At 30.3% G+C, this 123,043-nt stretch overlaps 3 protein-coding genes across 6 annotated transcripts; 1 reads left to right on the top strand and 2 right to left on the bottom strand.

The window, feature by feature from the left end:
* Positions 1-6,637: 6,637 nt before the first annotated feature.
* On the bottom strand, positions 6,638-28,835 carry LOC107451322 (very long chain fatty acid elongase 7). The gene is made up of 8 exons (XM_043050892.3): positions 28,519-28,835; positions 24,951-25,033; positions 20,299-20,486; positions 18,643-18,726; positions 16,500-16,559; positions 11,615-11,723; positions 8,172-8,308; positions 6,638-7,094 (listed from the first exon to the last, which is right to left on the bottom strand). The coding sequence occupies exons 2-8, from the start codon at positions 24,988-24,990 to the stop codon at positions 6,912-6,914; spliced, it is 801 nt and encodes a 266-aa protein (XP_042906826.2). The 5' UTR covers positions 24,991-25,033; positions 28,519-28,835; the 3' UTR covers positions 6,638-6,911.
* Positions 28,836-38,199: 9,364 nt separating this feature from the next.
* LOC122271069 (fatty acyl-CoA reductase 1) lies at positions 38,200-72,813 on the bottom strand. The gene is made up of 12 exons (XM_087169211.1): positions 72,618-72,813; positions 71,494-71,610; positions 67,784-67,959; positions 64,990-65,062; positions 60,575-60,681; positions 58,228-58,405; positions 56,064-56,108; positions 51,336-51,454; positions 47,778-48,014; positions 45,422-45,551; positions 39,066-39,193; positions 38,200-38,351 (listed from the first exon to the last, which is right to left on the bottom strand). The coding sequence occupies exons 1-12, from the start codon at positions 72,720-72,722 to the stop codon at positions 38,264-38,266; spliced, it is 1,503 nt and encodes a 500-aa protein (XP_087025337.1). The 5' UTR covers positions 72,723-72,813; the 3' UTR covers positions 38,200-38,263.
* A 10,162-nt stretch (positions 72,814-82,975) lies between these two features.
* On the top strand, positions 82,976-122,664 carry LOC107451315 (uncharacterized). 4 transcript variants are annotated; one of them, XM_016067378.5, is made up of 6 exons: positions 82,976-83,133; positions 112,628-113,071; positions 113,708-114,020; positions 115,629-115,900; positions 116,980-117,210; positions 118,594-122,664. In XM_016067378.5, exons 2-6 carry the CDS (start codon positions 112,649-112,651, stop codon positions 119,275-119,277), a joined length of 1,923 nt encoding a protein of 640 aa, XP_015922864.3. In that variant the 5' UTR covers positions 82,976-83,133; positions 112,628-112,648; the 3' UTR covers positions 119,278-122,664. The 4 variants fall into 4 exon arrangements, with proteins under 4 accessions (XP_015922864.3, XP_015922863.3, XP_015922867.3 ...); XM_016067377.4 differs by lacking the exon at positions 82,976-83,133 and adding an exon at positions 92,980-93,119; XM_016067381.4 differs by lacking the exon at positions 82,976-83,133 and adding an exon at positions 96,809-96,911.
* The last annotated feature ends 379 nt before the right edge of the window (positions 122,665-123,043 follow it).

The raw sequence follows: 123,043 nt of genomic DNA, 5'->3' as shown, positions 1-123,043 counted from the left end.
AAGGCTGATATCCTCATTACTCGTAGAAAACTTCCTCAGTTGTGACTGCCAATCAACTTTTGGCGACGATGTTATTACTTCAGTTTCGACGACTGAAGTTTTAGCAGCAATATCTAACTTCTTGAGTTCCAATTCATGTTCCCGATCGGCTTTTTCTTTTTCCAATGCATGTTTCCGATCGGCTTTTTCTTTTTCCAATGCATGTTGGCGATCGGCTTTTTCCAATGCATGTTGGCGATCGGCTTTTTCCAATGCATGTTGGCGATCGGCTTTTTCTTTCTCTTCTTGACGAAGGCGCTCGGCGTCTTCAACCAAATTTTCTACCATTCCTCGAACCATTTCTTCATCGTATTTCTCGCTATTCAATATTAACTTTCTCAAGTCAGGGATTTTCAAAGTAATAGACGAAACATCTTCAGATAACTCATTAGCTACGTAACGTAACTGATCTTTACGAAGTCGCGATAAAAATGCCATTTAAACTCAAAATTAATTACAGTTGCCTGTTTATCCCACTTCTGATAATGTAAGAAACAACTTTTAGAAGAAAAACAAAACAAACGCAGATCATTTATTGTTTACTTTTATTAAAATTTACGCACACCGTTATTCTAAAAACTCAAAATCTATATCGTACACAAGAACTGCTGTTGCCAAAACATGGAATACTAAATACTGCTGTTGCCAATACATGGAATACTAAATATGTAATAAGAATATAATTAATGTTCACGTTCACACTTTTACACTCGACCATCCTGACTTTTGGACGACCTCGTCCCTTCGAAACAACTTATAATCCTTCAAGTGAAGCGGCACACTTTTACACTAAGCGGCACACTTTTACACTATATCTACTTCTTTTATCCATTCAGACGCATTGTCAATGGCATTTCCTTTAAATATTGAAATAGAATTTGTGATATCATTATTGGATGCAATTTGGATGATAACAGGTTGACTTGCTTGTTTGTCTAATAATTGATTTTGAGTCGAGTTTGTCTAATAATTAATATTGAGCCGACTTCATTTAAAGTTCTTTTCTTTAATTCATTAAAATATTAATACACTATGTTTGATACCACTGAAAAAAATATTTTCTAAAACAACGAAAACCCGTTGTAAAATTCTTATTAAAACTGTCTATGTCAATATAGACCCTATTTAAAATTTCTAATTGATCCGATATTTTATAGCCATTTTTCTTTTTAGTACATAGATTTTTTTTAATATCAGTTAACATATTACCAACATTATTTACGCATCATTGCCGTGAATGATAGAATGACGTTTTTTATGGTTCTTCTAGACATATAAATATCTTTACTCCATTACTTTTGCTTTCAAAGATGTGTGCAGATGTGTGAAAATGTAGCGAGAATTGCAGCAATATTAGAATTTGATGTGAGAGAGGAAGTGAAGGGGTACGTTGAGGAATATGTTGACTGCTTAAATCCACTTGTTTCTGAAGTAATTCAATTTTAGTCAATAATTTTGTGTTATCGAACCAGTTTTCTTCGGAATATTGTGCGTTGTCATCATTTGGCAATTGTACGGGAAGAGTTAAAAGTTCGTCTAAAGTTCCATCATCTGTTCTATTAATATTAGCATTAACTATACGCGATATTATGTCATTTTTATTTCCCCTGAGCGAAAGATTTTCGAAACGCAAATCTGACTTTATTTGGGTGACAGTTAAATGAGTCAGTCGTTGCAAATTCAAGGCATTCAAAACAGTATTTTCGTCTGTTGACATCTTGGCAAAGAAAAGTGCTGTGAGAGGAATTTGTTTTGGCGACATCTGCTACCGAGAAGTTAGGCGAGTAGAAATCAATATTTAATCGATTGCAATTTTCAAATTTTCTTCAGTGAAATGTTATTTTTTGTCAAAATAGGATTACCTGGGCCATTTGTAGCCAATGATGAACTCTTTTTTGTTTCGTTAGCAGTCAAAATTTCATGAGAAGCATCTAAAATGCAGCTATAGAATGACGATATTTAAAGTTGAAGAAATTGAACGGTTCTTCTTTGAAAAGACGACTAGGCCATATAAGGCATTGTTGAAAGACAAAGAATTTAGTTTAAATGAAATATAATTAAGAAGTGAGAAGATATTTTTAAAAAAATATTTTAATAAACAATAATAAACTGCGACAAATATTTTTAAGCGAGGTGTCCTATTTCTGTATTCGCGATCGCAACGAACTATAGGGGGCGTTGTTGTATGAGACGCTTACCTGCGATTTCCATATGAACCGTCATTCAGTTACTCTGGAGACGTCGTTAATGTAGCGTGTAGCATTGCAACATTCCTTCTTTAATGTGGCTTATTAAATTTAAAAAAGAAAAATGCTTGATCTTCTTTCTTGTACAACCGAAAACAAAATGGTATCTCTTTTTATTAGAGAAGGAATATCCAAAACACATCGGAAAAATATTTGTACATTAACAGAAAAAAATATGTATATTCTTATAAGAGTTAAAACCTAATGCCCGAGAAATAGTATTACTAAATGTAATGATATAACATGAAAGGCCCATTTAAACTTTACATTCTATAGTTTTAAGAATCATATTAGTTCAAAAATTAAAATGAACAAAAAGTATACATAAGCCTCATAATTTTATGAAATTTAATTTTGTAAACAACGTTTTTTGACAACAATTTTTATCAAAAAATTTTAAGTTTCAATAAAAATCATTATTTAGAAACTAAGAAACGTAAAATAAAGAATGCTGACGAAACAAAAACAAAAAATCAATTCTTTTTTGTCGCCATTTTTAGTGCTACGAATATTCGTCTTTGGGATTTGCCAAAAACAAAACAAGATGCAATTTTATTTTTTCAGGAGGGAAATATTTTACCGAAAAAACGAAAATGTACCAATTCCCACAACATAAAACTTTATCTTGGTAAACGTACGTTTTGGAAATGTTATTTCATTTGGAATCTTATTCATCAGAGTTCATATGGCGATATGATTGTTTTGAATCTATGCTAAACTCTATATCGGCTCATTTTCCACCGAAATCCAATTAACTATTTTGATTTTAAATAAAGTGTTTTATTTTATGAACTGTCGCAAAAATTTTAAGTGTAGATTGGCGGCACTTAAAAACCGCCAAATCTGTAGCGGCGGTGGCGTTAATACGTCGTACCGAATTTTTATTCCATACTTTTCTGAATCATATTATTTCAAACATTGGAATATACAAGAAGTATACATAAACACATAATGTTATACCATTTAATTTTTCAAAAGTATTTTGAGAACAATTTTTATCAAAAAATTATAAACTAAAAAATGGAAAATAAAGAATTCTTAGGATAAAAAAAACGATTTTAAGAATTATTAACATTGAAATAAAAACTTTCATATTGTTTCTTTTTTTATTATTCTTATAGTTCTTAATCAGACGTAAAAAACCATTCTGTAGAGAACCATCATCAAATGAAAAAAAAATATTTACAAGCAAATTTTTTATTGTAAAAATCATTGCACTTACCTGATTTATGATTCCCGGAGAATTCCAAAATGATAAGTTCCTTGTTTGAAAACTTTATTCTCAAATAATAGATACATAGTTTATACCTTCATTACTTTTAGATAACATACTACACAGCAAAATTTTATAATTGATGTGAATTTGAATATGTAGCTAAAAACAGAATAGCTGAATTCTAGTTGAACTTATTCTTTCAAAATTAAAAAAAACTTACCAAGAAAACGATTTAAATTAATTAAGAATCAGCACAAATGGCACTATTTCAAGTAACTTGGATAATTTTTTATTGTTGTTTTCCGAATTATATGGATACAGAAATATATACTATTCTATAACGAAGAAGAATATGCTATAACTATTACAATTCTGTATGTTCTGAATTCATATTTATTCACTGGAATGACGAAAGCAATGTTGACTTCACTTTAATTCGTAATGAATTGAAGACAGAAGAAATGCATTTTACCTTAATACACACATCTGTAACAGTATCCGAAATCGGAAGTCATCAGTTGCAAGTTTGTTGATAATAGAAATTAAAAATTATGGAGGAATTTTTCTTCAAATGTTTGGCGTGTTCTGTTCCTGAAAGATTTACTAATATTCTGGAGATTTTTTTCAAGTTCTTCGGCCTTTTCCTTAGGGAAATTTTGTTTCTTATTTGCTGCTAAAAAATGGCGTCTGATTCAGTCAATGACTTTGATGGAACTAAATGAAAACGTGATAAATTAATGTCCGATATTTACAGGCTCCCGCTAGACGGCGTACTCGAGCGTTGCGATCGCGAATATAATCTGTTACCACCATTTCTTTATAAATGTTAAGCTTTTCTGCTCTGTGGACTTATGCTAACCCTACAGTAGCAAATTTTGGGATTATTATTATTATTATTAAACAAATGCCAGCCATTGGCTACTAGGTCATTAGGCTTCTAGCTCTCCAGTACTTCTTAATAATACAGTCAAAGTCTTTTAGTGCAGAGCACGTGTCCAAATGCGTAGCAGTCATGGCTTGTCATGAGTTATTTTGTGAATATAAAATTGTGCAAAATAAGTTTATACAATGATTCTAAAAAAGTGTAATAAATCCGTATATAGTTTAGTCGGAATGCAAATGACATAAAAAACTTGCACTTTGTGGTGTTTTTTCGATTTAATAATTTAATTTTTATTCGAAACAAGTTGGAGATACTTTAAAAAGAGAATTCAACAATTTTCCGATGCAGATTATGCTGCTGCAATAATCTGCTATTACGTTAAGGAAATACTAATGGAGGAAATAGAATAGAAAATAAAATTGATACACAACACCCTCTTTTCCGCAAAATACGTAATTGGTTCAAACAGGAACAAGGAAACGAACTTGTTATTCAAATGAAAACTTCAAGAATTTTTCGATCTGTACAAACCTCGTGTTACAATTAATTCTATTAAATTCGAAATAATCCGGTTTAAAATAGTCAGATATAAACGGGAGAAATTTAATACACTGAGAAGTAAAATAAGGTTAAAACTAGCAGAGGTTGGTAAATTTTACCAAGTTTCTTGCTCCATGAGAACTCAAAAATCTTATTAATTATTATCGTAGCGATTTGGTAATGATTGATAAAATTAACAATAAAATATAGTTTCAAAACATGTGTTAAAATTTGGGCGACTTGGTAAAGTTTTATCAAGATACTTTAAAGCGAAGTATAAAAACCATTCATTTGGTTCAATTTACTTTTTCAGTTTTGTATTTTTCGCTAAATATGTGGCTTACAATTTTGAAAACTAGAATTTCCGGTAAACCGTTATTATATGAAATGATTATAAAATGAATATTATAAGTGCTGTATATTTTGGTTTTATTAATTAGAATTATGTTTTTTTTATTTACTAAAAATGCAGTACGGTAATTAAACTGGCCTTTTTTCTTCGTTTATAATTAAATAAAAATGTTATTTCTGTAGAAGTTAAAAACGAAGCAGTTTGTCAACAATAAATTCATCCTCTCTTATGGTATAGTTTCTATATATCGAAAAAATAAACACCACTAATAATTTTTTAAATTTTACAACACTTTAAATTTTTTGTTTTATTGTTACAATTCTTTGTTCCTCATTGTTGAAATTCCTAAATATTTTATCAGCATTGCTAATTGGCGGGCATTACGCATTTTAAAATTTAGATTAAGGAAACTAAGCCGATTTGTCCGTCATCAAGAATTCAATAACTCATGTATCGCCATAGATTGTAGGAGGCTAGTTGAAAATGCATCCTTCCCATAAAATCTTGAAATGCATCATCCTGATTTGCCTCATTTGCCAATCGTCGTTCTTTCCTTTCGGCAATGATGATCATACTTGCTTCTTACCTTTGTTTATTTTCCCTTTTTTCCTTTTCCTTTTTTCCTCTTTCCTTTTTTTCTTTCCACTTTTTCCCCTTCTTCGCTTCCAACATTGCGTTTCTTTTTTTTTCAAATCTGTTTTATTTTCAACTTTTACGTGTTGGTGGGTCTAGAAAATGCACGCCTGCTTAGAGCACTCAAAATATGACAATCATTTCTATTATAATTTTTGAAGTTACTTATTTCTTCAGGTAAATTTGATCTCTTATATATATATATATATATATATATATATATATATATATATATATATATATATATATATATATATATATATATATATATATATATATATATATATATATATATATATATATATATATATATATATATATATATATATATATATATATATATATATATATATATATATATATACTACTACTACTACTACATTACTTCAAAAAACATATTCATTTACTCAGACTACAAACAGTTAAAGGGTCTAGTTAAAGGGACACGGTTGTCTAGACAAATGTAAGCACATTACTTTTTATTGTATTCCTTTTGAAGAAAAATTAGATAAGTAGTAGATATACAATATATAGAAGTTGAACAAACATTTAATCAATTTTCTGCCCTCTGAATCAGTGACAATTGAATTTAAGGGACAAATCGTCTGGTCTTAACTGTGTCCCCTATTATGAGGATAGACATATTAATTTGCGACTTTACAAATGTATAATTTTTTTAATTTCATTTTTGACATGGATTTTTCATGAAAAACATTAAAATCGAGCACTCTGTAGTGTGACTTTATTTATGTATTGGGAACAAAATATTTAATATTAGGAAATAGGTAACATTTTGAGTTCAGTAAGACAAAGGATCAAAGAGAAGCAAAATTTACAATTTGTAGGAAGGTTTCAAAAATGACGTATTTCCGTTTGTACAAAAAAATTTGTGCACATGCATGTTCAGCATTAATTATATTTAAAAGACATTCAACATCATTGAATTCTAGAGAAAAAAAAGTAATCCAGATTTTTTTTATCATATTTTTATTTTTTTAACAGTTATTTTTCTTTGATGTCCTTGCTTTTCAAATTCTTTTGACGATAAGATTTTAGATAAAAATTGATAAAGAGTCCCAGAACAGCTGCTACAAAAAGAAAAAATAACACTTCAAACACTTCAAATTCTTCACAACCAGTGAAAAGTCCAATTACGCCATATAGCAACATCATGATGAACTGTCCCTGAAACGGAAAATTCTTCATTGAATTTAATTGTTAATATGAAAAGTGCCCATTAAACATTACCCAAAATGTAAGTTATCACTTTTCAACAAATCGTAAGAGCCGCTGTTGGTTTGGGTGCTTAACTTCATGTTATAGTTTATTTTGTTGAGCAAAAACTGTAATACTTAGAAACTAAAAATTACAAAGAAGTTTAGAAAATGCCTGAAATGCGATGGAATGAAAAAAAGTTAACAATCGATAATAATAACAACGGACTATTCAATTTTGCTTTGTGCGACTTTAAACTCAGCCTACACTACATGTTAAACTTCAAACTCTAAAAATAAAATAACATTGGAAGAAATTAAAATAAAGCTTCACAATTTTATATTTTTTATCTGGGTTTTTTTATCTGGTTTATTTATCTGGTTAAAGAAATTTTATTCACCTTTTAATAATAAAGTATAATAATATTTACTAATCAGTTGTGTACAGGAATTTTTCAATTAGCTTAAAAAGTTCTCAAGATATGTTAAAGAAAGAAGTAAAATTAACATTAAAGGGTCCAAACTTTGCACAGTTCTCTTTACTAAACTATTGAAACCATATTTCTCTGATTGCGACTACTCCTTAAAATTTAAAGTCAAAAAACCAAATTCATCATAAAAAAAGTAAGTTTATTCAGAGAAAATGCATTTATGTGTTTTATTTCGTAACTTAAAATATTGTCTGCACTAATTAATTAGCATATTCAACGTCCCCCCCCCCTTGAACCATGAAGATTACATCTCAGAAAGTTAAGATCCGATCATTAGATCAAAAGTTATTTTGGTTGCTCATTTTTTATTTTGCGCACTGTGCACGAGGAGCATGTTTTAAAATAAAGGGCATCTCTCGTACATAATTTGTGTTGAAAATTAATGATCCATTACTAAATGTACAGTGTGTTAAAATTCTAATTATAGAAATTTCATAGCTGGATTTTTAAAAAAGAAACATGAACAATTGCTAAATCTTATTCCTAATCTTATATTGTTTAATTTTATTGTGCTAAATCTAATTTTATTGTGCTAAATCTAATATTATCATACTTACTATTTGTATTAGAGTTAAATATTTTTTCCACCACAAATACTTTTGCACACGAGGTCCTACAGCGGCTAGCCCATAATATAAATACATTATAACATGCACTGCTAAGTTTATTGCCACTGCGAACGCAAAATAAAACGCTGAAAAGGAAAACAAAATAGAATTTACAGTAGGAGAAATTTGTTTGAAATTTCTGTAACTTTGAAACAGGTTGAAATAATATAAAATTTGCAAAAATTTTAAATGAATGCCGAAGTTCATATACTTTTTGAAACCATGTAAAAATTCAACAAGTTTTCCGAAGTATTAAATAAATGACAAATTGAACCCTTTTGCTTACGCTTAACATGTCATTCTGGTTCAATTGTTGTACCAGCAGTAAGGGAAAGATTAGAAATGTTTTCCAAGTATATTGAAGATTAGTACCCAACATCTCCAGTTCAGTTTTGAACACTCTAATATAAGTAGTCGAAAAGTCATTGAAATTTAGAAAGATGAAAATGTTACTTATAGCGGAAAAAGAAAAAAAATTTAATTTGTTTTGTCTCCCTCCAGTCCAGTTGATGCTCGAGTAAAGATTTAGTACGTTCATTAAGTTGAAAGTCGTTAAAATTTCATTCATGACATCTCCTTCGGGGCGATGATACGGCAATTAATTTTTCTATCAGTGGTCAAGATAGGTTTGAAACATGTTTTACCAACCTCCAGTAAACTCAATGCACCGGTATAGATTTTAGCACATTAATTAATCAGAAAATAGTTTGAATTGTACTTAATATATTTTCTTTGTGGTGATGATATGGCCATAAAATCTACTGGTAGCATTCAAGAAACGATTAAAACCTACTTTATCATAGGAAAATGAAACTCTGATAGGGAATTAATTACTGTAGTTAGTTTAAAAGAGATCAAAATTTTGATTCTAAGATTTGACCCTCACAGACATGTAAGAGAGTTAGGAAAAAGTATGTGTTCATGAATTGATCAATAATAAATTTTTCATAGCCTCAATTTTTTTATACATTTTTTAAAAAAAAAAAAATTTAGATTTATTTTTTTAAAGCATAAGGATGATTTTGTATTCCTCAGTCAATATCATTTTATTTTTGTTTATTTAGGTGAAAACATTTCGCATAAAATTCTGAGTTATAAGGATTTCTTTCTTTGAATTCTTAAGAATAGGCGGTGCATATTTAGCGATTTGTGGATAACTTCTAATTATTAGATTCCAAATTATTATGGGAATGAAAAAAGTACTAAATTTATTCATAACAGGAAAAATATTGTGGATAAGAAAAATCTTGTTGCAAATTCATTTGATGGAGCATGAGTTTTACTTTGAGTTATACTTCTCATACTTACTTTTTTGCAGTAAATAAAAAAAAATCACATCACAATTTTTCGCAATAATTCAATGAGCATTTTTATGATATCTTCGAAACATAAACCGTATGACACAATCACGTGGTGAAATTTTTGTACATCAAAGCGAACTCGTAAAAGCAAAAAGGGAACTTATGACCTCATCTAGCAGAAAATATAAGAATTAAAATTAGAACTTATGCTTGTAACATGACTTTGCTGCAAAAATTGTTTTCACATTAATTCTAGCTTTTTCCATCCGGAAATTTTTTAAAACCGTCAGTTTAATTTAGAACACCCAGTTTAAGCTGTCTGAAAAGTTGTGCACATTATGTAAACTGTTTCAAAATTTCCTATCTTGATTTCAAATCTCATATTACTTTAAAGTCTTGACTGATTATTATGAGAATGTTAGCTACTTGAAAACAATAGTACAGATTTTACATGCAATCTCAAAATTTATGAATTTATGAATCACATTTTATGAATTATCTCAAAATTTTTCTATCTCATTTTATATGCTTATCTTACTTTTGAATCTGGGGGGATTATAATAGGAATATAAGCTACTTGAAAACTGTGGAACATATTTCATAAGCTGTCTCAAAATTTCCAAGCAATTTAAAAGAAAACGAATTGTGTTCGATTGAAAGATGCTCTCAGAAAAATCTTTCAATTAATTTATTTTCCTATTCGTTCTTTTGTTTGCATTGCTTAAGATTAGATTTCAAAATTCTATAGTGTTAATTATTTTTTCATCTGCTCAAGCTAGTTTTACGTGAGTTAGTATAATTATTTATTACTAATTTGTTTAACTTTACATATTTTGATCCACTTTTTCCTATTTACTTCCTTCAGACAAAAATAGGAAAATTCGTTTTAATAATTTCAACTTGTTTAAAAATTAAAAAAATGACTGAAGTTTTGTATTTTTTCTTCCTAATTTTAATTAATGAAAAGTACCTTCAGATAGGTATTTGGATTTATTTTCTGACTTTAGCGTATAAGTTAGTAACATAACATTTTTATAGGTTTTTACATCTGTTCACTTAGAAAAAATATGGTCCAAACCACCAGAATATGGCATAATTTACCGTCTTTCTGGCTGTAAGTGAACAGCAAAATTTTTCGTAATTTTTACCAAAGCATTTAGGTAATTAATTTGATAAAATCCAATATAAATATATTCAATAATTCAAAATTCAATCAGAATTTATATCGATACAATAAAAACGATTTTATAATATTTGACAAATTTTAGTAAATGTGGTAAAATTTAGCAATTTTATCATGATACCTTAGCCTTTGAGCATCGCATAAAAACCATATATTTGGATAAATTTACATTCCAGTTTTGAATTTTTTACTAATGGAATGGTGATAAAAACTATAATTGTGAAAATCAAATTTTCCCTCAAATAATTACCATATGAACGGAAAATTTCCAAATAATTGCTAAGTAATAAGTAATTTTTTATTTGAAATTATTAATTAATTATTTAATTTGCATTAGTAATTTTTACCAAAACACTTAGGTAATTAATTTGATAAAATCCAATATAAATATATTCAATAATTCAAAATTCAATCAGAATTTATATCGATACAATAAAAACGATTTTATAATATTTGACAAATTTTAGTAAATGTGGTAAAATTTAGCAATTTCATAATGATACCTTAGCCTTTGAGCATCGCATAAAAACCATATATTTGGATAAATTTACATTCCAGTTTTGAATTTTTTACTAATGGAATGGTGATAAAAACTATAATTGTGAAAATCAAATTTTCCCTCAAATAATTACCATATGAACGGAAAATTTCCAAATAATTGGGTTAAATGCCTTGTAATATGTTTTTATTAAACAGAATAATGGTTTTTATCATACAATACAGTAATTTTTGCACTATTTTTTTTCTCCGTGTAGATAACTATTAAATAAAAAAAACTTAGAAAATACCTTTTTTAACACCTACTAAGAAAGACTATCGAATATATTCTCAAATTTTTACCCCTAGCATTTCATTTTCAATTTTTATTAAAAACGTTCAAATTTTTAATTTAAAATGATACTTCTTACCTACTCTCATTAAACTAAAGCCACCTAAAAAGAAAAGAATTACTAAAGTGTGATGAAACAAATGTAAAAATGTAATGTTAGCATCTTTTTTCCGAAGAGCAAAAAGGATCTGAAAAAAAACGAAACACAAATCACATTTAAATAAATAAATTAAATAGTATTTAACAAACCAATTAAAACAATTTTTAAATTATAATAAACTGAAAAAAATTCCAAAACCAATATTAATAAAACAATGAACAAAAAAATATTTTCGTTAAAACTTTATTAAACATATTCATTATTAAAACTACTCATTTTATACATTATTAACCTCTACTACATGTTCATTATTGCTCTAACTACATATTACTGTAACTACATATTCTCTAACTACATATTCATTATTACCAAATTAACCAGCGATAACTTAACCAACTGAAATAGCGCCAAATCAAAGCATATTTCAACACCTAAGTTGTTGAACTTTGAAACACTGTAGTAAAACATATCTTCTTTTCCGATTCACAAAAGGTTTTTCCCATATTGAATCAAAATATTGTAGTGGTCAATAACTTGAAATATTTATCATGTGTCAATATTTATCGTTGTCTATATTTTTCTACACTTATCTTAGATCGATATTCTTTTGATTTATATCATGAATTTGATACTAATTTTTAATCAATATTTATAGCAGTTGATATTTCAACAGAAGTATCTAGATACTAATCGTAGTATAGATAGTATTTATTAAAAACCATTAATAAACATGATAGCAGTAAGCAACATTGGCGTCAATAACAATATGGCAATTTTGACGGTTTATGCATACGAATAAGTACCCTTTCTCCATTAATTTAGCTTTTTTATACAAATTTATATTAATTTGTATCTACTACCAAAAAGAATTAATTTTAATTCTTGGAAATAATGAGTAACGCCACTAATATTTTTATAATCACTTTTTGAGAACTAAGTAAGATCGGTACTTATTTCGAATGGCGTAAAAAATCGCCAAACTATTATTAAAGCTAGAAATGAGTAATTAAATATGGTATTTAAATACTATAGGTGTTGCCGTTATAGGTACTGTGGTAATGAAAACCTATTCTACCAAAATAGATGCCCAATATAGGTAATGTGATTGTGGGCTTTCACCGACCACTCAAACAGATAAGTACTATACATATGGTTATTCATAATTCCCTCCGCCTGTGAACGCCATTTTTCCTTACTACAACTGGCTTCAGTGTTACATGTTACTGCCATCTACCGGCAACTGCTTAAATTAAAACTTGAATACTTTCGGAATAATTTGATATGTTCTTTTTTGCCATATTTGTCTTCGTTTTTTTTTTTTTACTATAACGCTTCGAAAGCCCGGTGGGAATTATGAATAACCCTGCATTAAAACCATCCTACACATTCATGACACCTAATATACAGCCTTTATTTCTTTATTATTTGTTGCATATTCCGGTGCGGTTACATACCATTAGATTTACCATAATGTGAAGTAGAAATACATTTCGCCGAAAGAAAGATTAAAAGCAATTCACTAAAAGAAGAAGTATATAATATTATTTAAAAATTGTTGTTCAGAAAGTATCATAATTTTTCTAAGGCTCAATCAAAGATTTCAATTCTATTTAATTAGTTCTTGTTGCGTGTATTTAAGTTCATAGAGACACGCTTTTAAGCCCCAAGTATCAATAAAGGAAACACGTGGCTTCATATACCTTTAAAAATACAATTTCGGTGACGTCATCACCATACATCGTTAAAAATTAACGTGGCTCTGACTTGTGATTACGTGACATATGAAACCAGGGTAAATAATTTTAAAAAATGCGCGATAAAACTAAATTTTGAATGGTTAGAGCTGCAATTTAGTAAATTACCTTATTTTAAAATGTTATCAAATCATATGGAATATTCCGACTTTGGGATGTAGAGAGCAAACGGGTGGTTGGAGATAGTTTTAAAGTAGAGAGTTAATTCCGCCTTGTCTTCGAACATATGAATGATGCGTTCTACAGTAGGGAGCGCTGTAGGCTCTTTACCGCCCAGATTTCGGGGTTACTGAATCTGGTGTACTTTGAGATCATTCAACTCAACGCGCTAAGTGTGAACAAAGTAATTAATTAAAAGATAGTGCATGTAGTCACAAAATAATAAACATGAATGGGGAAACGGTAATAAACGTAAAGTTTAAGATGTAATAAAAACTTAAAATTATATTAGAATTAAAATCGTTAAAAAAAAAAAACATTTTACCTTGTCAACAATATACTAACTTCGAAATTTAAATCTGAATTATCATTTTCAAAATTAACTTTATCTCGTTGCTGCAGTTAAATACTGACAATAGCATTTACATTGTGCACTTCTTGCAACACGAACAAAGAGAAATAAACAAGTAAAAAGAAATTAAATCAAGACTGCAAAAAAAGCAAAGTTCTTTATAAGTATAACTCTAGAGCCTCACTTCTAAAATGACCCTTTAATCTTGAAATACAGCAACATACTGCGTATGGTGGAATTAATGTTTTCTTGGTCTGGGAGTACTGCAACGGTTGAAAGGGGCTTTTCAGCAATGAACTTACAAAAAAACACATTACACACTGGTCGTAAACGAGAAGCGTTAAACGCAATTATGAACATCTACCTAAATGGAAAACTCTTTTCAGATTTCTGTGCAGAAACCTCTGTAAATCATTGGCTTGATTGTGGAACTGGCAAACGTCATATTTGATTCATTTAAAAAAACGTAGTACCCTCAGATAAATTGACATTCCAGATAACTTGACCTTTGTCATTTAAATTATTTCATAAAAGAAATACTAGGTTACTATTAGTAACGTAGTATTTCTTTTATTACTGTATAATGCAATCCTAGTAACTGCTAATTCATTGTGCACTTTATATAAATGTTTGTAATAAATATGAGAAAATTATATTTTTGTTTATTTAGAAGCGACGGGTTAGTTTCAAAGGAGGACGGGTACATTGCTGGACAAGCCATCCTCGGGGACGGGTAAAATTTCTGAGTTATTTCGAGTCCTGCTCTCTCAATAAACAGTAGCAAGTAGCTCTAAAGTGTCTAACCGGAAATTGCGCGGGTAAGAAACTCGAGATTTGTTTTTGTGTATATTTGTATTCAAAACTCTATCCATTTACATCTATTTCGTTCATATTAGTTCAGAATTTCAGAATTGTATATATATATGCGTATATACACTCCTCAAAAGTGAAATTGCAACACCAAGAAATAATACACGCAGCGTCATGCAAATTTCAGGAGCGATAGTAGTGAGACGGATACGTAAATGATTAAATTTGCGCACGCATCTGATCACGTGGTACGCATTTTCGGGCTATAAAGGCCAGCAATTTTCCCTTCTCATAAACGGTATCTGAGGTTTTGCGTAGCATTTGCGACTTTCGAAAAAGCGTAGAAAATGCCTCTGAGACGTCTGCGAGCTCAATACCATCAGTTAACGACCTAGGAACGTGACCGTATTATCGAACTCCATGAACTTGGTTTGTCGCTGCGCGCAATAGCAACTCGTGTTGGGCACAACGTGAGTACCATCCAACGTTGTGTCACACGATGGATTCAGGAAGGTCTACGTGCACGCCGAAGAGGAAGTGGTGCGCACAGGTGCACGTCAGAGCACACAGACCGACGTATTCGCCAGTTGATTATTCGAGACCCTTTCTCCACGGCACGTGCCATCCGAAGCCAGTTGCCTTCAAGAGCAGGTGGATCTGTGGCCACCCAAACCATACGCAACAAATTGCATGAAGTACAGTTATGTGCACGGGTACCAGCAACAAGGGTACCGTTGACCGCCTTACAGAGCTAGACGCCTGGCGTGGTGTCATCGTCATCGTACCTCGACCATCCAATGGCATCGAGTATTGTTCACGGATGAATCTCGTTTCTGTCTGTAGAAAAATGACGGCCGTCGACGGGTATGGCGGTGACCCGGAGAACGCTACGAACCAGCCATTACGCCGAGCGTCACAATGATCCTACACCGGGCATCATGGTTTGGGGTGGCGTAATGTTTGATCGCAGAACGCCCCTGGTACACATTCACGGCAGTTTGACAGCGGACCGCTACGTCACACAAGTTGTGTATCCCATTGCTCTGCTCTTGTTGCAGGGCGCACCCAACACGGTATTCCAGCAAGACAATGCCAGGCCGCATGTCGCACGGCGAACTCTTAACAGCCTGACTGGATTTGACATCCTTCCCTGGAAGGCAGCCTCTCCAGATCTGAATCCCATGGAACACCTATGGGATCTCATTGGACGCAGCATGAACAGAGGACCAATGGCGCAAACCATCGATAATCTGCGCACAGCAGTGGATGTAGCTTGGCAAAGGTTACCTCAGGCAACCATCAATGGAGTCATTGATAGCATGCCTCGCCGGATTGAGGCCTGTATAGCTGCCCGAGGTGGCCACATTAGATATTGAATAAATTGCTTCATAATGATTTTACTAGTCTGTTTTTTTAATCATTTGCATATCCATCTCACTACTATCGCTCCTGAAATTTGCATGACGCTACGTGCATTATTTCTTGGTGTTGCAATTTCACTTTTGAGGAGTGATATATATATATATATATGCGTGTACATATATATATATGTATATATATATATATGTATCTATATATGTGTTTATATATAAATATATATATATATATATATATATATATATATATATATATATATATATATATATATATATATATATATATATATATATATATATATATATATATATATATATATATATATATATATATATATATATATATATATATATATATATATATATATATTAATGTCAGATTATATTTCGAAAAATATTTTATAAAAGATTACCGTGTCCAGCAACTCCACATATTTGAGTAACCAAGCGTAATAAATTAACCGTAAACCTATCTGCAAAAAAATATTAAAAAAAAATTTAAGGAACAAAATAAATTTGAAACAAAATATACATAAATTTACAAAATAATAAAATAAAAACACATAAAAAAACGAAATATTTGCTAGTCATTCCAAAGAAAACCTGAAATTTGGCTGCCATGAATTTCAGTTTATTTCTTGGCGTCTAATTAATTTGTTAATTATAGTCGCATTTTAATTAAACTGCAAAAAAAATTTAATAATTTTAATCAACAGTTAACAGCAGTAAAGCTTGTCTAAACAAATCTTTGTCTTAAAAAAGGATTGTGAATAATTAAAGAAGTAAACATTAAACTTATACAATTAGTTTTCATTATTAGCAATCAAATAGTAATGCGATATATGTAGTTGGTAATTCTATAAACAAATAACCGAAAGTGATTCAATACATGAAATCGAAGAAAAATATGCATTTATGTATATTATGCAAGTTTATTATGAAGTTGTGGATAATTGCAAACCTTATGTGGGTAATATTCCAAACGGAAAAGCTGCGAAAGCAGAAAAAGGTCAGATATGCTTGCAATTACAGTTAAATCAACTCAAAAGATGCATAAATAATTTTTATACAAGTCATAAATATATTGACTTCCAAAAGTCAATTTACAGTTTTTTTTCACACGTCTAATTTAAAAATGACTAAACACCAGATAGGATAAAATATGTACTGAACGTTTTTTTTCTTTTAATGAGACAGAAATTTACATAAATTCACACTCTACAATTGTTTACAACTAAAAAACAACACTTAGCAGAAAAGTCTTTTTTCAAAGAAAAAAGTTATATTTTAAAATTATAAATTTTTATACATATTTATAAATTTAACTGAAATCACTGTATTGAAAAATAAGACGGATTCTTGTATATCCTCCAATATACTTGTTATATCGCTTACTTAACCAACTGAAATCAAAGCATATTTGAACACCTATGTTGTTGAACTTTTGAAACACTATAATAAATGAAACAAAAATGATTTTCTTCTTTCTTATTCGCGGAAGGTTTTTCTCGAATTGAATCAAAATATTTTAGTGGTCAATAACTTGAAATATTTATCATGTGTCAATATTTATCGTTGTCTATATTTTTCTACACTTATCTTAGATCAATATTCTTTGATTTATATCATGAATTTGATATTTATTTTAAATCAATATTTATTGCAGTTGATATTTGTCGTTATCAATGTTTATGGTATTTCACGCTATATTGGCAGTGCATATTTTAAATATAATTATGATGATAATTAAAAAAATATCGATTTTAAATTTTTTTTATCTTACTTACGATATATCGACAGAATGTATTTAAAATATCGTTGTCTCAGTAATCAAAAAACCTCGATAATTTACGATTAATCACTCAGCACACACACACGTAAGGAACAATACACGTAAGGATACACCATTTCCCACAAAAGCCCAGAAACCAGCTAAATATATAGTAATATAATTCTGAGATTGAAATCCAGATTATTTCTGTGTGCAAAGTTAGCCTAAATCGATATCTAAGTAATCCTTATTTAAAAGTATGTGACGTACTACACAGACGGATTCAAAATAGAAAGATGAACTCCTCAAGTGTCTGATATGTTACAAAGATTCAATGTATACATTTTTTTAACCTGGCACGCTTACCGAGGATGTTCTAATTCCGTTTATACGTTCAATCCTATTACAGAAACAAATTCTAACAGAACAGGATTATTAGTATGAAGATATGTACAGGATTATATCAAAAATTTGGTAAGCGCATTTCCTTTTATAACCATTGTTGAAAAACAGACCCAATTCTGAGTTAACGACTATCAATATTCAACTCAGCCTTGCAATCGTGAACCCAATCCAGAAGACAAGGGAACTCTTAGATCAAGTATTGGGACATAATACAGTTCATGGAGGGCTTTTTGATGGAACTAACCCAATGTCTTTTTACGTCGTATGCTAGTAAATAAACAGCCTTTTTAAAGCTGAATAATCTATTTAAGCTAACCCTTCATATCTTAATTTGGAATATTATTTCTTTGAAAAACAATTAAGAAAACAAAACACTGTACCGGCGCATATAGCTGATAAAGATGTCTTGGGCCAGAATGCACCACACATCTGTATTTCCACACGTCTCTAAGATAGCTAAACAACTAAAATAAATAAATGGGATTAAGCAATAGGTAAGATACTAAATACGTTAAATAAATAATCAAGAAATATATTATGTGTGCACGCTTTAAAACAAGTGTTAGAAAGTGGCTATCAGTGAACCACTTAAGCAGTGATTCTTGAAATTGCCCAATTTTGTAATTTTATAGTTTGTTGCTGTCATCAATTAAACTATGACTTTCACTAAAAGACGTATCTAGATGAAGACATAAAATTTGGAATAGCAAAGTAAATATTGGAAAAATAATTAAATTACGATTAGCCCAAAGAAAAGAACTAGTCGCCTTTATTGAACCAAAGATCTGATAGCTGTTTCAATTTTTGAACCAGTGTCGCCATAATCAGTAAAATGTGTAAAGGCATGATTACGTTTTTAATGCTTATTAAAAAGCAACACAGACCGCAATAAATACATTAAAACATAGTTTAGTTTGCAATTTACACCTATTAGATCATTAACAAACTATAGATTTAATTACTCCTGATAGGTTTAAGCTATATACAATGGTTTTTTATTGCGCAACTTGAAAATTTTTGAAATAATATTTACCAGGGTATGATTTTAGTGGTTAGATTGCCATCATTTTATTCAAACAAACTCATAACACTTTTTAAAGTTTTCCTGGTTAATACGATCCTATTTATAGATCCTATATATATAGATATAGATCCTATGTTCTCTATATATATAGATCCTATGTCCGTAAATTCGGTTATAACAATACATGCACTGTAAAAAAATTGTGAACAGCTGCCACAATTTTTGATGTTTAGGTAATCTAAAAATTAATTTACAGTGCATGAAGGTCATATTTTTTATCTACTTTTCAGCAGTTACAGTTTTATGCACTTATTTAAAAATTTTTGTTTCTTTGTTTGCTAGCTTGTTTGTTTGTTTGCTTGCTTGCTTGTTTGTTTGTTTCTTTGTTTGTTTGTTTGCTTGCTTGCTTGCTTGCTTGTTTGTTTGTTTGTTTGTTTGTTTGTTTGTTTGTTTGTTTGTTTGCTTGCTTGCTTGCTTGCTTGCTTGCTTGCTTGCTTGCTTGCTTGCTTGCTTGTTTGTTTGTTTGTTTGTTTGTTTGTTTGTTTGTTGACAACACATTTTTTCATGCGCATCAGAATCATATTATTACTTCATTACAAAAATATTTCGTTTAAAAAATAAGCTCATTTTAGTAATATATTCGCACTAATCCTTTCAAACAATTATTGTTTTGTCAAATTTATTTAATCTTTTTGAACGATAAGTAAAGTTCTTTACCTATAAATGTACTTAGTTTACCTCCACTCCAAAAATGCAAGCAATTATACGTCAAATTTTTTTACAATGTACAGCAATCATTAATAATGACAAGAAACGCTTATTTGAACTATCGTCATAACTGTAATTGAATTTTTAATATGTAGTGTAGGGGGTGGTTACACCCATAAAATAAAAATATAAATACAATAATACATATAATATGGGAGAGAGAAATTGTTAAAGAAAAGATAAAAAGAATAAAAGAATATTCTTGATGAAATGTATATAAAAAATGAAGCAAATATTTTCTTACGTAAAATGTTGCAGTAGCATTCAATAGAGATAACATTAAATTGTATGTTATAACAATTTTTCTTAAACTTAACGGTCTTCTGTTTCTCATTGACAAAGGGATTATCCATTTCACAAGTAGAACGTAAGTAACCAATATGCAATAAGTAATCCAAGGTTTTTTAACCAATATTGATTCCTTAACATTCCCTATAAAGAATACAATCATTAATACTTAATCGTATATTTATTTAATAAGAAAAATCTAAAAAGCATAGTTTCCACCAGAGTTGGCCGTTGATTACAGTAATCGATTACAACTGTAATTGATTACAGATAATTACAGCTATGTAATCAATTACTCGTAATCACGATTACAAGTAATCAATTACTTGTAATCGTGATTACAACTTTCAAAAAATTTTGATTACAGCTGTAACCATGATTACAATTTTGATTACAGTAATCAATTACTTGTAATCACGATTACAAGTAATCAATTACTTGTAATCGTGATTACAACTTTCAAAAAATTTTGATTACAGCTGTAATCATGATTACAATTTTGATTACAGTAATCAATTACTTGTAATCATGATTCCAAGTAATTGCGATTACAAGTAATCACAACAAAAACGATTACGAGTAATTATGATTACAAGTAATCAAAATATATGATTACATGTAATCATGATTACATGTAATTTGATTACATGTAATTGTGATTACTTGTAATCAAACTATACGATTACAAGTTATTACGATTGTATACTATAGTCAAATTTTTATGTAAGTATTCATGTGTTTACATATTTTTATGTACATAGAATATACGCACGCATGAACGTACAATTTGTGATTCCTATACATACAATGTATGCACAAACGTTGTTTGTACGTACAATATTCATAATTATATTGTAATATACTTAATGCAATGCGCATATGCTTAGTACATATAATTATGCATTTATGATACATGTACGCATGTATGTTAGTTTGTACAAAAAGGCAATGTTTTGCATTTTTGTATACATAGACAACGCATGTATGAACGTATATGAAAATAATGTTTATGCGTTTGCATGCTTTTATGTACTTAAGTACATATATTGTATGAATTTACGATAATAGCACGTATATACAATGTACGTATGTATATAAAATTGTACGTATTTACGTACAATATGTAAGAATGTTATTTAAAGGTGCAATATATGCACATAGTTGCGTAAATAAAATGCATACATGTATACATGCATATTTATATGTACATCGATATATGTGCACGCAAAGTATGTACTTATGTACAACTTACGTATGTACTTGTATAACTACATACTTTGTTAATACTTATGCGCATGTAATGCATGGATGTACAGAAAAATAGTTATATGCGCAATGTACGCATGTACATACAACGTATACATGTACATAATTACAAGTAATGTACAAATACATGCGTGCATTTAAATATATGTAATTATAATATACACATACATTGTGCATACATTAAAAAAATTTATATGAGTAAAGTTACTAAAATTTGTTTTAAAATTTATTCTAAGGCATATGAAACTCGACCTCATATTTTTTAGAAAGCAAACGATAATTTTCTTTTGAATTTCTAAATATTAATTCCACACATAAAATTTACCGTTTTTCTTACCATTTAAAAAATTTCTATGAATCATGCATTCATTATGTTATAAAAAAAATGAATCTGTATTGTCAAACATTTCATGAAAATACCTGAAAATAATTTTTTATTCAGAGAATTTCAAAATGATATAGAACAATTAAAGCTGAAAACTAAATTTAAATATCGTTTGATTTTGTCATTTAACTTGCTTGAGTCATTAAAAATTAACTTACATGCATTTTATTTATTACATTGTACACATATTTAGACATAAATGTAATGTACATATGCATACGTGTAATGTATGTACGCATGTACAATGTATGTACATACATTTATGTATTGTACGTGCATATATAGTACATATGGATATGCATACATGGAACATACGTGTATTGTACATGTGTGGATACATTCATTGGACATATATACATTGCACCATATGCATAGATAGGGATAGCATGCATGTACACATGTAAAATTTGTACGAAAGAACTATGCCCAATATATTTATGCACATATGTACTGTATATGTACACACATATGTACATTATATGAATATACATCTGTACACTATATGTATATACATCTGTACAATAGCTGCATCTCAAATGTGTGTATGTACGTACGTTATGCATGTCGAATGTATGTATGAATATATGTAAAATATAAATACGCCCAATGTACATACAATCGTACACAAATATATTATGCATATTTGGATACATACATTGAGCAAGAACATATTTTGCATATGTACATAAATACACTGGACATGAATATCATGTACATGTATACACACATATATTGTACATACTACAGATATACCTATATTGTACATGCATACATATATTATACTGTTCATAAATAAATTGCACATGCATGCAGGGGACATACATTGTACAGACAATGTATGTATGTTCGTACAAACACAAGTACTTGTATATACATGCGTACATGAACATAGATATACATTTTACATACACAAATATTTGCATAAAATGCATATATTCATTGTGTATAAATGTACATGTCTACATTGTTTGCACATACATACGTAATTATTATCTATATACATTCGTACATATATTTTATACCTACAATATAAGTGTATGTACATGTGTGTGAAACTAAAATGTCTGAACATATGCACTAGATAAAATCATATGTACATACATTTTAGTTACATTCATTTGTACGTATACAAATACGTACAAAATGCAGTACATGTTAATACGTGCAAAATGTATCATTATAATATACATTCTACTATCTACTGTAAAATATAATCATTTATAAGAATACAATAGTCTTGTAATCGTGTATTTAGATTACATGTAATCATAATTACATGTAATCAAATTACATGTAATCATGATTGCATGTAATCATGTATTTTGATTACTTGTATTCATAATTACTCGCAATCGTTTTTGTTGTGATTACTTGTAATCGCAATTACTTGGAATCATGATTACAAGTAATTGATTACTGTTATCAAAATTGTAATCATGATTACAGCTGTAATCAAAATTTTTTGAAAGTTGTAATCATGATTACAAGTAATTGATTGCTGTAATCGACTATGTAATCATGATTACAGCTGTAATCAAACTTTGTAATCACGATTGCAAGTAATTGATTACTGTAATCAATATTGTAATCATGATTACAGCTGTAATCAAAATTTTTGAAAATTGTAATCATGATTACAAGTAATTGTTTACTGTAATCAAAAAATGTAATCGATTACATTTTTGGCCAACTCTGGTTTCCACCCGTCTTATAGTTGTTTGTTTTGAATGCATAACTTTTAATAATGCTGAGCTATGAAAGTCAACTCAACTCAACTCAGTGGCGCGACAGCCCATAGAGGACCAAGCCCTACTGTGCCCATCTCAGTTTTCTTGACCTTGGGCTCTGGGGTGCAGAAGCAGATGTTCCGGTTAGTTGGTCAGCCGAACTCAAAACCCCCAGTGTTTAGCTCCCAAGCATTCTTGGTACTCATTTATCGACCCACTGAAGGGATGAAAGGCTAAGTAAACCTTGCCCTGCCCGAGGATCGAACCCAGGACCTGTGGCGCTGGAGAGCGAAGCGTTTTCCACTCAGCCACCGGACGTTTCCACCTCTCTTAAAGTTGTTCGTTTTACATACATAACTTTTAATAATGCTGAGCCATGAAAGTCATGAAAAAGAAATTCGAAGAGAAAAAAATAGTGGTTCTGGAGGGATTTTAAGCATTAATTTTACACAATATTTTAATTCACAGTTAATCTATAATTTGATGAAGTGCTTGTCGAAATGCAATAGTAAGACGCATTTTTTTTTTCAAATATATCATTTAAAAAAATTTCCTTAATCTTGTTTTCTGATGTATATAGGAAATTTTATTCCAAAAATGTTTTTAATATCAACCCAACTTATAGAAACATTTTATTTAACCAAATCGGCTATATTAGAAATCATGATGTGAATCATAAAATCTATTTACGGCTTTTTAATATTAAGTTAAATTTTAGACTTTTGGAAAAATTCCTTTCCAGTTTAAAAAAAATACGATTGAACATGCAATGTATATAAAATTTAAAATACATTCTAACTTAAAAATATTAGGAGGATGCTTTGCAATTGAAAATACCTGACTTATTAGATTTAAATGTGATGTCAAATGCAAATTTTAAACAATTTAATTCATTTGTGAGCTTAGAAAGTTAATACTTCTCGTGAATTGCAGTTAGTGGTAAACACATTCGACAAATTTCTGCATAAAACTGTAATGCACTATTTTTCTGGGATGTCTTTTCTATAATACGTACTTTTATGTGGTAAATCATGCTTGTATTTGAATTTAAGTAAGTTTTGCATATCGCATTCAAAAAAGAAATGCTATGTGAACAATGTCGCTTAATTTCTTGTTTCTAAGATCATTCATTTTCAAGTCAGATTCTTAAAATATGTTTGCCTTAACTTCTGGAGGCTATAGTAAAACAAAATGGTGGATTATTGTATTAATATACTAATCAATACTTACCTTCAGCTCTGAGGAAGTCGTAAATATCTGTTAAAATCATTACAAAATACTTGAAGAGCTAAAAAAAATTTTCTTCTGTGATCCTGCAACAAAGAGAAAACAGGTATTTTTTATGATTGTATGTTTCAGCCGACATGTTTCGAGCGCTCAAAAACAGGTGCCCGTTTTCAAGACTTGCCAGACGGGAATGAGAAGAAACAACTTGATAGTATAGGGAGTTACCGTGAAGTGTGATCCATGTGACAAAGGAGAGAGGGGAGCCGTGATGGCTCAGGGAATAGAATGTTCGCCTTCCAATGAGGTGAGCCGGGGTTCGATCCCGGCGATGGCTGGTCGATACGAATCCCGCATCCGGCTTGCTCCGACCACAGTGCTGACGTGAAATATCCTCAGTGGTTGACGGATCATGGGTTAGAGTCCCCTTGCCATCAGGCTAACCGTGGGAGGTTCTCGTGGTCATCCTCTCCATGTAGCGCAAATGCGGGTTAGTTCCACCAAAAAGTCCTCCACGAAAGCAAATATCACCCAATACTTGATCCAGGAGTTCCCTTGTCTTCTGGATTAGGTTCAAAATTGCAAGGCTACGGAGTTGAACATTAGTAGTCGCAAACCCAAGAATTGGGTCGGCTGTTCAATGACGGTTATATAAAAAAAAAAAGAAAGAAGGAGAGAGGAAGTAGAGGGTCAAAAATATTGAAAATGTATGACATCATTTATAGACAGCCCCTAGTGCGAGAAGAAATTTTTTAATATTTCTTTGAAATTTTGTGCATTCACTATGAGACGCTGATCACCAACCGCTGTGGTTGTTTTTCATTCATCATAGTGCTTTTTTCCTCCAATATTAATATTTTAAAAGGGAAAAAAGCGTACACTTGTTCACAAAATATGTAATTATTATAATTTGATGTAAGAAATTTTTTAATATGTAAATCATAATGAAATGAATGATTACCTGAATAATCAAGTGTACTTGAAAAACGAATACTTAAAAATACAAAATATGTAATCATAGCATTATATCATGTAAGAGTTCCAATTGGAAATGGCTTTTATCTCACTTGCGTCTTTTATAATTTTAAAAATTTCTAAATCGATGTTAATATTTAAATCTGAACACATCTAACCTTCCTGTCTCTTTTTGTTTCATTTTATTTAGCCATTTCTTTATGTAACTTTTTTACATTAAATCAAGCAAAAACGCTTGAGAGAGAAACAGTATTTTCTTCACTATGGATAAATAGTAAAGAATATAGTGAAAAATTCACTAAAATTACAATTACATTTGAGCAAATTGGCTAAATTAGCTAACGAAAAAAACTCGTATTAAGTTCATAAATAAAAATAGCCTTTAAAGCAAGTCAAATTTCAACGGGCTGTAGATCACCACGCTTTTTTTTTTAGTACAAGTTTAGCAGTTGATAATTCGCAGGCCATTGATCAAATATTATTTTTCGCACTTTTTGGATAATTTTCAACACACCATCGTGACCAGCATCGCACCCAACATAAATTTCTAAGTCTTATGGCTTTTGAAAGCAAAATGAAATGCAATGTACGGCAAAAAGAAGTGAGAAAGCATAAAAGCACTTGAAACTGCAATAACTTTCAAAAATATTTGAATATCTGAAAAAACACGGATCAAGTTCATAATAAAAATGACCCTTTAAGAAGATCAAATTTTAATTCTGTAGATGCCAGCGGCCTGCAGAGTAGCCCGCATATTATTTTTTTTAACCACACGCTTAACTGAGAATTAATCTCAAACTCATTATCTAATGTTAATTTTTTTATTCCATCGTACACCTTGTACATTTTTTGTACACATCTTCATAGTCTCACGTTTCTTATTTTACAGTTTTTTTACAGAATAGCAAAATGTAATGTAAAGGTGAAAACCACAGTGGTTGCCGCATTTACGATTTTTTAATATATAGAAATTTTGTGCATTCGCTACTTTAATTACATGTTTTGACAAAATACAGTTATGCATAAAGTACATTAAAAAAATTAAATACAACTTATTTATTTATCACAAGTTTTATTAATTTTACTTTGATGATGGAAAAAGAATGGTTTTTCATGACCTCTTTAAAAACATATAAATTTATTTTACTTTCGAATTACAATTTACGAGGCAATAAGACAGACAGCAATTTTTATTATCACGTTGCTTGAAGCCTGGAATTAATACTTGAGGATTTGCTAATGCTTCTAATAATGCATGAATATAAAGAGAATTTAAATGTAAAGTAAATCAAAAGAAAATGTAATGAAAAAAATGCTTATTTTTTTAATTAATATGCAGAATATTACGGCAATGGAATGAATTAATTGAAAACCAAATGAAAAAATCACTAACTTATGAAACTAAAAACCCATAGCTCGCGTAGTCTAACTGAGAATGAGCTTCCCAAAAAAACTTTTTTACTTTCTTGCTACCAAAATAACAGACGATACAACAGAATAGAAAAATATAATATTAAAATTTGCCACAATTTGGCATTACATATGTATTTCCTATCTTTTTAAAAATATCCTTCATTACTTAAGCTTATTTTTATTAATAGAATTACATTTAAAAATAAATCAAAAACTTAATCTTTTTAAACGAACATAAAATATTTATTTCTTCTCTTCTAGATCAATGTAACGGATACTTTTTTTATTTCATTACTAATGCAGACATATTAATTCACTGTCACCTCTAATCGAAAACAAAAATCTATTTATAACTTTTTATTCTAATTTTCCAACGGCTAAATGTTTCGGTTGCATGGTTGTAATAATTCACATAAATTTGTTGGCGACTCGTGATCGCCAAGGTGGTTTTTTTTACATCCATGTTGATATGCTAGTTGGCTTTGTTTTGGCTATGGTATATTAGGAAAAATCGCCAAATTATGGATCTCCTACCCATACTTTCTCTGTCCGTTGAGAATAAATATATTCACTTTTAATTACAAATTTGTGAAGGCTGGGAGCCCTTTGGGGCCTCCCCAGTCTCAATTTTCTAACGGTCAGAAATGTTGTTCTGGCTTTATGATCTCTCAATAGAGAGTATTATTATTTCATCCCTTTAAGGGATTTCTTATTTAGGATGAAGATGTGGCCACTGTCGAAATTTTCCTAATATACCATAGCCAAAACAAAGCCAACTAGCATATCAACATGGATGTAAAAAAAAACACCTTGGCGATCACGAGTCGCCAACAAATTTATGTGAATTATTACAACCATGCAACCGAAACATTTAGCCGTTGGAAAATTAGAATAAAAAGTTATAAATAGATTTTTGTTTTCGATTAGAAGCGATAGTGAATTAATATGTCTGCATTAGTAATGAAATAAAAAAAGTATCCGTTACATTGATCTAGAAGAGAAGAAATAAATATTTTATGTTCGTTTAAAAAGATTAAGTTTTTGATTTATTTTTAAATGTAATTCTATTAATAAAAATAAGCTTAAGTAATGAAGGATATTTTTAAAAAGATAGGAAATACATATGTAATGCCAAATTGTCGCATCACATTAAAATTATTAAGATGTTTACTAAAAATGTTCTTACCTTTACACCGGAAAATGGGACTTCTTACTTTCAAAAAGAAAAAAAAAAGACCAATTGGTTTCAACTCTGTTAGCGTTTTTCTAATTAACCTTCCCATTAACGATTTCTTCAATATCAAGAAATTTTTTTGTAAATTTCATGTCCTAGAAATTCAAGTAGTTAACATAGATAACGTATCATTAAATCATCAAATGATTTTGAAATAAGTAAAATATTAATAAAATGAAATTAAATGTTTATTGATGGTACCGCTTCATATTTCAAAAGCAATATGATTGGTTAATCGACATTCACTTAGTTTATGATTGTTTAATGATCATCTTTCTTCATTAAGAAGATTTTCCTTCTATGAAGAGTTTTCCTTATTATGAAGAATATCTGTGAATCTATCTTAAGAGTGATTAAGTACAGAGGTTATAAACTAGGTGTGAACGTAAAGGATGTCATTAGGATTTAAAAAAGCATAACAAGCCGTGGCCAGAAATGTCCTCATACTCAACTGGGGTGGGGGGAGATGAAGAAAAAGAAAGAAATTTACCATTTTTGAAGCCAATCATGCTTAATTTTTGTTATCAAGTACTTATTAAAATAAAAAATAAGCTGTGTTAAACGCAAAATTAATGGAACCAGTTTGTTTATGAAAAAAGCAAAAACTTGCCAAATTATTATGAATTCAAAATATGCATAATTGATTTTGGTACGTATTAGTTAAAATAAAAATTCAAAAACAAGCGAAGTACTCTATGTACGAAATTAATGGAAAAAATATTCTAATTTGTTTAGGAGGAAAGAGTAAAATCTCCATACTACCTTTGATGCCAATGATGCTTATTTAATTTTGGAGACAGGCAATACTGGTATTTTGGTAATTCGTGCAATTTTAATAGGTACCAAATATGCTAATATAAGTAGTATTTAACGATTTAATTTGTGAATTTAACGTATAACCAAATAGACACATAGGTACAAAATATATTTCATTAGTACATTTGGTAGCTATTAAAACTTTACCAGTATTGTGCAATTTTAATAGAGATAGTGCGGAAAGAGAGGGGATTTTTGGCCTCTCTAAAGGTCTGGTTTCTTAGGACAAGCGCCTTATCTGGGCGTCAGCGGGACGTCAACGTCGCGCTGACGCCAACAAAATACTGGTTTGTTAGATCAAGGCCTGGTTTCTTAGAACTAGCTCCTTATCTGGGCGTCAGCAGAAAGTTGACGTAGAGCTAACGCCAAAAAAATACTTTTTTGTTAGCTCAGCGTGAGCAGTCGGTCCAACGCAGACATTATCTCTCATTGCGCATGCGTTAATAACGTAAACAAATATTTATTTCGAATTTGTATTGATTTTGTTATTGTCGACCAGTGTTTTAGAGAACAAATAATGACTTTGTCCAAGAAAAAACACATTATAGCTGAGCTAAATGAAGAGTGCTATGTTTAATGAAGAAGCTATGTTTAATGTCAAAATCAAAATCTTGGCTGATTTCAATGTGGTGTTGGATGTTGTCCGCCATTGCTTCTGTGGTTAACGTCACGTTGTAATTCAACTGCAGTTGAGTTGGACGGCAATTGTAGTTCAAGATGAGCGTTCGATGACGTATACTATCAAACTCACAAATGGACCAATCAGAGGTTAGCGCTGATTTCCAGCTGACGGCGTCCTGTCCTAAGAAACCAGGCCTTAAGAAACCAGGCCTTAAGGTGTGCCACTAATAAAAAAAGGAATTTATTTTTTACTGTAATAAAATTGCACAAAAGTTAAAAATCACAACTGCTCCTGACACCAATAATTATTAACTGTTAACTCTGTTAAAAATAGCCAATAGAAAAATACGTAATCGTACATTTTCATGGCTAGCTTTGTTTTTAAATAAAAAAATTTGAAATTTTCGTTTGCTGCAAGATATTTCGCGTAAGAACGCTTACCCCTACTAAACTGTTCCCGTACCCCTGGGGGTACGCGTACCATACTTTGGGAAACACTGCTCTAAGGGAATAAGTACCGGGAAAAATCGTTTGACTGTGGCTAATTTTGACTATCATCAGTTGTCAAGCAACGACATCATGACAAATGAAATTATTATTGTTATTATTGTTTATTTTTACAATTATTGTTTATTCCGATGGAATAAACTACAAAAACTTGTTTTACTTAACTTAATTACGTGAATATGCCAGGAAGGACAAAAAAATAATAAATTTTAAAAAAGAAATTATTATTTTAGCTTTACTCATTGTGTTGTTATAGGTCTTTAAATTTAGTGCATGATATCGTAGTGTTGCTCAGTACTTAAATATAGATTAACTTTTTTTCACCCCGTATGAAAAACGTGCATTTAGTTAAGTTTTTCTAAGTTATTCGGGAGATTATTTTTCTCTATAAATGTTGCTGTTGTCGACGGCCATTAAAGCAGAGGGGCTACGATTGTTCTTGTTTTTCAGTGGGATCATCTATTGCCGAGAATTCGACTTCCGCCACACCCATACGGCACGCCCGTTTATAGGGTGGACCCATGCATACATCCATTCATTCGTCCACAGACCGTGATTTTGTCCTTAACCAGAGAACGATCTATCTCCAATTCAATGCCCCCAGGGGTATTGATTTGTTATGGGGACATGGAGGACTTCCTGAGCCAACTGATTTAACGTGCACCAGTCACCATTTGCTACATGAGCCGGCTGGATTTGAGCACCCGTTCTCACAAACGTAGGTTCAGCTCATTGCCAACTAGGCTATCCCGGCCTTTCTCTATAAATTAAAAAATCATATAAGTTGCAGCTATTTTGGGTGTTCAAGTTAACGCTATAATTTGTTTTGCTGCACAAAAATTATAACAAAACTTTACAATAACAATTATAACAAAAAAAATATGCACTTTACTTAAAAAAGAGAAACATTAGATATTGCCAGTTATAAATATTAACCTCTACGTCGACTCAAAAGAACTAAAAACGGCTTCCAATTTAGACTGTTTTATAATAAAAAGATATCGTTAAACATTGTTAAAAATTAAAATTCCTTTTCTTTATTTACTTCCTATTGTGTCACACATTTTACATTTTTAGCTTTATTTTTTTTTAAAACAAAGGTAATTTTTATTTAATGCAAAGTATCTAAGTACAGTCGGCAAAAAAAAAAAGATATCACCCTGAATAATTTTCGTTCTAATGATCGGATTTTCACGAACTAAGTGTTAATCTTAATGGTTCCTGGGGGTGACCTCAAATATGCTAATTAATTAGTGCTAACTATTAATTAAGTTACGAAATCAGACACAAAAACGTACTTTCTCTGAATAAACACATATTTTTTCTTACATATTTAGATTCTTAACCTTCAAAATATAGGGGGTAGCCGCAATCTGGGAAATATGGTCCCCATAGTTTGGTCAGGAGAGCGATTCAAAGTTCGTACCCCTTAATGTTAATTTCACTTTTTACGTTTTTAGTCATATTTTAAAAACTAATAAAGCAATTCGAAGAAAATTTCATCCAGTCATAAAACTCATTTACCCAAAGATAATTTCACGAAAAAAATAATTTTTAATAATTGTTAATTATTTTTTATTATTTAATTAAACTAAGGATGAAAAATTTTTGAATTATAAGGTATGAATTTTTTTATACCATATTAATCTACATATTTTTCAATTGAAAAATCTAAAGTTTCAACTGTTTTTATTTATTAGAAGCTGAGAAAAATTAAAATTAATTATTTTTAAAAAAATAATTTGGCGACAATGAAGAAATGATTAAATGGAGCGATTAATATTAAAATGTGATAAACTTGCGAGGAACTTGACTTCGCGCGCTTAGCATAAAATTTCATTCATATTTTTTTCGCTAATAATCGTTTGCTTATCTTTTCATTTTTATTTTTTTAAGGTATAAAATACGATGTTTCTTCTTTAGTCGTCTAAAATTATATTTGCAATTTAGTAAAGAAATTTGAATAAAACATTTTATTGAATAAAATACATTTTATTTAGAGAATGTGGAGTTTTATAAAAGCATGCTTCTGATAGAATATGATTATACAACAGATTGTGCTTCTTTAATGTGATTTTTTATTTTTTTATTTTCTCAATAACTGATAAAATTTCAATAATATACATACGAATGAATAAATTTGGAATAAAATATTCATCAATTTCTTGAATATATATTTTATAAATATTAATAAAAATACGTAGTCAACATTTTTAAGCATCTCTCACAACATCGCAAATTTCTCAAAATCTTATAGGGTAAACTAACCAGTGAAGGAATACTTAAGCTTAGCTTGTCTTTAAAAAAAAATCATAAAAATTTCAAAATTTGTAATTTTAGCTAAATGACGTATTTGTTATTAAATGCATGTCGACATATTTGTTATTAAATGCAAATTATGTAAAAAAAAATTAGATAACTTACATAATATTGTTTTAAGCTTTTGGTGGTTTAAATAATAAGTAGTAAGATAACCAAGTGAAGGAACAGTTCTTAAATTGAATAAACACTAAATTTTCCAGTGAATGAACACTTAATTTTGAGAATGTTTGATGCTCGTTAGGAATCCTTAGGCCACACAGATATCTGTCGCCCTGTAGATGCCTGAATTGACTGATGTTAACACAGGCGGGCATTAGGAAAAAAAAATCTTTTAAGTTTTCGTGCCCCCATTTCAGTATCTTAAGGGCCTTACGAGCTCTGTTTAAAAAGAGAGTATCATATCAGATATATATATATATATATATATGTAACATAAAAAGCTTCAATTAATCTTTTTATGTTAGTTTCTTTGCTATAAAACTTCATCCTAATTAATTATTCTAAACGAAATACTTTCTCACACTTTTAAAAACCACATCCTGTTCTTAAATCTATTTTTGGCTCAAGTATGCATTTAATTAAGAGCAGGACATTTTTCCCTTTGCTCTTGTGTGGGAAACGTTCGATCTATTTCATAAACCAATAGCAACTACTAAGAGTTCCCTCTTTCCCTAAATTAAGACATATTACGGATTTTACTTTGAAAGATTTTCCCTAACATATAACCAAGGAGCGCAACTTTTCATGTGCACTTTCACTCATTCTCATGACTGCTCTTGTCTAATAATTAATAAATAAATTTTGTACCCTATATCCCGACCTATGACCTGTTTTAATCCTTCCACTCGGCAACGACGTTATACATATATATATATATATATATACAGGGTGGTCCCGAATTCATGGTACAAACTTTAATGGTAGGTACAGGACATTGTAACAATGATTTATTGTATAGGAATGTATAGTCGCAGGTGACGCGGTGAGGCGTAAACAGGGTAAATAAAAGGAAAGAGAAATGGAGTGTTGATCGGTTGGTATCATTGCCGGTAGAGGGCAGTAGATGTCTAGCCGCCGTTGAAAATGATGCATCGCAGTAGGGAAAAGCGCCATTCACAATTGTGCTGCCGTAGACGATGGGTGACTTTACGTATGCACAAAAAGCAGACATGCATTACATGTACGGCCGTGCAAATGGTAACGGCAGAGCTGCGTTACGAATGTATCGCGCAGAGTATCCTGATCGACGAATGCCGGATCATAGAATTTTTCAACGGTTACATCATCAACTTTGTGAAACAGATGCGCTCGACGTCAACAGACATGACGCTGGTCGATTAAGAGCTGTACGCACTTCAAGGCTGGAAGAAAGCATCTTGAACATTGTGGCTGATAGACCCGAGTCAAGCGCAAGAACTGTTGCGCGCGACGTAGGTGTGAGTCATCAGACTGTATGCAGAGTGTTAAACGAAAATCGCTTACACCCCTTCCATTTTCAGAAAGTACAAGCATTGAATTCGGCAGATTATCTGCCTGTGGGTGATACAGCAATGTGCGTTGCAGCCGGATTTCGTAGGTGATGTGTTATTTACAGATGAAGCGACATTTTCACGCGAGGGTGTCTTTAATGCGCACAATTCCCATGTGTGGGCAACCGATAATCCACATGCAACGCGTCCACATGCGTTTCAATAACGTTTCTGTATTAATGTGTGGGCTGGTATTGTGAACGACTTTTTGATTGGCCCATACTTACTACCCACGCAACTCAGTGGCGGAAGCTATCTTATTTTTCTGAAAGAAGTGTTACCACAACTGCTGCATTATGTTCCGATCGCCATTCGTAACCGCATGTGGTTTCAGCACGATGGGGCGCCAGCACACTTCAGCATTGATGTACGGAATTACCTGAATGCCACGTTTGGTGCTTGATGGATTGGGCGTGGTGAGCCAAACTTTTGGCCACCCCGATCTCCCGATTTATCGAGCCTCGATTACTTTTTATGGGGACTTCTAAAGCATCTTGTTTATGAGACTCCAGTTGACTCAGATGAGGATCTCGCCGCTCGCATATCTGTAGCTGCTGCAGGTGTGCGTGAAATACCAGGCATCTTTGAACGTGTACGCCAATCGCTCCACCGAACGCTGTCAAGCATGTATCGCTTCTGGTGGACGCAATTTTGAGCACTTACTGTAAACATGACACTTGTCAACAACACTTTCAATAAAATCTTTGTTTTTCCTTTCGGCCGTGATTTCTCCTGTTTACGCCTCACCGCGTTACTTGCGACTATACATTCCTGTACGATAAATCATTGTTACAATGTCCTGTACCTACCATTAAAGTTTGTACCATGAATTCGGGACCACCCTGTATATATATATATATATATATATATATATATATATATATATAACAAAAATAATCATAGTAGCAGTATTTGGTGGTAAATGTAGCTTATCGTAATTGAAGAATATGCTGTGCGACATTTTATGGTGAATTTGCGAACGTAAGTTTCAGAATGTATCGAAACATGTGGATGCTATTTGCTAATCATCTTTATCCAAAGAAAACCATTTAACGTAAATATCTAGCAAAATGAAGCAATTTTTTAAACAATGAATCATACAATATGCAACATATTATTTCTATATCTTATTCTTAAACATAACATATTTCAATGTTTTTAAAATGCCACTAAACATTCAGCAATTCATTGAGTTATAGAAAAAAGAAATCGTAAATTACAGAAAACCTTGTGAATGTGCATTAGAATTACTATACAATCTACATTTTATTTTTCATGCACTTTTTTTTCCTTCAAACTTTCATGCCTAGAAGACTCGATTAAAGCTGTAAAAATCATTATCCCTAAAATTTTGTATATAGCTATTATAAGTTATGTTAATTTGATTTTAGTATGAAATCCTCGAATAAACATAGCAAAAATAGCATAATCCAAATAATATCAGATAAAAAGTTCATGTATTTAAATTCTGAAAACTTATAAATCGATTCAAATTTTCTTTTCAAAAGAGATTAAAATATTTTTTTTTTTATTTATTTATTTTTTTTTTTTTTTTTGCTTTTTGGACATAAATGAACTTAAAAATTGTCTATTGCCTAGAAATTTCGAGGTGTTTTCTATTAACTATTAATTAAACCTCTCAGAGCAATCACAAAACATTATTTCAATTTTTTTACAGTCAGAAATTGGTTGCCTAGCAACCTAGTAAAATTAAGCGTTTCTCTTTTGAATCAGTCAATGGGTTATCTTAAAATATTTATTTGCGCAGGCGACTTTTTTTGGCGGTTTTCTGGACTATCGCCAAATATATAAACCTTTATTGCAACCCAATTTACGACCCAATTGTTTTAAAATTTTGTCTACCCCCCCTAATTCAAGTGTCTAGATTCCAAATATGTAAAAAAAAATATATGTTTATTCAGAGAAAGTACGTTTTTGTGTCTGATTTCGTAACTTAATTAATAGTTAGCACTAATTAATTAGCATATTTGAGGTCACCCCCAGGAACCATTAAGATTGACACTTAGTTCGTGAAAATCGGATCATTAGAACGAAAGTTATTCAGGGTGATATCTTTTTTTTTGCGGACTGTACAACTGATAATTTTTCGAATGCAAGTAAATGTCCATTTTGTTACGATTAATTTATTAACAAAATGTTTTTAGATAAAATTATAATATTAAAATTTTTTACGTACAAAATAAGCCTTGTTTTAAAAAGAAATCGTTTCTTAAACGGAAATGAACAACAAAATTAAAGAAGGCAACCACGATGGATGATATTATGAGCGGACACTTCTAGTATAAATACAAAAAAAGCTACAACTGAACGAAACGCTTTTTAACATTCAATTTTTTCAAATTTAAGATATTTCAAAAGAATTGACGGCAATCATGTATTTGACAGAATGTTTGTATGATCCATATATAAATCCACAAATTTGGTGTGCTCCAAATTTGGTGTGCAGTGGATCTATAAAAAAAACGTACAACCCAAATAGTTTTTCAAATTCTCGGATTTCATAAGGTACTTCATTTATTTGGTACTAAGAGTAAATTATAATATTTCAAGATGCTGACTTTGAATATGCTATTTAAAAAAACAACTAATAATAAAATTAAGAAATCAGACGAAAAAATGTATTTTCCTTTAATAAAAATACTTTTTTTTTCTGTTGATGTTGATTTTTGACCGATAAATACAGAAAGTAGTCGCTATCTAAAAATACGTTTGGCTTATTTATTATGTTATTCTCAAAAACTTTTTATGTTTAAATTGAGCAAAAATATATTTTGTTACTAAAATTTTTGATGCGCTTTTTTTAAATTTTATTGTATACACTTTAATATGGTATTTAGAACAAATAAATTTAACTTTAAAGAAAAATCCATTTGATAAAGTGATGCTAATTGTAAAAACGTAATTTTAGTCATAGTACTGATTTTAGAGAAAGGTTTTTTAATTAATTCGATAATGCTGAAAAATGGAGTCCCTTTATTACAGTTATATAAATAATCATTCTATACATCATAAACTCCCAAGAATTGAGAAAAAAATATTATTTTCATGACATATAACATTATATAAAAACATGATATATAACATGATATATAAACATGATATATAACATGATTATTTCAATGATATATAAACATGTCAAAATATCTGTAAATGTTGCGTTAGTCACTATAGAATGACCATTAGTTAAAATGCCTTATTCGAAAAGTCAAAAGCAATCAGTCAAAAATTAGTAAAAATTCTTTCTCTGCTATATTAAATATTCAGTTCCACATAAAGTTACTGCTCTAATTAAGGATTTTTAATCACAAATTTTGATTTCGTGACATTTAATTTCAATTTTAATTGATTTCCAAGTCAGTAAAATTATATTTTAGCCATTTTCTATCGATTTCCAATTTCTTAAATAATAAAATTAATTAACAAATTCAAAAAGATATTCATTGATTATTATTATTATTATTATTATTATTACTGTATTGGGAATGAACTCACCAATTTGTCTGCGTTGATGGCTGAAACTTCTTTGATCGCGGAGAAAGTAAAAAATTCCATATATAAAGTTGTTAAGGAATATTTATTAATTTTTTACCTCAACAAATTAATAACCAAAAAATCATTTACTTATCTGAAGCGGCAGGTGGTTAAAAAAAGACAAGAACTTTAAGATTATTTAACAGAAATTAAAAGAATTATGTCGTTTACTTGCACGAATTGTGTAATTACATGAAAAGCGATGGTCATTTCTAATATTTAAAATCATATTCGCTAACTTTTAGTACAGAGATATTGTTGTCGTAGATAAAGGAATGAGCAAGAATAAAATTTTCTAAGTAAAAGTTTTATTTTCTTAATGCGCAAAACAGTCATTGTAAAATGTGTTTTCAAAGAATCAGCGAAATTATACGGTGCAATAAATAAACCAGCAGCACGATAATAGTAATCTTTAGACAGGAAATTATTCTTGCTCGCCTGAAAAAAGAAGAAGAAAATATCAAAACAAATCTAATAAATATTAGAAACAAATAAAATTTATAACATATTATACACACGTGAAATGTTTAAAGCTGTTCCCGGGTTGGCGAGCGGTAGCGAGAAGGGAATGGTTCCTCCTAGTTGCTAAACTGTCTCTTAGGAGAAAATTATTTAGCATGCTTTTGTATTAACAAAAAATTAAATAAGAATCGAGAACTTAACTAATCACACGATTGTGTCTATTATTGTAGTTGTGCATGGCGCCCTCTAATATTACAACTTTCGGCTGGGGTTTATTATCATGCTGAATCAGTCTTCAGATCGGAATTAATTGGATACCTGCAAGCGCATCACGCATGTGTATCGAACCTGATTGGCTGACCGACACGCGATGTCACTTGCAAGTCTCCAATTATAAAACAAATTTTAAGTGGCGTTGCAGTTTTAGCCGAATCACTTTATTAGTTTTAAATATTATTCCAATAGAATTAGAACTGTATTAACAATAAAAAGTAATATTTAATTTTCATTTAACAATCTAGATATCATCAAGAAACAGAAATGATTGCGAAGAAATTGCGAGATTAGTGGGCGAAAAGAGTAAGACGTGAAACTAATTAGTTTTTCATAAAGTGCGTGCACAAATAAAAAAAATCAGTTACTTATTGGTATTAGTACTACTAAAGTTAAATATGGGATATATATCAATACCTGATCAAGACTTCCTTTCTTTTTTCAGGTGCTAGTGTGTCTTGAGACCAATCAAAAAAATCAGTGGCTTCTGGAATACTTTGAATTATTTTATGCAGGCTAACTTCATGAAGATCCAGCGAAAATATCTGAAGACAGAAATTAATACAAGTATAAAAAATTTTCAGTCGTAGCACCGTAGTTAAGGCGCTGAACTATCATTGCAAAGAACTGAGGTTCAATCCCCAGGGGCAGCTTGACGCCCACCTAGCTTCAGTTCGATGGGTGCTAGTTTGTCATGGAAGTCAAGGCGGTAAGTGCTCAATGCTCATCACATTTCTACAATCATGTTGTAGATCTCGTTGACTTTACCCTCCATGACCCCCCTGGCCCACAACGGGTTTTATTATTTTAAAAAATTTAACTCTTAAATTTTGATGTATTAATTTTTTGTTGAGAATATATTTCCTGCTTGTGAAATGGATATCAGTATAAAGTGATTAACAAAGCCACTAAATAGTGAGTTGCATCATCCAACTTTTTCAAGCTTTTTGCAATTTAGACAACAATGTCGAATTTAATAAATTATTAGTTAAGAATAATTTGAGAGGAAATGAATAGAGAAACCGACTCCATCAATATCCACTGAAAATTTCTGTATAAAGAAATTAATGCAATTTATAAGAAAAATTGCATTTTTAAACCAATGTTAATCTCATATATTGACGGTTTCTTATAAGGGTATATTATGGAAAATTTTCGAAACTAAATGACTGCCGTATACTTAATCTATGATCAGCCTCGATCAAAGATGAAATATACGGCAATTAGGTGTGTTTAATTTTGAAACAGGCCTAAAAAAAATGGATTAAGAATTAAGAGACTGAAGAGGAGTAAAGAACATGTTGTTACTTAAGTTATTACTGGAGAAATAAAAGCTATTTTCTAAACAGTGGTTCAATGTTCCGGTGTTCCAAAACTTATTTTCTTCTATCTATCAAAATATCTCTTAGCATGTCATTCTTATAAATCATTCTGATGGGGGGGGGATTCCAAATGTATTAAAATAGATTATTTTTTCAAAAACCATGCAAAGGCGCAAAATGAAACCACCCTGAATATCCTTTGTTCCAATGATCGGAATTTCAAGTTTTAGGCCTCAATTTTAATAGTCCGAGGGGGCGACCTAAAATATGCTATTTAATTAATGCGGACGATACACAAATGAATTTATAAAATTGATGGAATTGAGGCATACAAATTTTCACGCAATTTTAAAAAAAAGTAAGTTTGAATGAGAAAATACAAAATTTCAGGGCAATCGGTCGAAAAGTTTCTGGGTTATCAAATTTTAAAAAAGTGATAAATTTAAATTTTGATTTCTCAAAAACTATTTGACCAATTTCGTTCAAATTTAGTATTTTATCATATAAAACAGCATTAATTAAATAAAATAAAATAACATCAAAAAATAAGCGGACTACCCAAAATAACTTTTGATCTAGTGATCGGATCTTCACGTTATAGGACTTAATCTTAATGGTTCAAGAAGGTGAGCTCAAATATGATAATTAATGAGTGCAGATGATCGATATTTTAAGTTACGAAATAGGATTCTAAAACGTACTTTCTCTGAATAAACATACCTCTCCTTCGACGGATTCGGATTTCTGAATGTAAATCCCCCGTGTCGGATTTCTGACCCCCATGTAGACGCAATCTGGGAAATATGGTCCCAATAGTTCGGTCAAGAGAGCTGTCCAAAGTTTGAATCCCTTAAGGTAAATTTTACTCTCCGCGTATTTCACCATACCTCGAGAACTTTTTAAGCGAAAATGAATCATTTTTGGACAAAACTAAAAAATTCGTTTATCCAAAAATAATTCCATACAAAATATAACTTTTAGTAAATATTTATTATTTTTTATTATTTTATTTAATAATAGTTGAAAAACATTTGGATTCTATGGTAATAAATTTTTTTTTCATCATTTTAAGGAATGCAAATTTTATATGTCAAAATACAAAATTTGAGTGAAATTGGTCGAAGCGCTCCTGAGAAATCGAATTTTAAAAATAAGATTTTTTTACAATTTGATTTCTCAAGAACTATTCATCCGAATTCACTCAAGTTTTGTATTTTGCTATTTAAAATTTGTATTCTTTAAAATGATACAAAAAATTAAATATCTTGCAATTCAAAAGTACTATTATTAAATTAAATAATAAATATTTACTAAAAGTTATATTTTGCATGGAATTATCTTTGGATAAACGAATATTACAATTGTGTGCAAAAATTTTTCAATTCGCTTAAAAAGTTCTCGAGATATGGTGAGATAGGCAAAGAGCAAATTCGACTTTAAGGGGTTAACAAACTTTAAACCAGGGCTCGAAAAAACTCAGAAATTTTACCCGTCCCCGAGGACGACTTGTCCAACAATGTACCCGTCCTCCTTTGAAACTAACCCGTAGCTACTGAATAAATAAAAATATAATTTTCTCTTATTTATTACAAACATTTATATAAATTGCACAATGAATTAGTAGTTACTAGGATTACAAATACTAGGATTACATTATACAGTAATAAAAGAAATACTAGGTTACTAATAGTAACCTAGTATTTCTGTTATGAAATAATTTATTTCTTTTATGAAATAATTTATTTCTTTTATGAAATAATTCATTTCTTTTATGAAATAATTTAAATGACAAAGGTCAAGTTATCTGGAATGTCAATTTATCCGAGGGTACTGCGTTTTTAAAGGAATCAAATATGACGTTTACCAGTTCCACAATCAAGCCAATGATTTACAGAGTTTTCTGCACAGAAATCTGAAAGGGGTTTTCCATTTAGGTAGACGTTCATAATTGCGTTTAACGCTTCTTGTTTAAGACCAGTAAGTAATGTTTTTTTTTTTTTTTTGCAAGTTCATTGCTGAAAAGCCCCTTTCAACCACTGCAGTACTCCCAGACTGAGAAAACATCAAACATCAATTCCACCATGCGCAGTATGTTGCTGTATTGTGGGTCATTTTGCTGCATTAGGTTTTATAAATAGCTTAGGCTCGGAGGAATGAAGTTTTCAGGTGTTTAACGATGTTATGTATCTTAAATTTTAATGGCACCCATTCTTGAGAAAAAATTTCTTTATCTACTCCTTCAAAAAAGATTGTAAGATAACAAAAATTGAAAATGTATCACGAACATTAACGGGAAAACGGCTGTCCACGCGGACGTCGGATTCGAAAAATTCGTTGTCCGCCGGGAATTTTTGACTGCCGAGGACGGGCGGTTTTTCAAGCCCTGCTTTAAACCGCTCTCCGGGTCAAACTATTCGGACCAAATTTCACAGAGTGCGGCTATCACCTAAATATTTTCCATCAGCAATCTTCATCCGTCGAAAAAAAAGACGTGTTTAATGAGAGAAAGTTTGTTTTTTTGTGTCGAATTTTGCAATTTAAAATATCATCTGTACTGATTAATTAGCATATTTGAGGTTACCCTTTCTGACCTTTAAGATAGAGTTCTAGAACGTTAAAATCCGATCATTAGAGCAAAAGTTATTCAGGGTTTTTTTATTTTGCACACTATACATGTCAATATGTCTCCGTTATACCTTGAAATTTATAAAATAGAACTACCATTGTTGGAACATTAAAATCTAGATATGATATTGTTTCCGACATCTGCTTCACGTCACACATAGGGTAAACCAACCAGGGTGAAGGATTACTACCCAGTGAAGGAACATTTCATATATATTGATTAAAAATAAGAATTTGAAAGTTTTTCTTTAGATTGACTGGTATAACAATAGCTTACTGCCAAACAATAGGAAGTCATCTAGCAATGTTTTGGATTACCTGGCCAAATAGACTTCTCTGGAAAAATTTTTGAATTTGTTATTATCTCTGCAACACCTTGTTTCTTTGAAAAAATTATTAGGTGAGTGTTTGTATTTATATGTTTGAAGTGGAATTAATTACATGTAATAGTTTTATTTTTCTCACTGTGAAAAAGAGAATTCAAAATATAGTTACTGAAGTTACGTTTTATTTTTTTAAGCATCATAGCATAATAAAGTACTGAGATAAGGGGGTGTTTGTTCACTGGATCACCAAACGATGAAAAGCCAGTGACGGAACAAGTGTTCCTTTACTGGGTTTTTTTCTAAGTTAATGAAAATAAAAGATAAACTTTAGCTTTCTTGTACCTTTAGTGATGTTCCGCTTCAAAATTATGTTAAAAATACGAAAAACAACTTCTAACCAGTGATGGAACAGGCATGTTCCTTTACTGGGCATAGATTTCCCAGTGAATGAACAGTATGTGTTAATATGTTGACACTTTAATTTTCAATTCATGATTGCAAAAAAAGTTAACATTTTCCAAGCATTTATATGTTATAATTTCAAGAATAGGCTTGTTTTTAAATATTTGTATGGCTTATAAATTCATAAAGAGCATTAAGAACTAAACAAAATTAAGTGTTCCTTTACTGGGTGTTCATTTACTGGTAAGAGCTGTTCCTTCACTGAATCTTCTTGCTACTTGTTATTTGAACCTCCAAAACTTTAAAACAATATTATGTAAGTTCTCTACAATTTTTTTACATAATTTGCAATTAGTAACAAATATGTTGACACTGTCGTTTAACTAAAATTACGAATTTTGAAATTAATATGATTTTTTAAAAGGCAAGCGAAGCTTAAGTGTTCCTTCACTGGTTAGTTTACCCTATATTATCGTTTTTATTTTTAATATTTTCAATTAAATTAGTATTTTCAATTAATTATTAATACATGGGGTGGATGGATCTTTAGAAATCAATGTGAAACTAGATGAAGAGGACTTTTGTATATTTCGTAAATAACATTTTATATATTGGTATCAGTAACTCAGTTATTACTCTCCAATCTAAGTTATCCTTTCTCGTTGAATTGGTAAGATAATGAAAATTATTTTTTCTCAGTAAGTAAGCATTTAGTCGATATCCAAGAGCACATAAAATCTATTCAATTATTTTTACTAAATGAAAGCTTTGAAAGAAATTTTTTTGAAAGAAAGAAATCATTTTTTTGGATTAAGGTAAATTTCTGAAACTTAAGTTCAATTACTAGACCAATTACTATTAAGTTCAATTATTACTCAATTATGTTAAGTTACTAGACCTTCCTCTATTATGTTACGCAATACGGCATAAAAAATAGAACGGATGAATTACTTTAGATCTAATAATCTGAGTTTCACATAACTTCCATCGTAACAGTTCAAGAGATTCAAATTGAATATGCTAGCTTATTAATTGAAGCAATGTTTTAAACTACAAAATTAGACAACAAAAAAAATACTTACTTTCTTTTCCGATTTTGACTTTTGACTTTCAAAATCGAGAGAGGGATAACCATAATACGGAAACAGGTTTCTAATTGTTTAAGTCGGAAAGTGGACGAAAATATGGGCTCTTTAATGTTAATTTCAATTTTTTCTTATTTTATCATGTCTAGGAAAATGTTCAAGCAGATCAAGAGGGTTTAATGCGCAATTTCTAAACTTGTTTGCAAAGACAATACAATTATTATGCTCATTCTAGTTCATTTAATTCAATGTAATAGTTATTGTATTTTATGTTTATTTATTATTTTATTTTCCAAATGTCTAAAAATTTCAAATTGCAAAGCGTACAAATTTCTTTTTATTTAAAACTACATAATTTTAAACAACAAAATGCAAAATTTGGACAAAATAGCCTGAATTGTCTCGAAGCAATGACATTTCAAAAAAAGGGCATATCTTTAACTTTGTGTTAATCAAAAAGTATTCAGCTGATTCCGTTTAGATTTTGGCTTTTATTATTTGAAATTACACTCTTTAGAAAACCAAATAAGTCTTTGTGTACCCTAACATTTAAAATATTTTTCAGCCATTATATATAATAATTTATTACTGCTATTATATAATTAAATGAAAAAATAATTATTATTTTTAATTAATTATATCTTTGCATTGCTCAAAATTTTTTTTATCTCTTTTTAATAGTTCCAGCATAAGCGAAAACTGAAAATTTACGTCAATGAGTTCAAAACTTCGATCACTCTCTTGTTCTAAGGATTCGGCCAGGATATTACTCCCTCCCCCCTTATTCTTAGGGCCACAGTTCCATTTAAATTATGCATCCATACTGAGAGAAAATATTATTTTGTATTTCATTTTTAATTTAAAATATGGTTAGTCCAAGAAAATAGTCTCCCAAACCATTAAATTTGGGTTTTAATACGTGACAATCCGATCACAATGTCAAAAGTCATTAAAATGTCCCATTATTTTCCTTTTTTTAACTGTTTTTGAACTTTATCAAAATTTAGAATTACTTCTGTATCTCTGGGATCCATTAGTTTCGAAAGTTGGTTATAAGTCTCCATTTTAAAATCAAAAGTTCTTCCCAAGAAGTATTTCATTTTAAGCCATACTCGATCCAGGAACTTGTACATCTTAACAAGACTAGAAAGGAAATTCATTAAATTAATACATAAACTACTATAAGTTAAAGTACTTTAAAAGTAATCCCAAAAATAAGAACCTGTTTTAAAATTAAGTTAGGTTTTAAAGTTAGATTTAGGTTTCAGTTTTTTGCTTCCATTTGCTATTCGTTTTGCTACTGAGAAAATACAATTGGGGACAATCATTAAAATGATATACCGATTGTCCTCAATTGTATTTTCTCAGTATCACCATATCTATATGCTATTAATTTATCCTCTCACGTTTAAACTGACGCAGGAGTACTAAAAAGATGATACAAAGTTCCTACCACTTACCCACTTACTAAAGTTACTTACCCACTTAGTAAGTTCCCACTTACTAAAAGGAAGATACAAAGCAGTTTGTTTTATGGTAAAAGAAAAATTGGGGTTTTAAATTTTTTGAGTTATCTTTCTGCGCAATGCATTACAGAAAATATTGCACATTTTGTAAATTAAACCCTTACAACTTCAAAATTATATTTACCGTTTTGACTCCGGATTATATTTTATTCCATTCACTGCGAAAAAAAAGACTTGTCTCTTAATCAATTAAGCAGCAATATCAAAAAAGTAAATAAATATTTTAAAAAAATGCTTTTTATGTACAAAACTCCTCACAGCTTCTGAATTCTAGTGTCCGGAATTTGAATTGACTTGATACAGTCCGAAATATACACCACAGACTATTACTATTTGTTTCGATAGCATTATTTCGATTTATTCCTTTTTCACACTCTTTAACCGAAACCCGAAATACGAAGTTGTAAAACTTTTAGCCACTTACTAAGAGAAGGAAACCTAAAGTTTTCCCATTGTATGGAACTCTTCTTCATTTTTTTTGATTATCCAAGTTAAGCCCTATCACTACGCTTTTGGATCCACTGTTTCACCATTTTGTCATTTTAGGAAACAAAAAACAAGTGTAAAAGATTGTTATGTACTGTATTAGAAAACATGAATTATAAACAAGCTTATAAGCTCTTTGGTGTGTTGTTAGATGGATTTGTGTTACCCTCTATTCAGAAACTCAAAAAAATGAAGATTTGTTAAGCAGTTCATTAAAAAGAAGTGTTACGTAACTGTGGGTTACAAATAGATGCATTCTCTGTTTTCAATTTTCCCTACCCTAGACTCTATTTTCCCAACACTACGTTTTTGGATTAGCTGTTTCGCCATTTTATCATTTTAGGAATCAAAAAACAAGTGTAAAAGATTGTTAAGTACAGTATTAAAAACATGAATTATAAACTAGCTTAAAAGTATTTTGCTGTGTTGTTAGATGGATTAATGCTACAGTTTTTTTTTAAAAAAAACTCAAAAAAATGAAGATTTGTTAAGCAGTTCATTAAAAAGAAGTGTTACGTAACTGTGGGTTACAAATAGATGCATTCTCTGTTTTCAATTTTCCCTACCCTAGACTCTATTTTCCCAACACTACGTTTTTGGATTAGCTGTTTCACCATTTTATCATTTTAGGAATCAAAAAACAAGTGTAAAAGATTGTTAAGTACAGTATTAAAAACATGAATTATAAACTAGCTTAAAAGCTTTTTGGTGTGCTGTTAGATGAATTAGTGCTACAATTTTTTTTAAAACTCAAAAAATAGAAAATTTGTTAAGCAGTTCATTAAAAAGAAATGTTGCGTAATTGTGGTTTACAAAAAGATGCATTCTCTGTTTTCAATTTTTTAAATCGTTTTTAAGGAAAATATTTTTATTTATAAAAAGTGTACTGTTTTTACATCCCTCTATGTATAATTTTTAATTTTCGGATAAAACATGGAAAACAAATTCGCACATTAGGGATTTTTCATTAATAGTTAAGCGATGAATAAATGCTACCAAACTCTAACAACCAATATCGTAATCAATCTGAACTAGCAATAGATTAAAGTCATCAAAAGACAGTTTATTTCTCGTGCGAGACTTTCATATGTTTTCTTTTAGCTTCCCTAAATAAACTCGTCATTAGAGATCTTAAATTTATTTGTTCTTCAAGTGACTTTGATTAAGATTCATCTCAATTTGATTATTATTCCTTACAAAATAAAACTATTTGCAACTTCCTCTGTGAATAGATTTTTTTTTTCTTTATTTCTAAAAATATTATAAAAATATCTATTAAGAGTGGCTATTACAGATTAAAGAAAATACGGAAAAATATTATGCAAATTTAAAGTAAATACAGAAACGACTGGCATACCTGAATTTGTTACCTCTCATTTTCAGATATACATCAATACAATAAGCAGGTAAATAGTGCTCATATATATTGAAAATTTGGAACAAGATAGGGTTTGTTATGCACGCACATGATGGTTTAGAGAACCCTTTTGGTAGCACTTGCATTTCTGACAAAAGTAACATTTCCGATATGAAATCGTCGTACGTTACACGAAATGGTCCACCTGAATTATTCACTACCAGTGGAGATTGCAACCTATATAAAGAAAATTATTTAAAAATTTTTTTTCAAAAAAATAAGCAAATAAATAGATAAAATGACAATAAAAACTATAATCTAATAAATTCCTTTTACATAATATGATATTTTTAGTCACAATTAAATAATTATCTCTTAAACAATATTTTATAACTGTCATTCAACAGCCAGCTCAATTTTAAATTTACGACTATCTCTGTAATTACCAGACAGAGCAGCCTTGTAATTTTGATTTTGATTCCAATCCTGCAGTCAAAAGAACTCCTGCAAGTATTGGGAGAAAAAGTTACCTACGTGGCGGATTTTTTGATGGAACTAATCCCCATTTGCGTTACATGGAGAGGAAAACCACGAAAACCTCCACGGTTAACCCGAAGGCAAGGGGTTTCTAACCCATGATCTGTCTACCATTAAGGATATTTTTACGCCAGCACTGTCGTCGGTACGAGCCGGTAGCGCAATTCGTATCGACCAGCCAGCCGATATATAGCTCTCCCCTGAGCCACCATGACACAACAATATTGATGTTATGTAGAAGTGTCCAAAATTTATGAAAACGGTCGGATACCTCAAGAAATGCACATGAAATAAAAAAATTTAAAAATACACACTTAAAAAATTATGAAAAGGTGCTTTTAATGATATGGAACTCAATCCTGGAAGAGGAATAGAGCAATTTCAAAGTATTAAATAGGAACCCCTATTTTTTATTGCCAATTTGGATTCTCCAGAAATCACAATTCGACTTTTCAATTATTGAATCATAATACATAGATGACGCTTTAAGTGCAAAATGATATTCTCTTAAAAATTGTTTAAAATAGAGATATCGCTAGAAATACATTTAATATTGTAAAAATAAAAATGGACATATGTTTCGAGAATCCTATCTAATGACATCGAACTCGATTCTCTTCCTTACTCCTTGGAGCTAAGATGACTCCTCGAAATACGGCCTAGTTTGGAGGAGGTAGTCGAGTTAGATGTCATTAAATGCATGCTTAGAAAAAAATTTTTACCTGTATTTTTAAGTTTTTTGAATCGAATTTCTTGAGATTTTTGACCGTTTTCAGACATTCTGGACACGTATAATCAGACTGCAGTAGAATTAAGAATTAACAATCAATAGCAACACCAACCGTTAATATTAACAGACGAGCCAAAATCGAAGGAGAACTATTGGCTTTGAATCATAAAGAAAAGTAAATTGTCCTGAAACAGACAGTTGACGATAGCGATAAATCCCCCTATTTCTATGGATACCAGAACTATGACGGTGCCTTTTAACGTTGCGCACCGACTGCTTTTACTTTCCAGACAAGCTGGTACCCATTGATCTGACGCCACCGGTAAGAGATCGACAATACTTAACAATGTAAGTTCAGTTAGGAGCATGGCCGAGTGGTTATAAAATGATAGCTCAGTTCCTTTACAACTGTTCCATTCATTCTATAGAATTATATCGTCAAATATGCCTAAAACTTTTCAATCTTAAAAGAAAAGTTTACAATCAAGGCACGACAGCGCGAAGCGCTACCGCTCAGCCACCGGGCGTCAGATGATTTTTTAATAATCTTCATCACATCATATGCTCGGATATTTCTTCGTCTCCTTTTTTTTTTCTTTCTTTTTTTTTTTTTTTTTTTAGTTCCGTGTCTAACACGATACAATGACGGTCTACAGTTTAAATAATACAATAAAACTTTGGAGGATCCAACAAAAGCAGAAAATTTATAAGCAATCTAAATAAAACTTATTATTTAATGTTTTTATTTCATTCATTGACATTTCCCCCTAACCCAATTATCAGAATACATTTTAGGGCATTCTAGTTAAACTTACAAACTCGGCTCACCACCGAAGGATATCTTATCAGTCATCTTACCATCAGTCATCAAATGCCAGAACTTGCAAAACTCATCTTCAAAGCTTTAGGAAGTATTTAACACTGAAGACAACAACAACAACATTTTATTCATTTTACTATTTTATTTTAAAATTTTCATTTCAAGTTTATGTTTTCATTAATTAGAAATTTTGCAATTAAGTATGGAACAATACATTTACAGAATGATCCAACGTGTAGTATTTAAACCAAATCCAAATCGAAATTTTTTAACAAACAAGAGTGTTGAAAAATTAAATTATATATAGGGTGATTATGATTAATGTTCAAGTATCAAAATGCTATTAAAAAGAATCACTGATCAAAATGATGTCAAATTTAAACGCAATATTATTAAAGAAAAGGTTAAGCGTATGGCATAAGAATAGTTCCAAAATTTTAGCGCAACAGATGGCGCGGTAAGAATCATAATTCAAAATGGTTCGACTACAAATGAATCGTAAAACAACGTCTATAGTGCCATTTGTACATTAAACGCATTGTACTTTTCAGTGTGCATGGCTGTACTGGTGTGATACTATTAGTTACGTAAGCCTATCCATCACAGCAAGAACAACAGGTGAGAAAATCAGTTTATAATAATCCTGAGTCCAAAGTGTACATAAAAAGTGTCAATCAACTCGGCTTTTGTCATGACTTGTCATAAGACCGGCGCAAAATATTTTCAATGTGCTGCCCATCCCTTTCAGCTACAAGATGAAATCGAGAGACAAAATGTTCAATAACTGATAGAAGTGTCTCTGGGATCACCACGTGGGGTCAATGCGTGTCTTAAATCCAGGTAATTTTGCTATCAACTAAACTAAACTTTGCTATTAACTAAAATGTCCCACGGCGTTTTATTGCACACTCCAAAAAATTCAAAATCAAAAGACTCTCCTGTTGCAGGTTAGCAGGAAGCAACTTCTACACATGGGTAATTTTGCATGGGTAGCAATGCAGGATATTTCTTAGAATTTTATGCACCGTGCTCACTAACATGTTTAATTTTCGAGACACCTGTACTGCTGCGACCACTTCCTCAAATGACGTCGTAAAATTTTGGATTTCAATCTGTATTTCTTTTAAATCTTTACATTTAAGTCATATGAGCCTTTCACAGTACATATTAACTTTATAAAACAAAAAGTGGAAATGTTATTATATAGTGAACATTGTTTTCTAAAACTATAATACACATTTTTTTTACTTAAATATGTGCTTTTTAGAGATTTTAATTATTTTAAATACAAATTTATTTATTCTTTTTAAATAAATTTATTTATTCTTATAAAATGTATATGGCAGAACTAAGTTCTTTGACTCTTAAATAAAAACAACTCAAATTATTGAGAATTTAGTAAAGAAAATTAATAAAACTTTTTATTAAAAAAAATTAATTTTCATTTAAAAGATTGTCTAAAAGAACATACTTTTTAGTAGCAACAGCCCATGCAGAAACTATGTGACATCGCGCGGAAATGTCTACAGGCACTAAATCGAAACGTTGTTCTGGATCTACAAAAAGCACCCTTCCAAAACCTTTACCTACCTGAAAAGTAAGATATTTAGATTTCCTGTTTACCCAAAGTCTCTTACAGTTTATCCTCATGCAAATTTATCACTCAATATTAATAAAAATCTTACGCGATGTTGTTTTGGTTGTCCCGCTGTAAGTTACAATTTTTTTTGTGTGATAAAATCGTAATAGTTAGAAGCTTGAAAGTTCCTAGGAGTGTTAAAAAAAATTGCAGGGAGTACTACAGATTAAAAAACTTGATATTCAATAATTTGTTCGTGAATTATCAACTGTTTAATTTGTAGTAAAAAATACGAAGCGGGACCTCCTGTTCGCAGAAATGTAACGAAAGAGATAGAATTCGTAGAACTGAAAGAGTTACTTTTCACTTGTAAGCTTGACACAAGTTTTTTTTTTCTTTTCTGAAATCTTATCTTGTTCGAAATTTTAATTGCTTTTCTTTCGAGAATCCTTCCTCGCTTTTGTTTTGCTTTAAATAATATATAGAGAGAGATATAGATACAGATATATAGATAGGTAGATAGAACCGATTCGTAAAATTCCCGATTGACCCAGAAAGAAATCTGTTGCAATTTTTCGTTTTGTTACTGGACATGATTGCCTCCGTAAACATCTTCATTCCATCAATGTCACATCGGACTCTCTATGTACTCAGGAAATGGACTTTTGTCATCTTCTCATCTGCCATGCTCCTCCCCATATTTCAGTTTGGGAGCGTTATTGGGTGGCGAGAGCCGCCCTAAGTTTATAGATTTACTGATGTCACATTGTTCTTGTTATGTTTTTGATTGTGATTTCAGGTGTCTTGTAACTTGCCATTGGAAATAAAAAAATAAAAATAAAAAATTGAAAGTGTATAGATATATATACACACTATTTGGAAGAAAGTGACAGGACACGACACTATAACGACATAAACCCATATTTATTAAAATTAATAGGAGGTAGGGCCTCCTTTGGCTGCGATCACAGCTGCAACCCTTCTGGGTATGCTTTCCACTAAATTAGCCACAGTGGCAAGAGGAATTTCCTTCCAAATATTAAACACGAAGTTACATAGTTCATGCTTGCTTTTGGGGAGTGGGGTGCAGGCCCTCAACCGACGGTCCAATTCGTCCCAGAGATGTTCAATTGGGTTAAGATCAGGGCTCTGCACCGGCCACTCCATGCATACCAATCAAGAGTCCTCCTTGCAACATGGGATCTTGCGTTGTCGTCTTGATACAAGCAATCATCCATACCGTACGTTGCCCACAAGGTAGGAAGGACATGATTGTTGAGAATATCACAGTATCCATCGGTATTCATCTTACCATCAACCTTCACCAGTGGGCCAGCCCCGTAGCCCCGTACCAGGAGAAACAGGCCCATACCATCAATCCTCCTCCACCAAACTTTACAGTTGGTCGATACAGTAATGAATGAGAAATATGTATATATATATATATATATATATATATATATATATATATATATATATATATATATATATATATATATATATATATATATATATATATATATATATATATATATATATATATATATATATATATATATATATATATATATATATATATATATATATATATATATATATATATATATACTAGCTGTACCCTGCGTGCGTTGCAACGCTTTCAGTTTGAATTTAAATTTTGTATTTAAGTGTGTAAATGAGATTTGTGGATTTGTGATTATGATTTGAATAGAGAATTTTATTTAATGGTGAAAAAACCAGTGATAGTCTCAACAGTTAATTCTCCAGGATATCGTTAGTGCATTTTCAAACAGACATGTATGGTGATGCACACCGACCATGAAACATATTTTGGATGATGATCTGAAATAATTCTGGATCAATGGCGTCATGAATATTTCTGCTGATATGAGCTGACCAATTTGTCCTGGTGTCAGTTTTTCAATAAGCCAAATCATGTGGCAATTCTCTTTTTCTGCCGTTCAATAAAATGCATCAAACACCGTGTCTCTCTAAAAACATGACTTTTCGCAATAAAACCAAGTTTAGAGCTTAATATTTGTTTTAACTCACGTGTGATAATGTATCATGAAGATCCGATGATGTTTGCCTAAGTTACTAAAGCTCTTTAATTTTAGCTCAAGCAGGATTGCATGTGAATGTAATAAATAACTCTAGCTGTCCATAAGCGCACCGATACTTGTAGCAGCACCGAATGAAGTCATTTGGAAACACGAATGTACTGACCTATATTCGCCAAGAAAAGTTTCTATTGATTTGCTTGACCCGATAACAACGTTGATAATGGCTCGGCTGGCGACGTTAAATCTGGTAGTTACACTTTGCCTCCAGAACAGCAAATTCCAGCTGTTTCATTCTTAAATTTGAGAGCACTACAAAACATACATAATTGATCAATTTTTCCGATGATGACGCTTGGGTGAAAGACTATAGTTGGTTGTCGGATCATAGTGAAATGCACTCAGATTCAAATCAGAGTATTGGCAGCGTCTGAATAGCGAAGTGCGTTCTTGATTAATTTTTATTCTTGCATCCCGTTGCTCTGATGTTTCCGACGTACGGGCTTGATAAGTGCGTAGTTGATTTGTTAACAGTCTTCTTTCCCGTTGCTCTGATGTTTCCAAGGAACAGGCTTGAGTAGTGCGTAGTTGATTTGTTAACAGTCTTCTTTCCTGTTTCTCAGACGTTTCTAAGGAACGGGCTAAAGCATTGTGTTCTCGATTAGTTTCAAGTCTTTCTTCCCGTTGCTCCGATTTTTCTGAAACACGGTTAGTTCTCTTCTTGCGTGCTTGAGATGTTGATCGACTAAGAGCGATTCGTTTAGGCGGCATATTTTTGCAAATATTCTCTTTCAAACAAAAAGAAATGTAGAAGTTGACAGTGATCGCAAATTTGCTAATTCGAAAATTCACGTATTTATTTTAAATAATAAAAAAGCAATAAAAATGAAATAAATTAAATAAGAAATATAATAATGATAAAATTTAAAACAAAAATCTATTTTTGGTAAAAATATACTTGTGGGTGCCCCTTGACGAAATTGGTAACTTATGTTTATCACCATTCCTGTTTGCGCGGAACACCGCGGTAACAGGAATGGCTGCCGAAACATAATGATATTTTAATAATACATTGGAAAATTTCAGCAAGACATCGGCCAAAACTTTATAAAATTGTAATGAACCCAATGTAAGCAAAATTAATGAACCCAATAAAATGCATTTTGAATCGAAATAAAAATTAATGGAGTAAGCACAGAAAGAAAAGGAAGAAAAAAAACATCTCACTTATTCATTAAGCTTGAATTTCCTCAGTTTTAGGTGCACAGAATTCTCTAATAGCAGTAAGATACTGTCTAAATTTATCATGAATAGAATCTGTGTTCCTCCATCGCCACATAAATTTGGCGAAATACGAATTGAAAATGGCGTCTGTGGTATCGGAATGGCGGTGACATTTTTTTCTAAAGTCCTTTTTTTATGACTGCCCACATACCTTCGATCCTATTGATCAGAAGCAAAAGTAACCTAACCAGCCGGTATCCAACATAGAACTAACGGACTTCTGAAATTACATATACCGTTGAACATTTAAAAATAACGCTGAAATTTAAACGAATCAGAATCACGATTGGGATTCAACATCGGCCAGCTTGGAGATCAACCGCTATCACAACTTGGTGAGAGTCAAGGGGCACCCTCAAATATAGTCTACTTCTATTTTTTAAATGAAATAATTAAAATGAATGAGAATTCGCAAACTTTGTAATAATAAACAATCTAATAGTTTTCAAATGACAACTGTCAGCAATGAAAAATTGCATACTGAATTGAGCTAAAATTGCATACTAAATATAAATAATTATTAAAAGCGTGCAAGATGAATAAAATTTGCTTTTGCCTTGATTTTTATTAAACAGTTTTCACAATACTAAATCCGTGATACGACCAATAATTACGAAACTTATTCTCGTTGATTTTACGTGCTTGTGCTCACCTGAAATAAAGAACCGAATTATGATTAAATATTAAAATATATGTAATTTACTTTTCTAAAAGAATAGAGCTATAAGATAGAAAATATCACTGTTGTTATCTTCAAGATATTTGAAAACTGATTCGTGTACAGCAAAATTTAAAACAATGGCTAACTTTTAACCAATCAGAAAATTCCATTTCGATTTTCGCTGATACCGCTGGAACGGTTTGTGGCAGAATGTTCTATTGTGAATCTAAACCATTCTCGAATCCTTCTGAAGGTACACAGAAAATTTCATTTAAATCAGTCCAGCCGTTTAGGAGGAGTTCAGTGACATACACACGAACAGTCGAAATATATATATAAAGATATATATATATATATATATATATATATATATATATATATATATATATATATATATATATATATATATATATATATATATATATATATATATATATATATATATATATATATATATATATATATATATATATATATATATATATATATATATATATATATTTCTCATTCATTATTTTTTTACATAAAATATTTTCAAATGTAAATACTACTGTGGCGAAAACATTGCTGATTTTTTTTTCCTTTTAACATAGAAAATTTTGCAGAATCACTTACCGCCATTGAAAGGGTTACCATGCCACTGCCTCTTTCGACGTAACCCTGCAAGTACGATAAACTTTAGATTGAATAAAAAAAACTTCATGCGATACTTAGTATCTTACCAAGTATCTTGGCAGTAAAAAATTTTGCAAAATAATTTAAAAGTATTAATTACACATATTAATAAAAAGAATTCCCACTCAGTTGAATCAGTTAGAGCCCCTGACGGGGCTGATGCTAAGATAACCACCACATATGAGTATGAGTATTAATAAAAAGAATCTTTCGGTAGTTTCCGAAATTTTTTTTAACATATTTTTTAACACATTTTTTTAACATATTTTTTGAGTAATGGACTAATGAGTACAGTTTCTTCTAATTTCTTCTGTCCTCAAAATTCATAGATCTCCTAATATTATTTGAATCGAAGTTCAACAGAATTCATGAAGAAATTAGTATGATTAGCGCATGACATGCACACCAAAAATCCCGAAACTCAGAAATGACGACGTAATAAATCTTAATAATCGTAATAATCTTAGAGACGTAATAATTAAAAATTTTGCTTTCCCAAACTTGCCTTGTTTAATTTTGAAGTTATTACAGCTCTAGGAATAGTATTTATGAAGTAATTAATCAATATCCAAGTTCGGTGTACTATTCAATTTTCAGTTACAGTAACTTTCCTTTCATCCAATGCTATAAGAATCTAATCTTATTGACAGTACAAACTACGCAAAATCCCAACATAAAAACAAGCTTCCAATTAGTTTCTTATTAGTTTCCATTATATTAGGGGGACCGGAAAGTAACGTCGTTTCGGTGTGTTTGATATTTATTATCAAGATTTTATTTTTCATCAGTTACGTATTCACCCTCGTTAGCAACAACCTTTCAAAGCCGGATTGAAAATGAATTTTAAAAAAATGAATTGGTTTTCCAGGCTAACGAATATTTATTGCACCGAAACGACATTTCTTTCCGGTCCCGACATTTTCAAATTGAGTGCAACCATTTCCTCTTTAGGGATAAAAACATATTCTCATGGCTCAAGTTGTCACAACTTCCGGAGAACTTTAACTAGTGTAAGCTGACCAGCCTCCTCCCAAAACTAAAAAACTGGTAGCAAAATTTTTAAACGAACAATAGAAATCTCACCTTTTTACCTTTCCAATAATTTAAATATATATATATATATATATATATATATATATATATATATATATATATATATATATATATATATATATATATATATATATATATATATATATATATATATATATATATATATATATATATATATATATATATATATATATATATATATATATGTATATATATATATATATGTATATATATGTATATATATATATATATATATATATATATATATATATATATATATATATATATACATATATATATATATATATGTTAGAGAATATGTACGAGGGTTTTCTGTTCTCAGTAAATTAAATTGGTAATTAATTTTTCATCAGTAAATTAATTTTTCAAATATGCGTGAAATAATTTTAGTACCAGTTTTTTAGTTTTGGTATGACGCTGGTAAGCTTAAAACTGGTGGAAGAGGAAAATATGCAAGGTTCTTTGTAGTGATCAATATTGAGTTACTCAAGAAAAGAAAATTAAGCATTTGGCTAAGAATAGCAAATTTATACTTTCGTCAGTTGGGGGGGGGAATTTCCAGCTCAAACCAATCCGTATTAAGTTCAATGATAGCCAACAAAAAAAAGGAAAACAAATCCTCTAACATTTATTTAACATACGGAAAACATTTAACCTTAACATGAAACATAAAAATGTCATAAGGAAAACACTTATTTGGGGACTAGTAACTAGCAAAAGACGAATACATTCTTGACCTACTAAACTTTTCTTTATGAGCTTAACCATCCCTGGGGTTAGGAACTGTAGATATTTGAATAAACTCATGCTACATTTCAGATTTTTTTCCACAGTACCGTACAGTTGAATACAATTAAGAATAACTTCTATGCAAGTACATGGCTCAACATAATTTAATATTTTTACTGTGTAGTAAACGTGAAATACGCCGTTTGACTATGGAGCCCTATAGTAACTCCTGTGTGCAAATAAATCAACGTACTTCTTTTATGCTTATTAACAAGCAAAAAATTACAAAACCCATACTCACCCGAAATGGTTCAAACCAACAAGAACCAATTATTGAAGGTCGAACGATTGCCACTGGTAAATCCTTAGCAAAGTCATTTAAAATATTTTCAGCTAGGCATTTGCTGAAGGTGTAATTATTGGGAAAATCGGGTTTAATCATATTTTTTAATCTTTCCAGCTCATCGCAGTTATCATTACTAAAAGAAAAAGATGTCGCATAAATTTAGAAAATGCAGTCTTAAAATAATAAACTAAAAAGAGTAAATCAAATTATTGTTCTTACTAGCACAATTTTCATGCTAATATTATATAAAAATACACATTGATTCAATAGCATATGTTGATACGATTGAGTTTTATATCATTAAGCAATATCAAGCAAATTAAAAGTAAATTAACAATTACTCAGCAAGTAAATTGACTTAACAGTAAATTAACAAGCAAATTTTGAGTAAATTAACTTGAAAACTCGTCGAAAAGAGAGGAGCGTAGATTCAAAAATACCACTAACCTACAAGCAACGATTTAAGATCGAACGATTGCCACTGATATATCCTTACCTAAGTCACTGAAAATACTTTCAGACACCCTCAGTGGTAAACGGATCATGGGTTAGAGTCCCCTTGCCATCAGGCTAACAGTGGGAGGTTCTCGTAATCTTCCTCTCCATGTAACGCAAATGCGGATTAGTTCCATCAAAAAGTCCTTCATGGAGGCATATTTCTTCCAATACTTGAACCAGGAGTTCCCTTGTCTTCCGGGTTGGGTTAAAAATTACAAGGCTACAGAGTTGAGCAATAGTAGTTGTAAACCAAATTTTGGGCAGGTTTGAGCTACAGTTATAACTTGAAACTATTGTTTCTAGACTTCATTATAAATTGTTGAGCTAAGATAAGATTCTCTAAACTCTTGCTAATAAAATCAATAATGTACACTGAATAAACTGTGATGTAATATCTCTCCGAAATCGATTTTAAAATACCTTAAAAATTGTGTGAAGGATTATTTTTTTTCCAAATTAATACTAAAATGAGCTTTCATATACAATTTAAAGGGCGCATGAAAGCTCTAAACACCGAAAATTCGGAACTTTTACTCCAAGATCACTCGCCCTCACATCATACGTTAAATATTTTTTCTTCCAAAAACTCTAATGTTCGTACGTTTTGATTTCACCTGTAAGTGCTTACAATCAATATAGAGTTGACAAGTATTTGAGCCTGTCTTCAATGTCACTTTTCAACTGCAGAAACTAAAGTCCGCGTTTAAAATATGTATGCAGGATTTTAGCTGTGCAATAAGGATATTTATATTTCACTGCATTAAACATTAAACATTACTGCATTAAATAATTGTATTACGTATAATTTCTTCCCGCTCTTGCTGTGTTTAAGCTTAGTTTGAATTCGTCTTACTATTCTCTCTGCACGTCTGATTTACGAACACATTTTATTTAAAAATTTAGGACATGCAACCAGCATAAATTACTGATTCTTACTTTTTATTGTCTCGCAAAAATAACCTTTCTGATTCTTATATGTATCCTATCTAACTGTAAATATAAATTTTAGTGTTATTAAATAGCAAATATGATAGTTGGTGGAGGTTACTTTACACCAAGAAGTTTAAAAGAACAGTCTAGGTGTTTTACAGCACCAAGAACTATCCTTGGGTTTCGGTGTAGTTGAACACTTAGTAGTACATCACTTTGGTGTTAAGTAGTAGCCACCATTTTTAATGTAGAGATACACAGAAAATTTTTGCAATGTAAATACATAAAATTATTTTGTGGTTCCTTCTTCTATGACACAAACAAGTCGGCTACGAGTAGTTAAGACCATTACAGTCTTCTGTACAGTACACATTTGGTCCAAACATACACATTTGGTCTGAGTCCACTTTTTTTGATGCGCTATTAAAAAAAGAAATATGTGTCGCCATCTTACATATTTTTGAATACAGAGAAAACAAACGAAAGTAAGCTAATGTAAAGAAAAAAATAAAATAAATATAATTGCAAGCTTTACTTGAGAATATCACATTTAGGTAAACTAAATGTGATCTTTATGATATATAATTAATTAAGCATAGTGTGTATGTAATAATGAGGTTATATATCATGGTATTGATTGTTATCTTTTAGAAACAAAAATGACAATTCAAGATTACAAAAATCTTCAAGTAATATTGCTTCACAAACACAACTTGAAATACCATACAAATATAAAATGCTTAAAAAGCAGAGACGCTGAAAAGTGTTCGCCAAAAATGTTAAACCCGCAACTATTCGTAAAAGTTTTAAATGATGAAAAAAGAATTGGTAAACCCAAAATTTTTTCAGCGTTTTTAAGATTTTTATACTTTACCTCAATGCATCCATATACCTCTTCGCTTTAAAAGGTAATCTATAAACATGTTCTTCAATTACAGTTCGATTACAGTTTGAATATGCAGACGAAGTGTAAACTAACACCTAAAAAGGAAATAATTTATTCCGATTAAATCGTTTCAAAAAAATAAAATAATAAAAAGTTCATAATAAATAATATTGATCCTTTAATAAAAGAAAACTGTATTTTTTAAACCATTTTTACTGCTTCAACTTTCCAATTCATTTGCAGTTTAAAAACTGATGCGCTGATGATTCATGATGTATACCATCATGAATGCCAGCAGATTTATATCATCGTAATCATATTTAGATTCATGCATCCATTTAATTATTATACACAATATCATGGAATGTTTGCAAATTGTTGATGACCAGACTCATTATATCTCTAACTTACCATCGAGTTTTCAAACCATTGTTGCCGTGTAAAATTTTTGAAGTTTTAAATGAGATGCATAAATCTGAACATTTGAGAAATAATGTACCTTTTAAGTAGAAAAATATTATCAGACATTGCTAATCTCAATGTATTGAATATAGTTGCAGATAAATTATATGGGTGGGTGTATCTGAAATATGACCTTTACCAAAACGCTATGCTAATCACAAGCATTACCACACAAATTCATTAGCACAATTTCTAATTTTCTGTAAAACGACGACTTGAATCCAAATATGACTCCTATTTACCTTAATCTCATCTTCTACAGTTTTCTCAGAACTCTCCCCTCACGTTTATCACTTTTCAATATTTTTACGGCCATGACTTTAATTTGGAGAGGGAGGTTATTTAAACCGTCCATTTAGTTTCTTATGGCGTAAGAAAGGTGAAAAGTTTTAATACATATGACAAAAGCAGCGGTGGCTCAGAGAATAGAGCATTCGCCTTCCAATGAGGTTTGAATCCCTGCAATGGTTGGTCGGTAGGAATTCTGCACCTGGGTCACACCGCCCACAGTGCTTGCTAAAAAGATCCCCAGTTGATCATGGGATGGAGTCCTCTAGATTCGGGCTAACCATGGAAGGCTTCGTGGTTTTTCTCACAATGTAAAGTAAATGCGAGTTAGTTCCATCAAAAAGTCCTCCACGAAGGCTAGTTTTTTCCGATGGTTCATCCAGGAGTTTTCTTGACTTCAGGGTTGGGTTCATAATTTCAAGGCTACTAAGTTGAACGTTAGTAGGCATAAGCACAGAATTGGATCAGCTATTTAACACCGGTTATAAAATATAAGACAATAAAATACATAGGGCAATTCCAGCAAGAAGGAACATTTTGAAGAAATTAACCTCGAAGGTTTCCAACTGGATGAAAATCAGCAATTTTGGCACAATTCATAATTTTCGACTTTTTTATTACCCATGTTTCAACTAGATTAGCGCACTGGCTTTCCAAAACTCATTAAATTTTAATCTACATTTAAAAATGAAGTTTTTTTTTTTGTATACTGACAGGCGAAACTGAAACTGGTAGTTAACCCTCGAAAATGGAAATGACACTAAAAGGCTTTTTGTTTCGCTTTGAGTATTTTAAACTTTATTTATTTGAATAAATCATATTTATAAAACAAGCAAAATTCATTTTCAGAAATAGATTTTCAAATTAAAATTTTTTTTGTTGATAGAATTATCCATTTCAGATTTTTCTTGCATTTTAAATGCTTTATCTGATGAATGCTGATTTTGAGAAAATTTCTTTATTTTAACACATTACAAAAAAAATTATTACAAAAAATTTTTAAACTTTATTTGCTGATTTTGTCCAATGTTATCAACGTTTTGATCAAAATCAAAGCTCAAAGCTATGGTCCAAGTTTGATTTTGTTATTTTCATCAAGATTTAAGTAAGAATATTAAAACTCTTTCGTTAAAAAATCAATATTAAGTTCTATTCATATTCAATATTCTATTCAATATGCAAATCCATTTCCTTGTTTTTCTGAAATATTTTTAAGATTTTAGCTTAAAACACAAAGGATCACATTAATGATCAAGAAGAATATTATTTTGAAATTTATGCATTATAATTTATTGCTGTAAAGCTGTAAGCGAGATGGGAAACACTTGTGGTTTTTAAGTTTAAATTTGCCTTTATTTTGAAAAGTATTAATAAAAAAAATTTAACTTTGACTTAAATTTAAAATGTTAAGATCCCTACTTTTAAACATAAAATTAAAATCTGAATTATGCCTTATTAAAAACAATTGTGTCAAAAGCAGTCGGTTGCCTTAAATTGTGAGAAAAAAAAACAGTTAACTATTTTTTTCATAGTTTTTTAAATTTATTTTCAACATAGTACAGATTTCAACCCACCTATTCCCTCAGGAAACATTCCATACTGATAAAAATATTATGCACAATTTTGTACAAAAAAAGATCAAGGGGGAACACATCTGAAAACCCACTAACGGTCGAAATTGTGGCTTATTATTTTGTTTTACTATTGTTTGATTAAAAGTTTCATAATTTTGGAACTCTTCGGAAGGGAAAAAAGTCTTAAAATGTAAAAATTCAGTTGAAAAACTACAAAAAAAACACTGAAAACAATAGTTTTTAATGATTCTTTTTAATAATTTAATGAGACAGATCCCGCTACCGAAAAATCTCCTTTGCTTATTCATGTTTACGAAATTTTCATCTCTACAGCGCAGCATAAGGTATGTAACAGTTAAAATATTCCTTTCCCCTTAAAATCAAATTCACAGCAGCAGAATTATTGAAAAGTAATAAACATAAGAGAGCGTTGCTTCTAAAATAATGGGCAATGAGTAAAGCGAAATGCTTTACGTAATAACTAGAAGGAATGATTTCAGCATGCAGTGTTACTTTAGTTATTTGTACTTCCTTAACAAACTTTATTCATTTCTTAACTTATATATAGTTTCGCATCACTACATTATAATTTTTAAGCGATATATTTTAAATAAAGAAATCTTACAATGAATCAAAAACAGTACACCAAATTCGGAAGATAAGTTTACATTACATAAATTGCACCATCGCACAGAAGGTGAACTACGCACAGTTATCTGGATTCCAAATTTATTAATATAAAACTATTTATATGAAAATTATGATTAAACATTATTTTTTTTATATTACATTTTATTTTTTTAATTACTAGTTATCTTTTAAAAGCAATTGCTACGATAATTACTGATTGCATTATTTTATTTTTACTTTGAGTATAGTCAACATTATTTTTTCGTTTTTATCCATTAAATTTCAGTTATTTATTGTCCTAAACATTTCATTTATACAACAGTCTTAATGTGCTTGATGCAAACCATCTACAATCAATGCTGCATTGTAACGATCTTCCACGTATTGATGCAATTTATTTTTGGATTCTGTAATTGCACTTTTTTTATATATATATATATATATATATATATATATATATATATATATATATATATATATATATATATATATATATATATATATATATATATATATATATATATATATATATATATATATATATATATATATATATATATATATATATATATATATATATATATATATATATATATATATATATATATATATATATACATATATGTATATATATATATATGTATATATATATATATATATATATATATATATATATATATATATATATATATATATATATATATATATATATATATATATATATATATATATATATATATATATAAATATATATATATATATATATATATATATACATGTATGTATATATATATATATATATATATATATATATATATATATATATATATATATATATATATATATATATATATATATATATATATATATATATATATATATATATATATATATATATATATATATATATATACATAATTTCAAGTATTTAGTTCAAGTAGTATATATATATAAGTTCAAAATGCAGAGAAAACAGGGGGAAAATTACGGAGCAATAGAAAACGGGGGGGAAAAAAGAAAAATAATAATCAAAATATAAAATAACAAAAATCCGGAAAAAAAGACAAGCAAATATTTTTTTTAAAAAAATTTCCGGTTTTTTATTATTTTTTATTTTTATTATTATTTTTCTTTTTTTTTTCCTCTTTTTTCATTGTTCTGTAATTTTTTCCTTGTTTTCTCTACATTTTGAACTTATTTTATGAGTTCTATTTACTTGCAGCTTATGCGCAATAAATAAAACTTATTGTTTTTCTTAATTTTCTTCATTTTCAGCTTTATCCTTTTTGTATTTACTTATTGTGCTATAAATATATATATATATATATATATATATATATATATATATATATATATATATATATATATATATATATATATATATATATATATTATGTCTTCAAAATACAGTGACATCTCAATATCATCAAAACTACAATCTTTACTTACGTCAAGCTTTTGAAGTTTTCTAGCTAGTTCAATTACATTCCATGTTCCCAAGCAGTTGTTGATTACTGAGTATCTAAAATATAGTTCTATATTAAAATGAAAGACTACTGAGAGCATTTAAAAATAATAATAATTCCCAACTTAATTCTGAAAAAGGTTTTTTTCAGAACATTCTTTCAAAAATACTCTTTAAATTTATAGAACTAAAATGCAGAGCTTTGGATGTTATGACAAAACAAATTATTGTATACTATCTGTCCAGCTAAAGAACTCCTCTCTTTGGTTTCTTAAAGTCCTGTCGGTGACTATGGTAACGAGGCTAGACTATTTCAAGTTGGTGTGGAGGATAAACATTTCGGTAAGGGTCTCGAGGGGAAAAGATAATCCTCTTTGAAAATCATTTTCTTTGTTACCATTACTGCAAATAGCTCCAGACTCTTTTACGTAAGATTGCTGAATTTATTGCATTACATTACATAGACAAACAGTACTTTAAATGGCGTTTTCTAAAATCAGCAGTGTTAGCATATTTTGAATCGACGATCATTGCGTTGAAAAAATTTTATTAGCTAAATTAAAGTTCTATATTTTTCTGAAAAATATATTTCATGTTCTCAAATGTACATTTTACTATGATATGTAAAAATTTAAAATAAAACGGGTTATTGCTTGCATTTATGGATAATTCACATGAACTTTATCCTTCACCGATCATTCACATCAGCATTTACAGACGCCCTAAGATCATGCAAAAAAAATTAATGTGCATTGTAATTTCTAATTATATGAAGACAAGAAAAAATATTATTTTTGGCAATAAAGAGGATTTCAACCACTTTCGGTTTGGTAAAATGGTCAAATACACTGGTTATCATAAATTAAGGAAAATTCACAAAAATCGCGATAACTCAAGAAATTACACATGGAATTTTATGAAACTTACCCACAATATACAACACATAGTAAGGTATTAAACAACATAAAAAGAAATTATCAGACATTAATAGTAGTATAGAAATTAGCACATGTATAAAATAAACAAATTGGAAGTATCGGTTTGCAATAGAAAAAGTACCTTTAATATGGAATATGATTGCCTCTAGAAGCAATACAGCACAAACAGCGATGTGTGATGCTTTCAATTATGCGGTCTATCAGTTCAATAGGAAGTGAGAGCCATTGCTCTTGTAAAGCAGTTGCAAGCGTGGCAAGGGTCTGAGGGGGCGGATTGATGGCAGATACACGCCTCCCTAGAGCATCCCAAACGTGCTCGATAGGATTCAAGTCCGGGGATCGAGCTGGCCACTCCATGCGAGTAATTGTTTCCTGTTGAAGATAATCATCAACAATGCGAGCTCTGTGTGGTCTTGCATTATCGTCCTGTAACAGGAAGCAATCACCAATTGCCCCGGCATATGGGCGCACATAAGCATCAAGGATGTTGTCTCGATAAACCTGAGCATTCACGGTTCCCCTTGGAAAGACATGGAGGTATGTGCGCCCTCCTAAGGATATGCCTCCCCAAACACAGACACTGCCTCTTCCGTATGCATCTCTTTCACGGATGTTTGATGGATGATAACGGGTCCCAGGTTCTCTCCATATCAAATAACGTCTACTGTCACTTTCTAGACTAAACCTGGACTCATCCGTAAAGAGAACAGGCCTCCATTGATCTGACGTCCAGTGGACATGTTGTCGGGCCCACTGCAAACGGTCTCTCCTATGGCGTGATGTGAGCGGCACGCAAATGGCTGGTCGTCTCGCATACAGACCACCTTCGTGGAGCCTTCTGCGCACAGTTGACGTTGACACCAACCTTCCGGTGGCTGCAGCAAGAGAGGATCTAAGATGTGTCGGAGTAGCGGTTCTATTCCTGCGTGCACTTAATGTCAAATATCGGTCATCGGCACTGGTCGTAACAGTTGGCCGTCCTTGACTGAACCTCCTAGATGCCGAATCTGTGGTTTGAAATTGCCTCCAAAGTCTATGAACCACAGATGGACTCACATTTAGCCATCTGGCCACTTCTGATTGACTCTGCCCTGCCTCTAGTCTCCCGATGGCTCTCCATCGTAGTTCTTCAGGCAAATGATGCCTAGAGGTCATTATTACGAATTGGCTATCTCAGATTTTCAATGTCGCAATCACAGTAAAATTTGTGTGCTTTCTCTCAAACTTGGACTTTTATGCTCCAGGCAGATGACGTAAGCCGAGTGCAGCGCCACTAATTTGCATATTGCAATTTTACTCAGCTACTCTTAGTGGACAACATATGCAAATTTTGCACGGTTTGGCTTACTTTTGAAAGAGTTATCGCTATTTTTGTGATTTTTCCTTAATTTATGATAACCAGTGTATTTCCAGGAGCACTGTGCTGTGTGAAAGCATAAGTTAAATTGTTTCCTGATCACTAAAAGCGGAATTTATCACGATATTTATCACCAATCAAAATTTCAACTATTTCGCGGCAGAAGCAAACTAAGAGACACAAAACTGAAAAGAAAAAACTGAAATGAAATTTTTTAAAAACTAAATTTTCTTCAAATATACTGAAAAGGACTTCTTTTCTTTTGTTCAACCAACGTAGAGTGTAACTCTTTCGTAAAAATAAAAATTTAATAACCACCCATTTTTATTAACTAAAACACCACAATATTTTTTTTTATATAATGACAAAAATAGAATTTTTTTCTCCTTTTCAATTCATTTGAAAAACGTAGTTTTTTTAAAAAATATATATTATTACAAAAATATTATAAATAAGGGTATTAAGTTTCACATTTATTCCTACCTTAAGGGTTTGAAGAAACTGATAACCGCAGCAACATGGAAAATAATTGTAACCTCTTGAATGACATTTTTCAAGTCTTCGTCACACATACCTAAATTTGATTCTTGAATATCACCGGGTACCACTTTCACTTTATTTACCACATCGGGATTTTCTTTCAGCAATATTCTGAAAATCTAAAAAGTTTGTTTTGTAAATAAAATAGTTTTTTTGACGATCCATATTCTATATTCTAAGAAATTCTGGAGCGTGTTGGTTGTATAATATAGAGTAAATTTGCTGTAAATTTAATCCAGCGGCAATGTTATCCACATAGTCGTAAAAAATAATCTGTTTTAAAATCGATGACACGGACCTGCTCTTAAAATTGATTGGAAGCATGATTTAATTTAACAGCTTATTGAGATTTCCGACTTGCATGGTGAAATGGCTTAAAATTGATCTGATTTATTTTAGACTGTGTTACATCTCGTTATTAAAACCGTAACTTTATCAAGAGAAAACTTAAACTACTATGTCGTAATGAAGAATAATAAAAATGTGAAATAATTTGCTACGGTATCAGTATGTCTTATGATTCATGTATTTTATTTTAATATTAAAACTGATAATATCAGAAGGATTAAAATCTATATTAAACCAATTGCACAAACAAACGAAAGCGGATTATAACACATCACTTTTGTGCAGAGAAAGATAAGCATTTACATTATTTTACCCTAAATAAATAGTCTGTTTTTAAGCAATTAATAAAAATTTATTAATTAATGCAATTTCTTTTCATTTGTTGTTGTTGCTGGTTAACGTCGCACTAGTGCTTCGCAATGAACTGCTGGCCACCTTACATCCCTGATGGTGATCCTAAGACATGCCATCCCAATTTTGATCCTCCTCAAAGGGAATGGCTCCCCTGCTTCGGTAGCTCGACGACTGCGCGTAAAATTGAGCACTTCATGGTAGAACCGCTTAACAAGGACCGATACCGCACACCCTCGGTTCCTTTGCAGGTTTGTCACCCACATGCCCACTGACTGCAGACAATAATGCTTGACTTTGGTGTTCTGTTGAGAACCGTGTCTTAACAATCAATCCACTGAGGGACCAATTTCTTTTTGAACAGCTAGTTTAAAAACAATACCAGTTCCTAAGGATTCGAACATGGAAATAATTTGGGAGAAGCTGAAAACTGTTTTAGAAGTTTTGTTTTGAGCACAATATTGGCACCTGAAGTTTGCCTTCTCCCTCAATATGAGCTTTAGCCGCTATCTTGAATGCACTAAGCGGCAGAGAAGGTCAAAATGTAGTAAAGCTCAAACATTACTATCTAGACAAGTGAAGTATAGTTTTCATAAGTATATTTTTATTTTGAATCAAATGACACCAATACCACGGCGATAGAACTGATAGTTCAAAGGATATAAGGGATTTCGTAAGTAGGAAAAGAACAATTTTCTTAAGAGAACAAGTAGATGTACTACATACACGTCTGAAATTCTTACCTACATAAATGAAGCATTATTTCTTTTGTATTTTTGCGATAAAATGAAAGATATCAATAGGACTAATACTATAAAATTTATTTAAATTTTATGTCTATAAAAAGTACATTTTTGTACTTATATCTATATAGACATCTGACATTGCTATTTACAGAAGCAAAGTGCAATTTTTTTTTTGTATTTTTTGTATTTTTTACACTAAACTGAATAAGAACAAATTCAAGTCTAAAAGGTAAATAGTTTAGAAGCTGTACGAGTTTCGAAAGTTTCAATGACGTCTGATTTCTATCAAGACAAGTTGCTATTGTTGTCGAAAGTACGTACTTCTATTGCTATCTAGACAAGCGGTACATTTTTTTCTGTATTTTTTAAATAAACCTAATACAAACTAAAATAAATTGATGAAACAAATTGTTTCGAAAATTTATAAGATTTTAATACATAAAATAGTATAAGCCCAAAAATCATAAATCACGCTCATGAAACTCTCTTAACTTCAAAATGATTGGTTTCATTGACATGGTTTTGAATTTAATTAATTCTGCTTAAGACAATACGCGAGTTTCAATAATTTCCTTGTCTATCAAGCAATGTCAGACGCTTAAATATGTATTAGTATAAAAATTAATTTCTTCTGCGTAAAATTGTTTTTAACATTTGAACTATTAGCTCTTCTGACTCAAGTTAAGTTTTTCAACCGTCTGACCTTCATTAAGTTAAAAATGGCGGCTAAAACTAAACTAGTTCAGGAAGAGGACAAACTTTAAGTTTCCAAATTTTTTTCCTTGAAGTTTCCATCCGCAACCTTTAAGACAATCTCCAACATAATCGGTGTTGAGCCATTTCTCCATCCACTGGCTAATTTTGCCACAGACAGTTTTCAATTATTTGAAGAACGTTTTGTAGACTTATCAAACATTTCCCGGTATACATTGTTTAAGACTAACTAAAACTAAATCAAAATTGTAAAAACTAAATCAAAATTCTACGCAGTTCTTCGTAAGTGCCATTTAAGGTGTCAATGGAAAAACCTAAATGATTCATAATTTTGTTTGATTACCCTAAACCTTTTACACATACTATCAATTTTAATTCATTTGTACGCAAATTAATTTTTTTATTTAAACTTGCTGTACATTTAAAACCTATTTTATGTTTGATAAAAAAAATATGCACTTAAATATTTGTCATATGCTGTGTACACTGTTAAAATTGTCATTCCAAAATTACGGTTACATAACCGGCAGCAGTCTGTCCATCCAATAAACCGTAAATCTTACAGTAAAGAATATTTTTTTTACTTTTACGGTTTTGAAACCGTTTACAACTAGTAGGTAAAAAAAACACGAATACAAAACTGTACGATTTTTGAACTAACGTGGTTTCAAAACCGTAAAAAAATTTATCTGGACATTAGAGTTAGGCTTTTTATTAGGTACAGAGTATTGGAGTTAGGTTGTGGTTGAGTTGTTTTTTATCAAATAAACCGTGAAATGTGGTTTATCTGGTTGTTTCACTTATCCTAAAAGATGGGAAATACTAGAATTTTTTTGTTTTAAGCAGCTTTATGGTGCTGTCATCTATGCGTAGATTAGAGTACCGTACTCTAATAGTGCAGGGTTACAAATCGAAGAGTGCAAGACAGTGGAAACTCTTCATGTGCTAAAGGGAATGATGAAAATATTTTTCCGTCAACGCTGTGACTCAACCTACCGTTTTGTCGGTCATGAGATTGACAGTTCAGCCCTTTCGGCTATATTATGAACACAGTTGAAAGGAACTGAATGCCTTCATAAGGGGACCCAATTAGTGTGATAAAATTCTGGTTGTTTAATTGCATTAACTGAAGGCAGTTAATAGACTGTTTTTCTCACAATTAGCAGTTTGCATATCATTTTATTTAAGGTTGTTCGACTGTTCTGCTTGAATATGGTAAAATAACAATTAAATAAATTGTTATTTAACCATTTTTGTCCGAGAAATTTCTAACAGTGCACCAAAAAGTTACCCTTTAGATAAATAGTCACAGTATTTTCAATAACTTTCTTCATGTAATGAGTGTAGCTAATGTTAAACATTGCAATATAGTTGAACTCAGATTTTACTGATTATGAAAAAATATTATAAAAATAAACATTAGATTTAACCTAAATTAAGTAACATGAATAGTACATCTTCAGTAAAGTTTAACAATTTTCCTAAATTGTTTACCTTTTTCTTAAATATAAGCCGTTTTCTTTCTTCTGGAGAGGTATCCTTTTTTGCTCTTAATAATAAATAGATTTTTGAGACATCTGGAAGACATCTGAGTAATATTTCTAACAACACCTGAAAGATAAATTTTGATTCATTTACAACTAAAACAAATCTAAATTGATTAACAATTATTAAAATGACTGAAAAATATATTATATTTTAAACTTTGGATCAACAGGTACAATGCAGACAATTTTAGTACTTATCCCCAAAACAAGACTATAAAAACCTACTTTTACAGTATCTATAGAAAGCACAAATATTATGAATCTGTATTATTATATTACGCACCTACTGCAATGACACCTAGTACCAGTAACAACAATACAATTAGTAGTTACGTACCCATTACCACAACTAATTAAGTATCACTTGAGTCACTAAAATTTTTACACTTTTGCATTATAAGGTAAACTAACAATATCATAATAACTAATGAAAAAACGTATCTAACAAACTTTTTTTATACAAATGTATTAATAAATTCTAACTTTACGTGACCCCCTTTAACGTATAAGTGCTTAGTTTCAGTATATTGCATTAAGAGGTAAACTGACTGTATCATATAAAATAATTAATAAGAAAAGTATTTAACCAACTATTTTTATACAGACATTTGAACAAACTCTAATTTTATACGGCCCCATTTATAGGATGGGTACTGAAATTTAGTATATTGCATCATAAGACAAACTAACAATGTCATATAAAAGAACTGATAAAAAAACGTATTTAACAAGTTATTATTTCAGACTATAATCATTTCTTAAAATAATTTTTTTTAAACTCAAGCATCAATGATATTTACAATGATACTGTACAATGATATTTTCTAAAAAAAAAAAATAACGCTTGCATTTAAGCACAAAAAGGAAACAAGAACCAAAAATCCGAAATATTTCGATTTTTTAAGAGTTATCCAAATTAATAATAACAGGCTAATTAAAAATAATTGAACCAAATTAGTAATAAGTCTTATACATTTATAATAGTCTTATACATTTGTTGCCTATAAGCAAGTTCTCTGCGAAAATAATCATGTCCCACTTTTCAAAAAAGTAAATTGAAACCACATTTACCGTTCCAAGAAATCCACTCGCTCCAGTTATAAAAATTGATTTTCCTTTATAAAAATCTCTTACTCGGTTGCCATATTCCTCTTTTTCATTGTTGTTTTCTACCATTTTGAAACATTAAAAGAAAGAAAAAACTTTCTGCAGCTCTCTGTGCGAAACTGATATTATGTACTTCTATGGTTTAAATTCATAGAAAATTCATCTACTTGGGCATATTCCGCAATTTTCCTCATTACTAATTAATTGAGGAAAAATATAAACGTTTGGAGTAAACAAATAACAGTGACATATTTTATACTAAAAACAGTGGCTGAAATTTCGTTTTTAGAGGTTAGAAACACATCTTTAATAAAAATATTTAGAGAATTATGTACTGTTGAACTTTTAGTGAGCTTAAGAAGATTTCTTACTATTTTAAAATTAATATTAATTATTATTATCATTTAAAATTTCATGTCATTATTCTGCTGAATGCAGTTACAAAATAGGATCTAAGATCAAGTATGATCTAAGATCTAGGATCTAAGATCAATCACCTGCGATAACGTTTTTTTTTTAATTTCATTTTTTTTTTATTTACTTTTATCCAAAATTATGAAGTTTCCTTTTAAAAAACGAAAATTTCATCACAAAAATACGTTTTGAAATATTCATATCGGTCAAATCAGATTTTATTATTTTGATTAAACCAAAAATGTGAAAAATTATTTATCGTTAATTCAAAAAGAACATTCATTAATAATATTTTAGGAAAGTTATTACTCAGACAGAAAATGGGAGAAAACACAGAAAATTAATTACTCTCAACACGAAAAGAAGAAGACCACTGGTACTCAACGACTTGATGTCTTGTTAAGCCACACTGCTTACACTGTTAATTTCCTTTGCGCATGCTCATGGGCAAGATTAAAGTATAATCGGAACTTTCCACAGATCAGTTTGTGATAATTTAAAATTCCCTTCTAGTACGGGAAATCAGAAGAGTTTGAACCTGGATTCATTTGTACATAATCGAAGCATATAATTAACTCACAGATTATAGAGGCCTTGTTTATAGATAATATACGAAGGAAAAATCAAATTGTAAGAAAACACTCAACTCAAATTACTTAATTAACTCAGTGGCACGACAGCCCATAGTGGGCCAAAACCTACTGTGCCCATCTCAGTTTTCTTGACTTTAGGGTCTGGGGCGCAGGTATGCTTGGTACTCATGTATACCCAAGAATACCCAAGTATGCTTGGTACTCATTTTTTTGACCCACTGAAAGGATGAAAGGCTGAGTCAACCTTGCCCAGCGCGAGGATCGAACACAGGACCTGTGACACAAAAAAGCCCGAAGCGCTACCACTCAGCGACAAGGACCATTACAGGTAAGAAAATAATCGGAAATTTTTTTATTCCCTTAAACAATGACATTAAAATTTGCATATTCAAAGCTAGCAGTAGTTTTATAAAAAAAAATTATAAGGAAAAAAAACTATTCAATGCGAATTTTTTTAATTTTGCATGATAATTTAATTTAGTTATAATTTTTCGATTTTCTCAGAAATATAAAAGGAATAGGCTGAATTACGTTACTTACATGAGCTTAATTTAGTTACAAATTGTTACAAGCAATTGTTTCGTTACTTAAATTAATTACAAATTGTTGTATTTGAGAGATTATTTTTTAATTATAACAATAACAAAAACTTATAACTTATTCTTAAAATAATAATAAACAAGAGAGAAGAGAGATAACAATGCTTTTAAATTAAGGGTTATAAGTTGAGTTACACAAAAAGGAAAAAAAAGATCTGTTAAATACATATTTTTCAATTTTGTAATTAGAATTTGACCTAAAATGTAAAATGGTTAAGCTTGGAAAAACTTCCATGCAATTAAAACGTAGAAGCATTGTTTTAAAGCTGTTCTTTCTAGTATAAGTATTACTTTAACTATACTAACTATTATTTATTCAGATACAACGACTGCTGTTGAGACAAAGCTTTTAATTATGGCAATAACAAATAAATAGAGTGCTACTAAGCAAGATAGGTTTTAATAAGTAATGAGCGAGATAGAACAGCAAAGTTTAGATTCGAAGAACTGGGGCTTGAATTCTACAAAAGATAGATTAAATACTATTTTTTTTCTAATTTTCTATTAGAATGGGATACGTTTAAAATGAAAATTTATTTTGTACTCAATAATAATAGGTCAGTTTGTATTCCTGACGTGTTCAGGTTTAAACGCGTTAAACCTCACTCAAAATTTGAACCTGTTGCCAAATTTAACGATCGCAATGTTTTAATCAGTTCTATTATTCTGGAACAAGGATGAACTAGATCGTAACTTAAGGTGCTTTACAAGCTCTAGCGCTGCTAACATGCACTGAAACCTTTGAACCAGTTGTCATTTGTGAATTCGTAAATTCAATCTAAAGGTTACTTGGTTTCAATGGAACGAATTGAACATTTTTCTTAAAGAATTGCCTATCGTTGAACATTTATAATATTTCTTGATACCAGATTTTATTTAATTTCCTTATCGGAATTTTATTGAGACTGATTGTGATCTGTCTGTAGCGTTATTTTCGAAAATGTAAAACCAAATTTGTTGTTTTTTATACTCCGAATTCAATGAAATTAATTAGCATAAAATAGTGAATGGCATAAAATAGTTTGAAAATATTTTTTTTCGTGTTAATAAATGCTTCTCATATGGGTGGTATACTCAACTATTGCTAAAGTTTTAAATTTAAACAATAATGATAAACCATTTTCTAGCATTAAATATGTATTTCTAACACATTATTAACAGTTAAATAAGATTTCTAATTTTACTAATATTTCTAATAGAATGACTCATTTACTGTTGCAGCCTTTTCGATACGATATGGAACTGTATTTCTATATTTTATGTTTGTTCTTATTATTTTCAAAAAATATTTTTTTAATTAAGATAGTGTTTTTGAAAATTCTGACAGCTATGTGAAATATTTATATAAACTGGTGAAAAAAATAAACGAATTTGCATATTTTATCGAATTTCATGAAAAAGAACTGCTTCTTGACAAAAATGCAAATCTTATACATCAAATGCGTAAGCGTACACGTGTGTGTAGGTTAAGCCATAGGGAAACAGGCTTAATAAGTGCGCGTAAGTTAAGACGCATTTCGTTCGCTAGCACACCTCTGCGAATTTCTTGGTGCTATTTTGCAGCAATAGTATAATTTAAATTGTAACAGTAGAAATGGTAACCACCAACGTTTAGATGGTGGAATGAGGTGGCGAATGGTGGGGAGGCTAGAAGTATGCCAATCTCAAGTCCAGATTTGTAGAGAGTTCAATTTAACGCCCATCGTCATGTGGAACTTATTGAAACATTTTCAGGATACCGAATCCATTGAAAGAAAGCCTGAGGAAGGTCGTCTAAGAGGCACGACATCCAGAGAAAATCACCATTTGTCCATTTTAGCAAGGCGTAACAGAGGGGCTACAGCTTCTCAGCTCTCTCGTGACTTGTATGCAGCCACAGGAACCCATGTATCAAGTGTGGTTGCTTCCAAACGTCATCATGAGAGGGTTGTTTGCAAGAAGACCTGCTGCTTGCGTCCCATTCACTTCTATGAACAGGAGAGTCCGTTCAGTATGGTGCAGAGAGCATAGAGATTGGAGTATGGATCAATGGGCAACCGTTCTCTTCATCGTCCCGGTTCTGCCTAAACACCATTCTCGCCGTATGTTCATATGGAGAGAACCAGGAACCCAGGTTTAATGGTCCGGACGGCATGCTTAATGGTCTGGGCAGGCACCATGTTGGATGGCCGCACACCTCTCCATGTCTTTGAAAGAGGCTCTCTTATTGGTGTGAGGTATAGAGAGGTCTTGGAGCCCTAAGTTTGCTATTTCAGGGGTGCAGTTGGCCTTGAGTTCATTATTAAGGAACAATAACGGGAGGCATAATAGAGCTCTTCTGGCCGACGATTTTCTAGAGAGTGATGATATTCGCCGGATGGATTGGCCAGCCAGATCTCCAGACCTCAACCCTATAGAGCATATCTGGGGCCCCCTGGGGCCTATTAAAACTGCCCCAGTTACCATGATATAGTGCTCATAAACAAAATTATGCATGATTGGTGTCAACACTAGTATGGCGCTTTTTACGATACCTGATAACGAAATAGTTCTATTTCTCCATAAATTTTGCTTTTCAGTAAGAAACTTTTTTTTGTTTCAATTACCGTCGATTTTAAATAATTAAGTTTAAATAGTTAAGTTAATTTTCTAAAAATACTTTTTAAAAGCAAACTCGATGGTTTCAAATAACCCTCCAAATATATACATTTGCTAATGTAGTTTGCTTATGCTACCACAATTATGTTAATCATTTAGATAACCTTGAATAGCAAATAAATTATAATTAAGTGTAACAGAAAGCTCAAATTATATATTTTTTGATAAAAAATATAGCATATCAAGCATAACTGATAATATCTTTAAAATATTTGAAAAACCGAATTGTCCATAGCTTATTTTAAAACACAGGCTTCAGCTAAGTGAATGAGAAAATTCCATTTTTTTAAATATCTCTGAATTTAAAATGTAATTAAAAAATTAAAAATCGGGCTTCTTTATTTGTTTCAATTTTACGCATTTAGATTCATTTTGAATTTCACATTCTTAGAGCTTATGGTATACCAACAATCCGGTTTGCACAGAGTCTGACACGGAAAATCTTTATTTCATTATATGTATAGATTATTTGTAGCCCTTCTCCATGGATTTACGTTATTAGATTAATCAAAACACATTTTTAACAATTTCAGCAGAATAAAGGCTAGCTGCATTATTCACTATTATCTGACATAACGCTGTTTCTCAAGGCAACTCATGATATTGAAAACTTATCACAATTAAGCTACTTTCTCCTGTACTTCTTCGGAGGGCATTAAGAAATCTATTATAAAAATGCAGTGTTGGTATCATTAATATTATGGTGACCTTTTGCGGTATCCCGTAACGAATAAGTACATTTTCTCCATTAATTTAACTTTTTAGTAGGTTAAGTAGCGTATTTTTTTTTCAATTAGTACCTGTTACCAAAAATAACTAAGCATCATTATCATCAATATTAGTTTATCGATTTTTGATGTTCTCTTAAATAAATTAGTACCATTTTTCGATTAATTTTCCTTTTTTCTAATTAGCTTTTTTTTCCTCTAAATGCAAATATTACCAAAACTAAATATCATTGACTTCGTCAATAATAATATCGACTCGTTATTAATTTCTCTTCAACGAATTAGTAGCATTTTTCCCTTGATTTTGCTTTTCAGTTCAAAACTTTTTTTTTAAATTTAAATTACCATTGATTTTAAATTATTTAGTTTCATAAAAACCCGTTTAAAAAGCATAAGCATGAACAAAATAAACAAGTGGTTCTAGATAATCTTAAAAATATTAATCAGGTGACGTAGTCTGCTCAAGCTATCACGATCACGTTGATCATTCAGCTAACCTGGCATAACGAATAAAAAATGATTAAGTATTGCAGAACACGCAATAAAAACATTTTTATTAGAGCTACAATCTAACAAACACCACAAACAAACTTACACTCTTTAAAATATTTGACAAAACTGAATCGTCTGTGGCTTATTTTGAAACAATGGCTTCCGCTGAGCCAATGAGAAAATGCCATTTCTTAAATGTCTCCGAATTTAAAAATCTGATTAAAAATCAAAAATTGGGCTTCTTTAAAAAAAATTTGAAATCGTGCTCAGTCAGCTTCGTGCTAAATTTCGTATTTTTAGAGTCCCTTTCGTATTTAGTTCGCATTCCCTACCCTTCACCCGCATTCCGGTATACAGACGCACATACGCACGTAGATTCTCCACTCTGCAGCTGTGACCAAAATAAAATTCAAAATATTGAACATATTTTATTCTTCTGCCCTGAATTAGACTCTCATCGTAGTGAACTTTTCAAATCTGTAATCACAAGTGGATTACAATGGCCACCAAACTGTCAAACTCTGATCAATACTGACTGTCTACCAATTTTTCAAGAGTTTGTTCATAATATTCCTTTTCTTTCTTTTTGATTTTACTTGTCTGCTTTTATATTTTATAATTGTATTTCATTTTGTATTTTTGATCTAAATTTGTTATTCTTATTCTTCAATGCATGTATTATAACTCTTGTTAAATATAAATATTTTAAAAAAAAAAAAAAAAAAAGACGCACATGCACACACACACACACAAATTCTTTACTTTATTATACGTTCAGATTTTTTGCTTAATTTTTTTTTTCGCTTCAATTTTTTGGTGCTCCTTACACTATTATAGAGATATACAGATGGGTGACAAAATAATACGAACACCTGTGAAATATCAGAAAATCTTTATTAATAGAGAGTTGGATCACCCTTTGACTGAATTACAGATTTAATACGACGTGGGATCGATGCATAAAGGTCATTTAAAGGAATATTAAGCCATTCCTCTTGCAAAGCGGCCTCTAATTCCAAAAGATTTTATGGAGGTGGGAATCGGGAACGAAGTTTAGACTCCAAATATTGCCACAAATGTTCAATAATATTTAAGTCCGGAGACTGAGGGGGCCAGGCGAGATGCTCAACTTCATTGTCATGCTCTTCGAACCATGTTTGAACGCACCTAGCGGTGTGGATAGGGGCGTTGTCGTCTTGAAAAATCGGTCGCTCTCCAGGGAATACAGTCTGTACGAAAGGATGAACATGATCCGCTAGAACGCTTAGATAGTCATTAGATTTGATTCTCCCATGTAGACTTACTAGTGGCCCAAGACCATGCCAAGATATCGCACCCCAAACCATAATGGAGCCACCTCCATGTTTCACAGTTGGTAAGAGGCATTCAGGATCAAACGCTTCTTTGGGTGATCTCCAGACATAAACGCGTCCGGTGGTCTGAAATAAGGTGAAGGATGATTCATCGGACCATATTACCTGCTGCCACTGCTGTGGGGACCAGCCTTTGTGACCTCTACACCACTGACGGCGCTTGAAAGCATTGGTTGTTGTCACCAAGGGCTTACGAATTGCCACTCTCCCATAAATGTTTGCTGCATGAAGTTCTCTTTGAACAGTTCTTGTTGAAACGGGGTCCTGAAGATGACAGTTCATGTCTGACAGTTGTGTTTTCGAGCTACTACGCGCTGCAAGACACGTCTATCCCTATCATCAAGCTTTGACTTTCGGCCACTGTTTTGCTTTGAAGACTTCGTCTTACCTTCTTTCATGTGTGCTGTCATAACGGCTGATACAGTACTTCTTGCAAACCCCAAAAGATTTGCTGTTTCTGTCACCGATGCTCTATGTAAACGCGCCCCAACAATCATCCCTCTTTGGAATTCTGACAGGTCAGACATTTCACCTTATAAAAGATAGTTAGATAAACTCATGCAACACAGGTGACTAATGTTGAGAGACTGATAGCTTCCTTTTCACGCTCACTAGGTGGCAGACTTCGGTTGCAGGTGTGAAATAAGTCACACTTTTCCACAGGTGTTCGTATTATTTTCTCATCAATCTGTATTTTGCTTTGGCTATATTGATACAATATTAGAAAGCACTTTTTTTAATTCAGCTCACACTAATCGTGTGAGCTGAAGACGAGATCATATCCTTTCCTTATTTTGTTTTCCGGCTTTTTAATTTTTTTTTTAAATTTTTTAAAAATGTTTAAAATTTTTAAATATTTTTTAAATTATTTTGCTGATTAATATTTTCCCCTCTAAAAATATTTTTTCCTTCTTTCATTTTGTTGATATTTTTACAGCCCCAAGAAACGGAATAGTATCTTTCTCGTAAAACGAAGAAATAACATCAAAAATTATATCAAAACTTCATTTTTAAGATGGATCAAAAATTGACAAATAGAGAATTATTGAGTTTCGCCATTCAGCATAAGTAATATAAAGGTGAACCATTTAGATGATTTGCGGGCACAAAATATCTGCTTCAAAAGAAATCATTAATATTCATATTCTTTATGAAGTATTTGTGAGACTTCATTATGAAGAATATTAAAAAAATGAAGATTTAATCTTTTGAGGAAGAAAAAATATACAACTTATATTTTTTCATGTACTATAAAAGTATTCCTCGTAAAAAAAGCTTAAGAAGAAAAAGGAAATATGTTTTACGTTTTACTTTACTTATTGCTAATAAAAAGTTTTTTTTTATTTTTTTAACAACTCCATTGTTACTCTTATGTAATTTATAGGCTGTTTTTAAAGCTATGACAGATCACTCGCTTGATATTTCAGTTCTCCGTTCATTGTTGTTAACGTGAAAATATGTTTCATCGAGTTTTTTTCAGCAATCTACAAATATAAATACGCATTAGTGTTTTACATAATTAAAATATATTATTCAATGCATCAAAATACTGCTTGATAGAACTCGTGCTTTCTGTAGTATTTATGATATACTAGAATCAACTATCAACTTGGCTAATCTTCCAACAATATTTTTATTTAACTTTAGAAACTACAATTGATAGAAATATTTTCATTTTCCGCATAATTTCGCACCTACCCATGTAGCTAAGCTTCCAAAAAATATGGTATTTCATGCATAATCTTAATGTTTTAAATTGACCATCAATTCCTTATTTAAGATGCGTAGTCATGAAATAGCTTTATGAAGTATTAAATGTATGATGCATAAAGTCACCTAGTTAAAACAGTTTGTAGCTAAACTTCAAAATAAAGTATTTCTTGCATAATCTTACTATTTTAAGTAGACCTTTAATTCTTTATTTCAGATGTGTAGTAATATAGTAGTTTTATACAATATTAAATGTATCATGCGCGAAGTTACCTAGCTAAAACAGTTTGCTAATCTGCAAATCATGAACAAATGTGTTGATATTTCATTTTTTTTTTGTCGCATACAGGATAAATGACGAGTGCAAGTCACGAAAAAAATTTATCCGTTATCGATCAGGCAATCAAGCCATTGTTTTTATATAACTAAAATCAATATTCTCAAACGTTCCATCTTAGGCGTGCCATAAAAACGGTAACATGATTAAGCATAAAAATGATAATTTTCGGAAATATAAGGAAGTCTTGAACGCGAGGTGTTTTCTTTTGTATTTAGAAGAACAGTTTTGTTTTTGTTTTTCCCCCCTTTATTAAGAATAAGGCAAAGTTGGAAACTTCTCTTTATTTAGAAACATTAGAATCTTTTTAGTTTATTTTTTAAAAAGGAAAAAATCTGAATTCGGGGTTCAAAAAAGGTTATTTTTATCTGGTATTTTAAGTAAAACACGTTAATTTACACGTGGCAACATTTTTTTGAGCCAAGTATAAATCACGGCATTGACAACTGCTTTGTGTTCGATTGCTTCCGCATTAACTATCGGTTCACAAATTCTCACGGTTGACCTTTGTCACGAAATTAAAATATCTTAGAAACTTTTGACTTTGACCTTACAAACTTAATTGTGCCCACTGTCAAAAGTACATATTTCTGTAAATGCATACCGATGAGAAATACCTAAAAAGAGTAAGAAATTAAATTTGACCTTGAAAAAGCGTTAAATTAAATTTTATATTTTAATTATATTTTTATATTTAATTAAATTTTGCATGAATCTAAAAAGCCTTTTATTTTTATTTTTTTATAGTTTGTGTTGGATATTTTACATTTCCTATTTTTTTATTGTAATTTCATTTCAGATCGACAGTTTATTTAAAAAATAATCTATTTTTTTACAGAATTATTTTAGCTCATTCATATATCATGAAACAAACTTCCTTTCTTATTTTTTAAACATATTCACAATAATTTAGGTTAAGTTCTTGAAATTTCACTGTTCTTTTCACTCCATTAAGTAACAAATGCCAATAGCCATTATGTTTTAAAATTAAAATGCGAGAAACATTTAAATAAAATGTGACATTAAATAACGTTAGTATACATTTTGTAAAAATGCAATATTGAAAATATCAAAATATATTTACTATGAAAAAAGTACATTTCCTTATATTAAGAAATTCTCAGTGTCGACAATATTATACTTTCCTTTAGAAAGGAGTTTTTTTAGCAGTTGCATTTTTTTAATAGTTAAAAACATTAAATTGTCTGATCACGTGCTCTTTTTTTAACTATGAAGTTAAATCAAAAATCCCTTTCTACAACATACTTTAAAAAACATTGCGAAAGGGCTAACCGAAAATCAAATAATCAAAACAGTTGTAAAAGCAGAAGTAATTAAATTTCTTCCTATTCACTTAACAGAAGGTTTAGTTCAGTCTTCCTCACAAAGATGGCGTTGCAGTCAAATCTAAACCCTTTCCATTCTAAAGCAGGGGGAGTAGTGGATAACAATGTCTTACTCTCCAGGAAGAGCATCTCTGCTTTACTCTTGCGCTTCTTTTTGCTCCACTCATCGAAACGGGATGTGATTGGGAATCCCTTCCTACTTGTACCAGGAAATCATGCGGAGTCGGAAGGAAAACAAGGGAAGCTTAAATGTAGGTAGTTTTAACTCATCTTGAAATCTTGCATTGTTTTATTTGTAATTTATTTTTTAACATGCATGAAGATAAAAATGAAAATTGAATTGTTAACATTTGAAATATTAATGTTTTTATGTCCCTAAATGCATGTTGCATCGTTGTCTGCTTGTATGTTTAATTGTGATCGAAAGCGGCAAATACATGCATTAATTTTGTGAACGCAACATTTTCATGGAGCAAGATGCTCTTTTAACAAAAATTTAAGTCAAAAGTAACGTTTTCCTTTTAAAAAAAATTGTTTTGTAAATGTTTTTTTTCGTAATGCAATGTACTTTTTAACTTTTTGCAAATTTACGTTCCGCTTAAAAATAAGAAATTTAAAGACGTTATTTTTTATCTAGTGAGTTTTATAATAAAAACACATTGAAAAATATTTCAAAATTTATTTTTCATGCTAGTTTTTTCCTATTATTGTTTTTCTTATTATTTCATAGCTATATTCTAAGCCGATTGTTACACAATTTTGTAATTTGAGACTCTTTTGTAATTCGTAACTCAATAGAAAAATAATTTAGTTCTATCTTTAGATTTATGTAGGTAACATTTACATATCTAGCTGTTTACGAAAAAAGATAATTATTTATTATTGATAACAGTACTTTAAAAGAAACTAAATTTATGGAAGATACTTTTACATGTATTCGTTAATCGTTAATTTTATCTGATAAAGTTTCTTAATAAAATTAAACTACAAAAATAGCAATATAACTAATGTTAAGCGTGAGAAAAGCTTTTCCTAATTTCCTTTGTACTTTTTTTATAAAACTAACCAATTTCCTTACAAATTTTTAGGCAATTGATATAAAACTCCACTAACCACTCCCCAAAAGAAAGTCCTGATATGCATTTTTTATTAAAACATAAAATTTTGAATTTAGAAATAGCTCACTCACATCATTTTAAGAAAAAAATATTATAAATTAAATATTTCGAAATTCTTTTTCAGTATTGCATATAGAAATTAGAATAAAAGTAATAGGTCACGAAATCTTTACTACTACAATATTACTGCATAGTTTATTTAATTTCTGTAAATTAAAACAATAATAATTCAAAAACATAGGGGAGTTCATTTATTTGGGGAAAAAATGCTGTATAACCACTAATCAACTTTAATGATAATTTAAAGGAATTTTAAATAATTTTGAGATCTATATACTAAATTCATATAAAATGTGTCTTTTATTTAAAAGCTGAGGTATTCAGATATTAAGTTAATTTTTTCCTTAAAAGTGACCAAAAAGCATAGAACATTGCCGTATTTTAAAATATTTGTCTGTAGTCTACTATGCTTTTTCTCAAGCTTTAAAATGATAGAATTTTTTAATTTAATATTTTGATCGCTACCTGATGTTCTTAAGTTCTAAAATTCTTCATAGTTGTGTATTTTCTATAACGAAAATGCAGTATAAAGGTCTGAAGAATAAATAAATTGAAGGAAATAAATTACTTGACTCAGGAAATAAAAAAGTTCCTTTAAAATTACTGGCTTTCCGTAATAAAAAGAAATATTCGAAGGGCGAAAAAGTACTACAATATACAGTGCGCATGAACACCCTAAATTACTTTTGCACTTATGATCGGATTTTCATGTACTAGGACTCAAACTAAATTATTCGAAAGCCTGTCTCAAATATTAATTAATTAGTGCAGACAATATTTTAAATTACAAAATCTGATACATAAAAAATACTTTTTCACTGAATAAACGTGCATTGTCCCTCAAAACAGAAGAGGTAACAGCAATCTGGAAAATATGGTCCGTATAGTTTGGTCAAGAGAGCTGTCGAAATTTTTTATCCCTTAATGTTAATTTTACTTTTCACGTATTTCGCCCGTTTTCGAGAGTTTTCTATTCAAATCGAAAAATTTTTGCACACTTGCACACGATGATAAAATATGCTTCCATGAAAATAATTCAATGCAAAAAATAGCTTTTAATAGTTATTCATTTTTTTAAATAATGACAGGAAGACTTTAAATTGTAGGGTACATAATATCAATTAATGTAATTTAATGTTATAAAATGCTAAATTTGAACGAAATTGGTCAAATAGTTTTTGAGAAATTAAATTTTAAATATACGATTTTTTTTTTTAAATTTGATGACCCAGAAACTATTCGATTGATTGCTGTCAAGTTTTATATTTTCCCACTTGAAATTACATTCTTTAAAATTGTGTAAGAATTCATGTATCTAAAATTTCAAAAAAACATTTGACGATTGCTTAAAATAATAAAAAATATTAAATAATTATTAAAAATTATTTAATAAGTTTTCTTTGGATAAGCAAATTTTATAAATGTGAGCAAAAAAAATTATTATTTTTAAAAAAAATTCTCGAGATATAGTACTCGCAAAATGTAAAATTGACATTAAGACGTACAAATTTTTGACCGCTCTACTCTTCAAACTATTAAGACCAAATTTTTCGAACTCTATCTTTATACTATACGCTTAACCAATTTCCATAATTTGAGGGTCAAGAATTCGAATCCATAAAAAAATTCATTTTTAGAGGAAACGTATTTTTTGTCTGATTTTATAAATTATAATTATAATATGCCGGTTAGACGGTCAAGTGGTTAGCGTGCCTCACTGCGAAGTGCCTCACTGCGAAATCCCGCTCAGGGTATGGATGTTTCTCTCTGTGTGTGATGTGTGAATGTGGGCATATAAACGGGTATCTGTGGCAGTGTGACGTGAGTAATGTTGCTCGCCTCCCTGACTTAGGTTCACAGGTGCCCACTGGGTAACATTAAATCAGTAATATTTCCGGCATCTTCCTAGGCGAAGAGCGTAAAAGTTCAGTGCCTGCCATGAGAAAAAAAAATTATAATAATGAATTATAATATTGTGCTTACTAATTTAATAGTATAATTGAGATTAGGCCCTCGAACTACTAAGATTGAGTCCTGGTACTAGAAAATTCTATAATTTCATCAGAAGTTATTCAGGGAGTTCCATTTTTTATTTTGCGCATAGTACAATAAAAATAGAGTAAAATTCTCTTTTTCAACGTTGTATTCTCTTTTTCCATGTGGTATTTCTTTTTTGTAAAATTCGCTTTTTCCACGTCCTTCTTTATAATTTTAAGAATATTGTTATAAAAGTACTAAATACAGTACTCATTAATGAGTTAATAAAAACAACATGACTTCAACCCCACCTTTTTTATAGTATTAATAATTTTTTAATCACGCCACATTCAGATTTTATTCACGGAATGCCTTGCTATAAATTATCTAGCTTGCTATAATAAGATACGTACCCTTATAAAAAAGTGATTCTCTTAGTTCATAATCAAGCGATATGCTTTCGGTACGGTGCAGAACATTTGTTTATGTAGCAATAGAGCTGCAGAAATGACCATTGTTGACGGTCTTGGAAGCATCCCTGAGGATGATCCGGAGACATGTATACTTCCCATCCTGTTTTACAGAGAGGACACGTTTACACGCCATCCATCAATCCGCAGGTCGTAATTTTGACCTGAATCAGTGCACGATCAATCCCCTATCCAGTACCCCCAGAGTTATTGATTTTTTACAGGAACTTAGCGGACTCTGTGACCCCAACAGATTTAGCGTGCACTAGTCATCTTTTTACACACGGAGAGTCTTCGGCCGGCAGAGATCAAACTCACGACCACTCGGACATAGGCCCAACGCTCTACGAGCCAGGCTATTCCAGCTTTGACATGATTTCAACTTAACTAAAAAAAGTGATTTTTTTTCTATTGAAACTGTCATTTCACTGAATGTGATACAAAAATATTAACTCAAAATTTTTTTAATGAAATCTAGAATATTTTTATTTTAAAAGAAATTTCAACTTATAAATTTTGGTTGCATTTGTTCTGTAACTCAATGAAGCCGAGAGAATAAGATCTGGGAATATGAAATAAAGAGTAAGGTTCGTTCCCCAAACTTCTAAATACTTCATCACTCAGCAGTAAATAGTATATAAGTGATTGAAGTTGATTCTAGATTAAAATATCAATTTAAATATTTAAACATTTAAATTCTTAGTTTAAATATAGATTAAACTTCAAAAAAGCACTCAAATGCTATTTGTAGTTGCTAGCTAAGATTGCTCAGTAACTTCGGCAAGTCTGAAACCTCATATGCAGGGATACTAACAAAAGGGAAAAAGTCAAAAAATGGAAAAAACGATAAGTGATTATATTTAAATCAGTTAATTTCCTGCCACCTATTTAGGAAATAAAAACATCATGGTGGGTATAGTGCCATAAGCTACGTATGCTGACCTGGTCTTTTTTCCGAGAAAGGTGACAGGTCATCAGTACATCAAGGCATTTTTTTCAAATATTGACTTCGTAACTTTTCACATTATACCCCCAAATATAGGTGCTTAAGATGGCGTTATACCAAGACAGAAATATTTCATCGTAAATTCCCTTTGATCTCCATAAGTAATTTAACATTTGAAGTAAAGAAAAAGTGAGATCAGACAAATCTACGGTAAGCCGTGAAATTTCAAATAGTAAAATGAAAGTTTCAAACTATCAAAATGGAAACAATTTATGAAAGTATAAGATTACGCAGTGGCTCTCTCCCTATAATCTGTTTGTAGTTTTCAGTTTTTAATTTTACTTTATGTTTGCCTGAACTCACTTTTTCTGTATTTTAAATTACTTATGTAAGTAAAGAGAATTTCAGTATAGCCACCTGGACACAAATTTGTGGGTTTCCCTCCATAAATATTGTCATTCTTTAACCTTCCGTTAGTCGCGCACTTGTTTCCGACATGGTTAATCGCGTTGCACCTGTGAGGTGTTTTTGATTTTTTGAAAGCCAAATGAAATTTAGTCTAGTCTAAATAGTTAATTGTTACCAATTTAAGACTCTTTAGAGAGATAAATATCAAAAAACTTATTTAGTGAAGTACCGAAGATAAATTTTTCTTGCTCCCGCGTCGGATCTCTTCCTCCATCACAAGATGTTCAAGCAATTGGCGCAAGAAGGTTCTGCGATTTTTTACTCCGTAACCATTTTCTGTGTATATAACTTGACGATTTATACCTGCTACGTTGAGAAGGACAGAAAATGAGATAAAAAATATATATTTAATTCATAAAAATATTATATCCATAATACTTGCGTCAATGGTCGCGCTGCACCAGAGGGGTGATTTGAGCGGTTCCAACTCTCCATCGACATGTTCTAAGGTCGGTTTTACACGGACATTTGAGTAATCCAAAGTTAGGAACATAACATTAGGCTCGACCCCCGGAAAAATTTATTGACGGCAAAGGAGGTGGAAGTGCAGTAGGGATGCACCTGTGAGGTGCGCGCGACTAACGGAAGGTTAAGGGAAGTTGGCATATTTGGGGATTTTATGACCGTTTTACCACACTATCCCATCCCCTTGATTAGTATTTGCTGTATTTTCTTTACAGCAAACCACATCTGCCCGCAATTTAAATTGTGGTATCATAATATTCACATGCACCAGTATCTCCTTCGGTTCCTCATCAAACATGAATTAAGACTGTTACATATAACTCATTAGAGTAGACGACGTTACCATCTAAACCAGGGATGTCAAACTAGCGGCCCAGTCAATATATCCGAAGCAAAGTAAAAATAATTTGAAAATGTGAATTAGAAACGAAACGAGCATATAAAATTATAATATACTTTATTTATAAACTATACGGATGGTTTTAAATTGTACGCGCGAAAACATAAAATTCAAAATGGCTGAAATGGCCGTTTCACATTAAGCTATCAAATAGATAGTACATATTCAGGTTTATCCTGCTACAGCGAGGTAAGTTGGTTATCTTGCCCCAAGGTTCTCAAACAATTCTGGGATTCGAAAGAAGAAATATGTAAGTTTTTGCATACTAAAAATTAAGATACGAGCTTGTTCTCCGATTAAATATGGTTGCAAGGTTTATCTTTTATGGTTGATATGACCAAGCAATTATCCGATTTAAATTTATTGTTACTAGGCAAGGATCAGATCAGTGCAAACATGTTTGACATAATTAAAGTATTCAAATGTAAACTATTTCTTTGGGAAAGGCAACTGAAAAATGAAGATTTAACGTGCAACAAGAACAAATCTAGTTTAGATTATACTGCATCGTAACAAAAATAAGCAGAAAAAAATTTAAAATCTTAGAGCAGATTTTGAAACAAGGTTTAAAGAAATTCTTTGGAAGTCAAATTTTGTTTGTTTTCTTCGATTTTCTCAATAAATATAGACTCAGTACCCAGCTATATGCAAATGGAAGTGATTGAGATTCAGTACGACTCAAATTTGAAGGCAAAATTCATTGAAGTGGATGTGCCTGAATTTTACGAATATTTACCGCAAGGTTTGAAAATACTCGAAAATTCGCATATGAAATTATTTAGTATTATTAAATTATTTTAATTAAGTACTTATCAGTGGGAGCAATTATTTTCTGTTAGGAATGGAAATAAATCTCCTGTCCGAAACCGCATTAATAACGCTCACGTTGAGTCAATTTTGAAAGTAGTCTCGGTCAATAAAATTTCTCCCCGAAATAGTAAAGATAGTAGCAGAGAAGAGATGTCAAGTAGCAGGACGTGAATAATAATTTAACTTTATATATGTTTATTACAAAGTATTATTCAAAATAAAAATATTTGCTTCTATGAACATTGATTTTTGTTTTGCGGCCCACCTAAAGTTAAGCATTGTTTGTTTGGCCCAAGTTAGCTTTTGAGTTTGACACTCCTGATCTAAACCAACCCAAACTTTAGGTCAATCGTTAGAATAATTAGACCAGGGATGGGCAAACTACGGCCCGCGGGCCAACTGTGGCCCGCCGGAAGGTTTTATCCGGCCTGCGGATAGAATTTTAATTTGCCGATCAGTGGCAAATATAAACAATATACATCCATTTTCTTGTCAACTATTTAAAATTATTTCTGTTTTTCCTTTTTTAACAAAGTACTGATGACCTTTTTATTTTTGTTCTACAAAACATAAATTAATGGAAATAGTTAGCACAGACAGCTTCAACGTTCTTTATAGAATTCAGAAGTTCTTTATAGAATAGCCTTAGATTGGCTCCAACTAGCATTTGTCTTTCTCGAGGAATCTAATATAGGTAAATTGTACTTCACATTTGGCAGACTGCTCATTTTAGGATCCAGCGAGCGGACAATCTAACAATCATCTGAAGCAGTTGCTTCTAAATATGCCAAAGTTTTACAAATCATTACCAAAAGCTAGCTTCCAAAATTTAATATTTCATGCCCAGAAAATCAGCACAATGTTGCTTAATCTTATATATGTGAACAAGAGTTTTCAACTATGAACCTTAGAAAAATTCATTTCAGAAGTAGCCTAACAGAAAAGCATTTAGCCTTGTTCCTTAAAATAAGCACATCTCACTTCGAACCTTAATGTAAAGAATTTTTAAAAATGAAATCGCAATTTCATTTATCTCACTAAATATTTAAATTAAAACTTGTATATAGCTTTTTTTTTAAATTTTGAAAGTTTTACTTGGCCCACCAAAAATTTTTTCTCTCTATTTTTGGCCCTCAACCAAAAAAGTTTGCCCATCCCTGAATTAGACGGTAGCTATCTCTATGTCCGCTATTACATACTCAATATGAATAATTTACTGGCATTTTTGCTGTCATTCATTTGGCGAGAGGGTCTTTGACCAAGAACACTAGCCTGACGATTTAAGTAAACTTTATTTATAATGAAATATTAAGCATTTATAAATATTTTATTATAAATAAAGCAGGGCAGAAACGTACGTCTGTCTACTACGCTATTCAAAACCATAAACGATAACTTTCGGTGCCAGCAGTTTCGCCGTTATGCCAAACGCACGCTCTGTTTGGAGGTTGCAGGAAGTATGGAGATTACAGGTTTGATTCCCACCGTAGCAATATATGTATCTTAGCGATGTTCTTTTCGAACTCATGATATAGGCTTGTCAAAAGCTTATACGTCATACTTTGCAATAAGCAAAAAAGTCTATAGATATATATGTGAGTAACAATAAACAAATAAACAAAGCCAACCCATCTTTATTATTTTATTTATTTATTGTTGAACATACATATAGAGTCTTGTGTGCTCATTACAAACTATGGCGTAACACAGTGGATTGACCGTAAGGCACAGTTCCCAATAGATCACAGAAGTCAAGCATCACTAGCAGTGATCGGTGAGTGGGTGAGTGACCCAATTAAATGGCAGATTGTGAAAGGGCCGAGGGTATGTGGTATCGGTCCTCGTTAAACTGTCACAGGTTGTCGAGCTACCAAGCGGGGTAGTCATCCTTTCCGCCGAGGATCAAAATTGTGATGGCAGGTCTTCGAATCATCCAAAGTGATTTTTTCCAGACCAAAACCATATAGCACATTGTACAACTACAGTGTGACATAAATACTGCTAATACAACTACAAAATCCGTGGTGTCTCAGGGGATATAGAGCTCACCTCTAATGAGATCACCAGGGATCGAATCCTGGCAATGTCTGGTTGATTCAAATTCCGCCCCCGGCTCGCACCGATCACAATGCTGACGTGAAATATCCTTAGTGGTAGACAGATCATAGGTTAGAGTCCTCTTGCCTTCATTATAACCATGGGGGTTCTCGTACTTTTTCTCTCCATATAACGCAAATGCTGGTTAGTTCCATCAAAAAGTACCCCACGAAGGCGAATTTCTCCCAATACTTGATCCAGGAATTCCTTTGTCTTCTGGATTGGGTTCAAAATTTTTAAGGGTACGGGGTTGAACATTGGTAGTTGTAAACTGAAAATTCGGTCGGCTGTTCAACGACAGTTATAAAATAAAATAAAATACAACCGCAAAATACTGCTCATAAGCAATTGTCGCGTTGATGTTGTTGTTGTTGTAGTTCATTTACGTCGCACTAGAGCTGCACAATGGGCCATTGGCGACGGTCTGAGAAACATGCCTGAGGATGATCCGAAGACATGCCATCACAATTTTGATCCTCTGCAGAGGTGAGGACACCCCCTCTTCGGTAGCCCAACGACCTGCATGCAAAGTCGAGCACTTTACGGTAGAACACTTTAACGAGGACCAACACCGCACACCCTCTGACCCTACGCAGATTGATGTAAGTGGTCACCCACCCGCACACTGACAGCAGCCAGTGATGCTTGACTTCGATGATCTGCTGGGAACCGTGTATTGTCACGTTGAAGAACAGATTGTAAAATTTAGAAAAAATATATCAAGCAGAAACCGGCGGGATTCTGACCACTTCTTCCACGCTACAGAAAGTTTGGTGGAACGGGAAGACCCCCACCCCCAATTTAAACTTTCATGCCTGTCTTTAAATGAAGTGTTTTCAAAGCAACAAAAATAAGCAGTTAGAAACGTATTATGAAAATTAACTCTATTTTTTTAATTTCGTAATACTATTCGAAGGTACGTCATGCAAATATATTTCATTATAGTTAAGTTATCAATTATAAATCTAAAATTCATAAGATTTTCGTTCTGTACTACTTTTAACCATACCATAATTTGCCAATTTTAATTAATTTCGACTTAAAATACTGACTTATTTGTTGTTATTATTAGTTAGGAAAGATCTAAAAGTGAATAAAAAAGATAATGTTATATTAACACAAATTTATTTATTTACACAACTTATCTTGCGCCTTCTATGAATTATTTTTATAAAAAATATTTAGAAGAATAATTCATTTTCATGGTAACAATCCGTAATTCAATTCATTTGTTCTGAGAAACGGTTCTTTGTTCCCAAGTATTAATTACTTCTTTTAAACTATCTCATTTTTATTTTTGAAAAGTTAAGTACGTTGAAAAGCGAAAATATTTGCACTTTCATTCTGTTTACGTTAAACTTGAATTGTTATCATTACGGTTTAGTTGTTGATAGTTTCATGAACAAAACGATAGTATTCTTAGTGGGTAAGTAAGAAGGTTTTAGACTTTTATAAATTAACTGTAGCGATAAATCTATCCTATTGCGGTTTCAAAATTAGAACAAAAAAGCATGCCTGAAGATATAACTACTTTATTATTATGCGTAAAAACTTTGATGTAGGGGTAAAAATAATTTTTTCTAATTCTTTTTATTGAATCAAATAAATTTTAGTGGTTGTTTAAAAGCTTTACAATAGTATTCTTAAATCAAATTATGAATTGATTTAGTCAAAATTTTCAACAAAAAAAACATTTAGTAGTTTTAAAATTCCAATTATTTTCATTTTATTTTTTTCCTTAACCTTTCTCTGTGTCCAAATTCTGTTGCTTTTTTTAGAACATCTAAAAATCTTCTCATTTTCATTAACTTTATCCTCCATGATATTTTTTAAATTTTTTACACAAAAAAACTCTTTTTAGGGTCTTTTAAAAAAATTGGAGATTTTCATTGATTCTGTGATGTAATCATTTGTGTTGTAATCCTCAGCTCATATCTTTCATTACAATTCAGCTCACATTTATTATTTAAATAACGTGAAGTCCAAATTAATTTCAATTCGATAATATCTTGCACTCGATGCTTATATGAAACTGCTTCCGTAGTACAATTTCCACACTTTTTTAGAACTATGAGGGTTCTTTCACTTATTATTTATATCACATCTGATAATTTCTAGAATTTTTTTAGTTGTTTAAAACAAATCATTTAAATTTTTTTTTGTTAAATAAAAATAATAAAGGCCTCTTTTTCCGTCTTTAGGATATAGTCACTTAAAAACAAGATGAAATTTGTCTTTTAAATTTAGATGGCATTCGATTGTAGATCAGCTGACACATATCAATGAGAAATCGTGAATGTGAATTCAATATTTGATTTAGTTAAACTTTAAAAAATAAATAGCTCTAATTTTTAATTATTGGAAAAATATGCTTTAATCTTCGTGATTTTTAATTTATTTTGAATAAATAAAAACTGTTTTCAGCTTCTTTTTCTTTCAATTCAAATTTCTTTTTAAAAATAGTAAGATTAAATGCAAATATTTTTCTATTATTTTAAGAATTAAACATTGAAATTTTTACTTTTTTTCTCATTTTCCTGAAAATTAAAAAAAAGCACGAAGTATTCAAATGCCAAATACCATCGTTCAGTTTTTGAAATACATCGTTTCAAAGTCGAGAATCATGAAGAAAAGTCACAATATAACTTAACATTTAATTCGGGAAAAACTAAGTATTCTCTTGTAATCTAATTAAGACTCAAACATAATTTTTTCATAATTTGTAAGGGTATTATATCATTTTTAAGCGATAAATACATTTTTAAAATTTCTTCCTCCCAAAAACTATTGAAAAGTGAGTAGATTACTAGTAAAATAAGGGTACCCGAAACATTATTAAAAATTCTTAGCTTAACCAATAAAAATCGTTTTACATTTTGTAGAAATTACCATATAATACAAAATAATTAATAAAAGATACTTACGATATCAGACTGAGTAAAAGTAGGCATTTTCGAGGAAAATTTCGATTTATTTTTATTATTATTATGATCCATATCTAGACTTTAACTCATTAACTTTGCAAAACCCTTAACAAAATTTATTTCCGATTTTTAGAAATGAAATTATTGTTGTTTTTTCGTATACTAAGAAACAAAGCCGAAACCGGACGTAAACTCAAGAAAATGAAAATGAAATGTTCCTTTTTTTTATAGGTATTTGAACTCTTATTTATTTAAATAAATTGCATTTTTAAGACAAATAAAAAAAAATTCAGAAATTAATTTTCGAATTGGCAATTCTTTGAGGTCAGAATTTTCTTATATTTCCGAATTTCTATGCATTTTAAATGCATTTTCTGAAGAACGTTGATTTTGAGAAAATTTCTTTATGCTCTCGCACATTGCAAAAAGAGTTTATAATAGAATTCTTTGAAATAGAATTCTTTGATTGTGAATGTAGATTTTGTAAAATTTTGGCGATGTTTTAAACTGAAAGCTGAAGTCTAAGTTTGAATTTGTTATTTTTATCAAGCTTTAAGGAAAAATATTCAGAAATTTTCCTTGAAAATTCAATATTGAACAATATATTTAGTTCAATGTATTAAACAATGTATTATTTTAAAATTTATGCATTACAATTTGTTGTAGAGCTGTTTGCGTATGAATAAAAATTTGCAGCTTTTAAACTCAATGTTGCCATTATTTTGAGAGATATTTTATAAATTTTTAAACTTTATTTCAAATTTATAATTTAGCTCCCTTACTTACCAAACATAAAATTAAAATTTTAGTTGAGACTTTTATTGTAAAGAAAAAAACCGGTCAAAACCAGTGTGATACCTTAAACTTGATTTAAGCATTTGTATGCTTTTCATTTGTAAGCACATATAAAATCTAGTGCTTTCGAGGCACAAATCTTTAACCCTTTTTGTGTTAGGCAGGAATCTTTAGTCTCTCATCACTCCTACATAACTTTATACACGTGTGTGCATTTGTTAAATATAAACACCTTATACTTGCAATTATGTATAAAGAGTCTGTGAGCATTCAAATTATAACTATCCTAACAGTATGCATATTAAAAAATAAACAGCCAACGGAATGACATCAAATATCCTTTTTTCTTTTGGTATGAGATTTTATAATTATATTATTTGATTAAAACACTTTTAAAATTGGTTAATTGTTAACACTTTTAAATGTGGTCTAAGTAAATACTTACATTTGGATCGAAGGAGAAATAAAAATTTTTTACATAAAGTAGTTTGAAACAGCAAGAAAATATCATACAGAATCATACAATATCATATCATATACATTTTGAATAAACAAGTATGTGGTGCCACATTTTTCATATGGGTATTTTTCCTATTAATACCCCTTTTTGTGGCAGAGCATTAATACGTTAGAATATTTCAGAATATTTTCATTTTAAATATTGTTCCTCAGTTTATTGCATATATTTTGCACTGAACCCTTTGACGTAAATAGGAGACCAGTGTGTCTTTTATATATTTTTTCTGGCGCTCTAATTACAATCAGAAAAATATTCTGCTATTTTTTATTCATAAAAAACAGTTTAATAGTTACTAAAAAATCTGTTATATTATCAGAACTACATTTGTACTAAAATATAAAAAAATTGGTTTGAATTTTTTTCAAAAATTTATCAATAATTGATTTTGACCTTTAACGTAGAAAAAGACACTGATGTTTCCTTCTATATTTCATGACCATAAATTATTAAAACGCTAAATATGATATTTTTCACCCATTTTTACTTAAATTAATAAAAAATAGAAAATAAATATTATTGATAAACATTCTGCGTCAAAGGGTTAATGAGTTTTTTCTCCATACTGCGGTCGGCTAGTTGGAGTTTAACTTTCCTTTCAGTGTCAAATTAATTACGAGGTTAAATGCGAAACATACTCCGCCGCAGTCTTTCACTTCATATTTAAATATTTCGTTATAGCAGAATGCATTGTATTAGAAAAAAATATTTTCTTTCGAGTTACAATTTTAAATTTGCCATACAATGATTCCCGAGATTCACTTACAATAGAAACTCTGTATGAAAAAGTTTTATAAATAATTCATAATTCAAAACGTAAACATGCTTAGTGTTGCCACAACAAGCATTTTATTCTGTGTAAGTCTATCCGAAATGACACAGAGATCACGCTCTAAATAAATTGGCAAGTGTTCAATTTTTTTTAAAAAAGATCACCCAAGTTGGTTCAACTAGTGTCAGTCTAGTTTCTGTGAGACAGATGGTAATGGCTTTTCTTGATGTGTTGAAATGTTTGTTTTCTTATAATTTCTCATATAGATTGGTGGGTCGCATTTGTATGTCTATAATCACTTTAGCCATATTTGTTATCACAACAGCTTTATAAGTCATGTTTTAAAAGAAATTCAAGTTCAATGTTTACAATTGTTATAATTCCGGTGGATATATAGATTGATATAATTCTTGTGGAAATAAATACAGAAATCGTGAGTATTTCTTTCATTATCTTCTTCACTACTGAAGTCTAAAAAAAATTGAAAAAATTATTTCACAGTTTCAAATTTCTATTTTACAGTCATAATAAGATAAATAAAATATGAATTATATTGCCATTGAGCTGATAATTTTAACCACATGTACGTGTCACTTCGGTTTTATTAAGTAAACGAATATAAATATTTCGAAAGCTAAATTGCGCCTAAAATAGGAATGTATATTGTTATATTATAGTCGATTCAAATACAATAATGAATAATATTATTGATTATGTAGAAAAAAATTCAGTGTTAAAAAATACAAAGCATTATATACTATGCAATACTGCCTTAAAAATTGTTTTCAGAATAATTAAATTTTATAATATTTAAAATTACTTATGTTTCCGAGCACTAGGATTAGTCCTTTTTCGAAAATCCCTTCTATTTAAGTGGAATTCTACTGAAATAAATTTCATTTTCTGTATCTTTTGGAATCCCCAGAAAGTTTAAACGTTGACGAATGTTTCAATGAGAGTAAATTATAAATTTTCTTATAGCGTGTTTTTACAAGCTAAGAAGCGAAAGTGCACATACGTGGGCTGAGGCAATGAAGAAATTAAACTAATTTAATTATTGTCCTAACACAAAATTGATGTGCTTTTTTAAAAAATGTCATAAATCATTTTGATATATTTCGTAACTATTGGATAGCTGTTATCCTTATCATGTCGTTAAACCATTACGTTTTTTCTAACTTATTATAAAGTCAAGAAGTTATAAGAATTCAAGTGATTTATTGCATCGCTAACATAGATATTTATCAAGAGGACAATGGCAATAACATTAGAAGCATCTAATTCTGAATTCTATTTCATTTATGTCATATACACTACATATTCGCAACTTATGCAATACACTTTGTTTAAATAAAATTAACGCATAGATAACTTTTTTTATCGAATACTACCAGTGTTGCGTGCTTTACAATTTTTGCAATCCTATACCTAAATTTGAATTATAATAAAATTTCGAACCATCATTAATTGTCAAACATAGCGCAATAGAACGTATGATTCTTCCAGTAGAAAAATTTGGTAATTTTTTTGACGCAGGTGTGACACTGGTGTCCTTTTTTATATATTTTTCTCTGACGCTTTAATTAAAGGCAAAAATAATTTTGATATTTTTTAAATTTTGAAAAAAAGTCGTATAGTTAATAAAAAACTCTGTTGGATTGTCGGAATTATGTTTGTACTAAAATATAAAAAGTGGCTTGAAATTTCTTTTTTTCATTCATATTCAAAAATGTATCGACGATTAATTTTGTAAATAAAATTTCAAAGATGAATAAATGTTTCTCTTAGATCTAAATAACTGCAAATTTGAAAACGTATCGTTTGTAATTGAACCGTGCTTCGAAGATTTTGCCTTTAACGCAGAAGAAGACACTGGTGTCTCATGCTTTATTTCATAACCATAAATTATTAAAATTCTAATTATAATACTTTTCCCTTATTTTGAATAAAATTGATGCAAAATAATGAATTAAAAGTATGAAAAATATGTTTAATAAAAATTCCGCTTTAAAGAGTTTCTGAAAGAATGGGAAAATAAAACATATTTATTGTCTGAATTATTACTTAAAATTTGACATCTTATTATGAAACATATTATAAATATTTTTTTTATTGTTAGCGAATTTTAGATTTACTTCTTTTAATGCAGCAACTGGAATTTATTAAATAAATTTGAAACAGTTAATAACCTTTTTTATCACCGTCGATGATGAATTTTTAAATTAATTTTCACCTCTGCAACCTTAAAGTTTCGAAAATTATGTAACACAACAAAAATTTTTATTACTAGGTTTTAAATTAAATTAAAGTATATTTAAATTTAGTCATCATTCTGACTTACCCTCATTTAATGCTATGGTAGTTTGTCAAGCGTAGAATCGCGTATAATGCATACCCTGTTCCTTACTGGGAAATAAAGGCATCGATTAATTGGGGTGACTGCTGGGTCAAATTTAAGGTTGAATGTCAAGTTTGTCACATGATCATGAGTTATTTTTTTTCATTATCAAACATGACTATTTTTTACTCACTTGATGTGATTCATATTTCTCGAGATACTTCCATTTTAAACGTTTTTCATCCCATTTTCATATTGATATTACAGCACCATCTCATCTGTTAACCAAAATTCAAAAGAATCTGTAACTTGAATTGTGGTTTTTTTTTTCTTCCTCTGAAGCATCCATTTCCTAACACTCTCAAAAACTGGAGGCTCCTATTTAAGATTTTGCTATCTCCCCCACAAATGGCAGATTTTTTTTTTTTTTTGATATTAATGAAAATATTTCACACGCACTTTTTAAATTTTTGATCCCATTTCATTCTTTTTGGGCATCCTGTGTTAGCTAAACGAGTCTGAAAACGTGAATTGCCCTTATACCTTCATTAAACGACTTTTGAGTTGCGTTTTTTATTTTGGTGGCAAAGTGGCTATTTATTCCCTTTTTTTTCGATACTCTTGTGCTTAAACCTTGCATTTTTTTCTAACAAAATTCTTTTTTTACATGAACAGCATGCTTGGTTCAGTTTTTCCTTAGTTATACAAAAAAAAATGCATTTATTCTTTTCCGTTGAAACTATTTTCTTGCGAAAAGAAAAATTCTTTACTCGTATGAAAAATGTGTTGTTTTTAATAATAAAGCAGTAATGATCCAGCGTGCTTTGATTAAAGATTGCGTAAAAACGAAACCTTCATATGTTATAACATCAAACTCAAGTTTTCAGAAGGACAGAGGTTATTCTAGCCCAAATCTTAAAGATCCGAGATAAAGTATCTTCAGATGATCAAAAAATAAACAATAAAACTTTTTGTTACATAAATGGAAAGAAAAGAAAAGAATAAGCATTACTTTGGCTTCGACTATATTAAGCCTTGGATCGATATCACAAAATTTCACGAGTCTACTTAGATTCAACTACGAACTTTTTTTGAAGGAAATATATGATCAAAATGGTGTGGATATGCGGTAGAGCAGTATTTCACCATCCTTTCACAGCATTTTGCTCCTTGTCTTTTCAGCGGACATTTGCTCTCAGTATATATGCATTATAGAGGCTATGCAGAGAATAGATCCAAGGAGGCAGAAACTTAATTTTTTTTTTGTCTAGAATTATCCTCGCCTATATTTACATAAAAACTGAATATAAAGTATAGATTTAGATTTTTATTATAAAAATATTTTTCCGATTTTTTTTTTTTTTTTGACAAATGGATTTTCTAATTAGATTTTTTAATTAGGTATTTTAATCAAATAGATTTTTTAATTATATTTTCAGGAATCAAGCAGATTTTTTAATTTAATAGAATTTTTAATTAAAATAATATTTTTTAATCAAATCATTTTTTAATTCCCTTTTTTTATTAAATTTATTTTTTGTGATTTTTCAAATTGAATGGGTTTTTTAACTAAATAGATTTTTTTTTAATTAAATTTGATTTTTATGATTAAGTTGATTTTTTTTTATAGCTTCAGTGATTTTACTCAGTTCAGGGGCATCTGATCAAAAAGTTTGTCTCGGGCATCCACACATCTCTGCATACCACTGGTGTTGTATTTTACACTTATGCTTTATAAAAGTGTATGTTTACTACACACATTTAGTTAAATGCGCATGCTCAGCACACTTTTTTTTTAATTTTTTACAATTACACTTTTGTTCAAATTACATTATTATTACTCGGTAACTGTTCAACCAATTAGTTTTATATTTTATACTTAAGAACAACAAGCTATCTTTTTCAGTTAAATTTCTTTACTACAAGCTATAACATAATTATCAAATAATAGTTATAAATATTGTATAATATTTAATATTTATTAAGTTAGTGAAACATAAATCTCTCTACTCAAACCGTGAAAACGACAATCTAATGCTTGAAGCTACAATCATTTGTTCGAAACTTAAAAAGCTCTGGAACACAACTTTATTTTATTGATGATGGTTAACCAAATGTTTTTAAATAACCTAATTATTCAATAACTAATTTTATTAAAAATAATTATTGATTAGAAGCTATTAAGTTGCTTAAATTTATTACTTGAAGAAGAGAAATATTCGTAAACAGAAATATGAGAGCGAATTTTTGAATGGTATTTATTCGGAGATTGCACTTGGGGACATTGGTAAAATCTTTTACACTTAATGTGTAAAAAATTAATCAGAATTAAAAATTAAGTTTTAATAAAAATAATAAATCTTTTAAGAAAAATCTAATTACGTTTTATCATGATTTAATTAAAACAATAAGCATTTCTTTCAAAAAAATATTTATCAATAGTTATTTAACGTTTTTTAATTTAAAATGTATACTTTGTAAGGTTAAATAACTTATCGTGACGTAGTTTTTTTCATGGTTTAAAACTTTTCTACAATTATTAATTTATGTCATAAAATAGTAATTGATTATGAAAAATTTATTGCACACTGTTATTTTTTGAACCAACGAAAAAACTAATAGTCACTTTCAAACAAACTATTAGAAATAGATTTTCCCGATTACAAAGACTAATGTATTTAATGTTACTTAATAATAATAATACTTAATAATAATACTTATATTATTTCATACTAATAAGCCCAGTTCATTTTAATTTTTCAGCTAATATGCTTTCAAATCTGATGTTGAGGAATTTAATTTCTTAACTTAGTTAATAATTAGCAGCTGAAACTATTTAATAATTTGTTTAACATCATGATATCTTATTTGATAAAAGTTAAAATTCGATCATTCTATAGATATTAATTTACAACACTTCAGAACACTTGCAATAAAATTTCAAAATATGTTGAATAAAAAGTAATATGCCCCAATTAGAAAATTGAAACAATATTTTAATTTTTCCCGTACTTCTCTACTATTTGTTTTCTTTCGTACGAGCTAACATTATTCAAATTCTTTAATGATTATATTTCAACCTAAAAATTTCTCCTAGCATTTTAAAAAGTATTTTTTAAAAAAAACTGTGGTATGATGATCGCCTTATTTAAATTTTAACCCATTCAGTCTAATCTAGATAAAATTATAAATTTTCTGTCCTTTCACTGCTAGAAAAGGAAGGAAATTTGACAATCGAAATTATCAGATAAATGAAAAAGGTAGTTTTCAAATTACATATTAATTTCAAATTTAAAAAAGAAAAATTAAAAATTTAAGTCATGGCACTTTAAAAAAATTTTAATATTTTAATAAAACTGTGGGAACGAGGAATAGCGTTTCTACATTTTTACGGAACCAAAGACAACATCAAAACAATCAGAAGGTAAAAATAAACACTTTTATTTTCCGGGAAAATGATAGAGTCACAAAAGCTGCGTGACTAACTTAAAAACAAATTAAAATTCAAAATAGAGTATAACAGAGTAGTAGTAGTTTTGTGGTTTTACAGATGCATATATATACTGGAGAAAATGTGCGATGAATAATTATGACGTCAGTATCCTTCAGTCAGTTGCAGTTAATTTCTGACAGCAGAAAGAATATCAGGATGAGAGGTTGCAGGTTCGGTATTCCGATCCGCCGGTCTGATCTAGCGAACTCCACAAAACTATTTGTAAATCTTTATAATAACTTATAAAAATGCTCTTTTTTTTTGGTCTAAAGAGCATTGGTACGTACTGGTATAATTTGATTCATTATTATTTTCTTTCTTAAAACAAGGCCCCAAAATCCCTAAATAACTTTGGAATGATATACTTCTATATGTCATAAAAAGTTAGTTGTCGTATTACCGTTTCGAACATTTTCATCAATCAGAAAAGTAAATGGTATGATCATTAATAAACAAAGAAAATCCATCTTTGGGAATCATCAGCATTAAGCTAATAAGCGTTATAAATATATACACCTTCAAATTACTTATTTATCCCTTACTTATCGATATTTTCCAGTAATATTTATTCGAATCCCTTTTCAAAATTTTTCTCTGGTATAATTCTGTTTCATATTTTGATTATTATTCAAAATTAAAGATTTAAAACTTAAAGCGTTGTTCCTTTATTATGTTATAAAGTAATCCTATGATTAAATAAATAATCCTAAGAAACTGAAACGGTAAGATAAAAAATTCCTCATTAAGAAATTTGCTACAAAAATATATAAATAGGAAATAACAGTCGATATGTTTCAAGTGCTCAAAAGCACCCATTTTCAAGACTTGCCAAAGGTGAAAGAGAAGAAACAAAGCTGATTTAAACATAAAACATAGAATACCCATCGAAAAATGGAAAAGTAAAGAGAAGGAACAAATCTAGAAAATGGGTGCCTATCTTTGAGTGCTTGGAACTTGTTATTTCCTATTTATATTTCTTAAGGGGATGAAGTTCTCTCATCAGATAATAATCCTGTGGTATTAGCAATGTTTCACAGTAAACAGAAGATACTGCTTTGCATTCATGTAACGGTAATTACGCTATTAGTAAATATTTATTTCTAAAATGAATATATTATACAAAATTGTGTCCAATTAACGTATATAATAAAAATAATGAATACGAAATAACTGTTAAATATTGGTCATCAGTATTCACTCTTTGTACTGTTACTAAATGATCTCTTAACACTAGATTGCCTAAGGAAGTCATTTTTGACTGCTTTTAATTTCAATTAGAAAAACAATGATGTATATATTGACACAATTTCTTTGTGACTTTTTGTACCACATATAATTTTTTTTATTGTTAATATTTACTAATAACTTGTTATATAACTGTAAATAATGTAAAAAACTTTAAAAATTAACTTTAAACAAATTTATTTACGCATTCACAATCCAATCATTTTGACTGCTTTTGGGCAATGTAGGTATATACTAATTTTCCGTCTTTCTAGTGTTAAGTGAAGAAACATTTTACGATTTTTTGAGTAACTGAAAATTAAATAGGAGCTAAAAAATGTTAAGTTTGTCGATGAAATTGTAACCAAGTAAAATTATGTTATACCAATAGAAACGAGAAAATTAATCTATCTCCAATCTTTATTTATGAAATAAAAAAATATAATTTAGGATCTTCAAACAGAAAATTTTTAATTTTGATGCAACAATCTGTTTATTATATATGAACGAAAATGATCATGGGGAGGTTGTGAGTGAGGTAAGCAGAAGATGAAGCCCACTAAGAGATTTTCTTTTAATCCTTTCAAGAAACATATATCTAAAAATATGTAATGCTTAGTTTTTCTGGATTCTTAATGAAAAATGGTTTAGTAAATAAGATGCATCAGCCTAATCATGCTATGCTAACTTTAACATTAGCTAAACATGCTTGACCTTACTGATTTTATTGCGGGCTCATGCATAAGTACATTAATAAATGGAATATCATATTCAACCACGCCTCGTTGCTACAGAAATAAAACATGGGGAACCTGTTTTATTTATTCAATAAGTAAATATATTCCTACTGTTGCGTGCTGTACGAAATAAGTAATGAGTTCCTATTATTTCCTTAAAATTCATAAAACAAACACGCGCTACTTGACTAGTTACAATCACAACTAGATGTAAAAGGATAAATTTTAAGCTAATTGCTGATTTTTATAAAGAATTTAATTTAGTATGATTTCGGAAATATTGTGTTTATATCAAACTATTAAAGCTTAAAAATTATTTGTTTCGATTTTAAGCAAGCACTCTTTTCTTTTTTATGTTAAATTCAGCTTCCGAAATCAAATTACGTTTGAAGTTTTGGGTAATAATTTAACATTTTAAAAGCTAAGTAAAAATTTTCATAATAACTCATGACAGTTTCTTTTAATTGAATTTAAACAAAAAAATTTTAATGCTCATTCAAGATTTTACTATGCATATTCAAGATTTAAATACTATATTAAGTCTGTTAATTTCAGTATTTTGTCCTTATTAATAAGGCGTAAGAAAAGGTTTCAACGAGCAACATTTTAACCCTTTGTAACTCAACAACTCTGATTTAAGAAATATTTACGCGGATGTTAGAATACATCACATTAAGCGTGTAAAAAATAAAGAAAAAATCAAGACCTTAAAATTAAAAATTTATTGATAAAAAGCATTTGTTGAACATCTCCAATATCGCGAAAAATAGCACAAAAATTCCAATATATTTCAAACTTCATGTGAAAAATTTCGAAATTGTTGTTTTTAAGGTAACAAAGTCTCACACCACATCTTTCAATCCCTCCTTAGCCAAATATACAATCAAGGGGATTGTTGTAAAAAAATTGTATATCCTGCAATTATGTCGTGGAACAAATCTTGCTAAACGCATTAAAATATTGGTAGCTGCACCAAGACTTGGTTTCCCCGAGTTTGCAATATTTTCTTTACCTGAACTTGGTTTGATTTTATAGGTAAATCCAGCTCATTATAGGATTGAATTTTCATGTATGTTGCAGATATGTAACGCGGTGATACAAAGGGTTAAATAAGATGTTTCAACTCCTTCCAGCTTCCCCTCTTTTTTTATTTTATTTCATTTTATAAAATACAGCAGACACAATTTTTTATAAAATACAGCAGACGCAATTTGACTATCAATGTTCAACTCAGTAGACTTGCAATTTTGAACCTAATCGTGAGGACAAAGGATCTCCGGGATCAAGCATTGGAGCAAACTAGCCTATGTGGAGGATTTTTTGATGGAACTAACTCACATTTCTGTTATATGTATAAGAAAACCACGAAAACAATTTTTTTTAATGTTTAAACTTTATTGTACTTTATTGTAACTTTATTGTAGATTAGCCCAATAATTTCCATTTCACGATTTTAAAAAGTTTTTTTATATTAAATATTAACTTATTTGAAAACTATTTTACTGAAAACTTAGTTCAATTAGAAAAAAATTAAAAAGTAGTCAAAAGTAAAAATAATTCACTACGTTTTTGAGCACGTATTGTCAAAAAAGGAAAAAAAATTGTTGTAAGTCTAAAATCACGTGAGATTTCCCAAAAACGTGTTCTTACGTACAATTCCAAGGACTAAAATATTTTCTGGATTGAAGTTAATTAATTAATTAATGCTTAAAAATCTTCTTATGAATATTACAATACACTAATGTTGTTGAGTGAAACATGAAAAGAAAAAGCGATAGATATTCAGAAGAATGCTGGTTATCTACTTCGAATAATAAAAATTTTAAGAATATTTAAAAGAATTTCATGTCAAAATAAAAACTGATGTGGCTTTATTATGCATTTTTAGAACCATCTTTTAAAAACACTGTGACTAGATTTTAATTATTAAGTTGACATTTAGGTTTTTTGCATGTTGAGTGTTTCGCAATATCCGCTCTTAATATATCTGTTTAGAATATTTTTTTCGCATTTATAAAGCACATTAGCCTTTGCAAATTAATCATAAAAAGTGGGGGGAAATCTTTCTCGAAGTTTAACGAATCACTACTGAGGATTTAGAGGCTGAAAACTTCATAATCATGGTAATTGTTAGACTAACTTTTTTCAATGCAATCAAACTTGATTTATTGTTTTAAGTCCCGCAATAATAACTACAGATTCCCACTGATCATCGGCGAGCTTTTATTCCTAGACATAGCTCGAAATACGTGTTTGAAAAAGTGGACAAAGCTCGGAATGCGTGTTCAAGAAAATGGACATAGCTCGAAAAGCGTGTTCAAGAAATAGGACACAACTCGATATGCGTGTTTAAGGAAATGAACACAGCTCGAAATGCGTGTTTAGGAAAATGGACAGCTGGAAATGCGTGTTTAACTAAAATGAACATACCTATTATAGAAAATGAGCATAGCATTTTCTTCTATTTTTGAACTTCTTTTATGAGTTTTCTTCTTTTTCTTAAAAGCATAAGCTAATGAACCCAAACAAATTTATAATATGATATCGTGAATTTACGTAAATTCCTTGGAACAACAGTTGACTTTAAAAGTCAACAGTTGCATTCTCAAGGTCGTATAAATTTATAATAATGGTAGAAAATTTACGTACTCACTTTATCGTTTAGAGTTCTGAATTCAAAGTATTAATAGAAAAGTTACATTTGTAAACATCTAACCACTTCGACCCTAAGGCCCAGGACTTTGCCAGCAATGATTATATATAGTGTTTACATTATGAGAGAAAAAGTAAGCACGAAAATCATTTTTTAATTGTTAAATTTGTAATTCAGAATGGAAAGGCGGGTATTTTTCTGTGTTCATTTTCTTAAACACGCATTTTTAACTTGGTCTATTTTCTAAAACACGCATTTCGAGCTGTGTCCAATATCCATTTTCTTTAACACGGATTTTGAGATGTGTCTATTTTGCATTTTAAGCTGCGCCCATTTTCTTAAACACGCATTTCGAGCTGCGTTTAGAAGTCTCATCGACGAGATTTTGATAGCGTTTTTTCTTTTTTCTTCTTTTGAATGTTAATTTGAGACTCTTAATATTCATAAATTTTTTTATTTAATTTTCAAATGGATTCTAAAAATATATATTAAGTCCTTACGGAGCACTCTACGTTAGCAAATCGGTAGAACACTAGAAATACTTATACAAAAATTCAATATGATTCGGTTACACTTTGAAAAATCTTTCTTTAGGAAATGATATTTTTTCCCCTTTTTATTTCAAAACCTTTTCTTACAATAAATAAAATTGACTCATATAACAAAATAATTAATTTCAGAAAAAATACAGTGCTTTTTAAACTAAGCTTATCAGAAAGTAAGTATAATAATAAATAAATAATTTTGCTTTCAATTAGAACTAAGCATTGTTTTTATTCAAGTGGATTATACCTTTCTCAATATCTTATTTTTTTACAAAATAGTAACGATTTGATACATAATTTTACTTTCTAAGATAAAAATAAGTAGCATACGAGTATACTGTTGATTTTATTTTCGCTCGAAATAGAAGCACTTTGTATTACAGTAAGTATTAATCAATAATAAAGGAAGACTATTCTTGATCTATTTATGGAAACCATAAAAATAATTAGAGACTCCTAATACATATTTTTTTATTTATCAGAAAACCCGAAAAAAGTTCTAGTTAGGGAGCAGTAAACTAAATTAAACCTAAAAATTCTAAAAGAAACTAAAATAATAAATAAAAATACAAATAAAAATAGATGCTTTGAAAAAAAAACTAAGCACAATTTTAAAGAAATAACTATCAATAATCATTTCAAAGAACAAGTTATTTAGTTTTCAATTTTTAAATTCTATCACATCTGAGATTTTCTTCTGTGAATTCATCCACGACACTTTTATTCTTATGTTTTTTTAAGCAGAAAAGAATATAATTGAAATTATTTATTTGGCTTATTCCGTCTTATTCTTTTCAATACCCGATCGTCAATGCGTCTAAATGCCACTACTATCTTCTTGTATTTGGAATTAATTCAATTATGCATAGAAGATGTTCCGCGATCACACTGAAAATCAAAAACATATGCCTATTAGAGCTCGTAAATAATAAATATTTAAGCGAAAGGAAACAAAAATGCTATCAAAATATGTTAAATCCCAGTGAGAAAAACATTAAAACCAATATCATTACGTAATGAAAACTTTGAATTGCTTTTTTCATAATCGCCTATCATCTTCTCTTTGTTTCTTCCGGTAATCAAACAAGTTTCGATAGTTACGAATTCTTCTTTCTCAGTAATGATGCGTTACATTTTGACTGTGTATTTGTTTTTTTCAGTAAAAAATAGTTTGTAAACCCTTAATGTAATTCCCTTTCTTACTTCAATTTTTTTATAAGGATTCTAAAAATATACATTAAGATTACTCATTATGAGTCACCTTGTCATATATGGAAGAAATTTTTATTTGTAGTATTTTATTTAGTGCATTAGAAAAACGATGCTTTTCCAAACCAAGGTATAGTTTTTCCACAAAAGAACAGAAAACAATGCTTGGCTTATTACCAAAAGCTGCATCAAGAGATGAGACGTAACAGTTAAAATATTAAGTGTCATGTCACAGCTTATACAATGAGAGATATCTGCTACGAAGCTCTATTTCAAAGCTACACATCACAGCCTCATAAAATTTCGTTAGGTGATTCTTCTCTATCCTGAAGAGCTATCAAGTTTAAAGAGGTATATCAGTAACAGTTGTAGCATTTGTCAGATCAAACTATAAAACAGGTCCAATATCAGCTTTCTCTGTGGCTAAAATGCATTTTAGTAACAATTTTTTTTCAGACACTTTTACTCACCGAAATTTGCAAATGATGCGCTGTTTCCGATGTATTTTTTCACGGTAAATAAAATGAGACCAATCCCGAGACGCTCGGGCTGATAATTTAGATATTATAAGGATTTTATTACAAAAAGTGCAATTTTGTACTTGTACTTATTCACGTATTTGACTTTGCTATCGGAACAAGTAAGGTAGTGTTTCTTTAATATTTCTTTTTACGCTTAATTGAGTGAGACTATTCACGAGTCAATTAGAATGGATAGTTTAAAAGTTGCGAATATTTTCATGCATGAAAAGTAATGTATTTAACTTGTACTTATGTGTACCCTTTTTACACTACTGGTCATTAAAATTGCTGCACCAGGAAGGCGACACGCCACGAACATGAAATTTGCAGGACGGATAAAGCATGTTGTGGTCAGTAAGTGATTAGTTTATCAGTCCATTCATGCAAAGCAGGCTGCGGTAGCGACACCTACGTGTATAAAAGGAGAGATTTGACTGTAAGTTTCTCATACAGAAATATGAATTTGAGCGTTGTTCTTGGGTAAAAAAGTTTTTGCTATGCCTCGTGTAAGAAGGAGAAATGTCGATCAGCACGTGTCTGAGTTTGATCGAGGTCGAATTCTGGCCTACCGGGATTGCGGTTTAGCATACCGAAGTATTGCTACTCGCATTGGTCGAGATCCCATGACTGTTAGCGGAATATGGTTCATGACGGTCATATGGAACGCCGTGCAGGATCTCAGCGGCCTCCATCACTAACAGCCAAGAAAACAGACTTGTTATCCACATGGCCTTAAGGGATTGAACATCTGCGTCACGAACCCTGAGTCAACAAATGGGGTCGTTTTAGAGACAGCAAGTGTCTGCACGAACAGTTCGATGACGTATGCAGGAGCATGGACTGTCAGCACCCTTGACACTGCATCACACCCTTGACGCTGCATCACAAGCATGAGATCCTCCAATTGTGTGATCAATGACGAACCTGGGTACAGGAATGGTATGGCATCGTCTTTTCAGACGAATCCAGGTTCTGTATACAGCATCATGATGGCCGCATTCGTGTTTGGAGACATGGTGGAGAACGCCCATAGACAGCTTGCATTCGACATCATCATTCTGGCCCATCACCTGGAGTAATGGTATGGGGGTGTATTGGAAACTGGTCTCTATCAACTCCTGTTCGAATTGCCGGCACTTTGAACAGCATCCGTTGCATTTCTGATGTGTTAGGGCCAGTTGCTCTGCCTTATTTTCGAGACCTCCAAAAAGCTACGATTCAGCAGGCAATGTACGACAGTATGTTGCTCGCACTGTCCTGGCCTTCCTTGACACTGAACATGTTCACCTGTTGCCCTGGAGCACATTCTCCTGATCTCTCACCAATTGAAAATGTCTGGTCAATGGCTGCCGAACGACTGGCATGCCACCACTCGTCAGTCACTACAGTCGATGAATTGTGGCAAAATGAAGCTGCATGGAATGTTGTACCCGTCCTTGCTATCCAATCTCTTGATGTGCAGGAGAATAACTGCTGTTATTGCAGCCAGGGGAGGCTGCTCTGAGTACTGATTACTCAGAATCTATACATCGAAATATCCTGAAAATTTAGTCACTTGTTCTTCCAACTATAATATATGTGCCCAAAAAATATCATTCTGTTATTTGTATGCTTTCCTGGTGTAGCAATTTTAATGACCAGTAGTGTACTTTTCGGATGCAATTTTTCATGCTGAATTAAATTAAATAAATTTGAGTCATTAGTATAAATAGTTTTAAAGTTATAATGGGTTTCGTCATAATACTTGCAATTCGAAAGTAGTACTTTTTATGCAAAAGAGAAACCAATGCACTTTTAAATATCACCCATTTTTGATTCATGTCTGGTCTTATTTGATCAAACAAACAAAAAGTACTTGGGAAGCAATACTTCACTTAACTATAAAGCAGTGTAAGATGCGTAAATAAATGCTGGAACAAAATTGTACTTTTACTCAAAAACCCTCACAGCGTCAACCTAATTTTTAATGTATCACGATCCCCTCGTATTTGCCATTGAACTGTTTATTTATTGTCTTAATCTGGCACTCTCTTAAAAAAATTTCTGATTATTCAAATATTTATTTCTATTTTCTTGCTTGTCTCTCCCGTTTTGTTATTCTTTCTTAAAATAGATTTACTTAACTATCTTAAAATTCTATTTTACTATCTTTCTTAAAATTTGTATTGGTAAATAAGCACAAGCTACAAACTAGACGTTCTTTGAGAAATAAGTCTTTTAGCAACTGTTCTGTAGTTATTAATACAAGATATTAAACCTAAGTAGTCCCATAAATAAACTGTGTGTAACTGATAATGTACTTTAATATATTTTTGTTAAAATCGTATCAAGCAATCAAATTTTAATAAAATGAATGCAAGATAAGTATTTAAGGTAACAAAAGAGCATTGGATCTACTGCGTAACCCAAGTTTATTTGCCACATTTTTACCAAATCTAAACTAGTGTCTTTAAAATTATAATACTAAATTTAATTAACGTATTCTTGTAATATTTTAAAAATGTAATTTAGTCAGAATATTAATACTTAAAGTTTCATTAAATAATTCATGCTATCTTTATAATCATTTACGGAAGCATTCGTATAAACTAGTAAATTACCAGAAAACATCACTGAAATTTGCAAACCTTTATTTATCTATCAGTGTATATTTCATAAAAAATTTTGTACTCATTTACAAAATTAAACGAAATCAGAATGAATCCACTGTTAAAAGCGATGAACCAGATCATTTATTTGAAAACGACAATAAATTGAAAGCGATGAACTAGATCATTTATTTGAAAACGACAATAAATTGAAAGCGATGAACCAGATCATTTATTTGAAAACAACAATAAATTGAAAACGATGAACTAGATCATTTATTTGAAAACGATAATAAATTAAAAACAGATGGGTGATCTAGTTACGCCACTGATGTTTTTTCTGTTTTGATCTTCGGTATGATGTTCTTTTTTGTTAGCACTGTTATGTTTAAAATGATTATAAGTTGTTAAGTTTTTTAACGTTGGTATTGGCAGTTTTTTTTAATTAGAGTTGTGTTTTAATCAGTTCTAGATCGTGTTTCAACATCCACCGCTTACCTTTACAATATTTGGATAATATTTCTATTTATTTAACAAATTGGATCAAATATTTGACATATTAAATTTAATGTTATACATATTGACGAATCTATGTTTATATGTTGTTGTTTTTTATAGATGAGGTTGATATATTGAACTATGTTCATTCGTTTTCCTTCTCGACGATTAATAGGATGTTTCATTGGCGTGAATCTCATTGTAGCAGTGTCCGTCATGTTGGTATCTTGGTATAATTCTCCTCCGGAATACGTCTTTAAGCATCCATATTTCCTCTTCGACATTGATATTGAAGAACCACGTTCTCTAGACCAAAAGTGTGTTTTACCCCGATTGCACCCGTTTCACCCTTCCATCTGGCTCTACCTCAAATTCCAAAAGAATATATTTTGCAAAAGTAGGCAGGCTGAATTTACTTACATAGACAGTCGAGGATATCTTCTTTTTAACCATACCGAAGTTCAGGATGTTGGATATGAAATAGAAAGTTCATTGTTTTGCCATTGGTCTCCTGTTCTGAGAAGTACTGAAGACAGTGACGAACAAATATCATTTGGTAAAAAGGTGAGCAACATGTTATACCTTCTCAAATATTAGGGAAAATAAAGTTTAAATCAAAGGGTTTAAAACAATGAAAATTTAAGTAAATAAAAGCAAATATTCATGAGGTAGCAGTTTATTTAGTTTTATATTTTCTTCTATAAATGTACAATTCAACCCAAAAGCAAATTTTCATAAATTAAATTACTGTTACCATTGTAAATAAAAATAAGCATTTGTTTGCTGGAAACCACTAAAATAACTCAGAATTTAAACCTTTTTTTGTATTAAATGAAAATGACATCCACTAGTCATCCCTCCAACTAAAAAAAAAAACTTTATAACTTTTAATCTATCAATGCTATATGTTTTTTTTTTCAGAATAAAAGAATTTTTTTAACTAGACGAGATAAATGCAGGCTAATTATTTATTTTATGAAATATTTATAAATAAATGCTTAATTTTTAAAATTAACAGATTATAGTTTAATACTATCTTTTTTTATTGCATTGTTGTTATATACACATATTTAGCAAGGCTAAATTATTCAATGCACAGCTTGAAATGAAAGTTTCTCTATGTTTTCCATTTCATTATGATCTAACCTTTTCTGGCAACGGCATTAATAAATAAATACTTATCATCAACTACTTTTTTAGGTTCGCCTTCCAGAAGAAGGCTGCAAACTCTCATTTGATGTTGTACGAGTTCAGTGTACAAATTACGCTGGTTTTTTAGTTTACGAGAAGATCCAAGCGCACATCCCAGTGGCCAAAACACGTACATCCTCCTCTCCCAAGCATCCCATTAATGTCCTCATCTTCGGTCTTGATTCATTGTCTAGGTTAGCATTCATCAGACATCTGCCAAGCACTTACCGTTACCTGACAGAAGAGCTCAACATGACGGTGTTGAGAGGAATGAACAAAGTTGGAGATAACACTTTTCCGAATTTGATACCACTATTGACGGGCAAGTATATTTATCAAATTTAAAAATACTGATTTATTTATTGTTTATAATTTTCAGTTAGATGAAGAAAAAAATTCGGAAAATAATCATTAATGTAGTGGATATCATTGCCATATACGAAAAATTTAGAAAATTGTGCTACTGAGCGAAATTGGGGATTTGATAATCTATTCAAGTTTGATAATTTTTAAATTGAAATTTCTGTAGCCAAGTAAATTGTGCAATTTTTCGTAACATTCTTGAGATCATTTTAAACTCGGAACAAAATTTTAAAATAACGTCTTTATATTTATAATTGGATTTCTAACAAATGCAGTGTTTGTTTGATCTTTCTCCGTATTATATATAATATCTCATCAAACTGTAACAGCCAGTAGAATAATTATCTAGCTTATTTAGTACCACAGAGAAATATATAAAAAAAACTTCCAAGCTAATGTTAGAGCATATAAAAAAAACGACGTGTTTTTCTTATGGATGCGTGCCAAAATGGCAACCGTCTGCCTCGAACGTTTTTAGCGCCACGCAACGGCAAAAAAACTTAACTATCAGTTAGATTAGTGAATTGATAAGTTTATCGTTAATTATCGTTTTCTTTTATTATTTTTAATTGAATTTATTAAGTTCTTTATATTGGTTTAGTCATTTGTTTTACTTTAGTTCTATGAAATGCTTAAATGTTAATTCACTAAGGATGTCGTTTGTTAATGAAGACAATAATACATTTTGTAAAGTAAATTGCGATCGAAATGAGCTATAGGTGAAGTAGAGCAGAACTCTCTACCTATGGCAACACATGCTTTCATTATTATCGTGTAAAACTCAACTTTAAAACAATAAATGACAAAGAATTGTGATTAATTCATTCATGCTACAGATATAATCGTAAAGAAGTCAATGAAAATATGACAGCAACGGTACATAATATACCGTAGTGGGCAAACTTTTCATATCACTGAATGAATTATTTCCATTAAGTGCTGCTAGAAGCGCTGTAGGCAGTTTGACCAGGAGAAACTTCAAAAAACGCGTCTTGATGACATCAGAGAGTAGTATGGTGCATTTTCAGTGCTAAAAAAATTAAAACTTTTGAGTTAATGATTAAAATGATTCCGCAGAGTTTTAGTTCAGATGAGAAATTTGACATGAGTAAATAAGAGAACTACACAAAATTAGTGATAATTATTGATAATACTTCATCCGGCTTGATGTTTCGGTTGTTCGATTCCTTAATAAATTAATAATTTATATTAATCAGCAAGGTGAGAGAGAGAGAGAAATTTGAATATTTTAACTACACTCGTGGCACTTTAGTGTTTCTTATATTATTGTTAAAGAAGTAGACAACGAACTAGCTCAAAATCTGCATGAACAATGAAGTTATTGAGAATAGATGATAATAAATCAAACTAAATTTCAGAGAGTTTCAGGTTTTAATTGTAATATTTTACTACATTTAGTGCTTTTCCTGATCACCATAATCATCAGATCAAGTGCTCTGGCGACTTTGGTGAATGCACTGAACAGATCGAAACTATTCTTTTTTTTTGTATACAGTTTTTTTTAATATTTAGTACTTTTCTTCTTAAATCCTTTATATTTTAACAGGGCGTAAAGCTTATGGTGATGGTCTTGGCAGCACTACTAATTATTTCGATGACTGGCCACTAATTTGGAAGAACTACTCTGATGCTGGTTTTGGAACTTTGTGGGCTGAGGATTTAATAAAATTTGGCCTCTTTAATTACTTGGCGAAAGGATTTATTCACCCTCCAACCGATTATTACATGCGACCCTACTGGTTAGCGATGGAAAATAGTAACCTCATGACGCATAGTTCTTATATGTGCTATGGATCATTTCCAAAATATTTTGCGCAGGTGAGATGTTAAAACTTTGTTTAACTATGCTTTAATTAAAAGGTTCTGAAAATTTATTTCCAATGCGTTTTTTTTTTTTTTGAAAATAAAATATTGAATCAAAAAAATTAACTATCTAAGATGTATATGTGTATTAATATACTTTAGCAAATCATGTATACAATATTCTCTAACCAAAATATTGGACAGCTTCAAAGGTAATTTCCGTTCCCCTCTATTGGTCTCATTGTGTGAAGATAATTTTCTAAACTCTGTAGAAGTTAAGTCCACCACCTAAGTAAGTTAGAAACATATTTCAATTCATCAAAATTAAAAATTTACCATCATTATTATTATTGTTGTCGTTATTATTATATAGATAATTATTAGTAATATTATAAAAATAACTATTAGTAGTATTATGATTTTAATTGCAGAATTAGAACTTAATTGCATTCTTAGACTTTATCGCTGTAGAGTACGGTTTATTTTTGTCCGATACAAAATTGGGTTAAATAAAAATAATTAATTGCATGGTGCTTTGTAATCAGCTCCCTTAAAACAGATTTTTAGAATTTTTAGAAATGCAGTGGTAAAATATTCATAATTAGGGTAAGTAATTAAAATATTAAGAACGAAAAACAAAAATTTCTTTTTAAACCTGGCGAATCATAAACGAGAATGGCAAGATTGGAAATATCAAAGCCTGTTTGACTGAGGAGAAAACTGAGAAGAAAGGAAAGGCGACTATTTCCCTTACAAATTTCATAGGGCAATCAAACTAGTTTTGATATTTTCTTCTCCCACCATCCTTGATAATTATTCATCAGATTTTGATATCATTTTCGTTTTTCTCTCTCCTGAATATTCATTAGTGACCTCTGACACGCATTCTTTTCTACTTCAGTTTTTAACCATACATTAAAGGTGATAGTCCTTCAATGGACTGATCAGAAAGACGGTTACCAGTAGAACACCACCGAAGTCAAACATCACTGGCTAAGTCAATTGATATTAAACTTTTAATGATATTTTTAAAGTCAAATTACAAAATGTCTTCATATTCGAGCAACAATTTCTAATATGTTTTTTTATTTCAGTTAGATTACCTTAGAAGATTTATTGTAACTTACGAAAATGCAAAAAGGCCGTACTTTGCATTTTCATTTTTGGCAGAATTGACTCATGACTACACCACCCGAATAGCATCTGCTGATATTTATTTTGAGAGGTTTTTTAAATCACTGAAAGCAGATGGATATCTCGACAACACTGTTATGATAGTGATGTCTGATCACGGTCATAGGTTTGATTCCATCAGGACAACACAGGTATTAAAACTTTGCACAAATATTAATTAATATTAATAAATATTTTTCATTAATAATTTATTAATATTAAATAATATTAATAAATTATTAATAATTTTTTTTCATTTGTTTAACTCCTTATTTGTTTGTAAACACCTTATTTAGAATCGAACTAGAATGTATTATATACGTGGTGGTTTCAATTAAATTTACCTTCACACCAACACAGAGTCCAGACCGATTGATGGAAGTAGATGAAAAAAGAATTTTCCAATAACATATTTAAATTGTCGATATAAATTGTAGCATAATGGTAGATTTAAACTATCGAATTGAAAATATTAAAAATGTGCAAAATAGATACACAAAATCCAAATGAGGAAAAGACATACTTTGTGTTACGTATAAATAAAGGAAAAGAACGTAAATAAAGCATAAATAAAAAATGAAAAAATGAGCATATAATAATTTTTTCAGTGTCTCGTGGAACAGCGTAAATAATGCAAATATACGTACCGTAAGGATAAAAAAATGGACATACTATAGTTTCAAGACACTGAGGAAGGTTCCTGGTTCTAAAACTGAGACAATAATATGTCAATTTCTTTACTTTAGTTTGAGCTTTATTCATGTTGTTTTGCTTTATCGAAACGCAAAACCTTAAATATTTATAGCATATGTTCAATGTGCTTTCCATTTTCGTCACGCGCATGTCTCAGCATCTTCAAAATGTGTTATAGCATATTCAACCAAATAGCACAAAAAGCTTGCTTTTAAAAACTAATTATTAATTTAATTTAGTAAAAATTTTGTGCTTAAAAATTTACGAAATCGAATGTTTTCTTAGTTACTCGGCACTGATCTATATAATATACGTACCGTAAGAATTAAGAATAAGTGCCTGAAAAACAATAAGAATAATTAGTAAAATACAGATTCAAAATTATAACTTCTGCAAGCAAAATTTTCCATGTAAGTGACCAGGGCGAATGATAAAAGCACTCTATAAAGGAAGAACTGTAGAGATTTTTTTTCATTCAAAAGCCGTTTATAATGTTCATTAACACTAAAGATGAAATTTTGACGTAAGAAAAATTAATGTCCAACATACAAAAATAATAGAATGCTTTGTGTCTATCAATTCCGGTTTTTGTGCCATTAAACCTTCGTTAAATAGGCTGTGGTAGTAAATCTTAACAACTCAAGCGTAATATGATTATGGCGCCAAATGGAGGAGCTCATCAGCTCATTGAAATTTATTGGAATCAATTCACTCACCCATTAAAACAGAATGCAGATAGTTGATTTAATACCTTATGTATGATATATCTGTACTTATGTATATTATTATTATTCTGATATGCATTATTTATTGTTGCTTATAGATAGTTCATTTAATTTTAGGTCGGCCATACAGAAGAATTGTTGCCATTTTTTTCTGTTTACATTCCACATCGTTTGTCTTCACTTCACCCTACAGCTAAAAGAGGCCTTGAACTAAATATTGGACGGCTTGTCACTCCCTTCGACACCCATGCCACCTTGATGGATCTTTTTCATTTTGCAGTACACGATCGGCCACTAGGTCAAAATAATTCCGTCTCGGAAAGCCGTGGACAAACTCTTTTTCGAGAAGTGCCAGCTAATAGAACATGCCAGGACGCGTCCATTCCTCTTGAATATTGTTCTTGCCAAATAGACACTGTCATTTCTTTGTTGGACTCAAGGGTTCAAGTAGCCGCCGAAGCTACTGTATCGTCAATCAATGAAATGATAAAGGGGAGTGACCAAGGGCACCTGTGTGCCAAAAGGACGTTGCATTCCATAAAATCAGCACACCTTGTGAATATAACTGAGGAGAGGGTCGAACCCGGTGATAATATAAGAGTGATAATAGAAACTGAACCAAATGGTGTGTTTGAAGCTTTGATATCAGTGCAGAAGGATGCGGCATCAGTTTTGGGAGAAGTGAGCCGGATAAATTCATATAGATTCCAATCAGATTGCATCAAGCATGTTATACTTCGTAAGTTTTGTTATTGTATACATCATTTGGGAGAAAAAACATCCACAGTCGCCTTCAACTAATGCAATATTTTTTTAATCATTACTGTTTCGTTCGTAAAATTCATCTGTTTTGTTTGTTTCAAATTCAAACATATATTTGAAGTGTCTTAATACATACTGATGTTATATTTTGAGTAAATGTTTTTAAACATTGTAAATATTTTTTTAATTTATTGGAAAACAAAGAAATAGTGCAGGGGCCTGAGTGCAACTCGACAAGACACATTTAATCTTTGGAAGAAATATTTTATGCTATGCTAAATCAATTCAGGAATTTTTTTCAATTTATTTCTTAAGTGTTACTAAGTTCGCTCCTTCTTCGTGAATAACTTTATTCTTGATATACATTAACTGCTGAAACAAATAGCGTATAGTGAGAGGTCAAGCTTTGAAAAAGCTTCGAGAACTTGTCATCACATTAAAATCACAGTTTTTTCTCCAAAAATGAATTCGGGAATTTGCTTTTAATTTGAGACATTTTTAAAAGAAATTTAACAAGCTGTTTAGAAGCAAATATTATTTATCCACATACTAAAATTGTAGATCATTAATAGAGAAGTTACATTTTATTGCATTTATTACCATTATTTCAGGTATACAATTCAAATGGAAGTTCAAAAGTCAAAAGAGTTAACTTTGAGGAAGTTCAAACCACAAAATAGACTTTGTTAAAGTTTGAACCACGTTAATTCTATGCGTCATGAGAAGTTATGTAGCAATATTTTACCATTCTGACAGCTATATTTTTATCACAATTTATTAAAATGTTAAATGTTTTTTAGCTTAAATTGAAACATAAAACCTAAATCGCAACGTATTTTTTAAAAACGCGCACTTAAATAGGAACTCTTATACAGAATGATAACAAGAAGTGATTTTTTTCTATTTCCTTCTTTTACCTAAGTTATTCCACGTCTGATTGCTAATTAAAATGTTAACTTAACAAACATCAAAAGTTATGCTAAATACAATAACTATTTTATAATATTATATGAAAGAACCCGCAAAATATACGAAAATAATGGAAATTCAAAGAAGTTTATATTGCATGAAATATTTGTATAATAAATCACTTATTACGGAAAGAAATTTATGTTATAAGCTTCTGACAGATATTTCTTACGCATGTGTACAATATTAAAGATCTATTCGAATGTTTTACTCTCGTGGACAATACAATATAAAATATCCTAAATAATAACTTTTTTTTTAATTTTAATCTTTAAAGAAAACACACGTATAACTAAGCTAAGAGAGGTCCTCATTCTTTGGATTCATCAATTATTACGTTGCCATTTATTTCAGGTTGCACCGTCATGATACAAAAACAGCTTAGATTGTTCTTTTTCCTGCGGAAAGAGAAATTTCAAAAAAATAAACGGAACTAACTACTTTGCATTATACTTTATAAGGGACAAAAAAAAACTTTAGAAGAAAATTAAACTGATATAAAGCAAGGAACACAAATATCACATACCGCATCTATAACATAACACATCGTGGTAATAATAATATATAGTTTTTAAAAATGTTCGATATCTTTTTGTATGAGTGCGAACTCATAACACAGCTTAGCAATAAATATAATTTTTTTTTACACTGTAATAAAACTATTTATTAGTTGAAATTACTGAATCTTGCAAAATACTTACTATGAAAATCTTTATAGAATTTCATATGTCTCAGAGATCGATAATATACAACATCTATTTTCTAAAACAAATTTAAATGCTATTTAGAAGCGGTGGTATACGTTAACAACACGGATATAAATATTGCATACAAATGTATTTATTTCGAAATTTCATATGAATATTAACTAAATCATTTTTTTACTGATTAAACTTAGAAAGTATTATTTTTTACTATTATTACAAAATACCATTATTTTTCGCTCATTATCTACAGAACTACAGTAAAGCTCAACTGAATATGTTATTCATATTTGATCATTTCAAATTAAATCCTGTTTATAAAAAAAAACTTTAAAATATTTAAGAATAGGACAATTTAAAAATGTTTAAGTATCTATCATTATTAGTTTGCAAAACTATTTCATATCAAAAGTTATACTTAATAAAATAAATTAATGCATTAATCTTCCCTTTCTTCTATTTCATTTTTTTACCTTTAACAAATTTCATATTTCAAATAACTTTTCTTTTTCAATATTATTTCATTTAATTTGAAATGTGCTGTTTGCCTACATTGTCGTCGTGATTAATATAAACCTGTACTAGTCATTTTTAAAAATCAAATTATAAAATAATATACGTTTGTCATTGTTTACCTTATATTCCCATTCAAATTCAGTAGCCATTTTTATAACAGTAGTTACACACTCTAAAAAATTTTCAGTGAACTAAATTTGATATTTACTGTTTACATTGGAAAAGAGTAATATTTTCTTGTAAAATTTTTACTTTTTTGGAACAAATGGTATTGTTGATGTTATTGTAAAATCTGTATTTAACGGATAACCATATCTTGCTCAAATTGATAAATTATATAACCTATCAGCAATCAACATCGATTGGAGCTGTTTATAAATCTGAAACATTTCACAGTTTTTTTTTGTATGTTTATTTGAACATTAAATATTTGATTTCTGTTTTGATTTAATAATTAGATAATTCTCGTATAATTTTTTCAGTAAATTATGCGTAACTTATTTAGTCGGGGACAAAAATGAATGGAAAAAGACAATGCCTATCGTTCTGATTATAATTTGCAATCATAATAAAAACTCACATTAAAATCATAAAATAAAATTTTTCTGCTTGGTTAAAATTCCAAGAAATAACTCCGACTGTAAATTAGGTAAATAAGTGTTTTAATGCATAACAACAAGCAAACACTCGTCAAGATTTGGCAATGGGAGATTTCTTTTAACTAAAATTAAACTATTTGGAATTTATAAGTAAGTTTATTTAACTAATTAATAAATATTAACTCACTGCCACATTTTGATAGTTTTTTTGACCAAATTTTCTAAAAATAAAACAATTGGAAGCACATTAAAAACGAGAATTATCTTTAAAATTTGAGCGCACTTAAAAGAAAATGTAATAACTAAGTTGTATTGCTTATACTATAAGCAACATAACGTAGCTGTCGTCTTATTTTAGATGTTATTGCACATCAAAGATGAATTTTGTTACAATATAAGCTTTTTTTCGTAAATCCTATGAATTCCTTGAATGTGTGCATTTGTAAATGCTATAATATTTCTTATAGTTCTTGTATTTAAAAATTTATAAATGTTTACAAATTTGTTTCATTAATATTTATACAAGAATTAAGATGTTTAAACGTTGTACAAATATTGAATGTTACAGCAAATATGCTTTGTTACATTTCTGTAAAACCTTATAAATGTATGTTAATAAAACTCTACGCCAATAATAATGAATTATACTTAACTAGTGGGCTGAGCCCCCTGCTCGCTGACGCTCGCCAACCCCCGAAAATTGCTGCGCAATCTTACATGGTTTGCTTCGCAAATACACAAAATTCTAAGAATTCAAAACAATCATTCAAATCCATATAACAACATTTTTTTTAAAAAAAATTACATCTTTTTAGAAAATACTAAGTCATTAAAATAAATTTAAATTCAAATAAATGACATGTAATTCGTTAAACCTATTAGAAATGTGCTATAGTTTAAAATCTTAAAGCGTAACAGCAAGACTGAGACTCATTTTTCAATGAATAACTAATAACAATAATAAAACAAATAAATTCGTGATATAAATCAAAAATCGTCAAATAAATTCGTAATACA

The sequence above is a fragment of the Parasteatoda tepidariorum genome, chromosome 8 (genome assembly GCF_982258835.1).
Source record: "Parasteatoda tepidariorum strain Cologne lab strain chromosome 8, Ptep-v5.0, whole genome shotgun sequence".
Classification (NCBI taxonomy): Eukaryota; Metazoa; Arthropoda; class Arachnida; order Araneae; family Theridiidae; genus Parasteatoda; species Parasteatoda tepidariorum.
Note: the sequence above shows the minus strand (reverse complement) of the source record. Positions and strands in the feature narration are given on the sequence as shown.

What these genes read in the sequence shown, in the direction of transcription:
- LOC122271069 (XM_087169211.1), bottom strand. Translation starts at nt 72,722, where the DNA reads ATGGTAGAAAACAACAATGAAAAAGAGGAATATGGCAACCGAGTAAGA. An exon ending in AGTTTCTTCAAACCCTTAAG is followed by an intron (nt 65,063 to 67,783) that starts GTAGGAATAAAT and finishes ACTATATTTTAG; the next exon opens with ATACTCAGTAATCAACAACT. An exon ending in TGGGCTGTTGCTACTAAAAA is followed by an intron (nt 48,015 to 51,335) that starts GTATGTTCTTTT and finishes TTCTTTATATAG; the next exon opens with GTTGCAATCTCCACTGGTAG.
- LOC107451322 (XM_043050892.3), bottom strand. Translation starts at nt 24,990, where the DNA reads ATGATTTTAACAGATATTTACGACTTCCTCAGAGCTGAAG. An exon ending in ATGCTACTGCAACATTTTAC is followed by an intron (nt 18,727 to 20,298) that starts GTAAGAAAATAT and finishes TATTTATTTTAG; the next exon opens with TTGTTTAGCTATCTTAGAGA. An exon ending in TTTATCAGCTATATGCGCCG is followed by an intron (nt 16,560 to 18,642) that starts GTACAGTGTTTT and finishes ATTTTTTTGCAG; the next exon opens with ATAGGTTTACGGTTAATTTA.
- LOC107451315 (XM_016067378.5), top strand. Translation starts at nt 112,649, where the DNA reads ATGTTCATTCGTTTTCCTTCTCGACGATTAATAGGATGTTTCATTGGC. An exon ending in TTTGATACCACTATTGACGG is followed by an intron (nt 114,021 to 115,628) that starts GCAAGTATATTT and finishes ATATTTTAACAG; the next exon opens with GGCGTAAAGCTTATGGTGAT. An exon ending in TTCCAAAATATTTTGCGCAG is followed by an intron (nt 115,901 to 116,979) that starts GTGAGATGTTAA and finishes TTTTTATTTCAG; the next exon opens with TTAGATTACCTTAGAAGATT.